Here is a 144,179-nt window from a genome sequence, read left to right on the forward strand (position 1 = left end):
TTATAGCTAAATCGGTCTGAAAATGTAGCTAAAAACGTCAAAATACCGCAAATCGGGGGGTACCGTTATATGGGGGCTATACCAAAACGTGGACCTATGTCCACAAGTTTTGTTATATATGTTTATTGACACTTAAGAACCCTAAATGTCAAATTATAGCCAAATCGGTCTGAAAATGTAGCTGAAAACGTCAAAATACCGTAAATCGGGGGGTACCGTTATATGGGGGCTATACCAAAACGTGGACCGATATATCCCATCTTCGAACTTGATCTTCCGACGGCTAAAAAAATGGTATTCCCCAATTTTCAGCGAAATCGGTCAACAAATGCGACCTGTATGTTGCGAACGGACGGACGGACGGACGGACGGACGGACATGCATAAATCGACTCAGAAAGTGATTCTATGTATATCCCTAGAAGGAACTATGGGTCTATCTCGCTTCCTTTTGTATGTTACATACAAATGCACTAACACATAATACCCCTTACCACATAGTGGTGTAGGGTATAACAAAGAGTCTCCTTGTTGGTATACATACACACAAAAACAAAGATAAAGGCATCATCATGTCATACAAACAAAACTCACCATAATTGTTTTTTTTTCAACAAGGCATCGAATAGCGAGAGAAGAGAAAAAATTGTCGAAGAAAAGAGAGAACTATTGTCCAGTTGACAAAAACAATTTTTGGATTTAACAAAACCCAATTGTTGGAATCACAATACTACATTTGGAATTTAACAATATCTTTACAATACATATTTTGCTCTTCGAATATTGTTGGATCAATCATATTTTTTTCTCTGCGTGTACAAAAATGTCTTTGTCGTGCTAGATAACTTTTTGGTTTTGGTCATAAGTATTATACATTACATCTCTGATATTTGATAATTAAATTTTCACAATCATTGATAAGAAGTTCCGTGGAGAGCGATTGTCCAGGGATAGTGGTATAGGGTATCCCATGGTCGGCTCCGTCCGACTATAGACTTTTCTTACTTGTTTTCATATGATTTACATTATTTCAATGCAAATTAAATTGATTGCTGTAAATAAAATTTTTTTTAACTTTTATGTATTGACAAAACTGAGGGATAAAATATGTTTGTGCATTTACGTATGTACATTTTTCGCTAAGAAATGCAAAAATCATAAATCAACAATAATAGACCCAAGGATGGAGACAATTAATTTTCTTTATTTTTTGCAAATTTTCGCGGGTTTTTTAGGCTTTATCCTTTTCCTGCATGAGACCTAGTTGCTGATATTATTCGAATGTTTGGCACAACTATCGAAAACGACTATCATTGTCGAATGTTTAGCAAATGTTTTTCGTGTGAACACAAGCACGTTGTTCTTTTGTTCGGCAAAAGTTTGAAAACGACATTATTTTCGAACATTTGGCAAATGTTTTTTTCTTCACAAGAAAAATAGTTTCGGAATTTTTTATTTAAAAAAAGAATTTTATGTAGTTTGTATAAAATTCCCATTTGGATTTTACAAATAATTTCGATATAAATGCTACATATAATATAAACGAGAAGTGTTGATATACGAATCGCAAACATTACAAATAAGAAAACGGTACATAACAGAAATATCAAGAAACGTCAGATAAAGTTAAACCTGTCATAAAACCCGAAACTCCACCAAAAATGCTTTTTCGCCACTATCGTAAAAACTATCGGCATTCATTCGCTAATAATATTATTAACGATATTCGAAATCGAAGCTTTTCCTGCCACAAACTGAGCGACGAATGAATCGTTTCCAATTCATTCTCGTGTGTCGTTCTCGAACAAAATATCCGCAAAACTATCGAGAAACATTCGAAACACGATATCGTTTGTTTTGCGGTTATTTTGTTCGAGAACGACACACGAGAATGTATTGGAAACGATTCATTCGTGGCTCAGTTTGTGGCAGCAAAACCTTCCATTTCGAATATCGGTAATAATATTATTATCGAATGAATTGACGATAGTTTTTACGATATTGACGAAAAACTTTTTTAGTGGAGCTTTTTATGTTTCTGGTTTGTATCTTTTTCGTCTTTATTTCTTTGTTATGTTTACGATACTGTTGATAAACATTGTTGTCTTGGTTTTGGTAATCTACCCATATGTTGTCTTTATCAACACTTATTGTTTATATTATACGTAGAAATTATTTGAAAAATATATATGGGAATTTTATTGAAACAACATAAAATTATTCTTTGAAATACAAAAAAAAAATCAACGTAAAAAATGTTTCTCGAAACAATTTTTCTTTTGACAAAACAACATTCACCAAATGTTCGAAAATGATATCCTTTTAAAATTATATCCATTTGCCAAACGTTCGAAAATAATATCGTTTTCGAAGCTGGTAGCAAACATTCGAAAAATATCAGCAACTGGTATGTTGGGTACTTTCGAAATAAAAGAAAATTTATTATTCCATTTTAGTTCAGATTATTTCATGGCTTGTTTAGTACACCAATAAAACATTTAATTCATACACTATCAGATTTTGAATTAAACTACATGGTCTGTTAATTTTATTTTTGGTTAATGTAAATATATCCTAATTCTAATGTTAACAAGCAAGTTTTTGATGTAAACGTGTTTTAGGGGTTGTTCACTAATGGATTATAATCTCTTCTCTGTTCGCTTATTTAAAGGTTATGTGCCATCAGACAGTGAACAAATTCCGAAGGAGTAGCGTATTACTGTAGTTGGGGTGTTTTATAGTTGATTGCATGATGTGTTTTCTAATGGCGGGCAAAAATATTCGCATTCAAAGGTTTCACGATGGCTAACTTTATTCAGATGGATTTCAAGACAACTGTGTAAATTCTATTTAAAAGATAAAATACTTCTAACACATGAAAATTTGCAAAAAGAATTTGCAAAATCATACGATGGGACTATACTAAAACATGGATCAAATATACCTTTTATCGTGAAGATTTTGCTAAAACTTAGACCCCACAACAGGGTTCAAAACAAATGTTGTCCACCAACTGTTTATAATGAAATGTCGAAATTTGTTAACTTTTCGTTTACTATTTCGTTACCTTTCGCACATATATACGTATGTATCTATTGAGATTCTTCACTAAAAATCGTCAACATAGGTCCATGTTTTGGTATATAGCTCTCATATATCGGTACCCCCGATATACGGTATTTTATAGAATTTTAGCTCAAATTTTTAACTGAACTAGCTGAAATTTTACATTCTAAGTGGTCACGAAAGTTTTGCACCAAAAATCGTCAACATAGGTCCATGTTTTGGTATGTGACCTCCATATAACGTACCTTCCGTTTTCCGGTATTTTGAGGATTTAAGCAAAAAATTTTTACCGAATTGGCTGTAGTTTGACATTTAAGGTTCTCAGTGGTCATGAAACTTCTTCACTAAAAATCGGCAACATAGGTCCATGTTTTGGCATAGTTTGACATTTAAGGTTCTCAGTGGTCATGAAACTTCTTCACTAAAAATCGGCAACATACCACCCTATTTTCGAAAATACCGGTAATTTGACATTGGAGGTGCCCTGTTTCCATAAAAAATTGACAATATAGGACCACACGTTGATATAGCCCCCGTATAAATATACAATCTGATTGAACACATTTTTAGATAGTTTAGATAATTTAGGCACTTGGGGTATCCGTGGTCGAAAAATTGTTGCGCCTAGAATTGGAGACAAGAAAGGACATTATTAGCCATTTTAGTTAGGAATATGTTATAAAGTAGTTAATAAAAAGTTCGGCCCTGCCGAATTTAACGATTTTTTACTTTTTTATTTTCATTCTATAAAAATATGCACAAATTAAAATTCAGGGTTCTATTGATTAATAACAAATAATGGAAACACTACAAACAAGAGCAAAACGGTCATTCATGTTCGATGGTGTGTACATTACAGTTATTTGGTTACGGATTATAAACGTTTCTCCGTTCGCGTATTTACAGAATTAAATGTCGTGTAAATGTCAAATGTTAGATGTAACAGCTGATATGTTTTATGTAAACATAGCATTAGAGACATTTTAAAATGGATTATAATCTCTTCTCAATTCACTTTTTTGCAGTTTATATAATGTCAAATATTTAATCGTATTCCAACTCAATAGCATTAAGCCCAAATGTTAGAAATGGTAGTTGAGGAGTTTTGTAGTGGATGATATAAGAGGTGTTTTGTAATGGATTATAATATATTATCAATTCTTATATACAAAGAATTTATGTGGTCAAACATTGAACGGATTTCAAAGAAATGGCGTAAACCCTAAATGGTAGATATTGTAGTTGAAAAAGTTTAAGAAAACTCTGTTTATTTGCATGAAAATTGTGTGAAAGCGACAGCAATATTTTTTGCTAAATGTTACTATGAGGTTTACATCGGGTTTAAGATAGGTTCTGTGTTTAATGAAAGCCATGTTTACACTATCACCCAGTATCATAATAGAACCGCCTATTGTGATAAAGGATGATAAGGAAACCGATATTTAAAAGTGTTTAATTTTTTTTATTAGAGGAAATTGAATTGTGACCAGTATGATGATGTCTGTGCTGTTTATAATCTCTTCTCAGGAATTTTATTTTTATGCAGGAAATTCCTGTATTCTAACATAATGAAAAATTGTTAAAAGTTCTGATAAAATAAAACAAATCAAGCGGTAATGAAGTTAGTAAAAGGCAATAGTTAAAACATTTTCTCACGATATCAAACATTTTTGAACGGATTTTCAAAAAAATTTTCAATGATGGGTATGTGGATAATATAATCAATTATATGGTGAATCGTCAGTTATGTTTGGATTCCACAAATATTGACGACTTAATGGTGTCCCTAGTATAAAGAAATGGGAATTTATAGCATAACATTTGGACAGCATTGTTCTGTAATTATGCACGATACTTTTTTGCAGAAATCGGAATCAAGGCATATTTCTTCTCCAAATTACCGGACACGCATTTTACGGGACCGTTGCAAAATTTTCTCCAAAAATGTAATTAAATGCCTGATGTGACATAAATGGGGTAGATAAAAACAAAAACACTTTTTCTTGTGCGTTGTTTATAATCTCTTCCCAATTGGATTATTAGGGTAGTGTAGGAATTTGCTGTGTGTGTAGTACACAATACAATAGTTAAATGTAAATTTTCACGGTCGCACGATGTCAAACATTGAACGGATTTTCAAAGAAAAGGTGCCAATTCAATTTTATCCAATTGGATAAAATGTGTAAATATATATGACATTAAAAAGCGTTACTTAATTAACAATTGCGCCAAAAAAGTAATTTTGCTTATTGTGTTTAATTATTTAATTAAAAATAATTAAAAACAAAATCAGTAATAGTATCGATCAATTATGGATTAATATTTATCATTGAATACTTAGATTAAAAAAAGATTTCGCTGTAGTGAAACATGTGTAGAGAATCAGATACATAAATTCCACGGAAGTGCTCAATATACAAATTAATTATCTCACGAAAAACGTTTCTCCGACATGAGAATAACCGTTTAAATTTAACCCACGATGAGATGCTGCAAATAAAAGTGCTACATGTAAAAATCACAGAGGCAGACAGAAGTGTGAAAACATACATAACATTTTAAATGTTTGGCTGTAGTACTAGATTTGTTGCGTTTGTTTTTCTAATCTCCTTATGTTATTTTGTCATACTTCGTTCTTGGACTATTGGTCATAACCAAGTGTTTTAAGCTTACCTGCTTTCCTCTTCAGGTTTTGGCAATTTTTATGTAATACTCGTAGTCACTCCGTTAGTATTTACACCTTTCTATCTGTTAAAATTAATTTAATTTTCATATCTCCTGATAATTTCTTTATGAAAACGTTTGGTATCAAAATATATCGGGTTTCTGCCTTACTATTACTTATAAGACATTTTCAGGTGATTGTTTCCAATTGAGTTTTCCAATGAAATTTTGATCTTCGCCGCCGATGTGTAGCGTGAGAGGTGTCCAACATGCTCTGTCAATTCATAAATTTCGACTTTTCTCCTTTCACTACCAGACATACACAGACTCTAATTGGATTTTCAAAAGTCTCTATTAAAGCTTATATTTTTATTTCATTCCATGATTTATTCGGTTTCCTAAATTCTTCTAAAACTTGTCGTCTCCATGTTAGCGCAGGCCTCTGCGGCTGCTTTCTTGCGGATTCCATTCAAGGGCTTGTTTGGCAATATTTCCGTCTTTTTTCCTCAGTGTATGACCAATCCATGGTTATTTCCATGCTTTAATTTCGTTTATCATTCGCTTTTGGTTGCATCTTTCATAAAGGGATTGGTTTGAGATCACATTAGGCCAATATTCTAAAAATTCTTCTTAAGCATATATAGACGAATGTCTAGAGACTATTAACCCATATCGTACCGTGACAATGTTTGTTATTTATTTTTTAAGAAATAATGCTTTTTTAGAGTATTTAGGATCCACTGATGTCAAAAATGTACTAAAAAAATTTTCATTTTCCCGGAAAATGGTGTTCGAACTTCGAACACTGGCGCTTAGCCAATATGTGTAGAAGTAAAAACAAATTGATTTATTTGCTGTTTTATTGATTTATTTTATAATTTTTGAGTGAAAAATTGATTGAAGAGTGGGTCACCCCCCAGAGAACGGTACCGCCCGATTTTCGGGGTTTTTCAGTCATCTCATAGTCATCTTTGGGGCTACTAAACTTTCCTCCAGAAATTTGTCAGGGTTTTTCAGGATTTTAGCCGTACTATCTTACAGAAATGCCCGAAATTTAGTAGTCTTCTATGGGGCTATAAAAACTTTTCTATTTTATAATTTTTAAAATTAATTTAAAAAGTATCCAAAAATACATGTTTAAAAGAAGTATCCCTACCATCGATGGGGAAGGGGAATTTTCAAGGGGAGAATTTTTTTTGCTGACAGATGAGACTTAAATTATATACTAAAACTTGTTTAAAATTTTACCATTTTTATCCATAATTTTTTTTTTTAAAAAAATGGACTTTACTGTTCGAAAAATCGAACACCAAGTACGAAATGGATTAACGGTTCTTGAAGACATGTTCTATGTTTCGCATCCGTACAATAAGACTGATTTGTGTTAAATAGTTGTATTTTTGTACTACGTCTGATTTGTAACGATCTCCATATGTTTTGAGTGATGCGAATGCTTGCTTTGCCTTTCGCATGCGACCATTTATATTATCTTCAGAACCTCAACTTCCTCCAAAGTGATGTTATTCAAGGATATTCGTGTTATGTTCCTAGCATTAATGCGCATGTATTTAGTCTTAGATAAATATATCTGGTGTCAGCTCTCAGCGCATTCTCTTGCACTTGGTTTATTTGATGTTGCATATTTGATTTCTAATGCGACAAAAGGCATATGTCATCTGCGTAGTCTACATCAGTCAGCCTCTCATTTAAAACCCAGATTATGCCACCAAGATCCTGAGTCGCTGCAGCCATCATCGTGACCGTAACAATATTAAAAAGAAGCGGAGATAATACGTATGTATCCTTGTCTTACTCTTGCACTCATTTTAATTCTCTGGCTCGTGTAAAATTCTGCTGTGGGAATCTTCATAGAGAGCTCTAATGAGTCGATTATTTTTGTTGGAACATCCTTGCATACCATTGTGCATTGTGCTTCTTGGAAATCTATGAACGTTAGATAGAATGATGTTCTTAGTTCTATAGACTGCTCTATGATAATTCTTAGAGTATTTATATGATCCGCCCAGGAATAGTTTTGTCGAAAACCTGCTTGTTGCTTGTCATTTATGATACAAGCAATTGTTTTATTTGCCATATTCAAAAGAGTTATTTCCCAGTAGTTTGAGTATTGAGTAAAATTTTGTTTTTTTGCACATTTATTACCAGACCTTCCTTCTGGTCGGATGGCAATTTCCCAGTACTCCAAAAGTTGTTGATGATCGGATGTAAGATCAATGCGCTTGTATATGGGTCTGTTTTTAGCATTTCTGATGTGAAATTGTCAATGCCTGCAGGCAGAATTCGTTATTGAGTGATCGATTTTCTATCTGCAGCATCAGACATTTTTGCTTAAGAGTGATCACCAGTTGAAAATCCCAATAAACGCCACTTTCATGTTTTTTTTTCAAGAAAACTACGAATTTTTTTTTGAAAAATTGTTCATCTGAAGTAGCACTTCTGAATCTACTAACTGAATTCGGTCTAGAAATAAATGTTCTAAATAATATCGAAATCGGTTCAGATTTGGATATAGCTCCCACATATTTTTTCGCCCGATTTTACGTACATATTTGCTACACCAAAATAATGAAATTTGGAATGTTTGATGGACCATATTATATCGAAATCATTTCAAATTTATGTGTATCTCCCGTATATATTTTAAATATTTACAATGGTGTAGGATATCATACGATATCAGACAAACAACTTTTTTTCCTTTTACTCCTCTTGGGAGCATATGGCTTCTACAAAGCAGTGTGATCCTTGGGGATTCCATTCAAGCGCCATCCTGGTTATGCTATTAACAGTTTTTCTTAAGGTGTGGCCAACCACGTCCATTTCCTACAATTTAAAACAAGTAAAACACATTAAGTTCAGCGGGGCCGAACTTTTTATGCCTTCCACCATAAAATGTTCTGAACTAAATGGAATAACATTAAGTTCAGCGGTGCCGAACTTTTTATGCCCTCCACCATAAAATATTCTGAACTTAATGGAATAATTAGTATCCTTTTAGGTGCAAAAAAATTTTCGAGCACAGATACCCCAAATGCCTAAATTAGGTCAGAAAATGTATCTAAAATTTTCTTCAATCTGTACCTTTACATGGGGACTATATGCTGACGATTTTTGGTGGAGAAATTTCGTGACCGCTGAAAACCTCAAGTGTCAAATAACGGCTAGTTCGGTTAAAACTTGTAGCTAAGAGGGCTATACCAAAATATGGACCTATGTTAATTTTTGGTGGAGAAGTTTCGGGACCACTGAGAACCCCGAATGTCAAATTACAACTAGTTCGGTCAAAAAATTTAGATAAAATCCCCAAAATACCTTAACTCAGGATGTGCCGCTATATGGGGGCTATTTCAAAACGTGGACCAAACTTGGTATTCTTTAGTGAAAAATATTTTTGGTGGTTGGGAACATCAAATGTCAAAAGCGGTCAAAAAATGTTGCTAAAACCCTAAAAATAGTTTAAATCGCTAGGTAAAGTTTTATGGGGGACTATACCAAATCGTGGACATATCTCCTTCATTGTTGCTGCAGAAATTTTTTTACCTCTTGAAACTCTAATTCCCACATTGGAGCCAATTAGGGCGGAAAATGTTGCTAAAATCCTCAAAATACCTTAAATCGGGAGATACCGTTATATGGGGGCTATACCAAAGCGTGTATGTACCTATCTTGACAATTTTTAGTGGAGAAATTGGCAATTAGGAATCTCAAATGTCAATTTTCAATTTAGTAAAAAATGTAGTTAAAATCGTCAAAATACCTTAAAGTTGGTAGTGCCGTTATATGGGGATATACCAACGTTTGTTTTGTTATAGTTGAAGATTCAATCATATGATTGCTTAAGTCTGGAGTATTCCCCCATTGGGTTAACTCCATTATTACTTTCTTTACAGAGAATAATGTTTACAAAACGCTCTGACAGCTAGCCAAATTTACTGATCGCTACCAATATCATGATTTCATACCGGCGAAGGAAATTATCAATTGGCTTTTCAGTTTTTGAAATGATGATTTTTCTAGTGAAAACCTGAACTCTTTTAGCATCGAGTATTCTCATGTTAATGAGAATGATGCTCACTTTTCGGTTTTCCAAAAAAAAAAAAAAAAAAAAAAAAACACCAGAACAAAATATTTGCAAGCTGACGGGCCGTATTTCGTATTTGCCAATTGCCTTGTATTCTTTTACTAGCAATGAAAAGCATGAATTCCATTCTGCTTATATGAAGTGAGAGTTTGAGTTTATTAGCATACCTTTCACTGCAGTACGACTTGCTATATACGAAGTGTGTCGTCAAAACCGTTTTAGACAGTTGTAGAAGTACCATATTAAGATATGTGTATTTGATGAACATTTGGAGCTTCGCTTAAAATTATTATCCTCTTCTTCACAGGTATGGGTTGAGGTCTGTTAATTCGAACATTTTGTTGGTTTAGCGATTCGTGCGAATCCAAACCATAGCTTATTTGGTATTTAAAACCTTGTTCTCCATATTGTATATTTTGTACTACATACATCTCTTAGCAAATCAGCGCTAGTAGACACAAAATGACACTTCTTTCGAAAATAAAATGAAATATAACTTACGTACACCTATTCTGATGAGCCAATAAATTCATCAATTGGTCCATTTACATAAAGGGCAAAATAACTTCCACAACACCCTTATGATTTTTCGCTTGGTAGTTGGTGACTGTCAGGTCATGCTAAACCCATATGGCAAGACTTTGCATTTCAAAGGCTGCCAGTGATATAGGTTTATATATGTAGAAAACAAGTAAGAACGGCGCACTGTGGTTCAGTAATCGATTTTCCTGGCCAAAATCCCAAATTTTTGTCATCACTGATTGTTAATTTTTATATGGGATTCGATAGTAAACATATTGAAACTAAGGAAACTAAAAAAAAATCAGGTGCTTTTAAAAACGACAATGTTTTTTTATGTGGTCTTTTAATTTTTTTACATCAAGTCGAGAATATGATGTCAGATTATTTTATTGTTATTTGAGCCCTTTTTATGGCATTTTCCATCACTTTGGCAAAACTTCCGGCGATAGGTCCTCTTGACGGATATTGTCTTTAAGAGCTGAAAGAGTCTTAGGCTTATTGACATAAACCCGCGACTTCAAAAAGCCCCATAAAAAGAAGTCTGGAGCGGTCAAATCAGGCAATCTTGGTGGCCAGTGCAAATCGCCAAAACGGGAGATTATGCGCCAGGGAAATGCATCCTTCAGCATATCGGTTGTGGCACGTGCTGTGTGTGCCGTTGCACCGTCCTGTTGGAACCACATGTTTTCCAATCCCAATTCATCAAGTTGCGGCAAAAAGAACTCGTTGATCATTGCTCTGTAGCGCTCACCACTCACAGTGACTTTGAGCGGGTGTAATGGCTCTTCATGGGTTACATGCGGATTTTCAGTGCCCCAGAAGCGTACATTTTGCTTATTTACGTACCCGCTAAGATGGAAATGCGCCTCATCACTCATGATTATTTTTGATGAAAAACCGACCGATTATTGGTCAAATAAATAGTCACCAATATTCCGCGTTCTGGAGCAGTGTAGCGTAACATTGTTTATTAACGTGTATTTCGCATGTGTTTACTACACAAATGTTAAAACAGAACTGACATTAGGGGCCAATCGCAAAATTTATAGCATTTTCTGAGAGGAGGATTACTTTTGAGCCAACTTGTAGTTGTTTTCTTTTAATTTATATTAATTTATTATTTCTTATTGAAATTATTTTTCCAAAGTGTGTTTCAGAGAACTTTTACTTAGTTGAAATTGCTTGCTACATTAAATTTGTCAATATGATGTAGTCTGACCTGGAAATCAAATCCGGATATCCAGAGTGCAAAGCGAACATTAATACCACTGCAAACCGTGTCATACAAGCCTCAGATAGACTAATGGCTTTTAATTGTTCAAATTTGAAGAGTTCGTAAATAAATGTAAACAATCGGAAGTGTCTGCTCACGCGATTGAAAGTGTCTGCACGCGCCAAGCAGATAAAACATTATTTCCATATTCCTTCCTGGTTGCAGACGATCAAAATTGGGCAAACATATATTTGTTATTGTAAATTTCCAAATTATCATCCTTTTACCGAAAAGAAGTTTACTCTTGGCAGATGAAATTAGAAACTCACTAGTGGTCCCCTAAAACTTTTCTAGTAACATACGAAAATTATGCCTTTTTAAAAAAACTAGTGATTTGTTCGTGGACTAAACAGTATGATGCATCGTTCTTTGTAAACACGTGGTTAGATGTTGAGGGTCATTGACCAATGTGCAGTCGCAACGTATGCTTTAAAAAAATTGACTGCTGGTTTGAACAAACATCTAAACTCTATCTGTTTAGCACTCCACTTCTGATTTGGCTGTCTAGCCTTCAACTACTGGCCATGGTGCAAGAAAGAAGGCGATACAGTAATCCCAACTGATGTCTTCATTTGCTGTCAAAACATATTTTTTAATCAAAAATAAATAACAAGTATTTAATTCTATCAAGAATATATGTGTCTTTATGTCTTTATTTAAGCATCGCGAAAAATATTTTATCATTTTCTTCTCACTTTTGTGGTTTCTTCGCGCAAAAACTTTTGACAGCAAATGAAGACTACGACCTGAATTCGCCTAAATTCGCTTTTTAGATCACCTTCTTAAATTCGTCTTGATCCTAAGGGGGTTGAAACGTAGCATATTGGGTGCATGCATTTCGCTGGCTTTCCTTTTCAATGCAAACAAAGCCTACAACTCCAATAAGAAATCATGAAAAAATATTTTAAGATGTACCTGTTCAAAACAAATTGCTTAAAATTAATTATAATTAAAATGTTGACCTTTTGACACGCAAGTCGTAACCATACGAAAATAAAATTTGCGTAGTCATTCTATAATGGTTTTATAAAGTGAATGCGTATGTTCCTGTTTTGAGTTTCATTTTTTTTAATCTCCACGTAAAAACACTACAAAAAATTAGTTGTGTCCCTTATGCGCAAAAACGTTGCCATTTTTTTACACTTTCCCATAGTGTGCATACATAAATCCTGTGTTGTGCCAATTATAGGTGAGGTTCATGGTGGTGGATGTTTTTTCTTTTTTTTTTTGTAATGGATTATAATCTCTTCTCAATTCTTTTATTTTAAGGTTATATGATGTTAAATATTGAACGAATTTCAAAGCAATAACACAAACGCAAATGATGAGATGTGGTAGTTGAGGTTTTTTGTGGTTGGTTGTATACGAGGTGTTTTGTAATGGGTTAAATTTTATTCTTAATTCGCATATTTTACAAATTAATGTGGTCAAACATTGAACGGATTTCAAAATAATGGCGTAAACCATAAATGGTAGATATGATAGTTGAAAAAAGTTTAATAAAAATCTGTTTATTTGCATGAAAATTGTTTGATATCCTACAGTTACATTTATAAAATAAAATAGGCTATTGTAATAAAGCGTAATTGTGTAAGCGACATTGAAACTGGTAATAGTTATACCTGATTATATAGTGAAACACAAAAACTATAAATAAACAAAACAAAAACAATGTTCCCTCAAATCATTCCCATGTACCAGAAGGCAGCGCAACACCTAGGAGAGTACTTCATGCGTCCGTTATAATTGTATTGACTCTAATTAAACAAAAATAAGGAAAATGTGTTAAAAAATTAATAAATAAATATTATTCATTAAAACATATAGACAGTGGCGGTCAACTAATTAGGGACACTAAATATGTTATGATAAACTATACATAGTCGGACTATCGTGTTGATCATCTTCCACGCAACACATCCGTTCTACAGTTATCGTGAGCACCAGTCAGCTAGAGAGACGGATATTGCTAAATCGACTCCAAGTAGTTTGAAACAGATTTCGCCTAAGCAAGCCTGGGTCTAAACACATTATTTCGCATTTCCATCGTATAAAAGTGTATATACCATTTTTAGTCTAAAGGCTGAGGGTGTAACAATTTCACATCTCACCATACAAAATCAAACTATACAAAACTTTGGTACTAACCGTGCTTTCGAATCATGGCTACCTGCGCAAGCAGATAAGACAGTACTTGGTGTCCCCCACAAAAGTTCAAAATTTTTATCTACAATGGTGCGCGCGATAACTCTCGAAGGAAGTAACCAAATGGTCGAATATTTTCCCCAGACATAGATCAGATATGGATATGAACTGTATCGGTCCACTCCTTCGGGAACCTCTATAGATACAAATTTCCACTGTTGGTCTGAGTTCGGTACACGTATTGAGTGCTGTTTTTTTTTGTTATAAAAGTATAAGTATATAATATGTCTGAAAGTTACTTTTTCAGCCTAATCTGGCTCTGGGTCTATCTCCTGTTCTAGGAATATGGCTGCTTCGATATGTTGTAGCCACAAAGCTACTGGAGTTAGCTGAGTAGGTTTGGCAGGGCAGTTGAAAAGGTGCAGTTTGTCGTGCGGGCCTGTGCCGCATGCTGGACATATCTTTTGCACGTAGTCATCGAATTAAGACGGCTGCACCATCCAGAGCGTAGTTGAGCCAAATCTATTCTGCTTTGTTGTTGTTGCAGCAGCATAGCCGCTGGCAGAAACGCTTTTGGTTTCGGATCCATTCTGTGCAAAGAACCCTCTGCCGTGGATTGATTCTGGTTTGTCGTTGCAGCTGACGTTCCTCAGCTGTGATAGACGGGGGATGTTCCCCGAGGACCACATTCACACGATAGTTGTTTATGGTATATTCGACTGCATCTGTGTGAATGCTATTTAACATATTTGATAGGTTTGTTGATTTCTTGTAACGTTGGACCTCTCTTTAGATCATGAAGATTTCTCCTGACATGACTGGGTGGGGGTACTATCCACCATATGGTGATTAGGATGGCTCTCACAATAGCACTCGGCAAGTACTGCAACGGAAGCGTACCTCTTTGTTGCTGTACCGGAAGAATATTAGCCTCCTCATGTAGATGGTTTACTGAAGACATAAGGAGACACTTTGTAGCAGTTCTCTGAGCGACATTCTGACAGGTTGTATATTTTTCCAGCGCGTTGCACTTATATTCGCGGACCACACTGGCGCCGCATAACTTACCTCAGACCGGCTTGTAGCGTTGTAAGTGGTCAACAAAGTTTCTTTATCTGCATCCCGAGTACTGTCGGTTATGGACTTGAGGTCCTTGTTCCTACATCTCTGCTTGTCGCATAATTTTTGGTGTAGTTTGTGGTCGGAATTCTGCTACCATCGACCATGACATTCAACTCAGTGCAAACCCCTGCATTCCATGTGGTGAACAGAGTGGCCGTAGATTAAACGGCGGACATTTGCATATTCCTTTCACAAATAACATCAGGGAAAGTACGCGACTCCAAGCTCGATGGAATACAGAAGAGGTAGGTGTTAAACAGTTCCGGAGATATCACCCCACCTTGGGGAACGGCCTGTTTCACTCTATGGAGCTTGGACTTCTTGTTCCTTAATTCCACATGGCGTCCACACATTAAATTGATTATCCAACTTTTCAAACTTGGCCGGAGCGCAGTTTGCGCAATGTCCTCAAACAACGCGGAGTACTTGAAAGCATCATTAATGAGTCAAGCGGCACCATCACTCTTCTATCACACGGCTTGCTGTGGTTGATTCCTAGACTAATATGTGTGGAGATGGCGTGCGGCGCTGCTGTCGTGCTGTGCAGCTTACGGAACCCATGCTGCTGATCAGCAACTGGATAGCTATTTCCAATAAATAAATACTCGAATCTGGGCTCATTCAGCTGTTATATCATTACTATACAGATTCGACCAGGGTCAAACGCTTTGTTTATTTTAGCATTCCTGATGACATTTGCAACATCATCCATTGTAAACTGTGGTGGTTCGTCCTCTGCGGGAAGAGATCTGATGCGACGTAGTATTCTTTTCTTCGCCCTGTCACTCCGGGGGTGCTCAACAAATTTGGTCTCACGAGCGGCTAGAACATCAGAAAGTTCGGTGATTAGTTAACTCTATGAAGCTAGGCCAATTAGCTTTCGCATGTTTGATGTATGTGCGGCGTTCAAAGATGCTTAAATCGGGCGGCCTGCAGATGGAGACAATTATAGGGAGATGGTCTGACCCAATAGAAACGACGGGATGCCAATAGTGCGATTCTCGAACTCATTTTTGTGTGTTCTCGGCAAAAATCAGTGGCATTAAAACGCAACAAAATTATGAATGACAAGTTCAAATAAAAGTATCGGTAGAACTTTACGACTACTTTTTATTGAACGCTAAATTATCGAACCGAGATATCGCAAAAGTCAGTAATATATCCAATTTTTCCATTTTTTGTAATCACGCTACAAGTTGAAATTTTGATCGGATTGATAATTTTGATGGTGATAGTCGGATAATATTGAGGGGTCGGAATGGGGAAAAACTCATGTGGAGACAAACTCAAAGTTTTATTCTTTGTGAATATATCGGCTTCTAGTATGGGTATTCCAACGGCAAAGCCTGTCAATGGAAGAAGAAAATATTACCCTTACATTGGTGTAAAGTAGGTTGGCGAAGGTGGTCAAACAAGGAAGATAACACAATGCATTCAATTCTCCCATTTTTTGCAATCACGCTACTGGTCGTAATTTTGATCGGATTGTCACGAAATTTTGGTTGCTTATAGGGGTCCCATAGAAAAGCTTATGCACAGAGGTAATGTGGGTATCGAATGTCGGGCCCGTCACGACTGTAGCTTTTGCTGACTTGTTTTTTTTTTTTTTTTGTAAAAATTAGTTGTTCGACTTGTTGAAGACAATATTAGATGTATAATATCGTATAACAATAATATTAACCAAAAAAATAATTAAATAAATGTAGTTAAAAATGTCAAATAAATGTTTTCAAAATGCAATGAAATTTCCACAGTAGCCGATTTTTGATTTTATGAGAAAATCATGTAATTTTATGAATTTTATTCTTAATGAGGGTTAACTACCAAAAAGTATCAACAATATTAGGCACAGAATATCCCTAATAACAGGGTTTCTATATTAACCAAACATGTCCAAGATCACATAAGAGGTAAACAACGCCCCATAGTTTTCAAACCGAGATTACCTGACAAGTGTTTTTAGTTTCACGAGTATGGACTGCCATAAGTTACAGTAAATATTATTTATAGAATAATACATCAGGAGGTTTGCCAGATCAACTAAAAAAGTACCAGGTCATATCGTCAGTAAACAAGGCCACCTAGGTCTCAAACCAGACCATCAAAATTAACTGATGGGTGAGGATATGACAATGGAAAAAGATATGATCTAAGCACTATCGTCCTGGTCTAAGCCTTACTTGTTCTTTACGCAACGTCTCGTGATTAAGAGGCTGGTTTCTTACATAATTATAATTTTACCGATCCAGTTCAGTAATGTTATGGCCCTCTAGTTCTTGCAGAGTGTTAAATAACCTCTTTACGGGAATAGTTGCTGATCATGCATCGTGAATAAGTGGGTTTAGGAATTCCGCTATTGTGTTGGATCTATACATTGAAAGCTCTGCCGTTATGTTATCTGGATGAGCGGACTTACTATTTTGTATATTGTCGAAGATGGTTGTAGGAAATGGAATAGATCAAAACTTCAAAAGAGTTTTGGGTTCTAATGTCAAATGTTTATTATCTATCTATATGTTACACCTTAACCAAAGGTAATGAGATCCCAATATTTAGCGCCATACTTTGCAAGAATAAAGGTAAAGCTTTGATAGAGATCTTTGGATTACATACATATAAAGGCATTACTACAAAATTGAGTCATGTCGGTCCATTTTTTGGTATAGCCCCCATATAGGGGTATAACCCGAATGCGAGTATTTTTTCACATTTTACCCATATTTTCTATTAAGATCGCCAAAAGTTTGCATTTGAGTTCATACTAAATAGAAACTCATTCAAATATGTGACGGGTATAAGATGTTGTAAAAAAGTCATCACCCTAATCTATCATTTAGATTACGTTGATGACAACAACCAATTTAAAATGATGTGCACATGACTATGTTTACTTTTTAAGTATTGGTAGGAGCTCACTGCAGTATCGTACTTTTTTTATTGTCTTCTATCATAATTATATTAATTCAATAAGTTTTGGGAAAATATATTATCCATGTGTGTAATGTAAAGGACCTAAATACGAGAAACAAAAAAAGGCAAAGTTTGGCGTTGTTTATAATCTCTTCTCATTTCATTTATTCTTGTTTAGGATATTTACTCACACTTACAGTATACGATAGTTTAATTATGTTCACGGTCATACGATAACCAACATTGAACGGATTCTCAAAGAAAGAACAAAAATCAATCAGATAAGCTTTAAGAAATATACAGTATTACACCATGGTCAATTGCGTATATTCTGATAAATCAAAACATAGCATTACTTCAATACATGAAATAAATTGAAACATATAATTATTTGATAAGGACATTGTGTCCTTTTGAAAAATATAATTAAAAGAAATGTTTTTGTGAAAAATGTGGTGATGATCAGCAATTATGCTCAGTGTAGACACATACATAACACATACATACATACATACATACATACATACATACATACATACATACATACATAAAACAGTGGTCTATAAAAATAATGTAATCCATTTGAAGATAGGCAGCGCAAAAATATTGATGTTAGGAGTTAAAGACAGTAATGGTTGTTAATCTGTTATGCTAAAAATATTCGAAAAAATCAACGAATTGTATATTTGAGAAAATGTGGTTAAGTCAAATGCCGATCAACGGAAGTAGCCATGCACGAAATTGTAAGTAATATATAGAGGTCCATATGTCACAAAAGGTTTATCATAGTATCCTTCCAGGAAATAGTCCACCTAGCATGAGGATTATGGTAGTTGCATATGCGGTTCATGTGGGGGTAATTTTCTCTTGTTTATTTAATACCTCCCCCACAAGATGGGTTTTATTATAAAATCACTGACGAAATGGACCATAATTTGTGGTATAATGGTGAATATAGGGAAAACGTTTGGTGTTGGCAACCACAGTATCCAAATATGTACGCTTTGTTGATCGGTCACTGCAAAAGCCTTCACGGAAACGTAATGTGGAATATCGGAATATGTGGAATATGTTTTTATACCCTACACCACTATGCGGGGAGGGTATTATAAGTTGGTTTTGGCCAAAAAGTTTATAACTCATCGAAATCATGATCGTAGATCCATACATACACATAGCCCAGAAAGTCTGCGTTCACCTTACTAATTTTCAAAAACGATGCTAAAACTTTAATAAATAGGTAAATAAGATCAGTTTTTCTTTGATAAATATGTTATTGGCACTCTTTAGTACCAGAATAAAAAGAAAAATTCCAGAAAATGTATTATTATTTCGAACATAACGGTAAAAAAGTGTTACAACTGCTAAATTAGAGCCCCAAAAAGTCTGCGTTCACTTTGTATGTTGCAATAATACCGTTAATTTTTTTGAATTTATTGGCAGTTTTCTCTCATTTTTAATCAATATTGTCACAACTGGTCATTATGTGAGGTCGTTTACACACTTAACTTAAAAAAGTAAAATATTTCAAGAATGGAAAACAAGGACAAAGAAATTGGCATCGATAAAAGGAAAATTCTAGGTAAATAATGGAAAAAGCTATCGAAATATTGGCGAAACTGTAGGTAGAACATATTAGTCTATACATAGAGTGATAATTAACTATAAATAAATCGGAATTTTGAAGTCAATGCCCAGATCTGGACAGTCAAAGCTCAGTTTTGGACGGTCAAAAATATTATCAGAACGGGAGGAGCGTAACATAACTAATATAGTTAAAACAAACAGTCCAATAATTACTTCAAAAATTGTTGAAAATGTGAAAATGGCATCCAAAAAAAGTATTTGTGCACAAACCGCCAGAAAAATACTGCATAAAGCTGGATATCATGGTATAGTCGCACGGCGAAAGCCGTACATATCACTAGTGAACAGGCAGAAGCATATTGAATTTGCTAATGAATACATAAACAAGCCTCCAAGTATTCCGGAATCAAGTCATATTTTCGGCCGAAAGCATGCTCTATATGTTTGCAATGAAAGGACTTCAAACTGTTTGGAGAAAGCTCGAACAGCGCTTGAAAAACAAAATCTTGTTTTACACTGTAAAAAATGGCGAGGGTGCTGTTTTGGTTTGGGGTGTGTAGCAGCTTCTGGAGTGGGCCAACTTGTATTTATTGAATCGACAATGGACAAGTATGGTTACCTAAATATCATGAAGCGCAATTTGAACCAAAATGCAGAAGAACTACGAAATTTTGGTTGCAACAACATAACGTTTCAAAGCATACTGCTGAGACTGTAAGGTTTGGGCTCCTATATAATGCCCAGATCTGGGTTTTGACGTAAAAATTCTGGTTTGTTTATAGTTAATTATCACTCTATGTATGGACTAATATGCTCTACATACAGTTTCGCCAATATTTCGATAGCTTTTTCCATAATTTATGTAGAATTTTCCTTTTATCGATGCCAATTTCTTTGCCCTTGTTTTCCATTCTTGAAATAACTTACTTTTTTAAGTTAAGTATGCAAGCGACCTCACAGAATGACCAGTTGTGACAAAATTGATTAAAAATGGGAGAAAACTTCAAAAAAATTCAAAAAAACTAACGGTATTATTGCAACATACAAAGTGAACGCAGACTTTTTGGGGCTTTAATTTAGCAGTTGTAACACATTTCTACCGTTATCTTCGCAATTATAATATTTTTTTTGGAATTTTTATTTTATTCTGGTACTAAAGAGTGCCAATAACATATTTATGAAAGAAAAACTGATCTCATTTACCTATTTATTAAAGTTTTAGCATCATTTTTGAAAAGTAGTAAAGTGAACGCAGACTTTCTGGGCTATGTGTATGTATATGTATACTAAAATGTATGTCTCCACAAGCTTAGTCGATCTGGCTATGTGTGTCCGTCCCTCCGTCCGTCTGTCCATCAAAATCTTGTAATCACGCTGCAGGTAGCAATTTTGATCGGATCATCAATGGGGGTCCCTGAGGAGAAGAAGCCTATTGATTTTGGTTATGGTCGGATAATATTTAGGGGTCGAAATGGACGGACAATGAAAGTAGAAAAATATCTTCTTTCTAACGATGTAAAGTAGGTTGTCGTAGGTGGTTAAACCACGAGGATATCACAATAAGTAAATAAACCCAACTTTACATTTGCGATTTTACTTATAATGACACATAGCGCGAATTTTCGTAATAAAGTTGAACGATTTGAAACGTTGTATAGGCATAAGCTTTTCTATGAAAAAATGTCAAACAGTATTATACAAAAATGACATGAACACGTGACACGACTCACGAGTGATCTGTCAAAAAAGTATGTTTAAAAAAGTATCTCTTGTTGGATCACCCGTTATAATACGAAAAATTTATGTGATAGTATACTAGTATCCAACATACATATAGGCATAATGTCTTATATTGGAATAGGGCTATTGGTTAATAAAATAACACCCGATACTTTAAATGTAGTAAAAGGGAATGGGCAAGATCTATATAAGGTCAGACAATAAGCCCAGCTGACTTTTCAGTTTGCCGTCAAAATACATTTTTATTATTTAAAATACATGAAACTCAAATCACAATAATAGGTCTGTACAATAACTCATAAGTTTGTACAAATTTGTACAAACTTTTACAAAATGCTGTTCGATAACAAAATTGTTTAGTAAGAGAGAAATTAGAAGTAGTTGCAAGAACTTGCAAATATTTTTTACTTGCGAAGTTATCGAACATGCCTAATGTAAAATCTATTAAGTTTATTTTTTATTTTTTGCCTTATTAAGGCGAAGGTCATTTATAGTGATATTTAATTAATTCTCTTTCGAGTTGAGCTTATTAGACCTATTATATACATTGAAAAATTAGGAGTCTACCGAAGTCCCACACATTCAACCATTACGCTACGTTTCACGGGTGGTTAAGCCGATCTTCAGGCTTATTGAATGTTGTTTTTGTGGCAGACGAAGGCAAAGCTTGGGAACTAGTATATATATCGTACTTCATTAGACAAATGCATATGCGAAATTATGTCAGTTAATTGAAACTCCAAGCTTTTCCTATAGTCCTGCTTGGTAATTCCATTTTTCAATGTTCACAAATACTATGGTAAGTTTTATTCCTACGTCATTAGTATTGCTCTCCTATATCAGAAAATTTTTGATCATCAATTATTGTCTACTAAAGTTTTGACAAGTTGATGGTGGCTCAGAACGCTAAGACGCCGGCAACCTTGACACTCAGTTGTCGGAGACCCAGGTTCGAATCCCAACCTGGCTCATGCTGAAATTATTTTTTATTTTTTGCCTTATTAAGGCGAAGGTCATTTATAGTGATATTTAATTAATTCTCTTTCAAGTTGAGCTTTTTAGACCTATTATATACATTGAAAAATTACTGACATAATTTATGCATTTATCTAATGAAGTGCGATATATATACTAGTTTCCAAGCTTTGCCTTCGTCTGCCACAAAAACAACATTCAATACGCCTGAAGGTCGGCTTAACCACCCGTGAAACGTAGCGTAATGGTTGAATGTGTGGGACTTCGGTAGACTCCTAATTTTTCAATGTATATAATAGGTCTAATAAGCTCAACTCGAAAGAGAATTAATTAAATATTAAGTTTGTTGTCTAACTGGCCGACCTGGTGTAGACCTTGCATATGCGAAAGTATGTTTACCACACAATGAAGAACTTAAAACAACAATAAAATTGAGGACTATGACGAAACGTGAACCCGCATAACTTTATAATATTTTCAACGGCAAAAATTTAAAACATTGGTGCAAATATAGTGGAACCTCAACAAGACTCGATTCAAGGACGAGAGAATTCTTGGATTGTAATCTTTTTAATTGCATGGGAGAGTATATTTATTATTTTTCTTTTTTACTTTCACAGTTCCAGGGGTTCCAATAACAAACCTCTTATAATGCAATTATTCACAGCAAAATATGGATATAAAGGTGTATAAATGAAGATTTCACAATAAAAAATACAAAAATTACCCAATACATATGTATAATATATAAGATGTCATCCATTTTGGATTGTCAGTTTGTTTTTGACAGATAAAAATGATAGCTGTGTTTTGCTCCAGTTTTGAGAAAAAACATGTAGCATGGACATCGCTCAGGAGCTGTTGAACATCGTCAACGGATCGACGTTGACCGCAAAAAGGACATAACAACAAATCATGGATGTGTGGCTATAATATTGAAACCAAAGCCCAATCATCCCAGTAAAAAACTTCCAGAAGATCAAAGACCGAAAAAAGCACGCCAAGTTTCGTCAAATATGAAGGTTTTGCTCAGTGTTTTCTTCGACTGCAATGGCGTGGTACATCATGATTCCTCGCCACAAGGTCGTACGGTCAATAAGGAATTGTGGAAACCCCATTTATGGATTTTGTACCATGATAACGCACCAGGTCACACATCGATGCTTGTGCATTAGTTTTTGACTAAGAATAAAACCGTTATCATGCCTCCATCACCGTATTCCTAGGACTTGGCCCCCGCTGAGTTTTTCCTGTTCTCAAAACTGAGAAACTGATGATAGCGTTTTGCTACGATTGAGGAGTTAAAGGAAAATCGAAACAGGAACAGTTGGCTACTCCAAGAGCGTGTTTCGGAAGTGTATGGAAGATTGAAAAATATGCGGGCATAATTGCGTTATATATGAAGTAGATTACTAGTTATTGATAAATAAATAAATAAATACTTTTTGAAAAAACGGTTATTTTTGATCAGACCTCGTACATTTGCAACTGAAGTGATTATTTCACAAAATTTATGGATTGGAAATTCATCTATTTTGGTAGTTTGATTACTTCAAGATTTAAAGAATGCTTTGTAAATATTGCATATATTTTACAAAAATATACAAAACTAAATTCGAAATTACTTTTAACCCAGCTCAAAACATTTGCAACTGAGAAAATTTGTGTCAAATTCTGAGAAAAAAATTTTTGCTAATAGATTGTTAGTTTAACATTTTCTTATTATTTTTCTAGGCATACACGCAGAAAAATATATGTTAGAAATATGTTTCGATTCAAACAAATATATGTTTGGGACTGGCTGCAAACAAATTTATGTTTGGATCCAAACATAATTTTTTTGTGTCTAAACAAATATATGTTTTCAACATTTTGTAACATATCTCAATTTTATTTGTTGGGTACCAACATATTTTTATTTTAGAACATATTTTTATGGGTGGAAAGAGGATTTTTGTCAATAAAAAGCGGTGTATATGGTGCAATAGAAGACGAAGAAGCGACGACGGGAGGGTGAAAAGTTTGTTTTTGTTTTGTGTGTGTGTGCATATCGCACATCGCGGCAAACACGTGTGTTCCGTTCTTTGGTGAAAAGAGTTCACCACCAGTTAGAGACTACACTGGTTGTGAGCGAGAGTAAATTTACGCTCATGGGAGACACATTGCCTTACTCTGGTGTATGTGTTTTTGTGGATTTTTGGTTTGTATTTATATTTCATCTAAACAAATATTTGTTTGCACGCAAACATATATTTGTTTGCAGGGCCCAAACATATGCAAACAAATATATGTTTGCTGCAAAATATGTTTGGGATATATGTTAGAGAGGCGTTTTTTTCCTCCGTGTATAAATAAAGAATCCAGTGAACTAAATAAATAAATGAAAATATTCCTTGGAATTCTGTGTTCTAAGGATGATTATTAATTGCCAAGATTTTATTCAAATGTTAATAGTATAGCGTTCACGGAACCTACTAATTGATTTTATACAACTTAAGCTGATTTGGTTAGAAACATAAAAAAACATGAAAAACGTTACTAGTTATGCATGCTTAGCAAAGCATTCCATTACTAAACAAGTAAGAAAGGTCTATAGTCGGACGGAGCCGACCATGGGATACCCTATACCACTATCCCTGGAAAATCGCTCTCCACGGAACTTCTTTTCAATGATTGTGAAAATGTAATTATCAAATATCAGAGATTAGTTCACACAAAATAAAATGTAATGAAACCCACTTATGTAGTACTACTACTTCCGTTGTTTAACCGCTACGTTATTGAAATTTTTACCAATTTCACACAAAAATTTTAGTCCATTTAACCCGCTAAGTATTATCTGATCTTCACGTTGGTTTGTACGCTTCTTCTTCATCATAAACTCAAACTTTGTTTAAAATTTTGCGGGTTATTATTTTGACCTGCAGAGCCGCTACAAAATTGGTTAAAATTTTGTTTTTGGTCCATTTCATCCCCTGAACATTTCACGATCATCACCAAAAACTAATCATTTCTATTCTGGCCCGAACCCAACCTCCTTAAAAAATTCGTTACAATTGGTCCATAATTGCGGCCTTAAGCTTGTTTACTATTTTTAATGGACGGAAACACATCGCTAAATCGCTTTATCTCGTCGAGATATGAATTTTGGCATACCAAATAAGGGGTCTAGGACGAATATTTCGTGGTGTTACATAAACTTTTGGAGTGACAATATGTAGCATGGGATAAAAATGTGGTTCTCTACACAGAACCCATTATAGATTAGGCAGTAGGCCCGTTATCTAGCAAACACTTTATTGCAATTTAAATCAGAGGAAAGGTCAGTAGTTTTTTTCCATATGTAGCTACTTTGCGAAATATATATGTCCTCAAGGTATTAAAATATCGACCAAAAATAAAATTTTAATATTTTTCATACAAAAGTAATGGTCCATTTCACCCGCTAAAGAATATCAGATCATCATTCAAAATTGTAGGCATCTTTTTCGACCTATACTTTTACCCGACCTATACTTTCGTGACTATTGATGTATAATTGCGACTTCTAGCGAGTTTATTATTACACTACAAACAAATAACGGGATATATTAGGCTGTAACTCTGTTATCTGATCATGCACACCAACATAATTGGCATCAATTGAAAGGTCAAACGTTCCACTTTCAAGTATATCTCACTTGTCCGGAATGTCACTTCCAGGAATTAAGTTATAAGCTGTATATTAAAAATTTTCACAATTTTCACACAAAAGTTTTGGTCCATTTAACCCTCTAAATATTATCCGATCGCCATTTAAAATTGCAAGCTACTCCTTTGTGGTATACTCTTACCTTATTTAAAATTACGCGTTGATCGGACTATTATTGAGACCTACAGAGCCGCTAGAAAATTGGATAAATACTATGTTTTTGGTCCATTTCACCCGCTAAATATTTCACGATCATCACCAATAAGAATAGGGATCTATTCTGATCTGAACCCGACCTCCAAACTAAATTTCGTGACGATCGGTCCATAATTTCGGCCTGGAGCGTGTTTACAATATATAATGGACAGACGGACGGACGGACGGACGGAAGGACGGACGGACGGACACACATCTCAAAATCGCTTTATCTGGTCGAGATATGAAGATTGGTATACCACATTGGGGGTCTCCGACGAATATTTCGCGGTGTTACATGAATTTTTACCAAAACAAACTTATAATACCCTTTTCCACATTGTGGTATAGGGTATAAAAAAAGGGTTGTTTCTAACTTCTTACAAATCAACTAACACAGTAGAAGTTGAAAAATAAGCTAAACAAGTAAGAACGGCTTTAAGTTCGGCCAGGCCGAACTTGTTATACCCTCCACCAGGAGTGGTATTAAAGTAAAATGGAACAATTAGTTTCCTTTCGTTTATGAAAAAGACTTACCCCCAGTTTATGTATTTCGAAACGAAAATGTGTGCGCATGAAAGACACCCAAACTTTAGTTTTTGAAATATTATTTCATTTGCTTTTGCTTCAAAACAAAAAACAAATTTGAAATACACACTCAAATTTGGTAGTTTTTCTTCCGCATTCGTTTTCTTATCGACATACATAAACAGGCCCTTAATATCAAATTTCAGCAATATCGGCAAAACAATATCGCTAACCTTCAAAATACGGAAATTTACGATATTTCAGTTGGATAATGTGGTTAAATACTAGAAAATACCACAAATCGCGAGGTACGCTTCTATGGGGGTATATAAGACGTGGACCTATACTGATAATTCTTTTCTGGAACATTTTATAACACCATGAAAGACTAAAGAACAAATTTCAGTCATTTCGGTGGGATATTAACGTCACATCCTTCACAATTACGAAAATCGTGAGGTCGGAAAGGGGTTTACTTCCAACGTAGAGTAAATACCAAACCTCAGCCATTTCTGTTTGTTGTTGTGGCCACAACCCTCAAAAAAAGGAAAATCGGGAGGTACCGTTCTATGGGGGCTATATGAAGGCGTGGACATACCAACAAAATTTTGGGGGAAAATTGTATATTCCCAACGAAGGCTAAGTACCAAATTTTAGCTATTTCGGTGTGATAACGAAGCTAAAACCTTTAAAATACCGAAAATCGGGTGGTACCGTTCTATGGGGGCTATATGAAGGCGTGGACCTGCACCGACAAATTTAGAGCGGAAATTTGAATACCCCTAACGAAGACTATATACCAATTTTCAGCCATTTCAATGGATTATTGTGGCCATAACCTTCAAAATACAGAAAATCGGGAGGTACCGTTCTATGAGGGCTATATGAAGGCGTGGACCCATACCAACAAAATTCTGGGGGAAAATTTTATATTCCCAACGAAGGCTAAGTACCAAGTTTCAGCCATTTCGGTGTGATAACGAAGCTAAAACCTTCAAAATACCGAAAATCGGGTGGTACCGTTCTATGGGGGCTATATGAAGGCGTGGACTTGTATGGACAAATTTCTGGGGAAAAGTTTCGTACCCCCAACCAAATTTCAGCTATTTCGGAGTAATATTGAGAGCACAACCTTCAAAATACCGAAAATCGGGAGGTACCGTTCTATGGGGGCTATATGAAGGCGTGGACCCATAGCAACAAAATTCTGGGGGAAAGTTTTATACCACCAACGAACACTTAATACCAAATTTCAGCCATTTCGGTGTGATAATGAAGCTAAAACCTTCAAAATACCGAAAATCGGGTGTACCGTTCTATGGGGGCTATATCAAAACGTGAACCGATGTAGCTTTATAGGGTCTCCGATGAATATATCTATGTGTTTTAGAATATGTTCAACACACTTGGGGGCTGTTTAAACATGTGTCCACATTAGGGCGGCCCAAAAAACGACAAAGTTTTTTTTTTTTTTTTGAAACGCCTACCCCCTAAATTTTTTCCATTTTAAATTTTATGGCGGTCGGTTAACGTTAACCCCTGTCAACAGGGGGATATTTGTTTCCACGTTGATTTGTATGGGGCCATGCGCATTTGTTGTGTCTAAAAACGAATCCTACAAAAATTGTGAAAATCGGATCGGATTTTGGTATAGCTCTGATAGGTCAATTTTAGGTATTTTGGGCCCTATGTAGCCATACCGAAATCTGATCCGATGGAATGCTATGGAAACAAATATCAATTTTGTGATACGGGTTAACGTTAATATTTAGAATGTAGGCGTTTCAAAAAAACTGTGTCGTTTTTTGGGCCGCCCTAATGTACATCAACAAGTTTTCGTATTTTTGTTTAAGAAAGCACATTTGTCGATGGTGATTGTTGAACACATAACGCACGGTTTTGTAGTCTGACACACATGATCTGTGCCACCATACTAACTTAGTAACGTATAAAGTAACTAGTTTTGCCTTTTAATGAAGTAACCCATTATTTTTCAAACTAATGTAATAGGTATCTTGTAATGACCATGTTGCTGCAAATTTTTGCTGGGCAGTGACAAATCATGAAATTTGTTTCATAGTTGATATACACCAATACCTAAAACACGATGCGTCCAACAAAAGTGCGGACCTTCCAACCACAACAGCCATATTACCCATGTGTGTTACAGCCAAAATCGCATACAAAACATATTCGTAAAAAACACGATAAACATATTTACATTGTTTCATTCATTACATTGAATGTTTTGTTTGGCTTTTGTACAAAACACATACATGTATTAATACAAAATATATTATACGTTCTGTCAAAATTTAAAATGTTCTACTTTCGTTTTATACGCTCGACGACATGTGTTCCATTTTTGAGGCGAAATCGTTTAGGCCGTATGGTCGTTCTTAGGTATGAGTGTAATACCAAAAATGTAAATATTGTTTAATGTGTTTATTCCTTCACCGCAGTATGGGGGTATATTCTTCATCAGGGTAAAATACTGAATCGATCTATGTATTTGCGTCCGTCTGTGGTAATCACTGTATCATCCAGAACAATTGAGATACGACGCTAAAATTTTGCACAAATGCGTCTTTTCGCCCGATTTCAGATACCATATTAGTTCAGAATATTTCATGGTGGAGGGTTTAAAGAGTTGTCATTATTATTTGTCGTTTATAACGTCGAAGAGTTGTACAAGGTTTTGTGTACGGGAATATTCTAACGAGAATTTATGGATTTTGGTATTTTTGAAGTTATCTACTATTTTTATGCAGCCATAACTTTGGAAAAAACAGCTGTCTAATGGAGATGCAGTAACTGGATTCAGTGGATGACATATGTACGTATATATTTATGCACATGCGTTTGTGCCTATGACCTGGCAGTTCAAGGAAGGGACAGTATCCTGCATATATTAAGCGTTGGACCTCGTAAAGTTAAACAGAAACAATACATAATATACTGAACATTGTAACACGATCTTGGCGTTATGTCAACCAATCAACATCCTTAAATTTACATAATTTAAAGTTATATATTTGAATATATTTGAAATACATTAGAATAAATACTAAAGATGTGTTAACAAATGGAATTATGAAAATTAATAAAATAAACGATACAATTTAAAAATTGAGTTGTTCATTTATAAAAAGTGGAAAGAATATAACTTATTCTACTATAGGCTACTATTGGTACATAAATATCAATGTCTATGTTAGAGAGTAAGTTGTTTCTTTTGATATTCAGCAAAGGTGAGTTAGGTAATACATAAGTATATTGGCGTTTTTTTCCTTGTTGTCAAAGAGTCTACAATAATACATATTCCTATCCTATCTAACTTAAAATATGACAAAAAAGGAATGACTATTATGGACATTTCTAAAGCACACACAATACTAAAATATTAAAATTTTTAAACTTGCCGAAATTTGTTTTAAGTCTAGATACTTTACGAAAATACAGAAAATATTTAAATTAGTTTTAAATGTGTCTTTCTAAACTACAGAGAACTACCTTCAGTTGAAGATTTTATTCTAAAATAATCGCAATTAATATTACCTTTTAAAATTAGTAAAGTTAAAAGTTTTGCTGCCTTTGAAAATTTTAAAATATTTGTTAAACTTTAACACGATGTAACGGGCAAAATTTAAACAGTAAATGACATGGACAGACATTTTCATTTATTGAATTAATCTTCTTTTTGTTTGGATTTCACCTCACTCGACAATCGTTATATGAAAATACTATCTAATTTTCTTACATTTCACCATCGCAATTAGTTTTTTTTCTTCGTAATTATTTCTTCAGTTTAAAATGTCATATTTTACACAATTATTCACATTCCATTGTCTTAACACCTTTTTTCAGACCGCATCAATATTCTCAAATGACAATTCCTATTAATTTAGTTTCTAACATAAATGATAATTTTAAACAACTACAATAACAAAAACTTATAGTGCCAAATAGTAATACCAGGAACTCGTTTGGTACGGAGCAACTTAACGAAACAAATTAAGAATACCATTGAAGACTCTTTCCTTTAAATGTTCACAGTAGACACGGAAAACGTGCCGCTGTTTACGTCAAGACAGGAGACGTTTAAAATATCGCCACACACGTCACCGGCACCGCAGGAAACCAATTCACCAAGAATTCATACATTTAAAATTATCAAAGCCAGCGATGTCACGCTTCGCTACCATCAAATAAGAAACACGATCCTCAAATCTCTGAAACCGATATTAATGTGTTTTATTTGTAAATTATCCTTTGGTGTAACGAAACTATTTGTGGTTCATGCAAACAAGGAGCACGGAATAGATTTAAAAGACTTCGAAAAAAATTTACTCTTGAATCGTAACAACGTCAGCGCCATCATTCAACGAAATATGGATGAAAATTTACAAATCTCTTTTTTGGAGCCAGATAGTCCTGAAACTAAGAATATGTTCAAAGCTTCAGAAGATCACATGCAATTGAAATCAACAGAAGAAGCTAATAACGATAATGATACGTCTTCTAATACGTCTTTCGATAACAAGAACAACAACAAGAATAATAATGCGCCACTATTTTCATCTACCTCTTGTCTTGCAAATTCATTACCAGATACCTCTTCAACTAGTGCAGAAAAGTCTCTGAAAGAAAACACTGAAATATCGCCCGAACAGTTTGTTAAATCAGAGACTTGTGAAGATGTTCCCTTAAGGATGACGCCTACGACGACGACAACGTCGACGAAACCATCGAAGAGTCCAGATTTAACCACTACAGTAAAACCTCCAACAATGTTAGATTCGGCTGGCCATAACGAAATGTTGACTGCATTTCCACCAGAGTTTAATTACCATGAAGCCATTGCGGGTCTTTCACTATCGAAAAGTGAAAACATGAATTGGGAATCAAAGAAACATCTGCCCGAACCAAACAGTCCGAGTCAAGCGTCGCTTCAAATGAGCGCTTTGCATGCTTCATGGTTTGTTCTAAGTGCCGAACAGAATTACGGTAATGTCCAAATTGTAAATGATTTTCTCCAACAACGTATCGCAGCCCTACAACAACAGAATAGCATTAATATGGCATCAGCGAAGGATAGCATTTCTTCTGTGGGTCCTACTTCGTGTCCTTTGCATGGTGATAAAAAGGGTATAGATTGCAAAGTGTGTGAAATGATCCCCATACGCCTGAAAATAAGAGAACAAGCTAATAAGTCGTCAACACCCCTACCCCTAAGTAATACCAATCTGTCTTCAAAAAATACGTCTCATCGCCAGGGTATGTCGACGCCAAGTTTTGTAATAGGTGTTTGTTCGGATCATATAAATGGACGACCACTTAATGTTGAATGCATGAGGTAAGTTTTATATTTTTAATATTTCTAATATTGCAACTTTCATGTAGTAAAAAGAAATAAAAAGGGACAACATTTATTTGTAGAATTTTAGTTTGTATTTTTTCTTCTATTATTATATATTGCTTTCGCGCCGGTCAAGAGACGCATAGAGCCGTCCAAATTGCCTTAAAAGTATTACGATCTTAAGCTACTGCTTTGACTTGATAGCAGCTAAGGTTCTCGTTAGCAGAATTTATATCATTATTAACAATTCTACGTCAAGAGCCTCTGGGCCGTGCTCTACATTGAGCAACTTATGGGTTCCAATCCAAGGGATGTCGAGATATCCATCTTAATTTACCAATGTTATTTTGAGTTCGATCTTAGATCAGCTGAACTGCTTTCGAAGTTTGCCGCTTTCTTCTCTTTTTTGTTTTGTTCTGCCGCTTCGGTGAGCGCATAAAATAGAACAATAGACACGTTTCGCACCTTTGCTGCTAACACATCAGGGTCGTTATCGGTTTAGTACCTGCTCGTCGAAATTAGTCCATCGTGCCTTAGATATACTCTTTCTCTTTTAGTAATAATTTAATCTCGGTCTAGTAGGTTGTTAACCTAATGCCCATAGCCATACCAGAGTGTGACTTTGCCGCGCCTAAAATGGGAAAACCGTCGTCATGCGTGTCTGTCCGGAAGGTGGTTGGATCATATTTAGGGGTCAGAATGGGCAAAAACTTCTCTGGAGAAAAAGCAAAGGTTTTATTCTTGTGCGAATTTAACAACTTATATTAAGATTATTCCAAAATCAAGAAGAAAGAAGAAAACTTCACCTTTACGATGATGCAAATTAGGTTGTCGTAGGTGCTCAGACAACGGAGATGTCGAAATAGTCGCTAATCCAACCCATTTGACCTTTCGGTAATGTTCGCCGGAAAGTCGAAAATTAATGGATGTTCATTAGGGTGGATTTAAAAAATCGATGTCGGATATCTTTTATGCGGCACCCTACTAAAGCGTTTAGTTTTGTTAGATTTTAAGATTGCCAATGTTTGAGTACAATTGGACTATGTTAACACGTGCCAGTGGAGCCTCAAAATTTCCATAGCAATTTGTATGGGGCTAAATGTGAATTCTCACGGAATTGCCACATTTATTGTCCAATCGATGAGACATTTTTACGAATTTATCACAAAAAATTGTGAAGATTCGATGGATTTTAATATAAGGCTATATTATAGGTCCAATTTTGGCCAAATATACTATTGGCAATATCAAAATCTTACCCGATTTTCTAGCCATAACAATGAACTTCGATTTCTTATCGATTGCAAAGTAAATGTGACCTTAAGGCAATTTGGTCAAAATTCACCTTTGGTCCCATACAAATAACTATGGAAACTTTGCGGCCCCAGTGGCGCATGTTAACATATTCCGATTGTGCTCAAACTTTGGCAATCTTAAAATCTAACAAAACTAAACACATTATGGGTGTGCCGCCTAAAAAATCCGACATCGATTTTTTCCCTTTGAGTTAAAACCAGTTCCTTTTAAGTTCTACCTACTTCTGTCGGTAATGAATGAATAGTTGCGCAATGTGCTCCCATAATATCGGGACAGGGAGTGTCAACCATTGCTATCAACCATTTTTCCAGTTTTCTGGCCGGCAGTTGCGCACGATAACTTTCAAACGGATCAACCGATTCGATCCACAATTTGGCTTTCGTAATATTTTGTCCGAACTTTGTTTAAATTCGATGATGGGTTATATCGGTCCACTCCTTCCTGTAGCTCCCCCACAAAACTTAGAAAATGTTTCGAAAATTTGTGAACACGATAACTCTTGAATTTGTGAACACGATAACACTCGAACGGATCTGCCGATTCGGTCCAAAATTTAGTGACAGGTTTGGTCCATACTTTACACATCCTAATATATATACCAGATATAGATCAGATTCGAATATGGACTATATTTGTCCACTCCTTCGGGTACCACTCATACAAAATTTAGAATAAGTTCACTTTAAGACCTGCTTTCGAATCACTTTGATTTTTGCTGAAGCAACATGCATTCGCTGCCTCAATTAAGACGGTAAACGTTTTTTCAGGGCTAAGTCAATACTTCTTGAGAAAACAGTCCGAAAGATGTAAAAAAACCCCTATGGCACCATGTGTAGTGGCAGGAGAGCATAGCTCAACCACATTTCTGTCGGCAAGTTAAATGTCCAAAAAGGACCACAAAACTCTGAAAGGACCCTAAATACAGTCGGTCTGTCTGTTGATAAAAATTTCATTAGGCTAAGCCGTCTGATATTTTTTACTTGTTTTAATTAAAATGTCGTAAGACTTCTTGACAAATTTTCCTTTGTTTTGAGAGATTGTTGCACAATAAATCTGAATTAAATTAATAACACTATGCAACACTGAAAATGCAAATAACTTCTAGTATGCATTTCTTGAAAGTACATATTTGGACTACAAAAACCCTAGTAGGGTCAGATCCAGCTCGGATGTTATGGCCTCATCTAAACCGGGCTAAATATACACTTTTTTGCATTTATCAGGCCTTTATCTCAGAAACGAATAGGAATTTTGTCTTGCTGTCTTTAGCAGTATTGTAGCCCTAAACTAGTAGAGCTTATCTTTTGAAAAAAACACATAAGAAAAACTCCATCTAGGGCATCAAAATCTATACAATATAGAAAATTTTACATAATTGCTGAAATTCTGGTCAGTATCGGCTAAACTATTGGAGTTGAAGCAAGTAACCCTTCGCAAAAATCTTCCAAATGAAGTTCTCAACAATTCTTTAGAACATTCTGAAACTCTAAAATGCTTACTTCATGTTGTTTCAGTGGTATTTTGCATCATATCTTTTACAACACGTATTTCAAACACAGTTCACACCAACAGTTTATTCTCGCATTTCGGATTTCACTACATTATTGACATTTTTATTAAATCGTCGTTGAAAAATGTTCTGAAAACAACGGGATTTCCAAAAGAAAATATTCAGAAAAAATTAACGGTTTTGGAGATACGGTGCGAAATGTATAAAAATTGTGGCATTTTTGCATATATTTTGAAACTTGAGGCAATAAATGTAGTTTTTCGAGTTCATTATTTCTCCTAATATTTTACTCTTGTCCTATCCTACAAATTTGCTTCAGAGGTCAGAAGAAGATTCGCATTCGTTTCAGAGATATAGCCAATATTTAACCATGTTTAGATGGGGCCATAAAATCCGAGCTGGATCTGACACAACAAAACCCAACTAGGGCTTTTGTCGTTTGGGTTTGTACTTTCCAAAAATCCTCAGTTCGAATTGTTTGCACAAGATCACCTTAAAAGTGTTGCACAGTGTAATTATTGCAACTATACAATTTCATAGGAAATCCATAATTCCCGAAATAATGTCCTTAAACCCTAAGGCCAAAATTGCGTGGAATGTTTAGGACCTTTTCTTTGTTACCTAATTCACAAAAGTTTAATTCCAGTGGAAATTTTATTGATTAATTTATGGAAAAAAGAGGGGATTAGTTGAGCATTGAACGTTGGGATATCATAGCGTCCTTCAGTTGTATGTTTTGTATTGACTGGTAGAATTCAGGAGTTATACTTGTAAATTTGATCGGAAACAGAACTCTGGCGCCGAAATGGGTTAATTTCATAAAAAAATCGTGGATATTTTTAATGACAACTGTTGGCAACCTGAGCTTGGACTTTGTAGTTCTTTCCCTAAAGATATTGTGGTGCCCAATCCTGGATATTATCATCGTAGATCTTATCATAAAGAATTTCTGAAGGCCAATATTGGTTGTGTTGATAGAGAACTAATACTGAGGGTCTGTCCATCATGGAATTCTGGTGCACAATCGTGGGTTTGTTTATGACAAATTCTGTCGCCTAATCGTGTATTGTAAATAGACTTTTACGTCCAAGACCGACGAGGTCTGTTTTTTTCTATAGTGGACCTTCTCATAAATTGTTCAAAACTCTGCCAACCAGTATTCAATTCTTTTAAATGGAAATACTAGCGCCCAGTCCATAGTCTATACTTCTATACAAAAACTCTTAAGCCGTGTAAAGAATTTTTATTTTAGCAAAAATCCATTAACATAATTTTGCCCAATCTCCATTTTTATACCCTAAGCGTTTAGGCTAATAAGTGTATTTATACACTTTCATACGAAGTTATATGCCGCATCGAAATAATCGTTTTAGGCCTCAAGTATTTTTGGACGAAACCCTTTTTAGACAATTTGGAGCCGATTTAGTGATGGTTATCCGTCTGTCTGGCGGGCTGGAGGCCACGATAACTCTCAAAGGGATCGACCGATTCAATCCAAAATTTGGCCATCGTAATAGTTTATCCAAACTAAGATTAAGTTCTGAGATGGGCCATATCGGTCCACTCCTATACTTCCTAAGAAATTGCAGTATTTTAGCAAGTCTTATATAAAGTTCGATCCACCCCATGCGGTACCTTTCCCACAAAAGTTTAAAAATGTTCGCTAAAATGATATGCGTGATATTTCTTGAACGGAGCAACCTTATTGGTCCAAACTTTGGATTTAGTAATATTTTGTCCAAATTTAGTTTAAGCTTGAAAATGGACCATATCGGTCCGCTCCTCAATGCACTTTAGTTCAACATTTTTCTTTAAGTAAAGTTTAACATCTGTTCGAGGATAACACTATTGTTTCACAAACATCCCAGAAGGGACAAGGAACACTTCTTTCATATAAATCAGTGCACCCCGATTCATATTACTTTAATGATATGAGAACTACTGTTTATCGTGGAGTGTGAATGGCGTCTCTTAAGACACCACTTGTAGAGAAGTTTTACATGGCTAAAATACTCAGGAAATGTCGCCAAGGAACTCCTTGGGGCCCTGTTACAGCGATATAATATTTTTCGTGGCAAGTCCATATTTCCTGACATGATGGTCCAAAAGCTTTAAATTATACGGTGACCAACTGATATCTATCGAAAGGAATGACTCCCAAAATATGTTCAACTTCCTTCAGGTACCTCCTTGGCAACACTTGTGATCATAAATCAAAATCCATTTCTTCGGCAAGTTCATACGTCCAAAAAGGGCTACAAATTTCTAAAAAATCCCCTAAATACATAATTATAGGGGAAAGGATATTTGAGGGTAACCGGTATTCGATCTGTCCACAGATGAATGTTTGAGTTCACACATTCTAGGAATATATCCCTGTCAGCAAAGCCGACTGATACTTTTTAACTTGTTAAGATTTTGAGAAACATGAGTCGGTTTTCGATCACTGTTTTCGTTCGTCTTCCAAAAGTCCTTCACCGAAGAAGGAAAGAGGAACATTTCTAGAAATATGAATTCATTGGAAGTATTCCTTAGTTCCTTAGCGCCCTATTTTACCCAAAATACAATTGTCTAACGGCTGTATCTCGAAAACTTATTCGGAGTAAAGCAAATTTGTAGCAAGAGACCAGTCCAAAATAATCTCAACGGGCATCATCACTGCGGTAGAACAGAAAGATATTCAGAATAGTCCATTACAAAACGTGAAGAAAAAATTTCCAAAAATTGAAAACTACAAAGATGAAGCAGCTATTTTATCTTTTATTGATAAATTGCTCTTATCAATTTTTTAAAACAACAAGTAAGAAAGTATCAGTCAGCTGAACTGACGGAGATATACCACAGCCGACCAAGAAGAGGGCACACAAAATTCTCAATATTTGCAACTTTTGACAATGTGTTAGTAACGTTGTATGCACGCATGCTGCAAAGCAAAAACAAATCAAAACATTTGTGTGCTCTTTCGTTGCGTTCGGATCGTGTGTGTGAATTGCCGAAAAACTTCGTAACTTTAACAATATCGAAGCACGACATTGAGGTAACTGAGTAACTGAAAAAAATCACAACAATCACGAATTTGCTTTAAAATACGTGGAATCTGTAGGTACTGTAATGTGGGGCAATAGCAAATCATCGACGGATACAAACAATTTTTAGTAAGCAAAATTCTGATTCATAGGGAACTCGATTATTTATTTATTTATTTATTTATTTATTTATTTATTTATTTATTTATTTATTTATTTATTTATTTATTTATTTATTTATTTATTTATTTATTTATTTATTTATTTATTTATTTATTTATTTATTTATTTATTTATTTATTTATTTATTTATTTATTTATTTATTTATTTATTTATTTATTTATTTATTTATTTATTTATTTATTTATTTATTTATTTATTTATTTATTTATTTATTTATTTATTTATTTATTTATTTATTTATTTATTTATTTATTTATTTATTTATTTATTTATTTATTTATTTATTTATTTATTTATTTATTTATTTATTTATTTATTTATTTATTTATTTATTTATTTATTTATTTATTTATTTATTTATTTATTTATTTATTTATTTATTTATTTATTTATTTATTTATTTATTTATTTATTTATTTATTTATTTATTTATTTATTTATTTATTTATTTATTTATATATATAGTCCATATTCCAACCTGATACATGACAGTATGAAATAATACGATGTGCAAAGTCTGCACCAATCAGAAACTCCCTGCCAGAATTACCTTGCGGATTTGCCATTTTGGTTGGTGCCGTCAGGGTTTCTTGGAGCTTTTACGCCATTATCTCAAGAAGTAGGGACTTGCGCCCGAAAAAACTGTACCGTCGTAAAATGAGACGCAAGGACAATCTGCTGAAAAAAACTTTACCCGAAGGAGTGGACCGATATAGCCCATCTTCTAACTTAAACTAAGTTTGGACAAAATATTACGATACCCAAAATTTGGTTCGAATCGGTTGATCCCTTCGAGAGTTGTCGTGCGCACCACCCAGACAGACGGACGGACATAGCTAAGTCGACTCCAAATTGTCTGAAACGAATATCGTCCAAACATACTTGGGGTCTAAAACAGTTATTTCGATGAAGCACACTTTTGGTCGTATCAAAGTATACATACCCTTTATCCTAAAGGCTGAGGGTATAAAAAATCGCAAAAAATTTTCTTCTAGATGTTGTTCATAAGCTAAGGTATTGGACTTTATATGCCACAAACGTACCATTAATACAAATAAACGCATTGTTCTGCTGCTACGTCGGTGTGGGTATATCTATCTCCATTTTGAAATAACCCCCATAGAACTGCACTTCACGATTTTTGGTATTTTGAAGGCTTTAGCCACATTTTCTTATTGAAATGGCTGAAATTTGGTATTTCGTCTCTTTGGGGCTACAAAACTTTTCCCCAGAAATTTGTCAGTATAGTTCCATCTGTTGACATAACCTCAATAGAAAAGTTCCTTCCAATTTTTGGTATTTTGAGGTTTTAGCCACATTTTCTCGCCGCAATGGCAAAAAAATGGCATTTAGTCTTCTTTGGGCTGCAAAACTTTCCCCCAGAATGCTTTTGGTATACGGTCCACGTTTTGATATAGCCCCCATAGAACGGCACCGTTAGATTTTCAGTATTTTATAGGTATTAGGCGCATTATTTTACAGGGAATATACAACATTCTTGCCGAGACTTGTCTGTATAGGTCCACGTTTTGATATAGCTGCTATATAAACGTACGTCCCGATTTTTGGCATTTGGAAGGTTTTAGCCACATTATCGTACCGAAATGACTGAAATTTGGTATTAAGTATTCGATATGTTTATAAAACATGCCTTCATATAAGAAGAACGATTCCGCTCGATTTAAAGTCTTTTGAAGGATTAGTCTACTGTAGTGACTGAAACATAGTATTTGGCACTCCCAATTGGTAGAAAAGTTCGACGAATAAAATGATCAATATTGGTTCATATTTTGGTATATTTTAATATAAAGATACCTCCAAATTTTACTTATTTTGAAGGTTGAACACACTACCCAAAAAACATTTTTTTTATCAAAGACATAGAAGATATAAAACTAGACAAAATGCATGCAACAAAAAAATGTTTATGAAACTATGTATAGAAACATTACCCTTAACAGAAACAATGCAGGTTGCAGGTAATTTCAAATCGCAATCTAGGAGGAACATTTCATGTTATAGTATCAGAACTAAATTTATGAATTCAAAGATCTATTCCAGAAGAATTGCATGTCAATTGGATCGTTAAATTCGGTTAAAAACGTATATAATATTATTTTACCATATTGTAAAATTACATTTGACCTGTTCCCGTACTTTATAAAGTGGTAAAAGTCGTAAAAGTTGTAAAAATCGTAAACGATTTTCATATAAATTTTGTGTACGGGAACGCAAAATGTGTAAAAGTGGTAAAAATTGTAAAAACTTTTTAGTTCTGGAACAGAGCTATTATGTTAATTTCAATAGCCATTCACTGAAGAATGATAGCAAAAAAGTGTCTTATCTTGTTGTATTTATGTCTTTGTTTTTAAGCCTACACCACACTGTGGTAAAGGGTATTATGTCTTTGTGCATTTGTATGTAACATGCAGAAGGAGACGAAATAGACCCATAGTTCCTTTTGGTGATATACATATAATCACTTTTTCAGTCGATTTATGCATGCCCGTCCGTCCGTCTGTCCATGTATTTTTGTTCACAACGTATAGGTCCCGTTTATGGTCCGATTCAGCTGAATATTAAGGAATATACATTTTTTAGCCATAAGAAGAACGCTGTTGCTTTTGGTGAAAATCTGTTCAGATTTAGATATAGCTCCTATATATATTTTCGGCCGATTTTACGTATTTGCTGCACCAAACACGCTATATACGTCCGATTTTGATGAAATTTTGAATGTGTTACTAAATTCGGTCTAGTAATAAATGTGCCAAATATATTTTCGGCCGATTTCACGTATTGTCTGCCCAAAACAAGCTGCATCAATCAGTCCGATTTTGATGAAATTTAAAATGTGTGACTGAATTCAGTCTAAACATCTTCTTCTTCTTCTTTATTTACGGATCCGTTATTCGGATATAAGCGATCATACAATATTATATGTATTACAAATTAAAATATTTTAATGTTTTATGTTATGAAATTATTGACAGCTCTCGATTCTTAGCAGCATCCCAGTATCCTGTCCATTCTTGGATGTTCCTTAACCAGTATGTCTCTCTTCTGCCTCTTGTTCTGTGTCCTTCTATATTACATTTAATAACACTGTGCAACAAAATGGAGCTCAAAGTCTGGGGGGTGGAAAATTCCTTTTGGGGATGAAAGCTCTTGGTGAGTATATACAGAACCCAGAAGGACAGATCCGCCGTGAGTCCAACTTTTGAGATATGGCGTGATGAATATTTTGCTGGAGACCCTATAAGCCCTCAGATATTAGCGTTATATCTTTGTCCGTTGTTGCTTTAGCTTATTTTTGAGACATTTCTTCAGCCAAATAAGATGAGGATTATTTTCGTAGAGCATTTTGACCTTCTATCTCGCTTCCTTCAATGTCCTTTTCTTTTTTTGTTTTAAGAGCCGTTATAAAAGTACCACAAGATGACGTTTTTCATTTTCGAAATGTTCTGCAAAAATGTCGGCCAGAAAATTTTAGGTACGGCTCTCATTGACAACTTATCGATTTTGTCGCGTTTTCGTGGTCGTTTTGTGCATTTACCATGTTTTTGTTCAGAAAAAAACCCCAAAATTTCGGTTCACAGTGTAATGGCTTGTATAAATTTGTATTTATGGTTCCTCATCAGGTGCCCCAGGTATGCGATTTTCCTTGATTTTGCGGTGCGTAAAAGTTGTCTATCGAGGTTCATGCGTCTTAGAATTTCTTGATTCGTAATATACGATGTATAGGGTATCTTCAGTATTCTTCGGTATACCCACATTTCAAATGCTTCAATTTTTTTCTCATCTGCACTTTTTAGGGTCCAGGTTTCTACTACATATAGTAGTATAGACCAAATGCAGCATTTGACAAATCTTGCCTTCGTTTTGAGACCAATTTCATGGTTTGTAAGTGTTTTTTTTGTATTTAAAAAGGCATTTCTGGACATCTCCACTCGACGCTTAATTTCGTTTGATGTGTTCCATTGGTCGTTAATTAAAACGCCGAGGTATGTAAAAGATTTTACGCGTTCGATGTTTTCGTTTTTGATATTTAGTGACGTTTCACAACTGACATATTTTCGACTTGCAATCATATATTTTGTCTTCTTTATATTTATTTTGAGGCCATATGTTTCGCTTACGTACGTGAGTTTGTCTAGGAGTTGTTGCAGCCCAGATATACTGCTAGCAATAATTGTGGTATCATCAGCATAGCGTATATTTATAATTTTACCCTGAACTCTTATTCCAATTCGTTCTCCTTCAATTGACTCATTAAATATCTTTTGGGAGTATATATTAAAAAGAAGCGGCGATAGTATGCATCCTTGCCTGACTCCTTTTGATATGGGAATTTCGTCAGTCAGATCACCATTTATTTCAATTCTTGCAGTTTGGTTCCAATATAAATTGTGTATGCATCTAATATCTTTTTCTTGTATTCCAATTTCCCTTAGTATATTTATCAATTTGTCGTGTTGGACGGTATCGAATGCCTTTTCATAATCAATGAAACATATATTAACATCTTTTTGAACTTCGCGGCATTTCTGTACCAGTACTTGGATGGATAATATGGCTTCTCTGCTGTCCATACCCTCCTTGAAACCGAACTGGGACTCTCCCATAGCACTTTCGCATTTCGTGTAAATTCGTTTGTGTACTATTTTTAAAAAAAAATTTAATATGTGGCACATAAGGCTAATAAGCCTGTAGTCACAACACTTTTTTGCATTAGATTTCTTTGGTATCGCAATACAAGTTGATTTCAGCCATTCGTTTGGATATTGGCCATTATCATACACATGATTGAAAAGTCTTACAATGAGTGAGATGTTATCACCATCTATTAGTTTTAAGACTTCAGAAGGAATTTCGTCGGGTCCGGTTGATTTCCTATCTTTTAGTGATTGAATTGCATATTCTACTTCGGATTTGGTAATTGGGTTTCCCGTTAAAGATGTATTTATGTGGTTATCTTATCTTGACCGTTGGTCGTCAGTGAATAATTGTTCAATATATTTTTTCCATCGATTCTTTATGTGTAATGGATCAAAGATTGGTTGATTGTTGTCATCCATTAGTACTGATGGTGATGCTCTCTTATACACTCCTGCGGATTCTTTTAGGTTTTTATGAAAATTGTAGTCATCGTGAATATTTTGCAGATGTTCAATTTCTCTACACTTTTTATTCAATAGAGCATTTTTTGCAGCACGCGTAGCGGTGCGGATTTCCTTGTTGATTTCCCAGTAACGTTCATAGTCAACATTCCTATATTTGCTTCGTCCCACACGAAGTTCCATAATTTCATTATTCATCCATTCATTTTGGGGTCTTCTTGTACAGTTTCCAAGATATTTTTTTGTTATTCTGCACATCGTATCCTTGACATTGTTCCATATATTTTCTACATCGTTTGAATCTATGTTTTCAAGTTTATTATTGATTTGCACCTTCACTTCATTTCTGGTTGATGGGTTATTGAGTATCTCAGTATTTATCTTGTGAGATTTTTTCTTCCTTTTCTTAAATCTTGCAATTTTTATTCGAACGTTGAGCATCAACAGTTTGTGGTCGGACGGCACATCAGCTCCCGGGTAGGTTGAGTATTTGGTCACACAAGATCTGAATCTGCTGTTGATCATTATGTAGTCAATTTGATTTCGAACGATATTCCTTCTGTTATCTAATGGTGATCTCCATGTATAGAGTCTTCTAGGATGTAGTCGGAATATTGTATTGGTTATGGTCATCTTAAACTCTTGACAAAATTGAACTAATCTTTCTCCTCTCTCATTCCTTTCGCCAAGCCCATATCTTCCAGTTATACCATTTACTTCTTCATTCCCCACTTTGGCATTGAAGTCGCCTTGAACTATTGTTATTTCATGTGACTTCGTCATCTATATATATAAAAAAGGATGATGTTAGTTACTACGCTTATAACTCAAGAACGGCTGAACAGATTTTGACAATTCGCACCAATTCGGAATGGTCTCATGGCAGAAAAGGATAAAACCTAAAAAAATCGCGAAAATTTGCGAAAAATTTGCAAAAATATTTTTTCAATGAAGTCAATTTTTCCACAAATTTCTATCGAGCTTCGCGTTTGGAGTAAATCTTGGCGCTTATTTGTACAGGTTTTGACGAAAATTGTATTTGCACTTACTGTGAGGGTCCATTGTATGCCTCTGTTTTGTCAATTTTTGAAAGTTGTATAGAACTCATATTCACAATCAAATCTATTTTCATTTATTTCCAAGCGTCTTTTTAGCAAATTAACAGAGCAAATGGTTAAAAGGGCTTAGTTTAGAGTTTGTAAAGAATAGTGGTGGTTTCGGTCAGATACCGATTGAAAAGACTAAGATGATAATGCCAAAAGTGGTTTCCACAGTTTTGAGGAAAAAGGTACAAATCCACAAAATTGGTGGGTTAATTCATTGGAAGTGAAGTTGTATCATATATGTATACTTTTATACCGTAGGTAAAAACATCTTCGAAAGATATACTTCCGATGTATGCGGTATAATATTTAAGCTGTACCAGATATATTGTTTAGATTCTGTTATGATTCAAAAAAAGATGCCCCCACTGTAAAAGGAGTATGATTTCAATCAATTTAGTTCCCGCAGAGCTGGAAGGCAATTACAAACGGCCAAATACATACATACATATGTACATTGGTACTGTTGGTACACTGTATGTATGTCACTCGAAAAAAGGATGATATTCTAAATTGGAAAAAAACAAGAAATCGAAGGTATTGGAGTTTTTTTGGTCGAATTATCTGACAAATATTCTTTATCGGCGACATAATTAGGTAAATACTTATTAACCGTTAATTACTTTGTGATATTAATTTGACTATGTTATTTACGTCGAAATTAAATATAGGGTGCGACAAGACTTCAAGCATCCGAAACACACAAAGAACGGCAACTAATAGAATAGCTCTGTCCATGTTACCAGAGTCATTTCATCTAATACCGAATTTGTAGTGCAAGTAGAATTCGGGAGATCACATTAAATAGAGAAGTCAGAAAAAATAAGTAAAAAAGCGTTAAGTTCGGCCGGGCCGAACTTTTCATACCCTCCACCATAAAATATTCTGCACTAAAACGGAAGAATTATATTATTTCCTGTCCACAATTTTAGAGGAAGATATTTTGTGACCTCTGATACCTAAATAAGGTAAAAAACATAAAAAATTTATTCAATCGGTAAGGAACCTTTTATGGGGCTGTATCAAAGTGAAAATCGGGAGGTACAGTTATATAGGGGGCTATGCCTAAACATGGACCTATGTTGACAGTTTTTGGTGGAGATATTTTGTGATTACTAGAAACCTCAACGGTCAAATTACAGGTAGTTCGATCAAAAATTTTAGCTAAAATACTCAAAATACCACAAATCGGTAGGTACCGCTATATGGAGGCAATACCAAAACATGGACCTTCACTGTTTTTAGTGGATATACTTTGGGAACCACTGGGAACCCCAAACCTGAAATTACAGATAGTTCGGTCAAGAAATGTAATTAAAATCCACAAAATACAGAAAACTGGGAGGTACCGTTATATAGGGGCTCTACAAAAACATGGACCTATGTTGACAGTTTTTGGTGGAGATGTTTTGTGACCACTGGGAACCCCAAACGTGAAATTACAGGTAGTTCGGTCAAAAAATGTTGTTAAAATCCACAAAATACTGAAAATCGGGAGGTAGCGTTATATGGGGGCTATACCAAAAAGTGTTCCGATATAACCCATCTTCGAACTTGACCTGCCTATGGAAAAAAAAGACGCTCGGGTGCAAAAATATAGCAGTCTAGCTCAATTATGGCGAACGCTAGAGTGATTACAACAGACGGACAGACAAACAGACGGTCATGGCTAGATCGTCTTCGAATTTTATCCTGATCAAGAATATATGTGCAAATGATTATTCGATGTGTTACAAACAGAAAAACAAACTAAATATACCCTCCATACTATGGTGGAGGGTATAAAAACACACGAAGGTGGTTACCTGATAACGATCGGATCAAAATGGGTAAATAGGTTAAAATGGGTTAATTGATTAAAACGCAAATTTAAATAAGCACTATATTCAGCATTAAATTCAAATTCATATTCAATTGCTTTAGTGAAATATCGTGTTCAGTGGTGGAAAAAAGAATTGCAGAAAACCATCGATTATGAAACGAGTAGGGCGTTATGATATTATTTTGCTTCAACTGCGCTACCAAATATTTTTATTTACATCGCAAAACGTGCTATTTGTTTAAAAAATATATCTTATTCCCGATTTAGAGTTACCTAATTTGTTTCGTGGCTATTGTCAGTTCATAGAAGAAAGAGTCGAGGAAGATAGAAACACTTTGGCTCTCAGTGCCTTCTCTCTTCGTCAAACTGGCAATTGCCGAAAGTACAATTGTCTAATCTGCATCTGCTTCAAAGATCGTCCTAAACAGTTCAAAACAAAAAAAAAAAAATATTTGCCATTGAACAAGGTGATAGCAATAATAGTATTATAGGTTTGAACCAAAGCCATAAAGTTCTGTACCTAACAAACTGCGAGACGAAGTTCGCCGGGTCCCCTAGTGTTTAATAATTGACTTATTTCTTCATAGAAATGTTCAACCTCGTCATTATTTCCATCACATAAAGGGGCATATACTTGGATGATAGTTAAATTCAAGGGTTTTTCTGAGATGTTTATCATCATAGTCCTTTCAGGCATGGGGATAAATCCAATTACACAGTCTGCAATGCATACACCTCTCCTGTGTATCCCTTCCATATTTCCTAAATGATATACTACTACATTTTGGGATTGAAAATCGCCGCATTCTGTCCACCAGGTTTCACTTACACCTAGTATATCAATATCAAGTCGGTTCATTTCATTGATTGTATTGTTTAATTTACCGATTTCGTATAAACTTCGGACGTTCCAGGTTCCAATGTTTAGCTTTTGGTTGGTTTTACCTCCGGGGGTTCTTAGCACCCTCGTTTGGCCGGAGACTGAGGGCCGTTTATTTTGGTTTGTGTTGTTCATACTGTATGATTTTCAAGGGAAATTACTTCAATGGTTTCTCGTCGCCTTCTGAAGGGTTTAGAGTTTTCCTTCACGTTTTCAGCCGCTCCTCCTGGAGTTCAGACGCTGCACGATGGGGCCAATAGCAGGTTTTCGAGGCAAAAAGTCAATTTTTGAAGTGAACAATTTGAAAGAAATAATAACGGATTTCGATTGCCAACACTCTGAATCACTAAAAATAAAAAAATAAATCAATCTGGTAACATCACATAGCGACATACTGATCTGGCAATGGTGACATATTTTCTTATGCATCATTTTCCGACATTCATTATAAATAAGTAGTGAAAGCATTTTAGGCGCCAAAAAGAACATTTCAACATTTTTATATTTTTTAAACATGGAAAGCTCTTCAATGGGTATGTAAAATAAGATAGTGTTAACAAATAATAAAAACGTTATGTGTGGTAAATGTATTTTTGAGTTAAGATGTTATGTCTTTTTTGGAGTATTTTGCTTTGTTATCCATGTGTTCTCTGGAGTATAACTTTTGAGATCTAGGTATTAATGTGTACTATCATTTTGTGAAAAAAGTAGCTGCGCCTATCTGCGCCTTTTCATAAAAATCTGATTTCAGATGTCGTAATACTTAAAAATATGGACATTTTTATGTTTTGGTTGGCGAATAATCGGAAACCCATTAATGTTACCAATTGGATTTCAGAAAAATTTAATAGACGTATATAATAATAATAATAATAATAATAATAATAATAATAATAATAATAATAATAATAATAATAATAATAATAATAATAATAATAATAATAATAATAATAATAATAATAATAATAATAATAATAATAATAATAATAATAATAATAATAATAATAATAATAATAATAATAATAATAATAATAATAATAATAATAATAATAATAATAATAATAATAATAATAATAATAATAATAATAATAATAATAATAATAATAATAATAATAATAATAATAATAATAATAATAATAATAATAATAATAATAATAATAATAATAATAATAATAATAATAATAATAATAATAATAATAATAATAATAATAATAATAATAATAATAATAATAATAATAATAATAATAATAATAATAATAATAATAATAATAATAATAATAATAATAATAATAATAATAATAATAATAATAATAATAATAATAATAATAATAATAATAATAATAATAATAATAATAATAATAATAATAATAATAATAATAATAATAATAATAATAATAATAATAATAATAATAATAATAATAATAATAATAATAATAATAATAATAATAATAATAATAATAATAATAATAATAATAATAATAATAATAATAATAATAATAATAATAATAATAATAATAATAATAATAATAATAATAATAATAATTTCAAAGATATCGCAAACTTTGGCTTTTGTGGCGGAATCTTAGCCGATTTTTACTAAATTTGGAACCTTTTTTTATTAACTTATAACAAACCACAGACAAAACCATGAAATTTGAACATATGTATATAGAGGAGCTATTTCTATATCTGAACCGATTCCAATATAACTTGACAAACATATTTGTAGTCCGAATTCCGTAACATTTTCCAAATTTTATTGTAATTTGATGGAATTTGCATGCTTGGTCAATCATTTTCCTGAAATCGGGCGAACATATATATGGGAGCTATATCCAATTCTGAACCGATTTCAATATGATTTGCCAAAAATGTTTCTAGACCAAAATCCGTCACACATTTCAAATTTCATCAAGATTGGACATACATAGCGGGATTGGTGCACCATATACCTAAAATCGGGCGAAAATATATATGGGAGCAATATCAAAATCTGAACCGATTTCAATATAACTTGGCAAACTTATTTGTAGTCCTAATTCCGTGGTATTTTCCAAATCGCATAAAAATTGGGCAGAATTTGCGTGTTTGGTCCATCAATTGCTTGAAATCGGGCGAACATATATACGGCAGCTATATGTATATATGAACCGATATGAACCAAATTTGGCATATTAGTTTCTAAGCCCATTAAAAACATCTGTACAACATTTGGAAGGTCTAGCTTGCCTCAGTGATTTGTTGCCTGGAAAACCTGTCATTGGCCCCATCGTGCGCTGTTTGCTTCAGTTTTACTTAAGAACAGACGCAGCTACCTGTTGGTCCACGAGACGTATTTGATTTCCGTCTTACCACCCATATCTGGGAAGAATTCCCCTATCCGCCACCTGGGGACGCGCCCTATAGCGGTTACAGGTTCCCCCAAGGGGGTCTAAACATAAATGTGCCAAATTATATCGAAATAGGTTCAGATTTGGATATAACTCCCACATATATTTTCACCTGATTTCACGTATTTGCTGCACAAAACAACCTATATCTGTCCAATTTTGTTGAAATTTGGGATGTGTGCCGGAATTTAGTCTAGTAATAACTGTACCATATTACATATATCGAAATCAGTTCAGATTTATATATATCTGCCATATATATTTTACGTATTCACAGTGGTGTAGGGTATTGTATAGTCGGGCCCGCCCGACTTTGATCCTTTCCTTACTGGTTTTCCATTTGATATAAAAACATTATATATGAAATTTTATGGCGATAGGTTATGGTTAACCCGTGCCAACCTAGCGATCTTTGTTTCCATAGTAATTTGTATGGGGCCAAAGGTGCATTTGCGCGAATATTCTTTAAAATCCGCATTTATAGTTCGATCAGTGAAAAACTTTACCAGTTCATTATTGTGGCTAAAAAACGATTGCTACAAAAAATTTTGAAAATCGAATCGGATTTTGATATAGCTCCAATAAGCATATTTGGGTGATTTTGGTGTTTTTGGGCCCTATATAGCTATATTAAAATCCGATCCCATTTTCAAACTTTTTTGTAGAAATCGTTTTTTAGCCACAATAATGAACTGGTGAAGCTTTTTTATCGATCGGACCATTATTTTTGGCATTTACAGAATTTTCGTGAAAATGCACCTTTGGCCCCATACAAAATTACTATGGAAACAACGATCGCTAGGTTAGCAAGGGGTAACCTTAACAGATAGCCATAAAATTTCATATATGAGGTTTATGGTTCAAATGAAAAAAATGGTATTTTTTGGGTCACTCTATTGTACACATCGTTCAAATGGAATGACTTAAAATGTTATTTCGAATTCTGAATGGGTAGAAAAAATCGATATTTCATTGGTATTGTTGCGGAATAGCTTGGTACTTTCGTAAACGAAGGGAAACAACTTTTTCCATTTTATTTAAATACTTCTCTTGGATCAGTATACCTTGTTATTGTCCATACTTTAACTCACTCATGAAAACGACTAGCGTATAAAAAAAAAAAATTCTAAATGATTATCTGTTTCAACAGTTTTTTCTCTTATGTTTCTGATTTCAGTGTCATACAATCTTTCTAATGGTTTAATCTAAAATGTTTCTAGGAATATAGCTTTAAAGGAGTTTAGGAGGTTAGTAACTGCCTTAAATGGTCGGGTTAGATTCCCAGCCTATACAACATAACATTTTCAACCGTGACAAAAAGTACTCCTCAGCGTATTGTTGGTAATTCCTATATTCCTATATCGGTAATTCCTATATTCGAAATCGGTACATTTTCAAATCAAGCGCCATACGCAGAGAAAAAATTTGATTGATCCAACAATATTCGAAGAGCAAAATATATATTGTAAAGATATTGTTAGATTCCACATGTAGTATTGTGAGTCCAACAATTGTTTTTGTCATATATTGTTGGATGTTGTCATATCCAACAATAGTTTTTGTCTGCTGGACAATATTATTCTCTATTCTTCGACAATTTTATTCTCTTCTCTCGGTATTCGAGCCGTGAAGAAAAAAAATTTTGGTGAGTTTTGTTTTTATGTTCTAGACATGGTATCAGGGCCTGGCATGACGGCAGGCCCGCGATTTAAAGGGTGAAAAGGGAGGCTGGTTTTTATCATTGTACAATGGTAAGAATGTCGGCCTTGGTCGGTTTTGTTTCTCAGCAAAGATTACTTCACATTTTTCAGGGATCGCAAAACACATGATCATGATCATTTCACCACGGTGCAACCTTATATTGTGAATTTATTATAATTATTATTTTTGACTCTCAAAGAAGCCATTCTTTGTATATTATGAAACTTCAATTTAAAAAAGGTTAAATAAAAGTTAATGTAATTTTTGAATTTTGATTTATTGTGGGAATATTTTCATTTGTTTATGTTTCGATATTAATTATAAGTATTATTAACTATAAATTGTTTTACTTTCGTTTTTTCAGGTGCGAATTAATTTTAAATTCCGCAAGATTAAATGCTAATACACAACAGTCAACACGAAATTCCTGCAAAACCCTAAAATGCCCGCAGTGCAATTGGCATTATAAATATCAAGAGACTTTAGAAATACATATGCGAGAAAAACATCCAGATGGAGAATCTGCTTGCGGATACTGTTTGGCAGGTAATGTTTTTTGCAAATTGTTATCGATGACTAAGTAATAAAGCGTGTAAAAGGGTTATTATGTAATGACACTTCCGATTGAGCATTTCTTCGTGTATAACTTCTTTTGTGTATATCTATAGCAAATGTGTACCCATCACATGCTCCGCTATAAACTTTTGTACATGTTTTAAAAACTATTGCAACAAACTTTCTTTAAATATATATTCATTCCATGTTTTGTATTTTTCAGGTCAACAACATCCACGATTGGCTCGTGGCGAATCATATTCGTGTGGGTACAAGCCATATCGCTGTGACATTTGTAATTACTCTACAACAACAAAAGGCAATCTGTCAATACATATGCAATCTGACAAACATCTAAACAACGTTCAAGAGCTTAACAGTACCCGCAACATGGTCGCTACATCCGATACAAATAATGGTGTAATCAAATTCGATGCCCTGGCTGCCAATTATATATCGCAATATAATGCAATGTCGCAACATCGTTCACAGATGCCAGTGGTACCTTGTTGTGACACCAAGCCAAATCCTCCTGTATCCAACGTCAATGAAAGAGAGGAAAATGTCGATAGAAATCGACCGGTGTTTAGATGCGACATGTGTAATTACGAAACGTCTGTGGCGCGAAATTTAAGAATTCACATGACCAGTGAGAAGCATATACAGAACTTGACAATGCTGCAAAGTAATATTAAAAAGATACAGGCACTTTCGATAATACAGCAGCACCAAAATCAAATACTACCAAATAGTCCGGTATTTGTTCCGAATGTTCCTACCAGCAGCGATGAAGGAATTGCACAGTTCGCCCAATCGCCCTCGGCGGCAGCTGTTGCAAACAGAGATGCCAATATTGGTAACACGGAGGAGGATAAATTGAAATTGGAATTTAATTCAGTCTCGGACATGATTAGTTCACAACATGCAACAAGTCCAACAGTCAATATTGAATTCCCGTTCAAGAAACAGTTCTGGCCAACTGAACTCTACAGCTGTCTGATTTGTGAGAATTTCAACACTAGCGATGTCGATGCCCTATATCAGCATTTAATCTTAGACCGATCATTGCAAGTTGATAATAAAAACGATTCAAAAATGGCATCGAGTAATTGTGCTATGAGTGAAGATAAGTCTCCAACATCCTGCGAATTATCAGAAATAAGCACCATACAAAACAACAATTACATATGTTTCCTATGCAAGTATAAGACGAATCTCAAAGCCAACTTCCAGTTGCACAGCAAAACCGACAAACACCTGCAAAAATTGAATTTCTTCAACCACCTGCGAGAAGGCGGTCCTAATAATAAGGAAAAAATAAAGTATTATCAACAACAACATATGGGTATAAATGTCATTCAAATCAAATGCAATTGTTGTGATCTGCTGCTAAATTCAATTTATCAACTAAAGCTGCACGTGAAACACATTCGCCACGAAGGCATGAAAGTTATATTTTTACATTTAAATCGAATTATTCGAAGAAACAGCAGCGCCAACATACGCCAATGCATTAAAGTGGAATCAGAAACGGAGGAAAGCAAGCCGTTGAAAAATAAAGTTTTGTTTTGCAAAATTTGTAATATCGCCGTCAGTTCATTGATAAAAATGCTGCATCATGTGAAGACATTTCATTCCATTCAAGTGGAAACTTTCATCGAAATGGGTGGGGACGGTGAAAGGCTGGAACACACTTTGGATGGAATATTCTGTTTGTATGATGGCATCGACAATGACAAAATAATGGAAGAAAGGGAAGGTGACAATTCTTCACCGGAAAGCAACATAATTGAAAATAATACAGGTATAATTCATATCATTTTGCCAAGAAGAGTTGCAGTCGATGCCTTAAGCTAAACAAATTATTAAGATGTATTCGGTTTCGATTTCTTGAAAACATAATTTTTTCGCTTTACATTTTGTCAAGATTGGTCTAATATCAATCGAGTTCCTATACTAAAGAAAGCATTTAACTACTTGCAGTATTTCTTAAAATTTCATAAACAAGTGAACCAAGGCTATAGTCGGGTCGGGGCCGACTATGTGATACCCTACACCACTACCCCTGTGCATAAGCTTTTGACTGGTAAAATTCAAAATATTAAAATTGGGATAGCTTGGCGCTTTTGCTCTGAATGTCTTTATTAATACAGCTCAATTTTGTTGAAACGCATTTAAGTGCATCGTTGGTACAACTCAGCCGCCAAAATTTCGTGAGGATCCGATCAAAATTCGGACCTGTAGTGTGATTGCACACAAAATGGAAAAAGGGATGCCTTACCGACTATTGCGATATCTCTGTTGGTTGATCAGCTATGACAACCTACTTCACATCGTTGTAAAGGTGATATTTTCTACTTTCTTTGTCAGGTTTTGCTTTCGATATACCTCTTTTCTATAAATATTTTTTTTACATTTCGACCCCTGTATAATATCCGACCATTACCAAAATCAATAGGTTTTTTCCTCTGTGGGACCCCCATTAACACCCAAAACTTCGTGACGATCCAATCAAAATTTCGACGTGTAGCGTGATTACAAAAATATTAAAAATGGCATATCTCCGTTATTTGGCCACCTACGCCAATCTGCTTTACATCATTGTAAAGATGGGATTTTCTACTTTCATAGACTTGCTTTTTAAAGGTCCATATCCTAAGCTGTGATATTCGGAAAAATGAAAAGTTGTATTCTATTAGCGGATATTGCGATATCTTCGTTGTTTGACCATTACCGTTGTTTGAATATTATCCGACCATCACAAAAATGAATAGGCTTCTCCCCTCCGAGACCTTCATCAACACCCAAAATTTGGTGACGATCGGATTAAAATTGCGACCTGTAGCGTGATTAAAAGTTTAGATGGACAGACGGATGGTCGGACACACATAGTCAGATTGACTCATCTCGTCGAGACATTCATTTCATTTTCATATGTATATGGCAAATAACAAAATTCCTTTGCAATTCCATTTGAAAAAATTAAAAAATTTTTCGCGAGCACATCTACGATTTTTAGTATAGAGTTAAAGGAAAAAAATCTGGTTTCAAAGTTATAGCGGTTTTTATCCTCTTATAAAGAAAAAATATTTTAAAATTTCTTATTTTTTGTATTGAGAAAATGTAAGCATATATCAGTAACAGCATTTGATATCCATCCGTAGATGCACCAAAATTTCCAAAACGTGTTTTTATTTTCGCGGAAAATGAAAAAAATTAAAAAAAAAATCTGGCAATAAATTTAAATTATACTATCTCAGAGTCCGTATAAACCTCTAAAAACTAAATTAAAAATACGTGCAGAAACTAGACAACGCGTAAAAAATTATAAACATTGACTTTATAAATTGCATATTATTACCCCTTGGTAAACATCGCCAATTTTTTCCCACTAATAAATTAAAGTTGTTTTAATAAAATATTAAAACAACGACTATGGGATTAAGCCTGACTATTTTGAAAAACAAAATAGAAGTCGTCATCCCAAACAAAAAACGCCAACCCTCCTAATTGTGAGACTGGGCACCGTCAAAATGTTGTTTATTGCTGTAGTATGCAATACCAACAAACTAGTTATGTGTTTTTTTCGTCGAGAATCGACGAACGCATAGCAGTGAGAAAAATTTGGTTTTGTTTGCAAGTGAAGTTGCTAGAGTTTAGGTAGTGCCAAAGAAATTCTCGATCAGAGTGTTTCTTTGCGCACGTATCTATTTGAGCTAGCAATTGACACTTGGGTATAAAAAGTTTCTTGTTGAAAAACAAGAAATAAGGGAACTGATGAAGATCTGTGGCGAGATCTGAAACTATAGTATTCCCTGCCTTACCCCTTGGTAAACATCGCCAATTTTTTTCCCACTAATAAATTAAAGTTGTTTTAATAAAATATTAAAACAACGACTATGGGATTAAGCCTGACTATTTTGAAAAACAAAATAGAAGTCGTCATCCCAAACAAAAAACGCCAACCCTCCTAATTGTGAGACTGGGCACCGTCAAAATGTTGTTTATTGCTGTAGTATGCAATACCAACAAACTAGTTATGTGTTTTTTTCGTCGAGAATCGACGAACGCATAGCAGTGAGAAAAATTTGGTTTTGTTTGCAAGTGAAGTTGCTAGAGTTTAGGTAGTGCCAAAGAAATTCTCGATCAGAGTGTTTCTTTGCGCACGTATCTATTTGAGCTAGCAATTGACACTTGGGTATAAAAAGTTTCTTGTTGAAAAACAAGAAATAAGGGAACTGATGAAGATCTGTGGCGAGATCTGAAACTATAGTATTCCCTGCCTTACCCCTTGGTAAACATCGCCAATTTTTTCCCACTAATAAATTAAAGTTGTTTTAATAAAATATTAAAACAACGACTATGGGATTAAGCCTGACTATTTTGAAAAACAAAATAGAAGTCGTCATCCCAAACAAAAAACGCCAACCCTCCTATTATGACAACAACAAAAGAGAAACAACTCATTGTTGGAAAATATTGTTACAAATATATTTTTTGGTTTGTTTCGAAAAATTAGAAAAAAATATTTGAGAGTTATCCAACTATTTCGCTAAAATCTAATACATAAATTAAAGTATTCTAAACTAAAACTTTATTAAAATATATGGTTTACCATCGTGAAAGTTTAACTGCTTACTGTGATAACTTATAAGGGTAGGAAATTAAGAGTAATATTGAAATTACTATCATTTAAAAGATATGAAAATTAAAAAGCCTGTAATTCGCGAATTAATTAAAGTCGGTTGATGCGCATCCGATTTTGGATAAAGCGAATCAATCTCTTTCAATATTTATGCATATTTCGATGTTTCACTCAGCGGCCATTGTGTGCCGCCAGTTGCATCATGCACTGCAAAAAACCTTAAAGTTGGTAAAAGTCGCGCAATGTGCATACGATTTTGATGCGCATCCGGTTTCATCAGCGCCCATCAAAAATACGTAAATATACACCTATTTCAAATAGATTCTTCAAAAACCGCGGATGTGCCTCCACATTAAATTTTTGGCGAAATACCCATATTACTCGCGTATCTCTGTTTTTTTATGACACGTGTTTTCGCAAATATTATAATCGCGAGTAAAGGATTCCATTTATGTAAAAAATTTTAAAGAAAATAGCGGTTTAGTACGCGGATTTGTCAAAATATATTTTTGCTGAATTTCCGATTTTCAAGGTATCTTTATCCGCGGTTTTAGTAGATGAATTCGAACACGGAAGGCTTCATTAGAACCGTCGCTTAAAAAAAACTAAATTCACGCGGGTTTCAAAGGAAATTGAATGACAGTTGTAAATTTTACACGCAAAAAATATGTTTTGTAGAAAATTCACGCATGCAATTTTGGCCTTTCGACTCCAATTACTAAGATGCTGTAAGGAGCACACTCATGAGATATGCACCAAACGACGTAAAATCATGAGTTCTATAATCGTGTTATGAGTTTGGAATATTATCTTCTTGCGCGTACGGATTATTAAAAAAATTCAAAAAACCCCGAAATTCCGGCTTCAAAATGTCAGCATCAATTTTAGGTGGATGCAGTGGATATATCGAAAAATCATACACTGCTATCTTATTGCCCATGGAGTATTCTGTGATTCATTCTTTGGGAATAGGTCTATAAAATGTAAGGTTAAGCCAGAAATCGCATGGGAATATAAAAAAACTTGTTGGCTTCAACCCATTTTTAGCCATTTTTCTACATTGATACCAAAACTGCTTCCACGAAAATTAATTTTAATGGTCGATGGGATCCCTCCTAAAACACTTCATTTTAAAGAATTGTAGTCATACTTTATAGAATATGTAAACAGTTCGCGAATTCTGAAAGGGTGAAACTCGGATTCATGGATTGCAAAACATTTTTGTTATTTACCATATGTTTTTAGATTTCCATCGTTTTTCTTAATAGGAGAGTTAGCGTACCACCTCCGAAATTCATGTCTACGCGAACCACGGCACATTCCAACAAATTTCATGTATATCGGTTCGTTAGTTTTTAAGATATAACATATTTAAAAAGTGGCCGTGGTCAGGACTTTGGACCCCACCTTTGCAAATTAATGTACAAGCCGATGCGTTCATAAGTTTAGCAAATATAAAGATTTTGAAATAATAGGCCCTCCAAAATTCATTAACAAATATATAGCCATGGAACATTTTCTGAAAATTTCATGAAATTAGATTCACTAGTTTTGGAAGATAATGTATTGAAAATAGTGGGCGTGGTCATAAGTTTTCAAAATATAACATATTTAAAAAGTGGACGTGGTTGGGCATTTTGGATGTGGGAAGGTACCTACGTTCTCCGAAATTCATAGAAATATACATTACCACGGGCAAAGCATGAACATTTTTGGCAGATTTCATGAAAAAAACGGTTCAGTAGTTTTGGAGATATAGCAGACAACTTTGTCTCGCACTTTAATTTTCAAACTGATACATCCGTGGTTTTTGCAAATATTTCATTTTAAGTTGCGTTTCTTTACTTGCCTGAGGATACCATTTTTACCAGTTTTAACCTGCAAAGCGTTTCTTGACCCCAAAAAGTGGTAAAACTGGAAACAATTTTTAAGAGAAATAGAGAGAGATTTTCGAAATTAGTTTGACTATTATTTAGCAATGAAGAAAGAAAAAATAAACAAAAACTAAACAAAAAAAGCGAGCGCTGACGAAACCAAATTAAAAGCAGTGAAAGAAGAGAAGAAAATTCAATTTGTATGTATGTTTTTGACATTGTTACCAGATTTATCATTTTTCCGTTCCTTTACTTTTCTGGTAAAACTGGCCATGGGAGAGAAATTTTGAGAGTTTTTTTTTTAACAAAGTACCATTAGCAAAGTAAAGGAACAAAGCTTTAATAATAAAATTAATAAAATGGCATAAGAAAGTTAGCCCGCTCCTCCGAAATTTAAAGAAATATGTAGCCTATTTTCACCATTCTCTGAAAATGTCGGGAAAATCGGTTTAGCCGTTTTTTAATTCTATATGGAACATATAATCGATTTGGTCCATGCTCGTAATAATTCTACCAGGCATAGAATAGTTTTAATATGGACTATATCGGTCCATTCTTTTCGATGATACTTTGAACATTTGTTCTAAAGTACTTCCTGTGGTCCTGTTTACAGCGATATTATGACTTTCTTGGAGAAGTCAATGCTTTCTGACATAATAGTTCAATAGATCTAAATTCGAAGATGACTAAAATGGTTGGAGGGCGCCATGATTATTGAAAGGAATGACTCCAAAAATAAATCGACTTTTAAAATAAGTATGTCGGCCAATTCCTTCTGGTACCTTATCTGCAAAAGTTAAAACATTTTACGATTTAATCTAAATCAAATTTACGCCGACAATCGTTAAGAGAACTTCAGACATTTTGGAGTAGATTTAGCCATCTCGGTCTGGTTGGTTGGAGCGTACCAAAAATTCTCAAACGGATCAAGGGATTCGGTCCAATCTTAGATCATGTTCGAAGATGTGCCAATCGAGTACCTCCCCTACAAATGTTCAAAACTCTTCGCTTAAATACTGCGTCCGATAACTCTCGAAGACAGTAATCGATTTGGTCCAACATCGTAATATTTCCATTAGCCATCGGTCTACTACTGCAAGTAGCACTTAAATACTAGCTCTCGAATCGCTTTGAACACTTTACGACGGTGCGCGTTATACTCAGTTTCCGACAATTTGGAGTCAATTTAGCCCTGTCGATCCGTCAGTCTGGCTGGCTGCTTGAACCGCACGATAACTCTCGAACGGAGTAACCGATTCGGTCCAAATTTTGTACATTCTTATATTTTCACTAAACTTAGTTTATGTTCGAAAATGGACCATATTGGTCCATTCCTTCTGGTATTTGCGCTCTAAAGTTAAAAAATATACCGATTTGATCCAAACTTCACCGCAATAAATCTAAAAAAATAGATAAGGATGGAATATACACTATATGTGTTCCTTTGGGTAGCTCCCACACAAAATTTCCTATTATGATGGTAAATTTTTGGAGTGGCAATTCAATACTTCCTGAAATAATGAACCAAGGGCCGTAAAAAAACAGTCAGCACCAATTAAAGTAACTGATGGGCACGATAACTTAGGTAATGAGTATCCAATTTGACCGAAACTTTGTACATCGGAAAATTTCTTCCCCTCCTAGAGGGTTTATATCATTTCACCAAATTATCTTGAAATCATGGTGGTGTAGTATATCATTAGGTGGCCCCGCACGCCTTTGATCCTTTCTTAGGTTAATACTTATGTATTTGTGATAAATTATTTTCAATTGAATGCATAGTAAAAGTGTATCTCCGATATGTTTTTTTTATTTTATTTTACAGAAAACATTGGAGCATGTCAGCTGAACAACTTTGAAAAAGTAGACGTTTCTAATTCGGCTTGCCGGTCTAGCCCCTTTCAAAGTAATAAAATCAAGGATGCCGGAGAAGCGACGTATTCTTGTGACTATTGTGGGTTTTGTGCAAATTCAAGTAAGGATATTCAAATTCACATGACATTGGAACACCAGAACAAAGAATCTTTAGAATTTAAAGTATTATCGCCAAATAACACCAACGATCTATTAGATTCAAATGAGTTACAAAATAGAGCTTTAGAAGAAAAAATGAATAAAGAACAAAGTGTCAGTTTTCAAGCCGACAAACTTGAATATCCCGGAACGTTGATGCAATGTCCACTGTGTCAAGAGAATTTCTTCAATTTATTTAGTTTTGATAGTCACTTGAAAAATGTCCACAACATCGACAGAGATGGTTTAATACGTCTCATAATCCAATTGCGGACACTGATGTCAAAAGAAAATGGGGAGAATTTTCTGAGTGAAAACAGAAAGACCCCAATACCACCAGTGATCGAAAAACACATTGTAGATACCAATGTAAATGATACAAACATAACGTCGTCATCGCCATCACCATCGGAAGTTCATCGTTGTCAGAAATGTGACTGTAGCTTTCGCCAAGAGCAGCAATTGCTTTTACATGCTCAACAACTGAAACATTATACGCTGGAAGATGGAGAGTATCTGTGTTTAGCATCCAACAACATTTTGAATGCCTGCCATTTACGTTTTCCCACACCGATTTCTATGTTTAGCCATTATCACGATAAACATATAAATCTCATAATATCAGATCGTCATGTTTACAAGTATCGTTGCAAACAGTGTTCGCTGGCATTCAAGACACGAGAGAAATTGTCAACTCACCTTATGTACCACACCTTCCGTGATACAACCAAATGTCGAAAATGTATGCGAAATTTTCGTTCAATACACGCTCTCCATTCCCATATGCAACTCTGTCATGGTGAGAATAAAGAATCACTTCTCTACGCTGAGAATGTTATCCACAACACAATACACAAGCCTGATTTGGAAGCAGATATAAGTAGTAGTTCTAGTAGTATTCACACAATCGAAGAAGCGATACCATGTAGTTCGACTTCAAGTCGATTGGAAAAGCCAAGAGAAAAGGGATTGGTTGTTAGTTTGCCTGCAGAACCCGAGGAAAACACAAGAAAGCCCATGGAGGTGGAGACAATTCAAAATGCAGAAAGATGTGAACCGGTAGACAATGCAAATACAAATCTACACAGTTTACAACAAATTGCAACGGCGGCAGCTGCCTCTGGTTTGGTCCTGAATCCTGTTGAAATGTTAAACATAATACAATTTCATCATCTGATGTCCTTGAATATAATGAATTTATCGCCACCACTTGTGCTAGACAGCGGTAAGGCAGCAAGTGGAATTGAAAGGGCAGGTACTATGAAAACTGAAGTTCGACTGGATGCTCCCAAGGAGAATACCATAGCGCCTGCTGCGCCGAAGACGCCAACAACAGCACCCCTTCTGGGGGAAGATCAAACCCAACGACATAAACGTGGTGGTCAGTCTGCCTCCATGTCGCAGGTAAGAATTGAAATGGCATTTTTAAGTGCGATTGTATATCCACAAAAATATTTATTTAAGATAGAAATGATGAATTGTTCGAAAGCATACGCTCGTGTTTATCCAAAACTATAGCTTACTGCAATGAAGTCATAACCAACTTTAAATAACATTCTTTATATTTACTTCAATAAACTAAATCACAAGCTGAGTTAAAAAATTTGAAATTGCAAATTTATAATAACACACTGGAACCAAAAAAAAAAAAAGAAAAAAATGCACACACAAATACTTTGTTAACCAATCTTGTTAATAAAAGTTTATATTTTTCTTTATTTATTTTAACAGATGTACTGCAGCCATAAGCGTGCGCGTACGAGAATAACAAATGACCAACTTAAGATCTTGAGGTCCCATTTCGATATAAATAATTCGCCTAGTGAAGAAAACATTGCTGAAATGTCTAGGGAATCCAATTTACCAATAAAGGTATTTTAATAATTGAGTGTTTTTCATTTTATTAATGTATCAAAATATTAATACATATATAGATAAGTTATATAGTTACAGTGTATATATGTATACAGTCGAAATCGCTTATAACGTCGGTCAAGGGACCGACCAAAATCGGACGCTATAAGCGATAGTCGTTATAAACGATACTTATGAAAGAGGTGGAATTATATTATGTATAGTGACTTTTGGGTATAAATACGTTGTTTTATTACTCTTTCATCTATATACATACGTATGAAAAATAACGAAATTAAATACATTCTTCAGCAGATATATTACGTAAATATAACATATGGTTCCCTTTAAAATAGTCTGTCATTTTAGTTTGGGCTTGTGAATTCCAGATCTGAGTTTTGAAAGGTTTTTTTTGAAACACATTCTTTGCTTGTAAAATCTTCTGTGTAAATAAAATTTTGAAGAGTTTCTACAGCTAGACACGCCTTTGACCCTGACTATAATTGAAATTCTGGTTTTGTAGTATTCTCAATTTTTTCGTTAGAATTGCCTTCATCTTCCAATATTATGTCGTCATTATACGTGGCAGATGTGAAAACATTGTCATCGGTGGCAACTTATTCATCAACATCTTCTACGTGCTGGGAGAAATGAGAATGAAGAATTAGCAATGAAAGAAGACGTTAAATTTTCCCACGCTTCATCTAACAATAACACGGCATCCAACATATTTTATTTCGTACTTTGAGGTCAGGATAGTGGATATTTTCCGATTCTAGAATGCGATTTGACTGATTTTATTACATCTTGGTCCATGGATTGTAAAAAGGTGTGACATTGGGTGGCAAAAACTCAAGCTTAATTGACTTGAAAGCGCCTCCATGTCAGTCGTAATTCAGTTGTCCAACCCCATCTTCGAACTTGTTGCGCATATGTTTGGTATTTTGTAGTTGTCTGAGTCTCAAAAAAAAAAAAAAAAATATACATACAAAAAAACTATTGATACACATTTTTCTTTTCGTATGGTTCGACGTTATAACCGATAGCAAAATTCAAATATTTCACAAAAATCCGACGTAACAACCGACATGACGCTATAAGCGATGACGTTATAGTCGATATTTATTTGTGTGGAATATAAAGGGCAGAAATTCGGGACTTTTGGATTTCGACGTTATAAGCGATATGACGTTATAAACGACGACGTTATAAGCGATTTCGACTGTATATATGAAAGTAAGGCTTACACACCTTAAAAAGTAATATTTGTAAACAGTGATCGTCGAAATGAACATTACGCTTAATATTAATGTGTATATTTCAATGTTAAACAAATATAAAATTGCCCGCTACTTCGCATGCAGAAAGGGAATAAAAAAAACAAATAAACAATATTTGAGATGACCATTCAGTACTTTTCGTACACATAAGTACGAATTTCCAAAAAAAAACTCAATACTATACTCCAACAGTAATCATTATTACAAATGGCAGGATTCCAGCTCCACCCGTTCTCCAAAATTCATATTGTACTAAATTTAGTACCATTTAGTAATTTTCATATAAACAAGTACGAATTTGTTTAATACAAATTGTACCCTATTAAGTACCTTTTAGTACTTTTCGTACCCTTTTAGTTCGCAGACACAGCCAAACACAACTTACTCAAAATTTCAAGTTTTCAGCTTCAGCGGTTTCATCTGGACGATGATCTGTCAGTCACTCATCACTAAGCTCTTTCATTTATTAAGAGGATAAATGTAAAACATGGACCTAGGTTGACGATTTTTAGTGAAGGAGTTTCGTGGCCACTGAAGATTCAAATGTCAAATTACAGCTAGTTCGATTTTTGGTGGAGAAGTTTCGTGAGCAAAGAGAACCTCAAATCCTCAAAATACCGAAAATCGGGAGGAACCGTTGTATGGGGGCTATACCATGGACCTATATTGACGATTTTTGGTGGATAAGTTTTGTGGCCACTGAGAACTTCAAATGCCAAATTACTGCTAGTATGGTTAAAAATAGTAGCTAAAATTCTCAAAATACCGAAAATCGGGAGGTATCGTTATATGGGGACTATACCAAAACATAGACCTATGTTGACGATTTTTGTATGGAGAAGTTTCGTGAACACTGAGAACTTCAATTGTCAAATTACAGCTAGTTCGGTAAAAAATTGTAGCCAAAATTCCCAAAATACCGAAAATCGGGAGGTAATGTTATATGGGGGCTATACCAAAACATGGACCTATGCCCATCATTTTTGGAATATAAGTTTGTTGATCACTAGGAATCCTAAATGTCAAATTAAAGCTAATTCGGTTTGAAAATGTGACTAAAAACGTCAAAATACCTGAAATCGGGCAGTACCGTTATATGGAGGCTATACCAAAACGTGGACCGATATAGCCCATCATCGAACTTGACATGCCTGCAAACAAAAAACATATCTTCTCAAAATTTCAGCGTCCTATCTCCATTTTTGTGGGTGCTAGAGTGATTACCACAGACGGACGGACGGACATGTACAAACGGAAAAACAATCTTAAATATTTGAATTTGAAATCCGTTTTTTTTTTGTTCTTTCAACGCAACACGCACACGCAGTTAATTAGGTAATGCCATTAAACCAAAACGAAGGCATATTTATGTATATGTTGTTATATATCGACGCCTCCAAACAATAGTATGCTAAGTCGACTTAGCATGTTTTCAAGTTCTTTACATTTTTATATTTAACGTCCTTTAACTTAAATTCTGTAAAATTTTGGTAATAATCGGACAATCCGAACAAAAGTTATAAACAAATATTTACTTAGCATAGTACTGAAGGTCAAAGAAATTTGAAAACTTTTAGAGCTTGTCCTGCAAAACTCACTGTTCAGAATTAGCAAACTATTATTTGAAGGTGTCGAGCGTCCTTTAACTTAAATTCTGTCAAATTTTGGTAATGATCGGTCAATCCGAACAGAAGTTATAAACAAATATTGACTTAGCATAGTACTGAAGTTCAAAAAAATTTCCACACTTTGAAAACTTCTCCTGCAAAACTCACTTTTTAGACTTAGCATACTATTATTTGGAGGTGTCGATATGTTGGCAATATCAGCCATTTTGGATTGGCAGTTTGTTTTTGACAGATAAAAATGTTAAGGTAAGATCACATTGGGCAAATATTTATTCCAGCTACAGGAAGTGTGCGCTTACTGAGAGCAAGTCAGCGTAAATAATGCATTGAAATGTATGCTAACTTGCCCTCAGAAGAGCTAAGAACGAAACAAGTGCGTCAACTGAAGGTTTTTGGTGCATTATGAAGGTGACGTGGTGCATTATGAATTCTTGAAACAAGCACGTACGGGCAATTAATAATACTACTTATACGCCGTTTGCACGAAGCAATTCGTCAGAAATGCACAGAATTATGCAAAACCCAATCATGCATTTTACACCATAATAAAGCACCAGTTGACAAATCGATGCTTGTGGGTCAGTTTTTGGTCAAAATCAAACCCGTTATCATGCCTCTACGACCGTATTCACTGGACTTGGCATCGCTGACTTTTTCCTCTTCCCAAATCTAAAGACATCGATGAAAAGAAAACGCTTTAATACGATTGAGGAGAAAAAAAAACAACAACAACATATGAAAGTACTATGCTCTTCCACCACGCGAAATGAAGAATATCGTTTTCTTTATATTGGAAGTATAGCAAAATATGAACATTTACTGCGTGATGGTTTTCAACCCATTGAGTTACAGTACAGTGCATCTATACCAATGTTCAGCAATAGAAGACCCTTTTGTAATTGTGTGTGTAAACTTTTTCACACTGACAATAAAAAAAGAGAATGTTTCTCAAATAAGAATATTCAAAATATGCATTAAAAAACAAACCAAACTTTCCAGTATTGTAGATTTTTACTACACGCATTTATTTATAATTGAATTAACTACGAAAAAATTGTATTATTATATTATATTTTTCGAATATTCGCCACAAGTTTCGAAAACGATATCATTGTCGAAGGTTTGACATTTTTTTTTTCTTCACAAGAAAAATGGCTTCGGATTTTTTTTTTTTGTTTCAAAAAATAATTTTATGTTATAAAATTCCCATTTGCATTTTTTTAAATAATTTCGATATAAATGCTACCTATAATATGAACAATAAGTGTTGATAAAGACAAATTCAATTAAATAAAACTCTCACAAGACAACAATGTTTATCAAGTTACATATCGAATCGCAAACATAACAAAGAAATAAAGGCGAAAAAGCTACATAACAGAAATATCAAGAAACTCCACCAAATATGTTTTTGCCACTATCGTAAAAACTATCGTCAAATCAATGCATTCTCCTGTGTCGTTCTCGAACAAAATATACGCAAAGCTATCGAGTAATATTCGAAAACGATATCGTTTTCGATAGCAACGGTATGGTGGGTTCGAAGCAAACATATCGTTAATGATATAAATTTATATCAATGGTAGGCAACATATTTTTCAAGTGCATACTTTAGGGGGTGTCATTGTGTGAGTGCATGTTTTTTTAATTAGTTGAATTATGTGTGTGAGAAATTTTTTCACACACAATTACAAAAGTGACTCACATTGCGAGCATTGATTTATATCGAATTTATTTGAAAAATGCAAATGGGAATTTTATACAAACAACATAAAATTATTTTTTGAAGCAAAAAAATATTTCCAGTGTAAAAGAAGAAAAAACATTCAGCAAATGTTCGAAAATGATATCGGTTTTGAACTTTTGGCGAACAAACGAAAAAAAACCTTTGCCAATCGTTCGAAAATGATATCGTTTTCGAAGCTTGTGGCGAACATTCGAAAATTACATTCGGTAATTACAAAATACGTCTGTATTGTGTGCCGAGGGCTGATCTACCCACAATTCTCCGTATCCATGTTTTATAACTATATCGGATACTAATACTTTCTATGAGAGCTATATAAAAACGTGGTCATATATCGACAATTCTTTGCAAAGAAAACTATATACCGAATTTTACCCATTCCTGTAGGATAATGGGACTAAATCTTTATAAATGCAGAAAATAGAGCGGTACCGTTTTTTGAGGCTATATCAAGACGTGGACCTATCCCCAGAAATTTTTCGGGGAAAGGTTTTGTATCCCCAAAGATACCTTCTAAATACCGAAAATCGAGGGATACCGTTCTATGGGAGCTACTAAAAACGAAGACTAAATTCCGATTTTCACCATTTCGGTGTGATAATGAGGATTTTATCTTAAAATACGTTAAATAAATAAATGTGGGGGTTATTCCAAAACATGGATCTATGTCCAAAATTTTTGGTAGATAAGTTTCGTTGCCACCAGTAACCCTGACTACCAAACTATAGCTAATGTCATCTGAAAATGTGGTTAAAAACGTCAAAACATCAAAAATTGGGTGGTACCGTTATATGGGGGCTATACCAAACGTGGACCGATATAGCCCATCATAGAACTGACTTACCTACAAATGAAAGACGTATATTTCCAAAATTTCAGCGTCCTATCTCTATTTTTTTGGATGCTAGAGTGATTACAACAGACGGACGGACATGCGTTGATCGACTCAGGATTTTATCCCGATCAAGGATTTATATACTTTATAGGGTCTCAAATGATTATTTCAATGCGTTACAAACGGAAATGTTTCGAGGATTGTACTGATGTAAGCGCGCTAATATTAACTGCTCTTTGTAGTAACCCTTCCATTTTCATTCAAGGAAAGGGAGAACGACTAATTGGCATATAGTCTTTAGGAAACGCAGACAGGCCTTAAAAATCTCCGTCATGATTGTTAACACCAACCGGTCTCGGCGATTTGTAAGGTTCAAAGCTGTTAATCGCCCATTGAATTCTTTTGGAGGCTTATTATACTATCAGCTATTCATCCTCTACAGTGCGATAATCAGACTCTGGAACCGGAGAAGTAGATCCCTGATAGTAGATTCAGAGTCCGCAGTCCAGAGTTAGTCCGCTTAATACTACCTATGCATCTGGGACCCTTGCGAAACCTAGTCACTTTGTTTATCTCTCTATAAACTCACTAAAGCTGACCCAAGACTCAGAACTGAGTTCCAAAGCGGTTGGGATTTCCTCCCAGGAGTTGGGAGAGTATTGGAAAGAACATCAGAGCTCTCTCTATTTCTTCACTGGACCTGGACCATTTTTTGAAGCAGTCAGCCCTCGGAATTAGTCCCATTCCGTTTTCCTGGAATTTCTATGGGCACTGTATTTGACCCCCAGTATAGAAATTTATAGAAGTATCATCCTATGATCGGAGGAAGAACACTTTTCAGATAATCTCCAATTCTTTATATAATATAAAAGTTAAAATAGATAAAGAAATCCTACGAACACGAAAAAATTAAGAACTTAAAAGTTCGGAGGGAACCAGTGACAATAAATCGCATTTGAATATACTTATACCCATGAGAGATGCTTTGATCGATGCCACCGATTGCACTGAGATAGAGAAAGCCACTGTGTTGGTGTCTACTGTGATAGTTTAGATGTCATCTGAATGAAGATTATAGTGCCTTCCAAGCTGAGATATTTGCATTAAAACAAGCCTCAGATTTGTTAAAAGGTATCGAAAGTGCCCTAAACAATACCGGAACTACGCATGATGATAGAAGCTCTCAAATCATCTATCATGCAATCTGTGACGGTTCAAAAAGCACTAGGTTCTTTGAAATTGGACCTGACAATATGTTAATTACCAGGCCATTATAACATCAATAAGACCACAAGTATACCACTTTGTCCGCATTATAGAAAAGCGATATCACGAGAAGCCAAGCAATATTTTGCTTATTGAACCAAGATTCCTGGTTTCAAAAGCGACATGTCCAAGCCTCTCTAGTCGCAGAACTAAGTCCCAAAAGAACCTGAAACCTAGTTTGTCTTCAAAATAGGAGAAAAACACCATTGATTACTGGCGGCTTTGCGAAATCGAAAAAGAAATTGAAACAATGTCGCTGCTTTCGCGTAAGAGACTGTAACCTTATTACATTTTCCAAGAGTTGAAGAGGGTTACAGCGAATTTCATAAGTACCAATCCTTTTTTAAACCTCAATTTTAATATTGAGTTTCATTAACGTAAAATTTATGAATTTCTTCATTAAAACAATGAAAGTTCTTCATTTATGCAATGAAACTAAGAAAGTATTTGTTTGCATTTACGAAACCCGTTCATTGATGCCACGAAGCATTTTTCTTTTAGTGTAGCGGAGGAACTGTTCTAAATAACAGCTACGCGCTGAGGCGCTGATGGTTCGTATGTTGTAGTTTGTAAATTTGAAATTGATGAGTAAAATTTATGAATTTGTTCATTAAAACAATGAAAGTTCTTCATTTATGCAATGAAACTAAGAAAGTATTTGTTTGCATTTACGAAACCCGTTCATTGATGCCACGAAGCATTTTTCTTTTAGTGTAGCGGAGGAACTGTTCTAAATAACAGCTACGCGCTGAGGCGCTGATGGTTCGTATGTTGTAGTTTGTAAATTTGAAATTGATGAGGAAAATTGAAACAATTTTCAAGGCGGATATAACACATATTATCTTCCACGAAACATTCACTAAATGATCCTTTAATACAAAATTGTTGTTAGGCTAATTATTTATTCTGTTACTTTCTATTATTATAGAATTCCAATGTTACGTATGCATCATAATTCAATAACTTCTTGTTGTTTCAGGTCATAAAACACTGGTTCCGCAATACACTTTTCAAGGAACGTCAACGAAACAAAGACTCGCCATACAATTTTAACAATCCACCTTCGACCACGTTGAATATTGAAGAATACGAGAAGAATGTCCAGGCAAAATTAGATGCTGCGGAAGATTTTTCATGTCACAACAACAATGTTCCGCAATCCCCAATCGAAGATAGAATTAACATTGCCGGTTATCTGCCAAGTCATCACAGCCATACACAGGAAGATATGATGGCAAAAGAGAGACAACAAGCGGCTAATCCAAATTCACCGAATAACAAACAAGGCGAATGCCATGAGACAAACATTTCAAACGACAGTTCCTATGGAAATGAAAGTGTAATTAATAAAACAATATCACCAGCTCAGTATGAATCGATGTGTTTGAGTAACAATTCGGAAAATTTAAATTGCGACAAATCGGAAAGTAACAGTTCTGAGACATCGAGATCGCAAACGCCAAACAGCATTCAGGGATCGGCAATGTCGGCAAGTATGGTTGAAAACAACAATCAGCAAATGGAATGTGGGATGCAGGCTAAAATGGGGCCGCCAAAAGTACAACAAATAACGGCTAATGCATGTAACAATCCTGGTGATCGGGCAGCCGCTGCTACCACCACTGTCTCTCTGCTGCAATCGAATAATCGATTTGATAAGGTGGCACGATCACCACATTATGAAAGTGCATCGAATACCATAATTTCATGCAACTCTGGAGGCAAGCGGGCAAATCGAACACGATTTACCGACTATCAAATTAAGGTGCTGCAGGAGTTTTTCGAAAACAATTCATATCCCAAGGACAGTGATTTGGAGTATTTGAGCAAGTTGCTGTTGCTATCGCCACGTGTAATTGTTGTGTGGTTTCAGGTAAGTTGACACACATTAGGATGGGGTGATTTGAACACCTTATTGGGCCCTTCGCATTTCTGATTCCTGGATGAAAATCGATCATCCCGATTTTAAAGTTTTTATCGACTTTTGAGATTTTCGATCCAACAATAAGAGCAAATATGTGGCCAAGACAATAATTAGGAACTCTCTAGGACATCGCAAAATCATTGGAATGCTCCTTCAGGCAGTTTTGGCCTTGTGGATACAAAACTTCAAGGCATAATCGGGAGGCTCGATTATCACCGTATACATATGGTTTAGTGGACCTTTTCGCTCAGTACAGTCCCAGGAATCAGAAGCGTTAAGGGCCAATAAAATCGCCCCGGCCTAATACATATACATAATAATGATTTAAAAATACCATTCTAACATATTTCTATTTATTCCAGAATGCCCGTCAAAAGCAACGCAAAATATATGAGAATCAGCCAAATAATGCTCCCTGTGACACTGAGGAGAAAAAACAAAACATAAACTACACCTGTAAAAGGTGTCATTTAGTCTTTCAGCGTTATTACGAATTGATTCGCCATCAGAAAAACCACTGCTTCAAGGAGGAGAACAATAAGCGCTCAGCAAAAGCCCAAAAAGCGGCGGCCCAAATTGCTCAGCATTTAAGTTCCGAAGATTCGAATTCTTCCATGGATGTTGGCAGTACCACATCATCATCTCTGCTGGCGCGACTGAGTCCCTTGGGGTCAACATCAAATTCCGCATCAGAATTCAGTCTTCGCAACAGCAAAGATCTTGTTGCAATATCTTCAAAAGCTAATGACATGGATTGTGATGAACTGATGACAATCAAATGCCAGAAATGCAATATGTCCTTCTCGGATCGGAATAAATTGCGACAGCATGAAATAATTCACTTGGCCGATTTTGGCTCTTCGAATTTGAAATCGCCTGACGTCAGTTCACACTTGAATGTTAATCCGTTTTGCAATCTATTACAACAACTTCACCAAAAGTCTTCTTTACCACAAGAAAACGATGGCGGCGAGTCTTCCAACAAAGCGTATGTCTGCAAGCGGAAATACTCCGACATGATATCGAATGAGGACAACTATTTTCCGACAAGCGACAACCTCCCCTCTACTCCATTCGACACAGCTAGTGCCAATCTTCCACTTCTTTGTCAAGAAATAAATCAACAACAACAAGTGGATCTGTCAAAATTGAGAGACAATGACTTTTTAATTCAATACTACGAGAGAAACAAACAAGTGAAGTATGCCAATTTTGAGCTTGCCGCCAATGCTAAGCCAAGCATTGAATTTTTATGGCAATATTACCAAATGATGGAGTCTTATAAACATTTCCAACTGGAACAGCATCAACAACAGCTGTTTGGTCGCAAGTTTCCTGAGAGTATGGGATTTTTGACATCCAACAATGGAACTCCCTCACCAACAATTGAGTCATGCCTCGTTGGAACACCACCGACAAAATCAAAATCTGCCGACAACTCTCAAAACGAGTATGATGAGAAAAATGTACGCTTGTTCGAGGAAAAAGATCGATCATCATCAGTGCGCCGCAGTCCAATGAGTGAAACAAATATAGAACAAAATTCGGAGACATCGGTACAACTTGATCAGTTGGATGGACCTCACGAAGTTGGTGATGGTGAATTTGATGAAAGTGATGGAGATTTGTCAAATTCAGAATTTGAAGATTACTGTTGTAGGCGGCCATCGTTAGATTATAGTTCATATGCAGATTCAAATAAGACTAAAGATCTTGCGAATGCGTCGAATGTTAAGAGCTCAAGGTCAGAACCGGAATCAGCACGATACCATCAAGATGAGTTATTTCTAAAAGATCGTGAATCTATGTCAACCAAAGTTCTCGAGATTAGTAATAGAGTTAAACACACACAGTTTTCAAATTACATGATTGAAGTGAATTAATTTCAAAAATATTGTGAAACATTTTCGAGGTCATTGTCCAGGTGGGGAGGAGGATGAAGAATTCTAAGTTATTATGATGGTGTTAAGGTAGATTAAATTTCTATGACGATCCAACATAAGATAAAGAGTTTCTCTTTTACTTTTTTAAAAGGCAATTCAGCTTAATCTCAGATTTGCTATTTAAATTTTTTAAACAAAAGGGGTTTTCTTTTAAATTGGTTGTGGTTAAATTGATTTACTTACGGGAAGAGCAGAGAATACAAAAGGCAGAGAATTCTCAAAACAAAAAAAAAATTAAAAACTTTCGTGGACGTATATGCAAAATCTAATACCATCTTCACATTGGTATTTGATTTTGCATATATGACCAGAAATTTCATATTGGGGTATTTTCATTTAGGGTATTTTAAGTCTATAGTTTCGGATTTCACTACATATCCTTAACTTCGTTCTGTTTTGTATAAAAACAAAAAAATAACCTCAATATTATATAGAATAAAATGTCCTTTTTCTCTAAGACGATTCGAAATTAAATTTGTTCGAATTACTACCAAATGCCTGTTCTAGAAAATTTTGCTTTGATTGAAAATTATTCACATTAATCAATAATTATCACTAAACAGAACTGTGGTACTAATTCCAACGAATTTGATTTCGATTTGCCACAGAGAAACAAAAAACTAATTATAGAAAATTTGGGTGTGATTGAAAATTATTCCCATTAATCAATAATTATCACTAAAAACTAATTATTTCAGGACTATGTCAATATAAAATTTGTTTCTATACAAAAAAGAACTAAACTAAAGATGTTGTTTCAAAATCCGAAACTATAGCTTTCTCTGCTCTTGACGCAAGCAAATTAACTTAACCACAACTAATTTAAAAACGTTTTGTTTTTAAATTTAAAACAAAACTGATTTTAAGCTGAAGTACTTTACAAATAAAAAATAAATAAAATTTTAAATTTGAATGTTTGGGGATTGATAATAAGAATGGCCGAATTCCCACGGTTTGGCGTAAAAGCAATGACTGAAAAAAATATTTTTGAAGAACTGTAGTTTGGTAGTAATTGGAACGAATTTGAATTCGAAACGTCGTTGTGAGCCAGGCCATAAACTTCTTTCTTAAATATTTCAAACTATTCATCATCATCAAGTGAGATTTATCTATACTCAAGTACCATGATCCTAACTTAGAATTTCTCACCCGCCCCATCCAGATTGGCTGTTGTTCTGTATATGTAATGTAAGTCATTTAAAAGCATCAACTGGAATGTCGTTGAAACACTTATAGTGTTTGTATATCTTGACAATATTGTAAGAGTTTGCTAGGAGTATTTTAAAACAAAATCAAAATTATTTTAAGGCTTCCTTTAATAATTTTAACAAATATATCGTCTCTGGAACCATAATTATAGAATGTGTGTTTTCATTTAAAAGCCAAGATTGAAATAAGGTAAGAACACGAATGTAAGTACATTAATATTAAAAGACAATATGTGGACGAAATGATCGCACCTCTACCATTAATTTTCGGTGAATACAAATTAATTTGGAAAAAATTACTTATTCAAAAGACTTTGAAATATGTTGAAAAATTCTTCGACTCTCATCAGATTAAGGTGGGTGTACTTTAAATTAACGTTTTGTTGGTATTCTTTAGTAACAACGTTAATCTGTTGGCGCAAACCGCCTTCATGCGTCAAAAAATTAAATCTTTCCGGTTTTCCCATCCAATTTGTTATTAAGTGCTCCTATTGTACGACATTCACAAAAATATATTTTCATTTCTTAGTTACTCCGAAAAAAATGGATTCTGTTAGTCATTCATTTCGATTTCACTTTTTAATCAATGTTCCAATTTACATTAGGCGAGTTTACTTGCGGCAATTGTCAGTTTGATGGAGAGAGAGGTGAGGCATATGGTAACCCTTTGCCTCTCAACACCCTCTCTCACCAACAAACTGACAATTGCCGCAAGTAAACTCGCCTAATGTAAATTGGGACAATGATATGAGATTTTCATCTTATCGGACATAATTCTTCTCTGTGGACATATTCTCGGACATAATTCTTCTGAATATCCTGGAAGAATATAGGGAGTTCCTTTCATGAGAAACCGGATTTCATCCTAACTATTTTAACCTGTTTAATATTCAACTACTTTAAAGTATACACTAATACCTCTAGGGACGTACGCAGGATTTCATTTCGGGGGCCCAACTTCACCAAAATCATGAAAATTTAAAATGTTGTTTAACGTTACGTTAAGCTATTTTAAGGGTCGTTGTTAGTTGCTTTATGAATTCTTGACACAAAGTATATAAGTTCAATAGAGAGAGTTCGAAATATTTAAGATAAAAATTTTAAAATTGGAATATAGAACCTAATGAAAATGAACCATATCGTAGCACGTATAGTCCCTTTACAAAGAGTTCTGAGAGCCTGGTTATGGTTCTGGTTCTGGGTTTTTTAACCACATTCGCTCTTAATTGACATTTTATGTTTTAATTTCCGAAGAGAATTGTCATTGTTTTCGCTTTCGCAAGATTTAGAATATTTCGAAGATCTTAGCATAATTTTTATGAATATCGGCTATAATAAGCAGGGATTTAATGCCGTGAAGGTTATAAAAAGTTAGTTTTTTTTCTTTACAATAAATATCGAGTTATCACACTCTAACTTCAGTCCCAAGTTTCAAAAATTTTTAATTGAAGAAATCTTTCACATTACCATCGTTGAAACCTTTTAATGGCATTTGGTACAACATAATCTGACATGGTATTTTATTTACTCAGCATTTTTTCTCTCTATAAAATAATTTTATTTATTAAAAATTAAAAATTTTCATAAATAATGGCCTTCGTCCTAAAAGGACAATAATAAATAATTTTATTATATTTATCTGAATAGACACTGCATCGGTGTCTTTAATTATTAAGTTCAACAACTGAGTTTAATAGAATTCAAACATTTTTTTATACCCTCCACCATAGTATGGAGGGTATATTAAGTTTGTTTTTCCGTTTGTAACGCATTGAAATACTCATTTGCGACCCTATAAAGTATATATATTCTTGATCAGGGTAAAATTCTAAGTCGATCTGAGCACGTCCGTCCGTCCGTCTGTGGTAATCACTCTAGCATCCACAAAAATGGAGATAGGACGCTGAAATTTTGGGAAAATGCGTCTTTTGTTTGCAGGCAGGCCAAGTTCGATGATGGGCTATATCGGTCCACGTTTTGGTATAGCCCCCATATAACGGTACCCCCCGATTTGCGGTATTTTGACGTTTTTAGCTAAATTTTTAGACCGATTTAGCTATAACTTGACATTTATGGTTCTAAAGTATCAATAAACTTATATAACAAAAGTTGTGGACATAGGTCCACGTTTTGGTATAGCCCCCATATAACGGTACCCCCCGATTTACGGTATTTTGACGTTTTTAGCTACATTTTCAGAGCGATTTGGCTATAATCTGACATTTAGGGTTCTTAAGTGTCAATAAACATATATAACAAAACTTGTGGGCATAGGTCCACGTTTTGGTATAGCCCCCATATAACGGTAACCCCCGATTTGCGGTATTTTGACGTTTTTAGCTACATTTTTAGACCGATTTAGCTATAATTTGACATTTAGGGTTCCTAAATATCAATAAACTTATATAACAAAAGTTGTGGACATAGGTCCACGTTTTGGTATAGCCCCCATATAACGGTACCCCCCGATATACGGTATTTTGACGTTTTTAGCTACAATATCAGACCGATGTAGCTAAATTTTGACATTTAGGGTTCTTAAGTGTTAATAAAATTATATATTAGGAGTTGTGGACATAGGTCCACGTTTTGGTATAGCCCCCATATAACGGTACCCCCCGATTTGCGGTATTTTGACGTTTTTAGCTACATTTTCAGACCGATGCAGCTATAATTTGATATTTAGGGTTCTTAAATGCCAGTTAACTTATATAACAAAAGTTGTGGACATAGGTCCACGTTTTGGTATAGCCCCCATATAACGGTAGCCCCCGATTTAAGGTATTTTGACGGTTTTAGCTTCATTTTCAGACCGATTTGGCTATATTTTGACATTTAGTGGTCTTAAGTGTCAATAAACATATATAACAAAACTTGTGGACATAGGTCCACGTTTTGGTATAGCCCCCATATAACGGTACCCCCCGATTTGCGGTATTTTGACGGTTTTAGCTACATTTTCAGACCGATTTGGCTATAATTTGACATTTAGGGTTCTTAAGTATCAATAAACTTATATAACAAAAGTTGTGGACATAGGTCCACGTTTTGGTATAGCCCCCATATAACGGTACCCCCGATTTTCGGTATTTTGACGTTTTTAGCCACATTTTCAGATCGATATAGCTATAATTTGACATTTAGGGTTCTTAAATGTAACTAAACTTATATAACAAAGGTTGTGGACCTAGGTCCACGTTTTGGTATAGCCCCCATATAACGGTACCCCCGATTTACGGCATTTTGACGTTTTTATTTACATTTTCAGACCGATTTAGCTATCAATTAACATTTAGGGTTCTTAAATGTCAATAAACTTATATAACTAGTGGACATAGGTCCATGTTTTGAAATAGCCCCCATACAACGTTACCGCCCGATTTCACGTATTCTGAGAATTTTACCAACAAATTTTAACCGAATTATCTGAAATTTGAACATTTGACATTTGAAATTCTTAGTGGTCACCACACCTCTCCACCAAAAATTGTCAAGAAAGCCCCATATAACCGTACCCCCGATTTTCAGTAATTTGATGATTTTAGCTACAATATTAAACCGTACTAGCAGTAATTTGACATTTGAAGTTCTTAGTGGTCACAACACCTCTCCATCAAAAATTGTCAACATAGGTCCATGTTCGGATATAGCTCCCATGTAACGGTACCTCCCAATTTTCAGTAATTTGGCAATTATAGCTACAATTTTTAACAGAACTAACTGTAATTTGACATTTGAAGGTTGTAGTGGTCACCACACATCTGCATCAACAATTTTCAACATAGCCCCAATATAACGATACTTCCCGATTTTCGGTACTTTGAGGATTTTACTTAAAATGTTTAACCGAACGTAGGTCCATGTTTTTGTATAGCCCCAAAACAAACCTACCGATTTTTCGTACCTTAGCTTTATTTTTTGGACGAACTTTCTGTAATTTGAAATTTAAAAGTCAACAAAAATTGTTCATTTAAGTTCGTATTTTCGTATAGCCCAGATACCTCCGAACTAGCTGTTAATGACATTTGAAGTTCCCACGTTATGTACCGATTTTCGATATTTTGAGGATTCTAGCTAAAATTTTTAACCGATTTAGGAGTTATTTGAAATTAAAGGCTCCCATCAAAAACTGTCAACATAGGCCCATGTTTTATTATAACCCCTATATAACCTCTATATACCTCCCAATTTCTAGCCCACCAAAAATTGTCAACAGTTAGATATAGGCACCATAAAAAAGGGCCTCCCGAATGAAGCATTTTATGTACATTATCTGACATTTTAACCTACTCACTTAAAGTTGGGGACAGGAATGAATATTTTATGGTGGAGGGTATGAAAAGTTCGGCCCGGCCGAACTTAATGCTTTTTTACTTGTTAAATTTGACATATAATAAGCAAATATATCAACAGGGAATCTCTCAACACGGATTAATAACTTGTGTCTAAAATCGTTTAAAATTTGTCATAAGTTGTAAATGGTCAGGAGCAAGCTCTTGAAATTTCGCGACTTATTTTCAGGAAAACAACTAAAGAAGTATCAATCGGCCGACAGAAATATGTCCTCAGCCTGTGTGAATTTAGAATTTTATCTATGACAGATCGAATGCCAAGTACACAACTAAAATCTTTTTCCCAAAAATTGAGCATTCAGGGTTTTCAGAATTTTGTGAACTTCTTTGGACATGGGGTATTTATCTTTACGATTGTGGACGTTTCGAAGTTTCGAGTGTAGCACTTTTGCGGAAAGATACCTGAAGGTACGGACCAAAATATCCATTTTGGAACTGAAACGTATTTCCATTCCTTTCGATAGTTATAATGCCCAGCTTTGGGACCGTTATGACAGAAAGCATGAAATTGTCCACTAACATGCTTAATTATCGCTGTAAACAAGACCACAAGAAGTATCTTTGGTCATAATGCCCAAAGAATCCTAGAACAGCCCATAAACTGCAGTAGGTACCCAAACATGTTCTTAAATTTTTCTGTGAGAGCTACTTGAATTAATAGACCGATATAATCCAAGTTGGAACGTAAATTTTGAACTTTTGTGGTTTGATACATGAAGGAGTGAACCGATATGACCCTTTACGGTTGTTTTCGGTCATATACATATGGAAACTTCTGAGTGAAGTCGGACACTTCTTCAAAAAGTGCTTTCTGATTTTCTTTATTTTCTGATGTGCTGATGCTGCTCATCAGCAAAACATTTCAGTATATATTTTTCAGATTTTTTAAGACGGACAATTCCAGAGATCTCGCGCTTTGAAAAAAACGAATTCTGTAAAAACTATATGCAAAGAAACACTCATAATTTCTTTAATATTGGTACAAATAGAAAAAGTCTATTTTTTGTTTATTAGCTATCTAATAAAAACAAAAACATAAAAAATTTCTTAAATTTCTTTAATATCAAAAATCGATTTTTATTGATTATACTCTTCGATTTTCTTGAAATTTTTCTGTATTAAAGTACGATTAATTACAAAAGTTTTAAGTCCTACTTCGAATAATTACTATTTTTTCTTAATTTTTTTAAATTTGTCAATGCAATTTTTTTATACCAGTGTCAAATATTTTTTATTTTATCAAAAAAAAAAATTAAAAATTAAATTTTTTAGCATTTGTTTTGTTGTCTTATTTAGGAATTTACCTTATGGGTCTTAAAAACTGCGAAGGTGATTTAAAGTGATTTTATTTAATTAATTATCTTTCGAGGTGAGCTGTAATGACCTAAGAGGTGATTTTGAAAATGGTTCAGTAATTATTGTACCAGCCGGACAATAAACTAAATTGATGAAAAATAACTGGAATAGGGTGTCCAAAACCGAAACCGGTTAACCGGTATTGAGTTACAAAACCGAAACCGGTTTTCGCCAAAAACGTCATTTTCGGTTAACCGAAAAAACCGGTTATTTGTGTCGGTTAACCGGTTTTAAAAAAGTAGTAATATTTTTAAAATTTCATTACAATTGTATTCTTGAAAGTAAACTAAACATAACTAACAAAAGGTACGGCTAAATTATGTCAGATACCTTTAAACTTGAAAATATTTAGTGTAAAATGGCACAATTCCAATATAGTTCAATTGAACGATCTATGAAAAAACTGCGTATACGTAATATCACACGGTTGTGTAAATGACGTTATTCATACGTTTTTGAATTATTACAGTAAACTAAGAACTAGTCGAAGGTTGTAAAGGGTAACGATAACAAAGTACATTTTGATTCCGGCACGATAATTTGAGGTTCTCAACGAAAGAATGAGAATCCAGACTTAATAAAATGTAAATTTAATTCCTTTGGTACACACTTGTATATTTGTAAGGGCTTTTACTATTCTTAGAGCACAATTTCTGACATATGTTTGCTGTCTCCACTTTAAGGTTGAATGTTAAATAACAAGGATATTATCAGATAATTATATAATAAAGAATTAGTTATACTTAATTTACCCCTTGCCGCACATTTTTAATCAAATATTTATCAATTATGAGCAATTTTGTATCTATTTTACAAAACCGGTTTAAACCGGTTAACCGGTTTTGAAAATTTATGAAAACCGAAAACGGTTTTTGAAAAAGCTGAAAATTTCGGTTAACCGAAAACCGTTTTGTTTGGAAAAACCGGTTTTTTGGACACCCTAAACTGGAAGTTATTGAAACAACAAATGGAACATTGGTGGCGTCGTTTTTATTGTAATATCTGATACAATTTTGTTTTTCAAAATAGTCTGGCTAAATCCCATTAGTGTTGTTTTATTATTTTAAAACAACTAATTTATTAGTGGAAAAGGTTTTGCATTGTTCGCCAAGGGGTAAGTCAGGGAAGACTAGTTTCGATCCACGCCACTGGATCGACGCCACCAATGTTCTATTTGAGAAACACTGGCATTAGTCTATTCTTTAGATGACAACGACGACTTAGTTCGCGAATAGATTTATAACTTTTTTTGGACGTAATTATAGGGCGCTATCAATAGTGGCCCTATACTGGAACAAACACTCCGGGACCGCTTTCGCATTACTTCGGAGTGGAATAGATTTACAACTACTCAACTGCCCAATGCATAGACTGTTCTAGCACCTTTCATCTGGGAGGTTCTCCAATGTTCAAACGAGATCCAGATGAACATACACTTATACTCGTATACAAACAGACGAATGAATGTAAACAACGCATCAATGCGCCAGCGGTTATAAATACGAGAGTACGAGAGATACTTGAATAGTCAAAATGAATGAGAGAGTACAAAAAATGTAGCTAAGTAAAGAGTGTAAATTAGGTCTAAGCAATAATTTCATGATTGCAGTAAAAGTGTTGTTGCAAAACTGAAATCGTGCAACAAGAACAATAGCAAAACAAACATAGAAAAGTAGTGATTGGAACTCTATATAGTAATTGTTGTTGTAAATTTGATTTAAATAAACTAAATGCTTAATGAAAATTTATGACACAATTCAAATTTTAAATTATCAGAAATTCATCTAAATTAACTTAAATATATCGGTTACATTCGTAACAATATTAATGTTAGCATATACACAAATTTGATCTGATCGTCACGAATTTTTGGGTGTCGATGGGGGTCCCAGAGAAGGAAGAAGGCTATTGGCTGGTGATGGCCGGATTATATTCAGGAGTCAGAATTGACAAAAATCATATGTGAAAAATTCAACGTTTTATTCTTATGCTAATATCTCCGCTTCTTTTAGGGGTATTCCAAAGGCAAAGCCTATCAATGAACGATGGGCCGATGACAGGATGTTGAGGCAAAAAATCACAGGGGCAAGCTTGACCTTCAAAATTTCGTGTAGATGTTTATAATCGGCCTAGAAACTAATCTGCCAAATTTGGTTGATATCGGTTCATATATAGATATAGCTCTCATATATATGTTCACCCGATTTCGAGTAATTGATGGACCAAACACGAAAATTCTGTCCAAAGATGATGATATTTGGAATATCTGGCGGAATTCGGACTGGAAATAAGTTTTCTAAGTTATTTTGAAATCGGTTCAGTTTTGGATATAGCTCCCATATATATTTTCGCCCGATTTGAGGTATTTGGTTTTGGAGGTTTGAAAGTGCTATAAATATAATTCCGTTATTATTTGATTTCAATCACTGAGTTAAAAAAGAGACTTTTTGCCTCAAAAACCTGCCATTGGCCCCATCGTGCAATGGAGGAAGAAAAGATCATCTTTACAATGATGCCAAAAAGTTGGTGTACTATTTTTTACTTGAATTGTAATGGCGAATAACCGAGCTTTGTTGGGTACATTTCAACAAAAGTCACTTATAATAGTTAAGACATTCTAAGCTTTAAACTGATCTCAGTGGTCAAATACTAGAGCTATAGAAAAATATGCTCAGATATACCAATTTGTGATATTTTATTTCCAATGCGGATATCTCTGTTGGACATATTACAAGTGGAGAGCCCGATAGTGAAACTATACCATCTGAGTTTTAAATTGACACCAAATGTGTTCTCATTGATGGTAAAATATTAGAGTTATTGCAAAGTGTGCTGTGCTATTCCAATTTTAATATTTTAAAGAATTTATTTTAGGGGGTTATGACCATGGATGGGACGAAAATTAGCTGTGATATGCGCGTTAGAAAGAGAAAGATCATTATGAGTCGTATGTAACATCGAAGTTTTAAACGCGGGTTTCTCGAAATGGCATTTTTGAATGCGGTACCCACTGTAGCTCGTAAACGGATGATCCGATCTTTAAATGTTTTTGTGTGATTATTATACATATAAAAAGTTTGAACTTAAGCGAGAGAAGAATTTATGGTACTTAAGCGAATTTGACGAATTTATGGCTAAAAAACTATCAATTGTTTAGTTAAAATCGAAATTTTGATTTTGACAGTTAAAAATGGTCATTATACCCTCAGAATTTATGCTAACGAGGGTATATGGTAATATTCAAAAAAGTTTTTCAATCGTTGCAGTTGAGGTTCACCATTTAATAAGTCGCGAACTGTTAATATATTTTATAAAATATGGTAATATAAAAAAATGGAAAAATGTGTTGAAGTAAACATGTTTTTTTGTGTTCTTTTTTGATTTCTGGCCAAACCACGCAAAATTCGAACCTGTGCACAAAGAAAGAACTAAGCAATACCCCTTGGGCAACATGGTTCTAGTGTATGACTTTTGGATATATACACTGCATCCCCCTAAAATCGATGCTGACATTTTGAAGTTTTGATTTCAGAGTTTTTCGAATTTTTCCTTTAATTAGATGGTGCAACTAGATAATAATCCAAACTAGTTTATAGGATTGTAGAACTCGCGATTCCACGTCGTTCGATGTATATCTCATGAGTGTGCTATGTACAGCTTCCTAGTAATAGGAGTCCAAAGGCGAAAAGTTGGTGCGTAAATTTTCTGAAAAAACCTATTTTTTGGCTTTAAAATTTACAACTGTCGTACAGGTACCCCTGAACCCCGCGTGATTTTAGTTTTTTTACGTGCCGGATCTAATGAGCTCTTCCGCGGTCGAATCCATCCACTAAAACGCCGGATATAGATACCTTGAAAGTAGGAAAATCTGCAAAAATATATTTTGACAATTCCGCGAATTGAACCGCGATTTTCTTTGATTATTTTTGCATAAATATAATCCTTTATACGCGATTATAATATTTGCCGAAAAGGTGTGTCACAAATTACAAAGATTCAGGAGTAATATCCCTATTTATCCCAAAATAGAATGCGGTGGCACATCCGCAGTTCTTGACGAATCTGTCTAAAATAATTTATATTGACGTATTTTTAATAGGGGGCCATTGAAATCGGATGCACCTTATAATCATATGCACATCGCGTATTTTTTGCCCACTTGAAGGTTTTTTGAATAGTAAGATGCAACTGATGGCACACTTTGGCCGCTGAATGAAACATGGGAAAATCCATGCATATTGATAGACATTGACTCCCTGTATCCGAAAAGCACCGATTTAAATCAATTCGCGAATTATACGGTTTTTAACTTCTATGTTTTTCTTTGATTGTAATTTCATTATTACTCTCTACTTCTTATTTCTATTGCTTATCAAAGAAAACAAATCTACTTTCACGATGACTAATTACTTTTCTCGTAGAAGTTTAAGCAAAATACTTCAGGATTTGCATCCAAATTTAGCGAAATAATAGAATAACTCCCAACATTTATTTTTAAAATTTTGCGTATTTAACCAAAAATATATTTTTGAAATAATTTCCAACAATAAGTTTCCGTTCTTTGTTGTTGCTGTAATATGCAAGCTATAAACGCGATCTTTATAATTTTGGTCTCACATTTTTCTACGCGTTGTATAGATTTTTTGCGTATTTTTAAATTATTTTTTTAGAGATTTTTTGGACTCTGATTTAGAATAAATAAAATGTATTCCAAGATTTCTTCAATATTTTTTTGATTTTCCGCGAAAACAAAACTAAATTTAGCAGCTATTTTAGCATCTACGGATATATATTAAATGCTTCTAACGATTTATATATACATGTTCTTATTACAACTCAATATGAATTTTTAAATATTTTTTCTTTACAAGAGAGTAAAACCGCATATAACTTTTGAGTGCAGCATCCAATTTTGTGAACGCGAACAGATTTGAAACCACGATTTTTTTCGTAACCCACGTACCAAAAATGGCGGATGTGCTCGCCAAAAAAGTTTTTAATTTTTTTTTAATGGAATTGTAAAGGAAATTTGAAATTTACCATATACACTTTCATACGGGCAAAATGTGCATCATCGAAATAATGGTTTTAGACCCCAAGTATGTTTGGACGAAATGTGTTTCAGACAATTTGGAGTCGATTGAGCAATGTCCGTCCGTCTGTCTGCCTGTCCGTTGTTGTTGTTGTAACAGTGTTTTTGTTATGTTTATTTGTTCGTTCCTCTGTTCAATCTGGTTCTGGGTCTATCTCCAGTTCCAGAAAAGTGGCTGCTTCGATGGGATGTAGCCACAGATCCACTGGAGTTAGATGGGTAGGTTTGGCGGGGCAGTTAAAATGGTGTTGTGTGTCGTGCGGGCCCATGCCGCATACTGGACAGACGTCTTGCACGGCGCGATCGATTTCCGCCCAATAAGAATTTAGGCGACTGCAATATCCCGAGCGTAGTTGAGCCAAAACTACTCTAGTTTGTCGTGGCAGCTGACGCTCCTCAGCTGCGATAGATGGAGGATGTACTCCGAGTACTTTATTTACACTATAATTGCTTAAGGCCTTGGCAACTGCGTCCGTGTGTGTCTGTCCGTCTGTCTGTCTGGCTGGTGCGCACGATAACTCTCGAACGGATCAACCGATTCGGTCCAAAATTAGGCTTTCGCAATATTTTGTCCAGACTTAGTTTAAGTTCGAAGATGGGTTATATCGGTTCACTCCTTCCGGTACCTCCCCCACAAAAGTTCGGAAATGTTCGGAAAATTTGTGCGCACGATAACTCTTAAAGGAAGTAACCGATTTGGTTCATACTTTGCACATCGTGAAACTTCTATTAAACTTAGATGAGGTTCCAAAATGGACTCAATCGGTCCACTCCTTCGGGTACCTCCTACACAAAATTTCGGATAAGTTCAGATTAGGACCTGCTCGAGAATCGCTTTGATTTTTGTTGCAACAACTTGCATTTATTGCCCACCATACGACGGTACAAGTTTCATCAGGGGCAAGTCCATACTTCCTGAGAAAATAGCTTGAAAGATGCAAAAAGCCCCTATAACGCCGTATGTAGTGGATGGAGCGCAAGATAACTCTCGAACGGATCTGCCGATTCGGTCCAAAATTTGGCCTTCGTAATATTTTGTCCCAACATAGTTTAAATTCGAAGATAAACCATATCGGTCCACTCCTTCAGGTACCTCCCCCACAAAAGTTCAAAAATGTTCGGAAAAATTGTGCGCACGATAACTTTTGATGGGAGTGACTGATTTTGTCCATACTTTACACATTCTAATATATCTACCAGATATTGATCAGGTTCGAATATGGACTATATTTGCCCACTCCCTCATTCAGTTTAAGACCTGCTCTCGAATCACTTTGATTTTTTGTTGAAACAACTTGCATTTTCGGCCTCAATTACGACAGTAAAAGCAAAGCAAGTCCATACTTCTTGAGAAAACAGCCCGAAAGTTGAAAAAACCCCTATGGCACCATATTTAGTGGCTGAAGAGCTCGAACCGAATACTGCCTTCATTCATACTTTAGATATTATAATATTTCTTCGAATATTAGATGAAATTGGAAGGTGGTGCTAATACGTCCACTCCTTCCGGTACCTCCCCCACAATAGTTCGAAAATATTCGCTAAAAGGGTACGCTCGATTTCTCATAGACGTAGTAACCGATATGGTCCAAACTTTGGATCTCTAAATATTGTCGAAACTTAGTTTATGTTCAAATTTGGTCCCTATCTGTCCAATCCTTGTGGTACCACCCATACAAATATTCAACATTTTTGTGTGGTTAAGGGTCTGTTCGAGGATGCTTTGGACATTTTTAGCGAAGGGTTTCCTAGTGACCCTGTTTACAGCGATATTATGTTTTTCGTAGGCTAGTGTGATAAAAAAGCCCTATCTATCGTTATCCCCGCAAATTTTTGAGCTTTAATCATATCCATACTTTTGTCGGTTCATACGCCCAAAATTTTGAAAAGCCCCTTAAAATATATTTTTTTTTTGGGAAAAAAGTATTTCAATCCTCACAGGCTGAGGGTATATCTCTGTCGGCAAAGCCGACTGATACTTTTTTACTTGTTTTTTAATTCCTTTTCGCTTAAGTAAAAAATTATTAGGTTTTTAATGAGCTATAGTGGGCACCGCAAACTGCTTTAGGAAAAAAATTGTTTCGTAGGCGACCATTTTTCAGAACTCTGCGCAATAGATTTCAAAAAAAAAAAAACCGAAAGCTTAAGGTATGATCAATCAGATGAAAACAAAATCTTCTACAAAAATTGGTAGACTACTTGTAAACAAGTAAAAAAGTATCAGTCGGCTTTGTCGACAGAGATATACCCTCAGGTTATGTGAATTTAAACTTTCATCTACGGACACATCGAATGTATTTAGGGTCTTTTCGAGATTTTGTGGCCCTTTTAGGATATTTGAGCTTGACTAAACAAATGTCGATTAGAATTACAGTGCAACAGTATTGCGGGAGAGGTACTTAAAGGAATGTACCGACACGGTCCATTATGGAAGTGGATCTTATTTTGAGAGTCGTAATTGAGGCAGCGAATGCAATTTACTTCAACAAAAATCAAAGCGATTCGAGAGCAGGTCTTAAAGTGAACTTATCCAAAATTTTGCGTGGAAGGTACTCTACGGAGTGGACAAATATAGTCCATATTCGAGGCTGATTTATATCTAGTAGATATATTAGGATGTGTAAAGTATGAACCAGAGCGGTCACTCCCTTCAAGAGTTATAATACGGATAATTTTTAGGAACATTTCTGAACTTTTGTGGACCGATATGGCTTATCTTCGAAATTAAACTTAGTTTGGACAAAATATTTCCTTGCGCTCCAACCACTAGACACGGTGTCGTCGGTGTTTTTTTTTGCAACTTTCAGACTATTTTCTCAGGAGGTCTGGATTTGACCTTGATGAAAATTATGCAATCGTATGGGGGGCAGTGAATACAAGTGGTAACAACAAAAATCAAAGCGATTCGAGAGCAGGTCCTTAACTCAACATTTCCGATATTTTATGTGGGAGGTATTCCAAGGTGTGAACCGATTGAGTCCATATAGGAACCTCATAAGTCTGGTAGAAATTTCACGATGTGCCAAGGATGGCCCAAATCGTTTACCCGCTTCAAGAGTTATCGTGCGCACAAATTTTCCGAACATTTTCGAACTTTTGTGAGGGTGGTACCGGAAGGAGTGGATCGATATAACCCATTCTCGAATTTAAACTAAGTTTGGACAAAATATTACGAAATCGGTTCATCCGTTCGAGAGTAATCTTGCGCTCCAGCCAGTCAGGTGGACAGACAAACGTACGGGCATGGCTCTATCAACTCCAAATTGTCTGAAACGGATTTCATCCAAACATACTTGTCTAAAACCATTATTTTGATGAGGTACATTTTGCCCGTATGTAAGTGTGTATACCCTCGTTAGCATAAATGCTTAGGGTATAAAAATCATGAACAATTTCATTTTACGTGCTCAATAAGTGCTGATAACCCCTTAATGACAAATAACCCAGATTCTCTGCTTTTTCTCTTCTGCAAACCTTTCAATCAGCAGATTGTCGACCATGGTCAAATATAAAATTATTAATGTTGTTGGCGTTTTTTATTGTTGGACTGCAGAATTTTACATCTTTGTGTTTATTTCAGCTTTAGTCCATATTTTGTTGTATTCAAGTATTTGAATAACAACAAAATGTTTTACAGTGGATATGAAATTGATTAGTTGCGGGCGGAGGGTAGGGAATACTATAGTTTCAGTTGTCACCAAACAACTTCATCAGTTCCCTTTTCCGCCGACTCTGTATCGATACAACAGGTCAATAAGCCCATCCAGCAAATTAAACAAAATGAGAAATTTGCTATATGGCCCTAAAACTGATTACCCTACAATTTGAGTCGAACTAAAGAATTTTATATCCACCACTGTTTTTATGTCGTCTTTGCTTTGCAAAGAATACGAACATAGGAGTGTTGCTTCAATAAGCGGGGGTAAAACAACGAGAAAGTTGTTGTTTTTGCATTACGCATTGATCAACAAGGCCGTGCTGATGCCTATTATTGTTGTTGGCGTTTTTTATTGTTGGACTGCAGAATTTTACATCTTTGTGTTTATTTCAGCTTTAGTCCATATTTTGTTGTATTCAAGTATTTGAATAACAACAAAATGTTTTACAGTGGATATGAAATTGATTAGTTGCGGGCGGAGGGTAGGGAATACTATAGTTAAAATATAGTTAAAATATAGTTTAATTTGCTGGATGGGCTTATTGACCTGTTTTATCGATACAGAGTCGGCGGAAAAGGGAACTGATGAAGTTGTTGGGTGACAACTGAAACTATAGTATTCCCTACCCTCCGCCCGCAACTAATCAATTTCATATCCACTGTAAAACATTTTGTTGTTATTCAAATACTTGAATACAACAAAATATGGACTAAAGCTGAAATAAACACAAAGATGTAAAATTATTAATAATTTTGTTTCAGTTAGCTCTAAGTCATTTGGTATAAAAGACAGAGGAGTGACAACTTTTCACAGGTGTAGTGGTGTAGGGTATCACATAGCCGGCCCCGTCCCGACTATATCCTTTGCTCACTTGTTTGTTCTATTATATGTAACATTTTAATGAAGAAATATTAAAAATGTATGCATATGAGAATTCTATACAACCAAACACAATTATTTAACAAAAACAGTTTCTGAAGTTAAAACATATTCATTCTCAATAAAAAATAATTAAATGAAATTTAGTTTCAGTGTTTTATTTATAAATGCATTTAAAACTAGAAAATAATTGGTCGCTTAACCTCAATATGTATATACTTCCTCATGATGGAATCTCCAAATAAAACGCTTGCCGTTTCATTTTGCCATAATTTTTATATTAATGCAAGCGTTTTATTTGAGAGATTCCATCATGAGGAAGAATATACTTATTGAGGCTAAGCGACAAATTATTATCTAGTTTTAAGTGAATTTACAAATAAAACACTGAAACTTAATTTTTTTAATTATTTTTTATTTTAACTTTTAATAAATAATTTTGTTTGTCCACTGAGAAGTCCATAGCCAAATTACATTTAAGTTAGGCCGAAAATGTAGATAAAAACTTTAAATTGCCTGAAATTGGGTGGTACCGGTATATGAGGGCTACACCAAAACATGACCCATGTACACAATTTTTGGTGGGGAAGTTTTTGTACAATTGGGAACTCCAAATGCCAAGTTACAGCCAATTCGGAATAAAAATGAAGACAACATTCTCAAAACACCTGAAATGGGTTGGTTACGCTATATGGGGGATATAGGAAAAAATGGACCCATATTGGTATTGGTTTCGTATTCTTGTATTGTCATCCAAATCTGAAAATTGCGCAAATTTTCAGTCCGACTGCAACTGTGTTAAAAATGAGTTACTAAATTTGAACTAATCAGACAGGAAGCAAAGCAAGTTAAATAAAACACTGTAATAAAAACATATTCGTTAGTGAAACATTCAAAAAGATCAGAAAGTGCTTTGTTGGGGAGAGCATGTCCGCACATGTGGGTATGGGTGCGTATAAGCAACGATGTTGGCATCTTGTAAAAATCATACGTCTCAATGGAGCAACATTTTCAAATAGCAACAATTCCCATTAAGCTGGGTACACATTGTCAGTTTTGAATGTCGATATTTCGCAGTTATCGATAACTGTCAAACCGTCCAGCAACCACAAAACATTTTATGGTTGCATGATGAATGACAAAAATGAACGGCCACACTAGCAAGCACCAACAAAGCTGTCATTCAAAACTGGCAATGTGTACCCAGCTTTAGAGATGGGCGCGATCCTAAAAAATTAGGCACGAACACGGAACAAAATTTGTATGCATATTCACGCACAAACACGGCGTTTTTCAGGAAGGCACGAACACGCAAACTTACGCACGAAATTACAAAAAAAAAAAATATTCATATAGTTGTACAACTATTTGTTCAAAAAATATTCATATACATATACTTCTAAAATATACATATTGCAAAATTACTTATAAACTAACATTTACATATTCTTATTTAAAAACATTATTTCCAGATGTGGAAAAATCTCTCGCTCGTTGCTGAGCTGACAGGAATAGCCAAAATTTTGCTGGCTAATTGTTTTAAGAATTTTAGATTTGACTCTTTCCAAAACTTTAAAACATCAGTCTGGCAAGATACGACACTCGCTTAATATGTATCAAATTCTTTATCAATTAGAGACTTGTCCATTTTTCGTCGTTGTGCCAAATTTGGATCCAAAAACTCTGAAAATTCGTGTAAATGTGGCATTGTACTTTCCTGCTCATACTTAGAACACTCTATGTTCTCACTTTGTATATCAAGTAACATTGCTTTTACATTAGCTATTACGTCATTTCTTTTTTCTTTTAATAAAAAAAATCATCTCCTTAAATAGCGGAAATAAAAACATCCCTATAAGATGTGCCATTTTGGTATCCATCATTACTTTCAAATCGTTCATTTCAGCTTTCAAATCTTTCATGAATTGCGATGTATCAACAAAAATGTGCATAGTAGGGTATTTTTCCGAGCTTAATTTTTTGAAACGGTCTTTGCATATTTTGAGAAATCCCAACAGAGGTTCTAGCTTTAAGTCAGATGTACGATCCAACTCATTCTTTTCTAGCAAAATACTCTTAATATCATTCTGGACTTTGTATATGCTCTCAAGAATAATATGTGTTGAATTCAAACGTGTACTTATATCTTGTTTTAACGTTTTCGACAATTTGTTGTTTAGCTCAGAGTGTTTAAAATACACTGTGTAACAGTGTAACAACTTTCTGGAACATGCGAAATGTCTATGAACGGTTCCTTACGGAAAAAAATAGCAAAACACTTTTGAAAATATTCAATTTTTACATATTATTTGCTTCGATTGTGGTCCACAGATACCGAATCGTCCAAAAATTAAGGATACCGTCAACCACAAAAATGTACCTATTTTGACCTTTAAAACCGTCTATACAGAGTTCGTATATTCTAGAAAGATGTTTTTTGGGGTACATTTTTGTAGTTGGTTGTTTGCTTCAAATTTGATCGGTTTGATAGCAGTATAACAAAACCAGGGTTTCGGAGTCGAGCAATTTTGCTGGAGTCGGAGTCTGAGTCGAAAAAAATAACTCGACTCCGACTCCGGGCAAATTTTGTCCACGTTATAGAAATATATCATTAAATTTGGAACAAGACCATTTTTTTAAAAATCATTATTTATTCTAAAAGAAAGGTATAAGAAAATATATATGCAAATTATATATTATACTAAGTTAAACGACAATTCACAGGATATTTACTATCCTATGAAGTGTAGTCTATTCATCCCATTTTGTTGATCCAATTGATTCTTTACATTTTTGCAAACAAAATTTAAGTTCTATGACAATCGAAATAAGATTGGTTTTTGGTATTCTCTTCTTGTTTTTTATGAGAAGTCATCCTTGTCTTCTATTAAAGACATTGTGGTCTCTATGGGAAATCTTACTTGTTTTTTATGAGAAGTCATTCTTGTCTTCTATTAAAGACATTGTGGTCTCTATGAGAAATCTTACTGAATACCCTGTGACACAAAATGGAAGTTAAGATCTGGCGGAGGACAATTCCTTTTGGGAATGAAAGCCCCAATTGAGAACCCCAAAGGAAAGGAAAGGAAAGAACCCCATAGCTGAAATTTCTGAGTCATGACATAATGATTTTTTTGATTGACCCTCATCAATCATTGAGAAACTAGCTTTATATCAAAAATGTTCCACCGAAAATAATATGTAGGTTTCCCATTTCCAAGAAATCGATATTTGTCACGTTTTCATTGTCCTTTTTCAGTTTTACCCGTTACTTTCTCAAAAAACCGTATGTTATGTATTTCGGTAAATTTCGCATAATCTATTAACTATATATCAAATACAGATGATTACGCCTCTGAATTAGGCACCATAAATTCGTTGTTGGTCAACGGCAGATTCATTCCGCCATAACTCAGAAGTCTGACGGCGAATCTTTCTTCTAGGATTCATTATATACTCAATGAGGGCTTTAGATGTAGACATTCAAATTATCGGATGTGTCCGCCAGAAACAGATATAGTTCATATGTATCCGAATTTTCTACACAATTAATTGCATATACGAAATTCAATGAAATACATAATCATAGAGTTTTCATGAGAAAGGATCGGGTAAAAGTGATAAAGGACAATGAAAACATGACAATGTCGATTTCTTGTCCTAGTGGACCGACCCTACATAAAATTTTCCTAGCAACATTTTTGTAGAATATTTTCATGCCTGAAATCTCATCGTTTGCTAATTTTTCAGCCTACGTGCTGAGTGGTTTACACAATATATCTCAAATATTTTAATAAAATTATCCACTCCACACCAAAGTTCAAAATGTGAGCGCTGAATTTTAGTTTAAGGGGTGATCCATATTTATGAATTTCAGAAAAAAGTAGAAAGTATAAATATCATAGAATATGTGGTCAAATTTTTAAGTCGATCGGAACAATAATGCCTCCGAATGAGCGTTGGATGGGAAGAATTTATTTTATTTTGTGTTTTTTTTTTAAAAATCGGCCACAAAAATGTATGACAATTGGTTTATTAGTTTTCGATATAGAGTTGGCACCGCAAAATGCTTTAATAAAAACAGGGTTTCGTAGACGGCCTCAAAACTTCGTTATAGTTTTCTCTTTTAGATGAAGAAAAAAATCTGCCATAAAGTTATGTAGTTTTCTCGAAAAAAAATCATGAAAAATGAATTTTATTGAGCTTTACAACTGGGGGTCTCCTTTTCAGGCTAAGCACACTAAAATGTTGGCTTACATCCAGTTTGAAATTTGGTCGTGAATTGCTTATAGTTTTTATTGCCACATCATTTTCACATATTTTGAAAGCTTAAATATTTTCTCACACGGAAGAATTCCGCCAAGAATATACTAGTGCGAAAAAAGGAAAAACGTCAAAAACTTTCTAACTTTGTTTTTTTTTTCAGTGTAAGATTAGGTAGAAACAGTATTGATATGTTCGAATGTATTTGAACGAATGGCCTTTCGAATGAATACTCGTATGTAAGGAAAAACTAAGACATTAGCCTATATAGGCCAAAATGTAGGAAAAAGTTAAAAATTTGTGCACATTTTATTCATTTTTAGTGGTATAGGAATTCACTCTCGGAGTCGACCCGGAGTCGGAGCCGGAGTGGTGAAAAAAAAACTCGCCTGGAGTCGGAGTCGAGCCAAAAATATCTCGACAACGAAACCCTGAACAAAAAATATGCAAAAATTAAAAAAAAAATTATCATGGCGATTTTGACCTTGCAGATGAAGTTTGATGGATTATATGTGTTCACAATTTTTCTTCTTTAAGACAAGAGCTAAAACTTTGCCTCTGAGATGAATTCAAATTTCCTAACAGTTTGGAAGATATAGTCCTGACTAAATGACCCTTTTTACATCAAAGCCTCAAACTTTTGGAGGCCTATAACCGCGAAAGTTGATGTCATAGGGAAAAACGGCGAGACACGTGTCTTCTCATTATTGGTGATCTATCACACTGTGGAGTCAGAATATGGTTAATAAAACATGACTAAACAATTTACACACAGTGATATCTTACAAGCTTTTTTGAGCAGTCAATCAGTTTTCCCAATTCGGGAAGAGGATGTTTTTCAACAACATCATTCACAACTAAGTTCAAATTGTGGCAAGCGCAAGATATACGTTTAAATCTTTAAAAGCCAAAACAATGTTGGAACCATTACAAATACAGAATTTCCCAACTTGTCTTCAATATCAAATTTAGCAAGATAAACAACTGATTTCAAAGACAGTATATTGCGTTAACCCGCTGAGTTGTTTTTGTATTTGCTTCTCTCTCATGAACAAAACAAATGGCAAACAAACATCATATTTTTGTTCTGGCCTCTCCATAACAAAACGGCAAAAAGTACCAGACTACAAAAACGAAGCAAATAGTTTTAGGAAAACTACAGTTGGTGAATTTTTGGTCGGTTTTATATTCTTGTTCGATTTTTGTGTTTAGTATGGTCTCTTGCACGACTTCTAAAGGGAGCCAAACATTTTGCACGATCGTGGCACATAGTGCAGATCGTGTTTGGTCGTGTCGTGCAAAATCGTGCCTTGAAAAAAACGGCCAAAAATTTATTCCGGCACGACACGCACAAACACGGCGATATTCGAGAAGGCACGAACACGCACTACTCACGGCACGACACTCGCCCACCTCTATTGTAGATACATAAAATCGAACATACCAACGACGGAAACGTCGAACAGAACTCTTACTTGTAACGTGTGTATTTCATGATGGGTTTCCACGAAGCTTTGATCGCAGGTTCATGCTTTAACAAACCCCAAAATAACGAGTATTTAGATATGCCATTGTGATTTTTCAACATACAGACGTTGTTATGTCAATCACGTGATGAGTATTTGATAGACATTGACACACGACAACACCACCCATTTCAATTCATGTATGCCACTGCTTAACGTGTGGCCATGACACGGTAAGACATGAAGAATTACATGGCGTTCTCCACAAAGACACGGTGTCTACGATGCACAGTGTCCGATTTTCCGAAAAACCTGGCCAAAACTCTAAAAATTAATGGATTTTGACCTAACCTTTGGTTCTTTTGTTTTTTGGGCCGCTTATTACATTTTTGATATTGTTTAACCCCCAGGCGCTCATTTAAGAGGTCCCTACTCCTATAAAATGTGATCTTATCGGATCAAAATATTTTACAGATTTGTTCGCCATCAATTTTTAATATGGGTTCTAGAACACACCAAAACTCTATACCTTACCTAAACTCCAGAAATATGCAATATTATAAACAAATTTTAGGGTTAAGGGCGTACTTCATGTGAGTTTTGGCAAAATTGTCATACAAAGCATCATTTTAGAAGAATGCCGTCAAAGAGAAAAATGTTCTTTGCTAAATTTCACTATAAGTTACCAAAGAAAAGAAATCTCTATTTGCATTACATACCAAGAAAATATCGGTATCAATTTTGCCAAAAAAAACAAGAAACTAAAATAGGCTTGCAAGCTTCCACCATTTCTACAGTTTTGGAAATATTTGAGTTAAGATCACTTGGAATCCTTGCACTTTAGGTGTATAATGTCTTTGGTAACTATACTGACAAGAATGCGAGGAATATTTTTCTTAAAAAAATTAACCCTCGTGCGAGTCATAAACGGGGTTCTTTTGGTCCTTTTTTCCACAAATCTTTAAAATCTCCTATAAAATGTGATCGGATCAGACCAAAATATTCTAGAAATTTGTTCGCCATAAAATTTTACTGTAGGTCTTAGAATATACCAAAACTCCAAATTATACCCAAACGCCAGAAAGTGACCCTATACTATATTCTGAATGAAAGAAAATCTGTACATACCTGCAAGACAAGACAAAATATCACATAAAAACAAAAAGTGCAAATATGTGCAGGATGTTTCGATGGAAATTGGTAAAAAAAAACCCTTCCTTTTTTATGAAATGATAAATTACACGGCCCAACTCGATCTTACTCACAACTATTTTGGTAATTTATTGTGAAAATTTATCTTGAAAAAAATTAACTAGTACGGACATCAATTACACTGTGCAGCAGTATTTTTGGGGGGTGGACAATTTCTTTTGAATGTGAAAGCCCTTGATGAGTATACTAAGAACCCAAAAGGAAATTTTCGCCATAGGTCAAGTTTCTGAGATATCGCGCGATGAAGTTTTTGATTTTTTTCCTATAATACTTGGGAAAAGAGCTCCATATCTCTGTTTGGCGTTGTTGAAGCTTCATTTTGAGGTGACATGTCTTCAGCCAAATCGATTGGCGAATCTTTTTGTAGAACATTTCATTCTTCTAACTCAATTCCTTTCATGTCCTTTTCGTCCTTTATTTCTTGAACCGTAGTGAAAGTACCACAAGATGAGATTTTTCAGCATCCAAATATTCTACGAAAATGTTGCTCAGAAGATTTTAGGTACGGTTCTCTTTGACAACTAATCGATTTTGTCCCGTTTTCATTGTCCTTTTTGACATTTAATCGGTTTTGGTTCAGAAATAAACTATGTTTTGTTTTTCTGTATATTCGTTATTGGTTATGTATAGGTATGTACACATAAGAATTGGTTATTTCTTATGTAGACATCTGGGGTGCTTCTGAGATATTTGCCACAAATAGCTCTTGTAATGATGAACACGTTAATAACAAATTTTCCAGTTTTTGAACCGGTTATTCCGACATTAAAACCGATATTTGAACCGGTTTTAAGTAACCGATTAAACTTATATGTATACCATTAAAAAGCTTATATAGTGGTCAATCAAACTAAATTAATTCGCTTATGAAAACTTTGCTAGTTGCAGTTCTAGAACAAAAAAACTGTTTTCTTAAACCGTTTTTAAGCAAAAATACCAATACGCGCAAATATGGAGATCAAAGGCTGGGGGGTGAAAAATTCTTTTTGGCAATGAATGTCGATGAAGGTAATATTACGAACCCGGAAGGATAGTTATGCCGTAGGTCAAACTTCTGAGTTATGGCATTATGTTTTTTGTCACGTTGGTATGTATAGTTTGTCAAGAAAGAATTAATTTCGCTATAACTCAGAAGTTTGACCTACGGCATAACTGTTCTTCCGGGTTCGTAATATTACCTTCATCGACATTCATTGCCAAAAAGAATTTTTCACCCCCCAGCCTTTGATCTCCATATTTGCGCGTATTGGTATTTTTGCTTAAAAACGGTTTAAGAAAACAGTTTTTTTGTTCTAGAACTGCAACTAGCAAAGTTTTCATAAGCGAATTAATTTAGTTTGATTGACCACTATATAAGCTTTTTAATGGTATACATATAAGTTTAATCGGTTACTTAAAACCGGTTCAAATATCGGTTTTAATGTCGGAATAACCGGTTCAAAAACTGAGATAACCGGATCTATCCTCAAACAAAATTTGTTATTAACGTGTTCATCATTACAAGAGCTATTTGTGGCAAATATCTCAGAAGCATCCCAGATGTCTACATAAGAAATAACCAATTCTTATGTGTACATACCTATACATAACCAATAACGAATATACAGAAAAACAAAACATAGTTTATTTCTGAACCAAAACCGATTAAATGTCAAAAAGGACAATGAAAACGGGACAAAATCGATTAGTTGTCAAAGAGAACCGTACCTAAAATCTTCTGAGCAACATTTTCGTAGAATATTTGGATGCTGAAAAATCTCATCTTGTGATACTTTCACTACGGTTCAAGAAATAAAGGACGAAAAGGACATGAAAGGAATTGAGTTAGAAGAATGAAATGTTCTACAAAAAGATTCGCCAATCGATTTGGCTGAAGACACGTCACCTCAAAATGAAGCTACAACAACGCCAAACAGAGATATGGAGCTCTTTTCCCAAGTATTATAGGAAAAAAATCAAAAACTTCATCGCGCGATATCTCAGAAACTTGACCTATGGCGAAAATTTCCTTTTGGGTTCTTAGTATACCCATCAAGGGCTTTCACATTCAAAAGAAATTTTCCACCCCCCAGACTTTGAGTTCCATTTTGTGTCACAGTGTTATTAAAGAACGCACAATTCATTGGCGACACTGAACATCTTAAATACGTTTCACATACCTTTTTTTTTTGATGAGATAAGGGAAAACGGCGAGACACGTGTCTTCTGTTTTTTTGGTGTTTTATCACATTGTGCAGTCAGAATATGGTTAATGAAACATGACTCAAAAAATTACACACAGTGTTATTTATGGAAAATATAAAGTAACAGTTAATTCAAATATGCCGATGAGAGAAATTGTACAAACTATTAATATCATAATAATGAATTAATATTATAATTATAATAACAGTATGTACAGATATCCATCTTTACAATTAATTATTGAATTAATGGATAGAAAAGGAAGAAGTAATAATATTTAGCTATTTAGAATTCTAAAACAATAAATATATAATTTTTATAATCGTAATGATACTACTATCACTACTCGCACGATAATTCTAGAAGGCAGTAACCAATTTAGTCCATACTTTGCACATCGTAATATTTGTACGAGACATAGATCAGGTTCGAATATGCTCTAAAGCGGACCACTACTTCGTGTATCTTCCACACATAATGTTCTATTACGACGCTTTACTTTTTCGGGGGCAAATCCGTACTTCCTGAAAGCTGCAAAAAACACGTTCACCACAAATGATAACTTACGAAGTGAGTATCGGATTTAACCAAAAAATTGCACATCGTAAAATTTTCTCCAAATGTACGTCAACCTTCCCGAGGGTCGATATCTTCGGATACTTCCCTCACCATGTTTAACATTCCGCATATGTGAAGTTTAAGAACAGTTTAAAATTTCAACACTTGCGCTTTACTCCAAATCAAATTTATTAGCAAAAACTAACAATTAATTCGGTAAATACCCAAAAGTATCGATATTTTGTCGGCAAAACTGACTGATATCTGTTTATTTGTTTATTCATAAATAACAAAAAAAAAAAAAATCAGTAAAATCTATTGGAAGATACGGAAAAAAAACTTCAAAATGTCTCAAATCTGTAAGAATCGTTATGTGGTGGCGATAATATAATTTGGGCATATACTATTTCACAGCATCATCGATTACCCAATAATAAAAAATATAATGAGAAATGTAACTAAAATGGAAATGGAAATATATTAGCTTCTCAATCTTGTTTAGCATTTCTGGTTTTTAGCAAAAACCTCCATACGGAACTTTTTTAGTTTGCAAAAGCCTTCCCGAAAAATGGTTCCCTTTTACCAAAAGGACCAAACATCGATACCTCCAGATTCTATTCACGTTTTTGGCATAACCCTCATGCAGTGATATTTCCAGATTTAAGACAGAAATTTTAAATAATTAATAAAAGACCTCGATGTTTTTTATCCAATGAGAATACGGAATACCAAATTCAAATTCAAGCCGTTTCGGTTCGTTATGTGATAAAATCTTTCAAAATACATAAAATCGGTTAGTGCAGCTCTGAAGAAATATTTTTCGGCCTTAGCGGAGAACAATAACAAAATTTCAGTCATTGCTTGTGAATGACGTATCCAAAACCTGGAAAACCCAAAAGGCTGGGGGTACATTTTTATGAGGGCTATATTAAAGCATGGACCTATAACAACAATTTTCGGCAAGAATGTTGTATACCTCCAACGGAGACTAAATACAAAATTTCAATCATTTGGGTTAGATAATTTTGCTAAAACCTTTAAAATACGAGGTACCAGTTATATCGAAACATGGACCTCCACTGACCACTTTCAACGAAGACTTATTACCAAATTTCATTTAATTATTATTTCAATTAAAATTAAAAAAAATTAAAATTATTAATTAAAACCTTAAAAATAACGAAAATCGAGAGGTACCGTTCTATGATGGCTATATCAAATCGTGGGCCTATATAGTTTTTAATATGAAACATCTTAGGAGTGATATGACCTTCTGAACCACTGGAAGTTGAGTTCGCAATAGTTTTTGCCTATTAAAGGTTCTACGTGTGGAATTATTTTAAAAGTCCATCTACCTTGGACACTCTTATTTCATGAGTTTTGCCATTTTTGAACAGTTTTATTCGGGCTACGTTTTGTTAACATGTATGTTAACTCCCTTTTTGTGTTACCGTTTGGAAGTTACTTTTATTTATCGTATATCGGCCTTTTTGTAGAAAATTTACTTATGTTGAAACTGAGGTATGGGGTATTGTAACTCGCGAATTGTTGTAATATACCATAACTTTTGAACGCATTTAGGTAAAATAAACTGTTTTAGCACGATTCACCGATGGATTTCTTAAAATTATAATTTGAGCGGAAGCTGTGGTCATATTAATGTAAAAAAGAGGAAAAAATCGTTGAAGGAAACCAGTTTTTTTAAGTCAATTATCAACTAGTGGCTTTGCAATACAATGTAGAGTATAATGTTCAAAGAAGAAGTTAAAGAATACACTTCAGAGATGAAGTTTCTAATGTGTGATTTTTTAATATAACCAATGCATCAATATCAAACGGATGCTGACATTTTGAAGACTGAAAAATTGGGTTTTTTGAATTTTTGCTATAATCGGGACGCGCAACTGTACTCGTTTGAAAACTGATTATGAGATTGTAGTACTCGCGATTACGCATTTTTTGATGTATAACTCGGGCGTGTAGCCTTCAAAGGTTCACAACAATCTCAGCTTAAAGTCGAAATTTTTGTGAGTAAATTTTTCTAAAAAACCAGTTTTTGGAGTCAAAATTTACAAATGCCATTCGATTTCAGTGGAAACCCGCGTGAATTTAGTTTTTTTACGTTCTGAATCTAACAAGCCTTTGCGCGTCTAAATCCATCTACTAGATCGGCGGATATGACACCCCTCAAATTTCGAAAATCTGCAAAAAATGTTTTTGAAAATATCGCGTATTTAGACGGGTTTTAGATGTTATATTACTACTTAGATAAATAGAGCGAAACGCATATTTAAAATATGCGAAAACAGATATTGAAAAACGTTCGCGAATCCGGAGATATAATAGATTTGCGATGCTACATCTACGGTTCTTGATGGATCGCATTGAAATGACATAGGATGATGTATTTTTTAATGGTGATCATTGAAATCGGATGCGCATAAAATGCAAATGTACTTCGTGGAAATTATGGGCATTTTACTGTTTTTTGCACCCTAACATGCAACTGATGCTACATCGTGGTCGCCAAATGGAATTTCACAAGGTGTATATCAAATAAGAGGGATTGATTCGGTGTTTTGGAAAATCGGATGCGCATCTTGTGATTTCCACTATTACGCGGTTTATATGCGTTTCAAATGTTGTAATATTCAATATAACATTATTTTATTGTTATGCCACAATTGGAATTCCTTCTGATTTCATATAATGTTCTAAAAATATTCGCCAATAGGAAAACTATAAGCGAAAAATTTGTTGCAACGGAATATTTTCATTATTGCGTGGAATTTGGACGAAAATGACGAAGAACTCAAATATTTTTTCTTCAACCTTTCCTATAAAACCATAAAAAATAAAATTAGAATAACATGATTTTTATTTTTTCGTCATATTTTCTTTGTATTTTTGCAGATAAAATGAATTCTACAGCTCCAAACTTCACGACTTAGGTTTCATTTTATTCCTCACAATGTCTGGATGCTGCTATAATTTTTTATATATATATTTTTGTAAGTATAAGCGCTATTATTTCAAAAATATGTTTGTAAATACGTGAAAATATTTAACAAATTTAATTTTTCGCGAATCCATTGAAACTTTTCGATTTTTTTTTGCATCATCGCAAAGGGTGCTAATTCAGTTAACGATAATAGGATATAACAGTTACTATATTAAGCCGCGATTTTTTTTAGATTTTTTCTAATTAGCATAACTAAAACGGTCATATCTTTTGCGCGCAACGATCAAAGTTGGTAACAAAAACAGATTTGGAATGACGATTTTTTTCTTAATCTATTTACCAAAAATCATAGATGTAGTATCAAACAATTTTTTTGATTTTTTGGACCCCATTTCTCGTAGAGTTGGGAGAATCTGTGGAATTCCGGCCAGTACAGACAGCCGATGTTGAAATTATTCTATACTAGCAGAACCCGGTGCGCTTCGCTACCCCTTTAGATTGATATGCATTTGAAATTTTACGGATTTTTTGAAATCAGAAAGAAATCAAATTCAAAAATTTAAAGTAAAGTATTTATTGTAATGCTTTAGGATATACAATGTTTTTTGTTTTTCCTTCAGGAGCGTAAACAAACAAATCGGCCGGTCTACCAACACGTGAACATGCAACGTAGAGCTGACCATGAGAAAAGCAAGAACATGCTAAATTTAGGCCGCATACACGAAGAGTCTGTCCTTGGGATTTATTTATAGTCATTGCAGATGCCAAACGTACAATCTTTTAAAATTAGCAACAGCAGTACATCTGTAGTGCAATTCTCTAACTCATTTTTTGAGTTACCGACAAAAATCGTTAACATTAAAACGCAAAATTATGAATGAAAAGTTCAAATAAAAGTTGACAACATCCTTGCTATCGGTAGAACTTTACGACTACTTTTTATTCGTCGCTAACTTACCGACACATATCTTAATTGCCGAAATTATAAGCATTTTAATTTTTCAGATTTTTGTCGGTAACTCTAAAAATATGTTAGAGAATCGCACTACGGAACCTATATACTTCCCAGTAATAATCGTTGCCTCAATTAAATAGTTATGTAGTTTTTTTACTGTTAACCCTGTACCATTGCAAAGGCGAGGTGGGTCTATGTTTCTTAATAAAATAATAGGAACACCAACTTTTAGCACTAAATGATGTGGTGGAAAGCCTGGAAGATCCGACGAATTTAGGAATTCAACTGGATAGGTAACCGCGTCGTCTTCAGTTGCCACAGTATCAATGGATTTGTACGTTCGTGCATTTCCTGAAATTCTATTGACTGAAATTCTTTTATGTAATTTACCAATTTGTTTTGTAGACCAATTTCCGCCACATATTCCAAATTTTATTGAAAGTGGGCTTACATAGCGTGTTTGGTGCATCAAATACATGAAATCGGCTGAAAATATATATGGGAGCTATATGTAAATCTGAACCGATTTCAATATAATTTGACAATTTTTTTTGTAGATCAATTTCCGCCACATATTTCAATTTACATTGAAATTGGACATACATAAGGTGTTTATTGCATAAAATACATGAAATCGGCCAAAAATATATATTGGAGGTATATCGAAATCTGGTCCGATTTAATTATAATTTGGCAAACTAATTTCTAGGATCAATTCGTCAAAGATTCCAAATTTCGTCAAAATTGAACATACATGGTGTGTTCGGTGTAGACAATACATGAAATCGGCCGAAAATATATGTATATGGGAGCTATATCCCAATCTGAACCGATTTCAAAATAGTTTGGAACATTTATTTCTGCAATAAATTCCGTCACACATTCCAAATTTCATTGGAATTCGGCATACAAAACGTGTTTTATGCATCAAATGCATTAAATCGGCCGAAAATATATATATCTAAATCTGAGCCGATTTCAAATTACTTTGGCAAATTTATTTTTAGACCAACTTCCGTCACACATTCCAAATTTGAAGACTGTATCGATAATCGTTCGTTAGATATCAGCATACAAAGTCTACACTTTTTGGAGGTACCTTTCGATCCTGAGGCTATATCTCCAGATCGGGGCAGAATTTTTAAGAATTATATAGCCTGTGACACTTTCAGGCCATGTGGTAATATACTCTGAAAGTTTCAGGAAGATCGGTTCAGCGGTTTTTGAGTCCATAAACTTCAAACAAACAAACGTACAAACATTTTCCTCTTTTATAGATATAGATACCGCACAAATTTCATAGAAATAAATATGGGAGCTATAGCCAAATCAACACCGATTTCAATAATTATATCTACACCAAATTTAGTTACACATTGGACATACATAGCGTCGTTGGGGCATCAAATACATGAAATCGGCCGAAAATATATGTAGGAGCTATATCCAAATCTGAACCCATTTCAACATAATTTGGCACACTCATTTCTACAACAAATTTAGTCACACATTCCAAATTTCATTGAAATTGGACATACATAGTGGGTTGGGTGCATCAAATACATGAAATCGGAAGAAAATATATATAGAAGATATATCCAAATCTGAACCGATTTCAATATAATTTGGCATACTCATTTCTACAACAAATTTAGTCACACATTCCAAATTTCATTGAAATTGGACATACATAGTGGGTTGGGTGCATCAAATACATGAAATCGTCCGAAAATATATATAGGAGCTGTATCCAAATCTGAACCCACTTCAACATAATTGGGCATACTCATTTCTACAACAAATTTAGTCACACATTCCAAGTTTCATTGAAATTGGACATACATAGTGGGTTGGGTGCATCAAATACATGAAATCGGCCGAAAATATATATAGGAGCTATATCCAAATCTGAACTGATTTTAATGTAATTTGGCATACTCATTTCTACAACAAATTTAGTCACACATTCCAAATTTCATTGAAATTGGACATAAATAGTGGGTTGGGTGCATCAAATACATGAAATTAGCCGAAAATATATATAGGAGCTATATCCAAATCTTAACCGATTTCAATATATTTTGGCATACTCATTTCTACAACAAATTTAGTCACACATTCCAAATTTCATTGAAATTGGACATACATAGTGGGTTGGGTGCATCAAATACATGAAATCGGCCGAAAATATATATAGGAGCTATATCCAAATCTGAACCGATTTCAATATAATTTGGCATACTCATTTTTACAACAAATTTAGTCACACATTCCAAATTTCATGGAAATCGGACATATATAGCGTGTTTGGTACATCAAATACTTGAAATTGGACGAAAATATATATGGGAGCTATATCCAAATCTGGATCGATTTCAACATAATTCGGCATACTCATTTCTACTACAAATTTAGTCACACATTCCAAATTTCATTGAAATTGGACATACATAGTGGGTTGGGTGCATCAAATACATGAAATCGGCCGAAAATATATATAGGAGCTATATCCAAATCTAAACCGATTTTAACATAATTTGGCATACTCATTTCTGCAACAAATTAAGTCACAAATTCCAAATTTCATGGAAATCGGACATATATAGCGTGTTTGGTACATCAAATACTTGAAATCAGACGAAAATATATATGGGAGCTATATCCAAATCTGGACCGATTTCGATACATTTTGGCACATTTATTTTTAGGCTAAAATCCATTACACATTTCAAATTTGGAGTCTGTATCTGTAACCGATCTATAGATATTTGCATACAAAGTTTAAATTTTTTGGAGGTACCTCCGATTCTGATGCTATATCTCCGGATCAGAGCGGAATTTCGAAACTTTTTATAGCCTATGTTACTTTCAGGCGATGTAGTAATGTACCCTGAAAATTTCAGCAAGATCGGTTCAGCGGTTTTTGAGTCTATAAATTTCAAACAAACAAACAAACAAACAAACAAACATACAAACATTTTTCTACTTTATATATATAGATATGTTAGTCATTAAAGGAAATAATTTTTTGAGATTTTTTTTTTAATTTCATAGTATTTAAAAAAATCAAAGTGGTTTGCGCGGAACTTTTTTATAATAAAATGGAATGAATGTTATTTTAGGCATAAGTAGACAAAGGTTCAATTATTCTCGCTACAGGAAATCATTTTTGAGAAAAAATTTCAAAAATTCATAACCCTAATATGCAGATATGACTCTTAGCATACATTCACTTTGCACTCTCTCTATATGATTACGCAGTTGCTTGCTTCGTGCAATGCGTACGTTACTGGCACATAAACTACTGTAGCTATTAATTTCATTAACTCAATTGGGCCCTTCATAACAATCTATCTATATAATTTAGTATTTCTGGCCTTCTCCTAGAGGGAATCCTCCCTGCGGAATTTCCTTGGTTTGCAAAAGCTTCCCTGAAAATTTTCAACTATTTTAAAAAGGGGCCAAGTAGTAATGCTTTCACAATTTGTTTATATCTCGTTTTGAGCGAAATTTTCGCACCGAATTTACCATAACTAATCACTTTGGCATATGTTTAAAAAAAAATTCCAAAATTGCATAACATTGTTTTCATTGACCACCTTATCATTTTAAATTCGTTAACATAAAAACCTCAGTAATTTACAAAGAATAACTTTGAAATTTGCAATTATCGGGACTTTAATGTATTAAAAATGTGGGCTTCATCGAGTTATTCCAAGCATTTAAATGAATGTACATGGCGTTTCGCAGTCCCACTTACTAAATTTAGAAATCGTATCTCTAATTATGAAACTTAAAAAAATGGGACGCGATCGTGATATTCTGCATCCAAAATACCACTAATAATCTCTGATATTTCGCGTTTTGTTAAATCCTGTTGTGAGGCAGGTCCCTCGCCCCCTCCACTTTTCGGTATAAAAAATAGCTAAAAACCTATTCTCACACCTAACGATCCTACACATAAAATTTCATAAAATTCGGTCCAGCCGTTCAAAGGAGGAGTTCAAAGTCTAACACTGTGACAGGGGAATTTTATATATACACTAGCTGACCCGGTCCGCGCTGCTGGCCCGTTTTTAGTTTTCCGTGTAAACATTCCCAGTAAGTCGTGAAGGATCCGATCTTTTCATCAACATTTGAACCCATTCCATCAATCCAATAGAGATGAATTTTGTGTTTTTATTTATACACATTTTTAAAATATATAAGATTAATTATTTACAATAGGTTTGATGTTGTCGGAGACTCGAAATCACAACCAACGTTGTTAAAACTCTCGTCTTAATCATTGCCATTGCAAAGGGTTGGTGAAAATGACATGCCAAAGCATTGGTGGAAATGACATGCCAAAGCATTGGTGAAAATGACATGTCAAAGCATGGGTGCAAATGACATGCTTTGAATCCAAAATTGAATAGCATCTTTTGGGGTCCACGCTCATATAAAATTCATCGATGAAGATGCTAAAAAGATGACATGCCAGATCACTTTCACCCATAATTGAATAGCATCTTTGGCATCGAACATTTTGCTGGGTTTATAACCCATCTACTACATATTTATATATCTACACCTTTTCAGATTCAATTCGAATTATTTTAGTTGTAATCCGAGAATTGCATTTGTAATTCGAAACATTTCAATTGTAATTCGAATTATTCCATTTGTAATTCGAATTTATCTGTTTGTAATTTGAATTATTATATTTGTAATTCGAATTATTCCATTCGAATTTACTTGTAATTCGAACTATTTTATTTGTAATCCGAATTATTCCATTTGTTCCTTTCCTTTTTATAAATGGAATAATTCAAATTACAAATGGAATAATTTAAATTACAAATAGAATAGTCGAATTACAAATGGAATAAAGTGAATTACAAATAAAATAATCGAATTACGAATGAAATGTTGCGATTTTCGAACCGAATTGACGTAACTATGCATTTTTCTTGAAACTTCATAAAATAAAATTGTTAGCAGATTTAAAATAGAAAATTCTTTTAATTATACCCTCCACCATAAGATGAAGGGTATAGCTAACTTTTTGTTTCCGTTTGTAACGCTTCGATTTTTTTTTTTGATCAGAATAAGAATGAGTTAATGTAGCGATGTTCTTCAGCTGAAATCAAGATGCAGCCCACAAACATTGAACTTTCTCCTAGGATGTTTGGTATTGAAAATGGACTATACCGGTCCACGTTTTGATATAATCCCCATGGAATTGTACCACCCGATTCTTGGTATTCGCCATTAAATGGGATTTAGTCTTAGTCCGATGTTTGGTATTTTCAATTTTTGAGCCAAATTATTAAACTGAAATGGCTATAATTTGGTTTGTTGGTGTCCGTTGGGGGTCGTAAACACTCCTGCAGAGAATTGTCGCTACAGGTCCACTTTTTGATAAAATTCCCATAGAACGGTACCTCATGATTTTCTATAGTAAAGAGGTTTTGCCTAATTTTCCCACCGAAATGGTTGTTGTTGGTCTCCGTCGGGCGTCGTAAACATACCTGCAGATTCTTGTCGGTATAAGTTCACGTTCTGATATAGCTACCATGGAACAGTTTGGAGATTTCCCACCGTCATGGCTACAGTTTGGTATTTAGTCTTCGTTGTGGATAGAAGACATTCCCACATAGACTATTCGGTACATGTTTAGGTTTTTATATAGACTACATAGAACGGTACCTCCCGATTTTCAGTATATGCCAGGTTTTAGCCGCATTATTCAACCGATATGGCTATATTTGGTAATTAGTCGCCCTTGGAGGTTTCAACCACATTATCCAACCGAGATGGCTAAAATCTGGTTTCAATATAAATTGTGGTGAATGGTAAAAAATTGGCGCGGTCGAACTTAACGCCGTTTTTACTTCTTGTTAACAAAGTGCTGATTCACTGAATACGTTATTATTTTAAGCTCCTAAACATGAAAACATCAGTGACTCATGAAAAATGAATTCAAAATGCTAGTTGAATTTATTTAGACTTTGCAGTATAAAAAACGCGATCTTGATCGATTTATTCCAAGCACTGATGTCAACGTTCATGGCGTGTTTGGAGTAAGAATAAAGTTTTCAAAAATTGCACGTAATCACGGCATTCAGCTTTCAAAACACCCATTAATGGCAGAGGCCACCATTACTGATGTATTGAATACTTATATGTCTAATAATCTCTGAGATTTCGCGATTTCGGTATTCTCCCACCTTATGAACCTGCACACAAAATTTCATCAAATTCGGTCCAGCCGATTCGGAAGTTTTAAGAACTTGACATACATTTAGATAGGTTATAGATACACCGCAGTGTTAGCCCGTCGTTTCAGTGACCAATGCTAATTTTTTAGACGTTCTAGTTATTTAACCATCTTTAAAATTAGATTTTGTTTGATTTCTCAATCGATTTTTTTGGAACTTCGGTGAAGCGACATTTAACATTATCGGGGTTGTACTGTATACCAAAATGTGGGGTTGATCGCGCATTCCCACTTATTGAAGCCAGTGTTTATTGCGTTTTTGTTGTCACGCTTACTAAAATTAGGTATATTATCTACAATTATACAATTTTGAAAAATTGGGCTGACCGCGATATTCCACTTCCGAGATGACCATTCAGGATCAAGACAATTATTACCGTAGTATTGCAAGCAATTTTTATACCCTCCACCATAGGATGGGGGTATATTAAGTTTGTCACTACGTTTGTAACTACTCGAAATAATCATTGTAGACCCCACAAAGTATATATATTCTTGATCAGCGTGCAATTCTACAGCGATATAGCCATGTCCGTCCGTCTGTCCGTCTGTCCGTCTGTCCGTCTGTGGAAATCACTCTAGCGTCCGAACGGATTGACGTAGGTTGATGAAATTTTGAGAAAATATGTTATATTTACGTAGGACTTTTGGTATTGAAAGCGGGCTATGTAGGTCCACGCTTTCGTATAGCCCCCATACAAAATGACGCGTGACGCGTCGTCGTTTTAAGGAATTTTTAAGATATTTGGCCCATTTTACCACCGAATTGGTTATAATTTGGTACTTTGTATCTCCAGAGGCCAAAAAATATTCCCACCAAAGTTGGGTTATATAGGTCCACGTTTTGGTATAGCCCCCATATAAGGCCCCATATAAAGTACGCGTCATTTTAATATATTTTGAATGTATTAGACCCATTTGACCACAGAATTGGTTGTAATTTGGTATTTTGTGTCTTCAGAGGGCAGAAAACATTCCTACCAAAGTTGGGTTATATAGGTCCACGTTTTGGTATAGCCCCCACATAAGGCCCCTTATAAAGTACGCGTCATTTTAGTATATTTTGAATTTGACCAAAGAATCGGTTGTAACTTTGTATTTTGTGTTTCCAGAGGCTAAGAAACATTTCTACCATAAAATGTTTATATAGATCCACGTGTTGATATAACCCCCATAATACAATATCTCCCGATTTTCGATATTTTGAACGTTTTAGCCTCATTATCACACAGAGATGGCTGAAATTTGGTATTTAGTCTTCTTTAGGCGTATAAAACTTTCCCCCAGAAATTTTTAGGTATAGGTCCACGCCATCATATAGCTCCCACAGAACGGTACCTTCCGAATTTTGGTATTTTGAAGGTTGTGGCCACATTAATCCAGCGAAATGACTGAAATTTGTGGTGGAGGGTATAAAAAGTTCGGTCCGACCGAACTTAACGCTTTTCTTACTTGTTAAACAATACGTTCAAAAATATCTTTGATTTCACGTTTTCTTAAAAAAATTTGTGGGGAAGGTACCCTGGCCACTCAACTGACCAGTATAAAAAATAGCTAAAAACCTATTCTCAGACCTAAAAACTCCACATACAAAATTTTGTGGAATTCGGTCCAGCCGTTTCGGAGGAGTTTAATTTCGAACATCATGGCAAACTCGAAGAATTTTATATATATATAGATACATATGTGTTCCGTGTGGAGTTATTTTTTTTTCTCTTTTTTTCTCCCATCGGACGCCTCCCCAGGAGGTGGATAGGGGAATACTCATCAGATATGGCGGGCACCGCAAAAATAAAATATGCGGGGCGAACCAAAAAAAAAAGGAAAAGGCAGCGTCTGACCAAAGGATTGGCGGCAGCACACAGCGTCTGTACTCCATTGGAGCGGCTGAAGATGTAGAAGGAAAACTATAAACCCTTCAGATGGCAAGGGGAAACCGCTGAAGTATCTCTCCCTCGAAAACCATACAATTATGTATAATGAAGAAAATACACGGCCCTTAGTCTCCGGCAACACAAGTGTGCTAAGAATCCCCGGAGGTAAAACAAAAAGAAATCTTAATATCGGTACCTGGAATGTAAGAAGTCTCTACGAACCGGGAAAACTGACTAATACAATAAACGAAATGAACCATTATAACATAGACATATTGGGTGTAAGCGAAACATAGTGGCCCGATAATGGTGATTTCACATCCAATATGAAGATATACCACTCTGGCAATCAGAATAACAACACAGGAATGGAGTTGTAATTATAGTAAAAAACAATATTGCAAGTTCCGTAAAAGGACTTATACCAAAATCAGATAGAACAATGCTCCTTAAAATAGAAGCAAAACCAATGAATATAAATATAATACAAGTATACGTGCCAACTGCAGATAAAAGCGATGAGGAAATTGAAGCATTCTATGATGAGATCATATATTTATTGAAAACGACGAAATCCCACGAAATAAACATTATACAAGGCGACTTCGACGCAAAAGTTGGGGAAGAACCTGTATCAGGTGTAACAGGAAATTATGGACTTGGAAATCGAAATGAAAGAGGAGATAGACTCATTCAACTATGCCAAGGATATAAAATGAAAATAACGAACACATTTTTCTGTCTTCCAAAAAGAAGACTATATACTTGGAAATCTCCACATGATCGGAAAGATAACATTGTGAGGAATCAAATAGATTATGTAATCATAAATAAACGGTTTTTCTCTTGCATAAAGAAAACATCGACATATCCAGGAGCTGATGTACCATCCGATCATAATCTCTTAATGTCGAAAATGTGCTGCAAAATATCCCTATCAAAGAAAAAACTTGGGCGAAAAAAAATTTGCTGTTGAAAAACTGGATAACCACGATACACACACAATTGTGAAGCAACATATATATCGTGAACTACACAATATTAACAGAGATGATGTAGAGAGCATTTGGTATTCTATCAAGCACTCATTAAAATTTATTGCCAGCAACAATCTAGGAAACTACAAAAAACCTAAAAATAAAGAATGGATGACGAACGACATACTCAAATTAATGGAAGAACGTCGAAAGTACAAACATACAAATTACACTGTGCAACAAGGTTTCTGTGCGGTGGAAAATTCCTTTTGGAGATGAAAGCCCTTAGTAAGTATATTACGAACCCAAAAGGAAATTTTCCCCATAGGTCAAGATCCTGAGATATCGCGCGAGGAATTTTTTGAATTTTCGCCTATGATGCTTGAGAAAATAGCTTTATATCTCTGTTTGCCGTTATTGTAGCTTCGTTTTGAGATTACATGTCTGCAGTCAAATCGAATGGCGAATCTTTTTGTAGAACATTTCATTCTTCTAACGCAATTCCTTTCATGTCCTTTTCGTCCTTTCTTTCTTGAACCGTAGTAAAAGTACCACAAGATGAGATTTTACAGCATCCAAATATTCCACAAAAATGTTGCTCAGAGAAGTTTAGGTACGGTTCTCATTGACAACTAATCGATATTGTCACGTTTTCATTGTCTTTTTTGACATTTACTCGGTTTTTGTTCAGAAAAAAACTATGTTTTGTTTTTCTGTATATTCGTTATTTGTTAAGCATTGGTAGGTTGACATACCCATTGGTTATCGCTTATATTGGCATCTGGGATGTATCTGATATATTTACCATATATAGCTCCCGATATGCTGAACACGTTAATGAAAAATTTTCTTGGAAAATAGATCCGGTTATCTAATATTTTGAACCGGATATAGCGATATAAAACGCGGATTTTGTACCGATTTTATGTAACCGATTAAGCTTATATGTATACCATTAGAAAGCTAATAAAATTGCCAATCAGGGAAAATAAATTTTTTGACGGCATCTTACCTGAGTTCGGTGCTAAAACAAAAAACCCGTATTCTTGAACCGTTTTTAAGGAAAAATATCACTGCGCGTAAATATGAAGATAAAAGCTTGGTGGGTGAAATATTCTTTTTGCCGATGAAAGTTGATGAAGTTAATATTATGAACCCGGAAGGACAGTTATGCGATAGGTCAAAGGACAGTTATGGATTACGAAAAAGCCTTCGACACCGTACAACATGACAAAATGGTGGAAATCCTCACATCTATTGGCATCCAAGGAAAAGAATTACAATGCATCAAGCAGCTATATTGGAGAGTATTATATTTCCACTTCACGGACAATGCATTATTTACGCTGACTTGCGCTCAATAAGCGCACACTTCCGGTCGCTGGATCAAATATTTGCCTAATGTGACATTACCTTTACAAATGTATTTTTCGCTATGAAAACTACAACAATAATCACGGCACATATTGTCCTTGAAGTGGAAATATAATACTCTTTATAAAAAAAATTTGTAAATATTCACTGACCATTGTTGTTTATAGTGATGATGTGTCATACCAGAAAAACATTCCATTAATAGGAGTAACAATATATAAAAATTATGTCAAAACTTTTGGTTGCTTTAAAATGTGATTAATGGAAGGTCTTCGAGACAATGAAGAATGTATTTTGTCGACGAAAGTATACTGTCGAATTATGAACTGCTAACTAAAAATGTTCGCACTGTAACACAGCAAATAACTAAAATTATGCTCACACAAAAACTTCACTTAAACTTGGTTACTTTTTCATCTTTTTTTATTTTCTTTTTGTCTGCGACTACAAAGAAAAATGTTAAAGGAGGTCAACAACTAACTCATATGGACTAAAATTAGTTGGTGTTAAAAACTTGAAGAAAGGCTTGAAATACATGAATACAAACTCAAAAAAAGTTTTAAGTGCAGTTTGCAAACATCTTTTCGGTAACAATATTCAGAAAGGAAGTTAAAGGTTGGACATGGTAATTGTTCCTTGCTACTTGTTTGATATAATTTGACATAATGTTCAATAAGGAGCAAAAAGTGGAAGAGGAAATATGAGGTCGATAAAAATGTTGTAAACCTTAATTAGTGCTCGTACAAGATAAATTTTTAGGTTACGATTTTTTTTCGGGGGAGAAAGTAGCAAATCGTTACATATTTATTTATATTTTGCATTTTTGTAATAGACGGAGGGGGACGTCCTGGTTCTTGATTTAAGTTCCACAACTTCTTTACCTCCCCATACTTTGCACAAAAGGGTATGTAAGAACAGTATGAAAACTGAAGTTTAATTTGAAACAACTGTAAGAACTGTATATTATACATGCGGTAACTTAAACAGGATGATCCGCTTCCTTGGATGCATAAATAATAAATAATTTCGCAGCTAACCACGCTTCCTATCTCAAAGCTGATGCTACGAGTATGTTTTAGTTATGTACTTAAAAACTAGGTACTTATATGGCTATTAGCAAAGTGTCCGCAGCTTCGTATGTGGAAAGGGGTTAAATAAAAATAAACAATATTTAAAATGGAAATTGCGAACACTAAAATTTGTTTTCTACTGATACTTATTTTAACCCTTTGTGGCCTGATGTTGCCTATGGGCAATTTTGCATGTTTGTGTATGTGTATTTCCCACACTGTTTGAGATATTTATATATACTAAGTGGGTGTCGATAACTTGATTTCAGAAGAATAAAAAAATGGATAGTACTTTTAAATAAATAGCTATATTGGCGAAGTTATGCTTGTTTAAGTATAAGTAGACGAGTAAAAATTTGGACATAAAATATTTTAGAGATTTTATAAAATGCCCTTAATGTCAAGTGAATTGACAAATTGCAGCCAACATTTTTTGAAAAATCTTACGAGATGTTTATTTAATAAAAAAAGCGCAAACATACAATTTACAGTTCCAATCAGTAGTTATAATTTTTTGAAATTTGAAAGTTGCCTGTGGGCAACATTGGGCCATTGTGGCAATAAAGTGGTTACATTAGTGGAAGATGAAAATGCATAGGGTCATAGGGACATTCGGATTTGTGAAAAATTTTGTATTTATATCATTATTCGAAGATTGGACTTGAATTAAGAGGAGATTGACGCGTTTTTGGTAGAATATACATTTTACATATTGGGGATTTGTAAGATATCAAGCGGATATCTGTTCAAATATCGATTATGATAATTTTATGTATTGGATGAAGGGCAATATTATCAGGTTTAGAGTCTGCATACAAAATCGTAAATATTTTTCAAACGCTTCTGAAAAATGTCAATATGAACATTTCAAATTATATTAACACCATCATATCAGTCAAATTTGCCTAATTTGTGAACTATATATGATAGATAAAGGCCAATTTTCCTCTAGAATTAAACAAACACATCAGTTTATGCTTTTCCACATCATGAATAATAACAAGTAAAAAAGCGCTAAGTTCGGCCGGGCCGAACTTTTTATCCACAATTTTAGGCGGAGATATTTTGTGACCACTGATACCTAAATAAGGTAAAACAAGTAAAAAGTCGTTAAGTTCGACCGGGCCGAACTTTTTATACCCTCCACCATAAAATAGTCTTAATTAAAAAAAAATGGAATAATCAGGGTCCTTTCACAATTTTAATTGGAACAACTTTTCGACAATGGATAGAATCCTACTGCTTCCCACTATTGCTTAAATTACACTGTGAAAACAAATGTTGGGGCAGAGATAATTCCCTTTGGAGATGAAAGCCCTTGGTGTGTGTATATTAAAAACCCCGAAGGACAGATGCGCCGTGAGTCGAACTTCCGCGTTATGGCGTGATGAAGGTTTTGCAAGAGACCCTGTAAGCCATCATGAATTAGCATTATATGTTTTTTTGTTGTTTTTGTTGAGCACTTAAGCAACAGTGAACAAAGATATAACGCTAATTCCTGATGGCCCACTGGGTCTCTAACAAAAATTTCATCACGCCATAACGCGGAAGTTCGGCTCACGGCGGATCTGTCCTTCGGGGTTCATAATATACTCACCAAGGCCGAGTTCCCCAAGAGGAATTTTCCGTGCCCCAGACTTTCACCTCCATTTTGTTGCACAGTGTTATCTAATCTAATCTAAAAAAATGTGTTCAGCTAGGTGAAAGGTACCATCTACGGGGCTATATAAATGAGTCAACCTATCTTTAAATTTTTTGGCGGAAAAGTTTTATAGCTACAGGGAACTTCAAGAATCAAATTGACGGTAGTTTCATCAAAACAATGTAGACCCTCAAAAATGGACCCATATTGACGAATTTTAGTGAAGAAATTTCGTGACCACTGAAAATTCCCGAAAATCGGGAGGTAAAGTTATATGGGGGCTATACCAAAACATGAACATATGTTGACGATGTTTCGTGGAGATGTTTCATGACCACTGAGAACCTTAGAAGTCAAATTGCAGATAGTTCGGTTACAAATTGTGGCTAAAATTCTCAAAATACCGAATATCCGGAGGTACCGATATATGGGGGCTATACCAAAACATGGACCTATGTTGACGATGTTTCGTGGAGATGTTTCATGACCACTGAGAACCTTAGAAGTCAAATTGCAGATAGTTCGGTTAAAAATTGTGGCTAAAATTCTGAAAATACCGAAAATCGGGAAGTACCGTTATATGGGGGCTATACCAAAACATGGACCTATGTTGACGATTTGTGGTGGAGATGTTTCATGACCACTGAGAACCTCAAATGGCAAATTACAGCTAGGTCGGTTAAAAATTGTAGCTAAAATTCTCAAAATACCGAAAATCCGGAGGTACCGATATATGGGGGCTATACCAAAACATGGACCTATGTTGACGATGTTTCGTGGAGATGTTTCATGGCCACTGAGAACCTTAGATGTCAAATTGCAGATAGTTCGGTTAAAAATTGTGGCTAAAATTCTGAAAATACCGAAAATCGGGAAGTACCGTTATATGGGGGCTATACCAAAACATGGACCTATGTTGACGATTTGTGGTGGAGATGTTTCATGACCACTGAGAACCTCAAATGGCAAATTACAGCTAGGTCGGTTAAAAATTGTAGCTAAAATTCTAAAAATACCAAAAATCGGGAGGTACCGATATATGGGGGCTATACCAAAACATGGACCTATGTTGACGATGTTTGGTGGAGATATTTCATGACCACTGGGAACCTCAAACGTCAAATTACAGCTGGTTCGGTTGAAAATTGTAACTAAAATGCTCAAAATACCGAAAATCGGTAGGTACGGTTATAAGGGGGGCATACCAAAACATGGACCTATGTTGACGATGTTTGGTGGAGATGTTTCTTGATCACTGAGAACCTCAAATGTCAAATTGCAGATAGTTCGGTTACAAATTGTGGCTAAGATTCTCAAAATACCGAAAATCGGGAGATACCGTTATATGGGGGCTATACCAAAACATGGACCTATGTTGACGATGCTTTGTTGGAGATGTTTTATGACCACTCAGAACTTCAAGTGTCAAATTACAGATAGTTCGGTTAAAAACTGTAGCTAAAATTCTCAAAATACCGAAAATTGGGAGGTACCGTTATATGGGGGCTATACCAAAACATGGACCTATGTTGACGATGTTCGGTGGGGATGTTTCATGACCACTGAGAACCTCAAATGGCAAATTACACCTAGTTCGGTTAAAAATTTTAACTAAAATGCTCAAAATACCGAAAATCGGGAGGTACCGTTATATGGGGACTATACCAAAACATGGACCTATGTTGACGATGATTGGTGGGGATGTTTCATGACCACTGAAAACCTCAAATGTCAAATTGCAGATAGTTCGGTTAGAAATTGTGGCTAAAATTCTCAAAATACCGAAAATCGGGGGGTACCGTTATATGGGGGCTATACCAAAACATAGACCTATGTTGACGATGCTTAGTGGAGATATTTCATGAACCTCAAATGGCAAATTACAGCTAGTTCGGTTAAAAATTGTAGCTAAAATTATCAAAATACCGAAAATCAGGTGGTACCGATATATGAAGGCTATACCAAAAAATGGACCTATATTGACGATGTTTCGTGGAGATATTTTATGACCACTGAGAACCTCAAATGGCAAATTACAGCTAGTTAGGTTAAAAATTGTAGCTAAAATTATCAAAATACCGAAAATCGGGAGGTACCGTTATATGGGGACTATGCTAAAACATGGACCTATGCCCATATCCTTTGGGATATAAGTTTGTTGATCACTAGGAACCCTAAGTGCCAAATTATAGCTAATTCGGTCTGCAAATGTGACGAAGAACGTCAAAATACCTCAAATTCGGAGGTACGTTATATGGGGGCTATACCAAGGAGTGGACCGATATAGCCCATCTTCGAACTTGACCTGCCTATGGAAAAAAGATCCTCGCGTGCCAAATTTCAGCACTCTATCTCTATTATTGCGGACGCTAGAGTGATTACAACAGACGGACAGACAGACGGACAGACGGACATGGCTAGATCGTCTTAGAATTTTATCCTGATCAAGAATATATATACTTTATAGGGTCGCAAATGATTAGTTCGATGTGTTACAAACGGAATGACAAACTTAATATACCCTCCATACTATGGTGGAGGGTATAAAAAACATAAAAATGTATTCAATCGGTAGGGAACCTTCTATGGGGCTATATCAAAGTGAAAATCGGGAGGTACAATTATATAGGGGACTATACCTAAACATGGACCTATGTTGACGGTTTTAAGTGGAGATATTCCGTGATCACTAGAAACCCCAAACGTGAAATTACAGGTAGTTCGGCCAAAAAATGTAACCGCTATATGGGGGCTATACCAAAACATGGATCTATATTGACGGTTTTTAGTGGATATACTTTGTGACCACTTGGAACCCCAAACCTGAAATTACAGACAGTTCGTTCAAAAAATGTAGTTAAAGTCCACAAAATACTGAAAATCGGGAGGTACCGTTAAATAGGGGCTCTACCAAAACATGGACCTATATTGACAGTTTTTGGTGGAGACATTTTGTGATTACTAGGAACCTCAACTGTCAAATTACAGGTAGTTCGGTTAAAAATTTTAGCTAATATCCTCAAAATACCGATAATCGGGAGGTACCGTTATATAGGCGTACAGAAATAAGACCCCATGAAATAACACCGCAAATTGAAAACGGAAATAGGCCCCAAACAGGTATATGCAAAACAACAACAAAGCTTTTGGGGCCTATTTTCGTCTTTCTGGGACCTTTTTTCATTCAGTTGTTGGGGCCAATTTGTCTTCGCAACAAGTAAATGGAAAATTGGAAAACCAAATTGGGGTCGAAATAATATTGGGGTCTAATTGCATTTTTCAGTGGGGACTTTTTGCACATGTTTAGGGCCCAAATGGGTTGAATTTTCGAATGTTATTATTAAGAAAACGAAGAAAAAATTAGGGTGTGATTTCATAAATTTTATTAAGAACAAACAATAAAAAACGGTGCCCAGACGTAACACCCACGAACATAACTTAAGTGCCAAACAATACCGAAGTCTCCACAAAATCTTCTAGATTTCATAATATTATTTAAAAATGAAATTATGTCTAAATTTGTTAGTATCAGTTCGGAGAAAGTTTACCAGACTACGGTATTCGACGAAGATACAGTCGTATATACGAGTATATTAATCATTTAATTTGAAAAAAAATTTAAATCGGGGAATTATCAATTGGCTTCTTAGTTTTTGAAATGATGCCTTTTTAATGAAAAACCGAACTCTTTAAGTGTCTAGTATTCCCATATGAATGAGAATCTAGAATGAGACTAGACACTTAAAGAGTTCGGTTTTTCACTAAAACGGCATCATTTCAAAAACTGAGAAGCCAATTGATAATTCCCTTCGCCGGGATAAAATCATGATATTGGTAGCGATCAGTAAAATTTTGCAACACTGTCAGTTCGTTTTGAAAAACATTACTCTCTGTAATAGAGGGTTATAAATGAAGTTGAGCCAATGGGGGAATACTCCACTCAAGCAATCGAAATAAAAATATTTTTGTAAAAAATCGCGCGATTTTTTTTTTGTGAAATTATTTTTTGAAAAAGTCAATTCAAACAGAATGATCTGAAAAAAATGGAGAGTACAAGTTTCAATATGTTGAAATTATAAAAAAGTATAACCATCAATTAGTTACATATTACAAACTATTGAATGAATATCTTTAAAAATCTTTTTTCATTTACACCCCAAATTTAAGAGAATAAATTGTTTGGGGCGTAAATGGATAGTTTGGGCCTAATTGTATTTTCGGTGTTTGGGGTGATATTGCATTTGCCAAATGCACCTCAATTTCAAAAATGCATTTTGGCCCCAATGACTTTTTGGGGTATAAATGTAATATTTTTTGGGGGCCAAATTTCCTAGTTTGGGGCCTTTTTGTATTGGGGACATTTTTCAAAATGAAGAAGCACCCCAAAAATTGGGGTCCATTTTCATTTCCGTTTGGGGTGTTATTTCATGGGCCTTATTTCTGTACGCCATTATATAGGGCTATACCTAAACATGGACCTATGATGACAGTTTCTGGTGGTGATGTTTTGTGATTACTAGGAACCTCAACTGTCAAATTACAGGTAGTTCGATCAAAAAATTTAGCTAAAATCCTCAAACTACCGATAATCGGGAGGTAACGTTATATGGAGGCTATACCAAAACATGGACATATTTTGACTGTTTTTGGTGGAGATGTTTTGTGACCACTGGGAGCCCCAAACGTGCAATTACAGATAGTTCGGTCAAAAAATGTAGTTAAAGTCCACAAAATACCGAAAATCGGGAGGTACCGTTAAATGGGGGCTCTACCAAAACATGGACCTATATTGACAGTTTTGGTGGAGACATTTTGTTATTACTAGAAACTGTCTAGTTACAGGTAGTTCGGTTAAAAATTTTAGCTAATATCCTCATAATACCGATAATCGGGAGATACCGTTATATAGGCGTACAGAAATAAGACCCCATGAAATAACACCGCAAATTGAAAATGAAAATAGGCCCCAAACAGGTATATGCAAAACAACAACAAAGCTTTTGGGGCATATTTTCGTCTTTCTGGGACCTTTTTTCATTCAGTTGTTGGGGCCAATTTGTCTTCACAACAAGTAAATCGAAAATTTGAAAACCAAATTGGGGTCGAAATAATATTGGGGTCTAATTGCATTTTTCAGTGGGGCCTTTTTGCACATGTTTAGGGCACAAATGCAATCCAGTGTTTAACAGATACAACAAATTGTTGGATTTTCGAAAGTTATTATTAAGAAAGCGAAGAAAAATTAGGGTGTAATTTCATAAATTTTATTAAGAACAAACAATAAAAAACGGTGCCCGGACGTAACACCCACGAACATAACTTAAGTGCCAAACAATACCGAAGTCTCCACAAAATCTTCTAGATTTCATAATATTATTTAAAAATGAAATTATGTCTAAATTTGTTAGTATCAGTTCGGAGAAAGTTTACCAGACTACGGTATTCGTCGAAGACACAGTCGTATATACGAATATATTAATTATTTAATTTGAAAAAAATTTAAATCGGGGAATTTTTTAAGTATTTGGATTTTTCTACAAAAACTCTGTATTTTTTCAATAGTAAAAATATTTTTGTAAAAAATCACTCGATTTTTTCAAAAATATTTCGCTTGCGGCGCTTTTCGGTTTTATACAAGTATATGCAATTTGTTAGAAAAATTCTGTATATTCAAAAATTATAAAAATATTTTTGAAAAAAATGTGTACAAAAATATTTTTGCCTGTGGCGCTTTACGGTTTTATAAGAGTATTTGCAATTTTTTTAGAAAAACTTTTTAAATCCAAAATTGTGAAAATATGTTTGTAAAAAATCGCGCGATTTAAAAAATATTTCCGACTGCAGCGCTTTTCGGTTTTATAACAGTATTTGCAATTGTTTAGAAAAACTTTGTATTTTCTAAAACTGTAAAAATATTTTCGTAAAATAAAATAAAAATATTTTCGCCTGCGGTGCTTTTCGTTTTTAACAAATATTTGCATATGTACAAAAACTTTGTACTTCCTTTAATTGTGAAATTATTTTTTGAAAAAGTCAATTCAAACAGAATGATCAGAAAAAATGGAGAGTACAAGTTTCAATATGTTAAAATTATAAAAAAGTATAACCATCAATTAGTTACATATTACAAACTATTGAATGAATATCTTTAAAAATCTTTTTTCATTTACACCCCAAATTTAAGTGAATAAATTGTTTGGGACGTAAATGGATAGTTTGGGCCTAATTGTATTTTCGATGTTTGGGGTGATATTGCATTTGCCAAATGCACCTCAATTTCAAAAATGCATTTTGGCCCCAATGACATTTTGGGGTATAAATGTAATATTTTTTGGGGACAAAATTTCCTAGTTTGGGGCCTTTTTGTATTGGGGCCATTTTTCAAAATGAAGAAGCACCCCAAAAATTGGGGTCGATTTTCATTTCCGTTTGGGGTGTTATTTCATGGGGCCTTATTTCTGTACGCAGTTATGTAGGGCTATACCTAAACATGGACCTATGATGACAGTTTTTGGTGGAGATGTTTTGTGATTACTAGGAACCTCAACTGTCAAATTACAGGTAGTTCGATCAAAAATTTTAGCTAAAATCCTCAAACTACCGATAATCGGGAGGTAACGTTATATGGGGGCTATACCAAAACATGGACATATTTTGACTGTTTTTGGTGGAGATGTTTTGTGACCACTGGGAACCCCAAATGTGCAATTACAGGTAGTTCAGTCAAAAAATGTAGTTAAAATTCACAAAATACCGAAAGTCGGTAGGTACCGTTATATGGGGGCTATACCAAAACGTGTTGCGATGCCCATCTTCGAACTTGACCTGCCTATGGAAAAAAGACGCTCGGGTGCAAAAATATAGCGCTCTAGCTCAATTATGGCGAACGTTAGAGTGATTACAACAGACGGACAGACAGGCGGACATGGCTAGATTGTCTTAGAATTTTATCCTGATCAAGAATATATATACTTTATATGGTGGCAAATGATTAGTTCGATGTGTTACAAACAGAAAAACAAACTTAATATACCCTTCATACTATGGTGGAGGGTATAAAAATATAACGGTAATGGACCCAATGTTGCCCACAGGCAACATTTGGTAACTCCCTAACCACGAGGAATTTAAAAGAATTTTTTTTCGCAGAGGACTTACTTCTGCGACTACTGCTCATATTAAATATGAAAAATATTTTTATCTCTACGGAAAAAAAGTCGGGGTTAACCTTTTGATTTTTAATTTAATTTAAGTGCAGTTCGTACTCACTCCTGCACATCACCCACATATTAAATTTCAGATTTATTGTTTTATCGTTCACTATATACCCCAACTGAATTTCAGCTCAACCACTCAACCACTTTACTAAATAAAAAGTAAGGAGAGACTATATTCGGGCGGGGCCGACCAGTAGGGTATCACCTACTCCACTACTTTTGCACTCTCTTTTAGCAGATAAGAATTAATTTTGTAAACAAAAATACTCGTTCAAGTGACGTGAAAGTATACTGGAAAAACTCTAGATCCTCATGCAGTTTAAGAGATCAGGCAACATATAAATAATTTTAGTTCCATGTTGCGTGTACGTTAGTTTAAAATTCAAGAGGTGTTTGATCAATATATAAATTTCAATTCATAGTACGTATTTCCAAAATAACATCAATTTCTCAACCCTATACACCAACACTGATCCTATACCAATTTTTACAGCTCTATTCCTACATGAAATTTAGTACCATATCTTAACCCTACACACCAACATTGACCATAATCCCAAAATTCAGAATTTTAGTCTATATTTTCGAAAATACCGAAATGTTCCAAATTTATTTACGTTTATTTCGAACAATTTAGTACACATAAGTACGAATTTGTGAAACTACCTCTCTATCATAATCTTTTTAGATAATCTTAATTCCAAACTTCAGGTATCTAGTTATATAGGTTCAACCAAATACAAATTGTAACGATTTTAGTAACATTTAGCGCTTTTCATACACAAAAGTAAGAATTTCCGAAACTACCTCCATATATCAATCCAACAGTAATCCTTATTCCAAATTTCAGGATTCCAGCTCTATGCGTTAACCCACATACAAATATAGTACCATTTAGTATTTTTCGTACACATAATTACGAATTACCAAAACTACCTCAATCCTACACTCCAACAGTAATCTCAATTCCAAATATCAGGATTCGAGCTCTATCCGACCACCCATATCCAAATTGTATAAAATTTAGTACCATTTAGTACTTTTCGTACACATAAGTGCGAATTTCCAAAACTTCCTCAATCCTATATCCCAAAAATAATCTAATTCCAAATTTCAGGATTCCAGCTCTATCCGACCACCCAAATCCAAGCTGTACTACATTTGATACTAATTAGTACTTTTCATACCCAATAAGAAAGAATTTTCAAAATTACCTCAATCTTACACTCCATTAGTTATCTCAATTCCAAATATAAGGATTCCAGCTCTATCCATTCACCCAAATCCATTCATATACAAAAAAAAAAAAAAAAAAAAAAAAAAAAACAAAACAACTCTTTATCAACCCTACTTCTCAACCTTGGTTCTCACTCCAAATTTCAAGTTATTAGCTCTATCCGTTCACATAATACCAATTGGTACCAAATTAGTACATGTTAGTACTTTTCGTACACTTACGGTTCGAATTCCTATAAACCTTTGGTACCTTTTGTGTACTTTTCGTACCGTTCTAGTTCGAATTTCCAAAAACCCTGCCGTATGTGAAATTTTCGGACCAAGAGAGAACCCTTCCGAAAATTTTAAGTTACTAGCTTTAGCCGTTTAGTCTGGGCGTTGATTATTAGTCTGTCAGCCATACAAATGGTACCATTTTTAGTACATTTTAGTACTTTTTGCACCCTTCTGGTAGCAATTTCTAAACTCCCAGCCTTATCGATCACCTTCATCAAAATTTCGAGATTCTAACTCCAGCTGTTTGGTCTGGGCGTTGATTATTAGTCGGTCAGCCATACGAAGGGTACCATTTTTATTACATTTTAGTACTTTTCGCACACTTCTAGTATGAGTTTCCAAAATCCCAACCCCCAAGACTGACCCAACGCCCCAACACTGACCCTAACCCAAGATGTCAAGATTCTAGCTTAAGTCGTTTCGTCTGGGCCCAGTAGATCTGTCAGTCATCATCACTTAACTCTTTTATATATATACTAGCAAAATGCCCGCTACTTTGTATGCGGAATGGGAATAATGTAGAAATAAACAATATTTAATATGAAAATGGTGGACACTTAAAATTTTGATGTACTAATTCCTATTTTTATTGATGTTTAATTTCATTTAAGTACTGTTCGTATATCTTTAGTTCGAATTTCTAAAAAATACGTTTTCACACATTTTAAATTTCAGTCCACGTTTTATAGGACGGTACGGGTATTTTGAAGATTTTATCCACATTTTCCAACCGAAGTATCTGTAGTTTCGGCATTTATGACATCAAAGTATAGAAAGCCCTTATTCAAAAAAATGTTACTTAAGGTGTTATGGCCACTTACAAATGTTACAAAATCGAATATTTTTTAAATTTTTTTTTTGTATTTATTATTTATTCTTGGTCAAATTTAGTAATTCAAATTTCACCCTCTTCCTGTCAACCGATTAATCTGAAATTTTGTATACACTTTGGATTTTGGTGACAATTCAATTATGTTTATTCATTATCATTATAAATTCAAGATGTCCGCCGCTACAAAATGGCGGATAACGTAGGTTTTATCAATCCCATCAATATAGGTATCAAATGAAAGGGCTCAACAAGCAGAATACAATATACTATAAAAAATTGAAATCTAAGATGGCGGCCGCTACAAAATGGCGGATACCGTAGGTTTTATCAATCCCATCAATATAGGTATCAAATGAAAGTGCTCAACCAGTAAAATACAATGTACTATATAAAATTAAAATCCAAGATGGCGGCCTCAACAAAATGGCGGATAACTTAGGTTTTATCAATCCCATCAACATGGGTATCAAATGAAAGGTCTCAACAAGTAGAATACAATATGGCCAGGTTAAAAAAGCAGCGTCAGCGATATACACAAATGACGGCGCCAGAAACGCCTGAAGAATATGAAGACAGGTTAACAAAGCAACGTGAGCGATACACACAGATGATAGCGTCAGAAACGCCTGAAGAATATAAAGCCAGGTTAACAAAAGAACGGGAGCGATACACACAGATGTGTGTTGCCTTTAATACTATCATGGGCTTCTACAATACATAAAATGCAGGGCAGCACTGTGGATCACGCAGTCGTATACTTAGGTGCGAATCTGTTTGAAGAAGGTCAAGCCTACGTGGCTCTTAGTAGAGTAAGCTCTTTGCAGGGACTACGTATAGAGGAGTTGGACTGCAATAAACTAACGGGCAAGAAACCTTGCAATAATGAAGCACAAAATGAATTAAGCAGAATGCGAAATAAAAACTAAAAACTAGAAAATAAAAATAGGTAAAAAAACTTTTTAAGTTAAACGGTTTTATGTTAAACATACATTGCAATGTTTAAGATAAATGTACTAAAAACCAAAAAATAATAAAATAGATACAGTCGTGGGAATTATAAACATATGCATAGACTAGACTAAAATAAAACCGTGGGGCACGTCAATTGTCTACAAATTATCGACTTAATGTGCGATAGAAGAATGGTTTAAATCGTCGTTAGGCAGTTGGCCCGCAGACGGTGAGGAAATTACTTACTATTTTCTTGCTCATGGAAATTCCAATAGTTATACACTCCATGTAAATAAAAGAGATGTTTCAACTAGTTTATCGTTGGACATTCACACTGCTGGCTGGCGAGGAATCGTTTCACTGCTCGTAGTTTGTCTTTAATCGACAAAGTACTACTCGCTCACCACTATGAAACCCTAAAACTCGCTTATAATCGAGCTTGCTAGCTTGTTTCCACATTCTAGCCCTACTTATCACACGTCCATCGTTGTCGGTTGAACAACTGCCTAATTATAGTGTAACATTACAAAACAAACATTTTAATCAACGATTGTAGACAATTGACGTGCCCCACGGTTTTATTTTAGTCTAGTCTATGCATATGTTTATAATTCCCACGACTGTATCTACAGTGTTGGTCACACAATTAGCACACCCCACTACCAACATTTATTTTGCCTAAAAAGACCTTCAAAAGTAGTTGTATTTAATAAAGTATTTGTACTAATATATTCTCAGTAGTATGCTTAAAGAATACAATGCAATACAGAAACTGAAACATAACTGTCAATTTGAATAACCTCCAAAAATTTAAAAAATGTCCTAAATTCACTGGACACGTAATTACCACACCTTAAAAGATCGCTAATATTGCGAATAGTTTCAATATTTTCGTCCATATTTAGTTTTAAATTCCTTTCGTTTGGGAATAAGTTCCAGTCTGCTAGATATACTCTCCACCAGTCTCCGAAATTTCAGTGTCAGAAGGGAATTATATGGGGTACACCTTGGGTCCGAAGGACTGATGGAAATTTCAGTTGTTTTAGTGTTTTTATTGATTTTTTCACATGTAACCAAATTCATTGAGGCAAGTAGTTCATAGAAACATCAAATAAAACATCATATTCTTGTTCATCTGTGTAAATTTGCGAATAGTGGGATGTACCCACCAGCAGTGTGCATCTGTAAAGTCCGTTTGACACAAAAATTTTCATTAAAAAACTGTAATATGATGCTTTGAGCTACTGATTTTATAAATACTTATCCATCTGGACTGAATTTTACCGATATGTCGTGATGTATGCCACGATAAACCTATGTTCATCTCTATGGGACCTACGCAAATTTCAATAATTTTCTAAATGTAAGGCAAATGAGAGATAATCTAGTGAGACCGCAAGATAATATGTTTCCCAGAGCTTAAACCGATTAAATTTAAAATCAGTAATCCAGAAAATATTTATCCTGAATAGTATATGCCTACTTTCATAGATTTTAACCAATTTCAGCAAACCTCAAAATCCTTTATTGTTAGAAAGGGGTTATACCTTTAAACATACTCATGTGCTACGTTTTCACCTAGTGCTTTGTTGACAGTTTTGTAGTGATATGTCTTTGGTGTTCCTCAGACGTGTAATTTTGAATAACAAATGGTGTTATAAGTTGATCCTTCTTCACATAAGGTTGCATTTTATTGATCTTCTTTCTATAAACCCCTTCAAAATCGAAAATTTTCTTGAATGAATCATCGACCTTAGACTCTTTTTGAAAAGTTGTTGCATCTTATATTTAAATTTCGGTAATCGGTTAACAATTCCAATAATTTCAGATCCAATTGCACATTTATTTTTTAAGTTTTGGCGACTTTCTGACGTTTAAGTGTACATTACAAAAAATGGTCCGCTATTGGGATATATTTTGGGATTCCGGGGTGATAACTGATTTTTTCTTTCAAAAAATGATTTGTTCGATACGTTTTGAATATGAATTAACTTCAATATAAATTAATTTTGGTAAATTAATTGAATTAAATTAAAAAATCTTAGGGTGTGCTAATTATATGTCTTCTTGATAATTTTCAAAAAACCACAGATAATACTATTCACTTATATCATTAAATCTGTTAAATACATTATAGAAAACTATTTTGTTTACGAAAATATTTCAATTTGCCCTATCAAAACTCTTAGCTGACTGAAATCATTTTGCCCCAAAGGGGTGTGCTAATTCTGTGACCAACACTGTATTTTATTATTTTTTGGTTTTTAGTACATTTATCTTAAACATTGCAATGTATGTTTAACATAAAACCGTTTAACTTAAAAAGTTTTTTACCTATTTTTATACTGGCTCACTTTAATGTACATTTTAAAGTAGAATAGAATATGTTGCAAAAATTTCGAGTCGATCGGACAAAAATTAGCTGAGATATGAGCGTAAGAAAGAGAAAATTTATTGTGATTTGTATATAATCGAAATTTGAAACGCGGTTTTCTCAAAATGGCATTTTGGAATGCGGTGCCCACTGTAGGTCTAAAACGGATGATCCGATCTTCAAATGGTTTTGTGGGATTATTATACATATAAAAAGCTTGTGCTTAAGCGAAAGAATTTTTAACATTTTTTGACGAAATTATGGCGAAAAACTATTAATTTTTTTAGTTTAAATTGAAATATTAAGTTTGACCGTTCACATTTTTTTTTAAATTGATATTTTTAATTCCGCTTCGCACCCAAAAACACATGCTGATCGGTTTATTAGTTTTGGAGCTACAGTGGGCACCGCAAATTGTTTTAGTAAAAACAGTGTTTCGTAGGCGGCCATTTGTCAGAAAACTGTGCAATATTTTTCAGCAAAAAAAAAAAAAAAAAAAAAATCCGAAAGTAGGTCAAGGTGTGATCTATCAGATGAAAATAAAATCTTCTAAAAAAATTTAATAGATTTCTTGTAAAAAAATTATGAAAATGCCATTTTTCGTGCTCAATAAGTGGCCATAACCCCTTAATGTGCTCGCTTTGACATGGCCCCTATATAACAGTTATTTGTTCACACATTTTAATTTAAGCTTTTTTTCTCAAGGGGATAAAAAACATCTTATAAAACAATAGTCGCATGGATCTACGTTTTTAAATGTACTTTCTTAAACGTTCAGAATAGAAAAAAAATGTTCAAAAGACACGTTTGACTTTTTTGATTTCAGTACATTATTTAGAAACATGAAAGCAGTAATACACTATTCAGTACATTTTTAAAAATCCATGGTATTACATGTAGAAACATTCCATACATATTAAAGGCGGATTTTCATTAATATTCTCAATACCAGTGCTTCAATATTTATCACTATTTAATACTTCTAGTATACATATTGTACTACCACCTCTAACAGTGAACCTGACAAATAAATAATAAATCACTTCTATTCCTTACCCCACATTCATTTTTGTACTTTCCGCACACTAATTATACAATTCCAGCTTTAACCAACACCAAATTTAGTACTATTTTGTACTTTTCGTATTTCCAATACCAACTATATAAATCAGTCCTTAGCTACCACTATACCTAATTTCAGAATTTGTAAGCATTTCAAAAACTCCTTATCTGAACACCAACATAGACCCTAATAAAAATTCGGAATTCCAGCTATATCAATTTATGTACTTTTGTTTTTTCAAAATAGTCTGGCTTAATCCCATTGTTGTTGTTTTAATATTTTAAAACAACTATTTTATTAGTGGAAAAGATTTGGCATTGTTCGCCAAGGGGTAAGGCAGGGAATACTATAGTTTCGATCCACGCCACTGGATCTCATCAGTTCCCTTGTTTCTTGTTTGTGGATATTCTCCACCGAAGTTATTTTTCAATAACTTCTTCAACAAGAAACTTTTTATACCCAAACATCAATCGTCAGCTCGAAGTATAAAGGTAAGCGAAGAAAAAAGTTCAATGAGAAGTTTTTCCTTGGCAACCTCATACAACTCCGACGAAAGTGTCTGCGAAAACAATTCAAACCTCTTCCACTTGTATGTGTCGTCTAATTTAGACGAATGCACACACCAAAATTTGGTTGGTCTGCTTTACAGCAAAAACAACACACGTCGTGCCAGTGTCCTTCTTCGCTTACCTTTATACTTCGAGCTGACGATTGATGTTTGGGTATAAAAAGTTTCTTGTTGAAGAAGTTATTGAAAAATAACTTCGGTGGAGAATATCCACAAACAAGAAACAATGCCAAATCTTTTCCACTAATAAAATAGTGGTTTTAAAATATTAAAACAACAACAATGGGATTAAGCCAGACTATTTTGAAAAAAACAAAATTGCAAACGCTATCCCAATAAAAAGACGCCACAATGCCTCAATTTATGTACTTATAATATGTATACGTTTCAGAAATAACATCACTATAACAAAAACTATATCCCAAGCGCGATACTCATTTACAGTTTTTTCTAAGCAATTTGAAACAAATTTTGTGACTTTTATTAATTTTCGTTCACTTATGGTACATATATCCACAACCACATCCATATCTCAACCCTACACACCAACAGCGACTGTAGTACCAAATTTCAGAATTTCACCTTTATTCATATACCAAATTTGGTACCATTTAATACTGTTCGTACGAAAGTACGAATTTCAACAACTATCTCAATCCTCCACTCCAGCAGTAATCTTAATTCTATATTATGGGATTTTAGCTCGATGCGTTCACCCATATCAAATTGTACCAAATTTAGTACCATATAGTACTTTTTGTACCCAAAAGTACGAATTTCCGAAATCTGTCTCAATCCTTCATGCAACGGTAATTATTTACGATTCAGGCCCTATCCGTTCACCTAAATCCAAATTGTACCAAATTTAGTACCATTTAGCACTTTTCGTACGAATTTCCAAAACTACCTCAATCCTATACTCCAACAGTAATCTTATTTCCAAATTTCAGAATTCAATTTATATCTAAGTACCTTTTAAGTAAGAACTTCCAAACATACCTCCATATCTCAATACTTCACTCCAACAGTAATCTTAATTCCGAATTTCGAGCTTTATCTGTTCCCCAAAATCCAAATTGTAACTTCCGTACAGATAAGTACGAAATTCAATAAAACTATCTCAATTCTACACTCCATCAGTAATCATTGTTCTAAATTTCAGGATCCCAGCTCTATTCCTTAACCCAAAACCAAATTATTACCATTTAGTACTTTTTGTACGCAATAAGTACGAATTTCCAAAAATATCTCAATCCTAGTAACTTTTAGTACACTTATAGGTCGAATTTCCATAAACCCTTTGGTACATCTTTCTAACTCTCCATCAGTTACCCTCATTCCAAATTTCAGAATTCCAACTTTTCCCGTTTGACGAATACAAAGGGTACCATATTTAGTACCTTTTAGTACTTTTCGTACCCTTCTAGTTCGAATATCCAAAAACCCAGCCTTATCTCACCCCTACACACCAACAGCAACCCACAGTCAAAATTTCAACTTTCTAACTTCTGCGGTTTCGTCTGGGCGATGATATACATGTCACTCACTCACTCACTCTGTCGTCACTAAGCTCTTTTATATATATATGTATATAGATAAATAAAAAAAATGTAAAAAACTTTTTAAGTTAAACGGTTTTATGTTAAACATACATTGCAATGTTTAAGATAAATGTACTAAAAACCAAAAAATAATAAAATAGATACAGTTGTGGGAATTATAAACATATGCATAGACTAGACTAAAATAAAACCGTGGTGCACTTCAGTTGTCTACAATCGTTGATTAAAATGTTTGTTTTGTAATGTTACACTATAATTAGGCAGTTGTTCAACCGACAACGATGGACGTGTGATAAGTAGGGCTAGAATGTGGAAACAAGCTAGCAAGCTCGATTATAAGCGAGTTTTAGGGTTTCATAATGGTGAGCGAGTAGTACTTTGTCGATTAAAGACAAACTACGAGCAGTGAAACGATTCCTCGCCAGCCAGCAGTGTGAATGTCCAACGATAAACTAGTTGAAACATCTCTTTTATTTACATGGAGTGTATAACTATTGGAATTTCCATGAGCAAGAAAATAGTAAGTAATTTCCTCACCGTCTGCGGGCCAACTGCCTAACGACGAATTAAACGATTCTTCTATCGCACATTAAGTCGATAATTTGTAGACAATTGACGTGCCCCACGGTTTTATTTTATTTTAGTCTAGTCTATGCATATGTTTATAATTCCCACAACTGTATCTATTTTATTATTTTTTGGTTTTTAGTACATTTATCTTAAACATTGCAATGTATGTTTAACATAAAACCGTTTAACTTAAAAAGTTTTTTTACCTATTTTTATTTTCTAGTTTTTAGTTTTTATTTCGCATTCTGTTTAATTCGTTTAGTGCTTCATTATTGCAAGGTTTCTTGCCCGTTAGTTTATTGCAGTCCAACTCCTCTATACGTAGTCCCTGCAAATATCTTACTCTACTAAGAGCCACGTAGGCTTGACCTTCTTCAAACAGTTTCGCACCTAAGTATACGACTGCGTGATCCACAGTGCTGCCCTGCATTTTATGTATAGTAGAAGCCCATGATAGTATTAAAGGCAACATTCTTCTTTCAGCCGTCCCGTAATTGTACTTAGCTGGAAACTGTATGGCTTTCGGGTGTATAAGATGTACTTTATAGTGCACTGTATTCTTCTTGTCAGGCCCTTTTATTTGATACCCATATTGGTGGGATTGATAAAAAATGGTTATCAGCCATTTGGTTGCGGCGGCCATCTTGGATTTCAATTTTGCATAGTAAATTGTATTCTACTTGTTGGGACCTTTCATTTGATACCCATTTTGAGGGGATTGATAAAACCTAAGTTATCCGCCATCTTGTAGAGGCCGCCCTCTTAGATTTTAATTTTATATAGTACATTGTATTCTACTGGTTGAGCACTTTCATTTGACACCCATATTGATGGGATTGATAAAACCTACGTTATCCGCCATTTTGTAGTGGCCGCCATCTTGGATTTCAATTTTTTATAGTATAGTGTATTCTGCTTGTTGAGCCCTTTCATTTGATACCCATATTGATGGGATTGATAAAACCTACGTTATCCGCCATTTTGTAGCGGCCGCCATCTTGGATTTCAATTTTTTACAGTATATTGTATTCTGCTTGTTGAGCCCTTTCATTTGATACCCATATTGATGGGATTGATAAAACCTACGTTATCCGCCATTTTGTAGCGGCCGCCATCTTGGATTTCAATTTTTTACAGTATATTGTATTCTGCTTGTTGAGTCCTTTCATTTGATACCCATATTGATTGGATTGATAAAACCTACGTTATCCGCCATTTTGTAGCGGCCGCCATCTTGGATTTCAATTTTTTATAGTATATTGTTGTTGAGCTTGTTGAGCCCTTTCATTTGATACCCATATTGATGGGATTGATAAAACCTACGTTATCCGCCATTTTGTAGCGGCCGCCATCTTGAATTTATAATGATAATGAATAAATATAATTGTATTGTCACCAAAATCCAAAGTGTATACAAAATTTCAGATTAATCGGTTGACAGGAAGAGGGTGAAATTTTAATTACTAAATTTGACCCAAGAATAAATAATAAAACAAACGGGGTGAGCTAAATAAAACCATTTAAAAATAGATTTATGATCAATCCATTATTTTTATGTCGTCCCCTTACCAAGTAACCTGTGATTTTTAGAGTATAGCGTGTCATTATACCCTCAACCTTTAAGGTCTTAATACATAAACGGCAAACTTTCTTGCTTAACCTATTTCGTACTTGGTGTTCGATTTTTCGAACAGTAAAATCACTTTTTTTTTGAATATTTATGGATAAAAAAGTTAAAATTTTAAACAAGTTTTACTCGTAGTATAAATATTAAGTCTCATCTGTCTTCCTTCTTTCTTCTTCCCTTGAAAACTCCCCCTCGATGGTAGGGGTATATTTTTGATAGCTATATTTTTGGATACTTTTTAAATTAATTTGAAAAAACTATAAAAAATGAAATTTAAAAAGTTATCATGTGAAATAATTGGCAATATATGTATGTAACCTTTTCACAAAATATAAAGAATATGATTTACAAGCGCAAGCGCGACCGTACATATGTGCAACGTTGACTTTTCGAAATTTCGAACAATGGTGGATATATCAAAACGTGGAAATGTACTGACAAATTAGAATTTCTGGAGGAAAGTTTTGTAGCCCCAAAGAAGACTAAATATATATGAAATTACAACCACTTCTGTAGGATAATGCAGCTAAATCCCTAAAGACTAAATAGCACACTTCAACCATTTTTTCATACAAAAATTATAAAATAAATCAATAAAACAGGAAATAAATCATTTTTTTACTTCAACACATATGGGATAAACCCAACTTGACCAATAATCATGAAAATATAAAATGTTGTGTAGCGTTATTTAATGCTGCTTTAAGGTGAATGAAAGCCCCAATTGATCAAATAACTGACATTTCTGAGTTATGACATAATGAATTTTTTGATTGACCCCCATTAATCATTGAGAAACTAGCTTTAAATCTCTGTTTGGAGATATTGTTTCATAATTTTTAGATGATATGCTTTCAGTTAAATAGAATTAGGAACATTTCTGTCGAATATGCTTTCCTTCTAGCTCAGTTCCTTCCATGTCCTTTTTGTTCTTGAAAATCAAAAAGTAAAACAAAGTGAAATTTTCTACAAAAATGTTCCACCGAAAATTATATGTAGGTTTCCGATATCCAAGTAATCGATATTGTCAAGTTTTCATTGTCCTTTATCAGGTTTACTCGTTACTTTCTCAAAAAAGCCGTATGTTTATGTATTTCGGTAAATTTCGCAAAAATTCGGATGGTTACGCTTCTGAATTAAGGCATCATAAATTCGTTGTTGGTCAACGACAGATTCATCCTGCCATAGCTCTGAAGTCTGACAAACGGCGAAACTTTCCTCTAGGATTCATTATATACTCAATGAGGGCTTTGGATCTAGACATCCAAATAACCGGATCTGTCCGCCAGGAACAGATATAGTTCATGTGTATCCGAATTTTCTACACAATCAATAGCATATACGAAATTCAATGAAATACATAACCATAGAATTTTTATGAGGAAGGATCGGGTAAAAGTAATAAAGGACAATGAAAACATGACAATATCGATTTCTTGTCCTAGTGGACCGACCCTACATAAAATTTTCCTAGCAACATGTTTGTAGAATATTGTCATCCACACCAAATTTCAAAATGTGAGCGCTGAATATTAGTTTAAATTTCAGAAAAAAGTAGAAAGTATAAAAAGCTTAGAATATGTGGAACAATATTGCCTTAGTATGAGCGTTGGATGGGAACAATTTATTTTATTTTGTATGCAGCATATAAACTGGGTTTTTGTCGAAATCGGCCACAAAAATATATGACAATTGGTTTATTAGTTTTCGAGCTAGAGTTGGCACCGCAAAATGCTTTAATAAAAACAGGGTTTCGTAGACGGCCTCAAAACTTCGTAACATCTTTCTCTTTCAGATGAAGAAAAAAAATCTGCGAAAAAATTGAGTAACAATTAAGTAAAAATTAAGGCTAAGCACATTAAAATGTTGGCTTCCATCCAGTTTGAAACTTGGTCATGAATTGCTTATAATGTTTATTCCATGTAGTCCTTATGATTTGTATTGTCCCTTCATTTTAAGATATTTTGAAAGCTTAAAGATTTTCTCACGCGGAAGTATTCCGTCCTGAATATACTCGTGCAAAAAAGGAAAACTTTCTAACTTTTCAATGTAAGGAACAATATTGTTACGTTCGAATGTATTAGAACGAATGCCCTTTCTAATGAATATGTAAGGAAAAACTAACACATTAGCCTATATAGGCCAAAATATAGGAAAAAGTTAAAAATTTGTGTATATTTTATTCATTTTTAGTGGCATAGGAATTCACTCTCGGAGTCGACCCGGAGTCGGAGCAGCGGTCGTGAAAAAAACTCGTCTGGAGCAGGGGTCGTGAAAAAAACTAACCAAAAAGTGGTAAAACTTGAAGCAATTTTTAAGAGAGAGGGAACAAAAATGCGTTATCTTCTACCACAGGCTACCAGACAAATTTCTTCGGGTAAACAATGGTAGAAATGATTTTTTGATTTTTTGACGAATATTTGGCAATGATGAAATAAAAATTAACAAAAACAAAAGAAAAAGCGAACGCTGACAAAATAAAATTAAAAACAGTGAATTGAAAAAGAAAATAGTTTTTTATTTATTTTTGACATTGTTTCCAGATCTTCCAGAGAAATTTTGACAGTTTTCTCTTTTACCACCTTAACCATTAAAAAAGTAAAGGGACAAAGTTATGTATATTACACTGTGCAACACTGGAAATGCGAACAACTTCTAATGGGCATTTTCTGAAAGTACATATTGAGACTACAAAAACCTAGATCGGGTTTAGATTTTATGGCCTCATCTAAACCGACCGAAAAGGAGCCTTTTTTCCAATAATCGGACCTTTATCTCCGTAACTAATAAGAATTTTGCTTTGCAGTCTTCAGCAATATTGTAGCCCTAAAGTAGTAGAACGTATGTGTCAAACAGATGAACTAGGAAAACCTGCATCTAGCGTATCAAACTCGATAAAATATAGAAAAGTTTACATAATTTCTGAAATTCTGGTCAGTAACAACTAAACTGTTGGCAGTTGAAACAAGCAACCATTCTAAAAATGTTCCAAATAATGTGACCATCAATTCTTCAGAACATTCTGAATCTCTAAAATTGTTATTTCACGTTGTTTAATGGGTATTTCATAACATACCTTTAACAAAACTTATTTCAAACAATGTTCACACAGGCTGTTTATTCTCATGTTGGGGATTTTAATGAATTATTGAAATATTTACCAAATTGTTGTTGAAAATTTTGCTATAAACAAGGCGATAGAGGCATTTTACACCAATATAATATTCTGAAGAGTTGTGTATTACATTCCAGAGAATTTTTTCCCAAAGGTACCATTAAGAAGAATTTAACATTTTGGGAGATACGCTGCGAAATATACACAAATTATAGAATTTTTAGATATATTATAAAATTTGAGGCAATAAATGCAGTTTTTTGAGTTCACTATTCCTCCAAATATTTTCTTCTTGCTCTTATCAACAAGTTTACTGCAGATGTCAAAACAAGATTGGTATTGGTTTCAGAGATACAGCCCCGATTTGTTTTAAAAATTTGATCTTTAACCATGTTTAGATGAGGCCATAAAAACCGAACCCGATCTAAGAAAACAAAACCCAAACATGGTTTTTGCCTATTGGTCCTCTACTTTCATAAAATTCTAGACAGATGTTGTTTGCACGCGATTGGCCCAAAAATGTTGCAGAGTGTTATTTTATTTTTGCCTTATTAAGGCGAAGGTCATTTATAGTGAATTTTTATACCCTACACCACTATGTGGGGAGGGTATTATAAGTTGGTTTTGGCCCAAAAGTTTTTAACGCATCGAAATAATGGTCGTAGACCCATACTTATACATACCAAAATGAATGTCTCGACGAGCTGAGTCGATCTGGCTATGTGTGTCCATCCGTCTGTCCATCTAAACTTTGTAATCACGCTACAGGTCGCAATTTTGATCGGATCGTTGATTTGGATGTTGATGGGGGTCCCGGAGGGGAAGAAGCCTATTGATTTTGGTGATGGTCGGATAATATTTAGGGGTCGGAAAGGGCAAAAAACTTAGGTGGATAAAAAGACAGCGTTTTTTTCCAAAGCGAATATCTCAGCTTCTATATGGGGTATACCAAAAGCCTGACAATGAAAGTAGAAAATATCACCTTTATAATGATGTAAAGTAGGTGCTCGTAGGCAGGGCTTCGGAGTCGAGCCATTTTTGGTCAGACTCCGACTCCGACTCCAGTCCAATTTTTTTCTCGACTCCGACTCCGACTCCAACTCCGGAGTCGACTCCGAGAATATATATGAAATAAAATTCACAACTTAAATTACATTCATCTCAGTTTCAGGGAGGATACCAAAACATAGACCTATATTGTTCGTTTTTTTCTCGTTGACAAAGTAACAAGCACTTCAGCATACTTCACACTTCAGAACATGTAGCAAAAACCCTTCAAAGCAACTGCAATCGGACGGTATCGTTACAAGGTTTCTCTAAATTTACATATTTATACTTTATAAAGTTCCCGACGAATATTTCGATGTGTTTCAAACGGAATGACAAGTTAGTATCTTATGGTGGAAAGTGTCTTTGTCTACCACCTCAAAAATAATACAAGTAAAACCAACGTCTAGTACGGCTAAGCCGAACTGACAATCGGAAATGATTAAATAGTTCTAGAAATTTATATATCCACCATCCTATAGATGTAACGCTCATAATTTGTTAAATAGTTTGCATTCCTCAGTATAAATATATTGACAAATTTATCCCAGATGCATGACTTAATCGAAAAATCATTTGATCTCTTCTCATCGAAGATCAACAGGATAGCATAGGAATATCCCCTTAAATAGAGAGAAAAATGGTTAAGTAGTTTTACTTATAGATAACCACACACTATTCTATTATAAAAAAGCAGACTTATTTATGAAAGACGCATGGTTCTCCAAAAGATCGAATATGTCGTTTAAAAAAATAGCAGGAACATCGTCTTTAAGAAGATTCTAACTTTTCTCATACAAATCCAGCATTCAGTCTAGTAGGTCTTTCGTATGATTTCCCTTAAAGTACTACAAGGTCTTTCATAGAAGTACAACAGGTTCTTTCACAGCAGACATAAATGGCTTCTAATAAAAAACAACAAGAGAAGACCAATGAGTCTTCTATAAAATGGCCTGTAAATCTTCTAAAAGATCTTCCCTAAGTATATTTGGAACATGCAAACATTATTCCAATCAATTGACCCAAAAATGTTTCCGATATGCATTTTGTAGTCAAAATAGAGATTAAAGGCCATTATTAGATGTGTTCTTTTACTATCTGATGGATTTGAAAATGCAAAATAAACTAATTTGGAGGCATTTAAAATATAATTTTCACATTGAAAGTTAATGACAAAAAGCTCCTCCTTGAAATTTAATCATCAATTTTAACTTTAAGTTAACCGGAACGCTATAAATCTGTTCGGCAAATCCAAACTTTAACAAAGGAAGACTCATAATAATGGGGGTATTAGTTTTTTATACCCTCAGCATTTATGCTATCGAGGGTATATACACTTTCATATGGGCAAAATGTGCCTCATGGAAATAATGGTTTTAGACCCCAAGTATGTTTGGACGAAAAGTGTTTCAGACAATTTGGAGTTGATTTAGCCATGTCCGTTCGTCTCTCTGTCTGTCTGTCTGTCCGTCTGTCTGGCTGGCTGGTGCGCACGATAACTCTCGAACGGAGCAACCGATTAGTTTAAGTTTGAAGATGGGTTATATCGGTCCACTCCTTCCGGTACCTCCCCCACAAAAGTTCGAAAATGTTCGAAAAATTTGTGCGCACGATAACTCTTGAAGGGAGTAACCGATTTGGCCCACACTTTGTACATCGTGAAAGTTCTACCAGACTTAGATGAAGTTTAAATATGGACTCAATCGGTCCACTCCTTCGGGTGCCTCCTACACAAAATTTCGGAAAAGTTCAGTTTAGGACCTGCTCTCGAATCGCTTTGATTTTTGTTGTAACAACTTGTATTCGCTGTCCCCATACGACGGTACAAGTTTCATAAGGGGTAAGTCCATACTTCCTGAGAAAATAGCCTGAAAGGTGCAAAAAAAAACCCTATAACACCGTGTGTAGTGGTTGGAGCGCAAGATAAATCTCGAACGGATCTGCCAATTCGGTCCAAAATTTGGCCTTCGTAATATTTTGTCCAAACATAGTTTAAGTTCGAAGATAAAACAAACAAAAATTCAAAAATCTTCGGAAAAAGTATCCGCACGAAAACTCTTGAAGGGAGTTACTGATGTAATCCATCCTCTGCACATCCTAATATATCTACCAGATATAGATCGGGTTCGAATATGGACTATATTTGTCCACTCCTTTGAATACCTCCCACACAAAATTTCGGATAAGTTCACTTTAAGACCTGCTCTCGAATCACTTTGATTTTTGTTGAAGCAACTTGTATTCGCTGCTCCCCATACGACGGTATAAGTTTCATAAGGGGCCATACTTCCTGTCCATACTTCCTGAGAAAATTGCCTGAAAGGTGCAAAAAAACCCCTATGACACCGTGTGTAGTGGTTGGAGCGCCAGATAAATCTCGAACGGATCTGCCAATTCGGTCCAAAATTTGGCCTTCGTAATATTTTGTCCAAACATAGTTTAAGTTCGAAGATAAACCATGTCGGTCCACTCCTTCAGGTACCTCCCTCACAAAAAAATTAAAAATCTTCTGAAAAAATATGCGCACGATAACTCTTGAAGGCAGTGACTGATGCAATCCATATTCTGCACATCCTACCTTATCTACCAGATATAGATCACGTTCGTAATGGTCTATATTTGTCCACTCCTTTCGGTACCTCCCATTTCGGATAAGTTCACTTTAAGACCTGATCTCGAATCACTTTGATTTTTGTTGAAGCGATTTGCATTCGCTACCTCCATTACGACGATAACAGTTTTTTCAGGGGCAAGTCCATATTTCTTCGGAAAACATCCCGAAAGGTGTAAAAAGCCCTATGTCACCATATGTGGCTCTCAAACTGTTCTACCGATTTGGTGCAACATTTGGTCTTCGTCATATTTTATCCAAACTTAGTTTCATGGGGCAATGCCGGTCCCCAACTTCCGGTACTTCTCCCCAATATTTAAAAAATGTCACTAAAACGTTAGGACGATATCACTTGAATGGTGCAACCAATTTGGTCCAAACTTTGGATCTCCTAATACTTTGTCAAAATTTAGTTTAACTTCTAAAATGGCCCATATCGGTCCTCCCTAAGGGTACCTCCCCCACAAAAGTTCAAAATTTGTGTTAATTCCTAATCCACGGCAAGTTCAAATGTTGAAATTCTGAAGAGACGCTAAATACATTCTATCTGTCCGTAGATGAAAGTTTAAATTCACATTGGCTGAGGGTATACCTCTGTCGGCAAAGCCGACTGACACTTTTTTACTTGTTTTAATTATGATCATTTAAATAATTTAAATTGATTTGACAAATTTTGATAAATGTAGAACAGATTGTTGCCCGGAGTCGGAGTCGAGCTTTTTTTCACGACTCCGGCTCCGACTCCGACTCCAGAAAAATTTGCTAGACTCCGACTCCAGACTCCGACTCCAACTCCGACTCCGAAGCCCTGCTCGTAGGTGATCCAACAACGAAGATATCACAATAGTAGCAAATAAAACCCCAATTTTCATTTTTGCGATTTTAATTATTTTGACGAATATCACAGCTTCGGTTGAAAACATTCCAAAAGCAAAGCCTGTATATGAAAGTAGAAGATCCCGTCTTTACAATGATGCAAACTAGGTCGGCTTAGGTAACCAAATAACGGAGATATCGCAATGGTCGGTAATACATCCAATTTTTCTATTTTTTGGATATCACGCTACAGGTCGCAATTTTGAACGGATCGTCACGAAAATTTGAGGGTTAATGGGGGTCTCACAGATGAAGAAGCCTATTGATTTTGGTGATAGTCGGATAATATTTAGGGGTCGGACTGGCAAACACTTATTTGGAGAAAGGTCAACGTTTTATTTCAAAGCCAATATCTCTGTTTCTTTAAAAGGTATATCTAAAGCAACACCTGGCAAGGAATGTAGAAAATATCGCCTTTATAACGATGTAAAGTAGGTTGTCGTAGCTGCTCAAACACCAGAGATATCGCAATAGTCGGTAATGCATCACATTTTCCGATTTTTTTTTTTGTAATCAAGCCACAGGTCGCAATTTTGATCGGATCGTCACGAAATTTTAGGGGTTAATGGGGGTCCCAAAAAAGAAGAAGCCTACTGATTTTAATGATGGTCGGATAATATTCAGGGGTCGGAATGGGCAAAAACTTATTTGGAGAAAAGTCAACGTTTTATTTCAAAGCCAATATCTCTGTTTCTTTAAAAGGTATATCTAAAGCAACACCTGGCAAGGAAAGTAGAAAATATCGTAGGTTGTCGTAGCTGCTCAAACACCAGAGATATCGCAATAGTCGGTAATGCATCCGATTATCCGATTTGTTTGTAATCACGCTACAGGTCGCAATTTTGGAATAAGCGAAAAGCTTATGTGGAGAAAAGTCAACGTTTTTTTCTTATGCGAATATCTCCGCTTCTGGTTGGAGTATTCTAAAAGGAATACCCGTCAATGGAAGAAGAAAATATCTCGTTTATATTGATGCAAGGCATGTTGGCGTAAGTGAGCAAACCGAGATATTGCAAAATTCAGTAATATACCACTTTTTCCATTTTTTGTAATCGCGCTACAAGTTGGAATTTTGATCGGATAGTGACGAAATTTTTGGGGGTAGATGGGGGAAGAAGCCTATTGATTTTGGTGATAGTCGGATACAATTTAGGGGTCGGAATGGGGAAAAACTCATTTGGAGACAAATTCAAAGTTTTATTCTTTGTGAATATATCGGCTTCTAGTAGGGGTATTCCAACGGCAAAGACTGTCAATGGAAGAAGAAAATATTTCCTTTACATTGGTGTAAAGCAGGTTGGCGAAGGTGGTCAAACAAGGGAGATACCACAATAGCCGGTAATGCATCCAATTCTTCCATTTTTTGCAATCAAGCTACAGGACGGTCACGAAATTTTGGTTGCTTATGGGGGTCCCAGAGAGAAAGAGGCATATTATTTTTGGTGGTAGTCGGATTATATTCCCTAAAAGAAACGTTTACCAGTGAAAGGCATATGCACAGGGGTAGTGGTGTAGGGTATCACATGGTCGGCCCCGTCCCGACTATAGCCTTTGCTCACTTGTTTTTTAATTAATTCATTCTCTTTCGAGTTGAGCTTTCATGACCTAATTGAAAAATTAGGAGTCTACCGAAGTCCCACTCATCCAATCATTACGCTACGTTTCACGGGTGGTTAAGCCGATCTTCAGGCGTATTAGTATGTTGTTATTGTGGCAGACGAAGGCAAAGTTGGTAACTAATATATATACCTCACTTCATTAGATAAATGCATATGCGAAATTATGTCAGTTAATTGAAACTCCAAACTTTCCCTATAGTCCTGCTTGGTAATCCCATTTTTCAATGTTCACAAATACTATGGTAAGTTGTATTCCTACGTCATTAGTAGACATCGGATTTTAGCATGTTTTTTATTTCTTATCCGATTGGACTCAAATTTTGGATCTAGGCGTTTTGAGGGTCAATTTTTCGATATTTGGGGTCATATCAAAAATATGCAAAAAATATGCAAAAAATATGCAAAATATATGCAAAAAATATGCAAAATATATGCAAAAAATATGCAAAATATGCAAAAAATATGCTAAATATGCAAGTGTTTTTTTGACAAAAATCGTCAATTAAATTTGGAAAATCATCAAAAAAGCATTCTAAATTAAGTTTTTTGCCGTTTAACATAGTTTTTTGCAGATTATTATGTTATTGAGACTCTCCAGATATTCCGCTACAGCAATAAATATAGACTAACAAGACTTAAATCAGTTTTCACAAGGTGAGAAAATGTCAAATAACCCAGCATTCCCATTACAACATAATTTGCTTCCTATACAAATGTAGATAGATAATGGAAAAATTTCAAAAAATCAATTAGAAATGTCAAAATCAACGTGTCCAAATATGGTGATGGTTTCTA

The 144,179-nt window shown here is 34.6% G+C and overlaps 1 protein-coding gene across 8 annotated transcripts; it reads left to right on the forward strand.

Moving 5' to 3' along the window:
* The first annotated feature begins 4,042 nt into the window (after positions 1-4,042).
* zfh2 (Zn finger homeodomain 2) lies at positions 4,043-73,849 on the forward strand. Of its 8 annotated transcripts, none has more exons than XM_073972077.1 (9): positions 4,133-4,294; positions 12,896-13,098; positions 30,387-31,875; positions 51,296-51,477; positions 51,710-53,290; positions 59,831-61,422; positions 61,750-61,890; positions 69,608-70,501; positions 70,915-73,849. In XM_073972077.1, the coding sequence occupies exons 3-9, from the start codon at positions 30,566-30,568 to the stop codon at positions 72,433-72,435; spliced, it is 7,221 nt and encodes a 2,406-aa protein (XP_073828178.1). In that variant the 5' UTR covers positions 4,133-4,294; positions 12,896-13,098; positions 30,387-30,565; the 3' UTR covers positions 72,436-73,849. The 8 variants fall into 8 exon arrangements, with proteins under 8 accessions (XP_073828176.1, XP_073828178.1, XP_073828181.1 ...); XM_073972076.1 differs by lacking the exon at positions 4,133-4,294 and adding an exon at positions 12,688-12,815; XM_073972075.1 differs by lacking the exon at positions 12,896-13,098 and having other exon boundaries at positions 4,043-4,294.
* The last annotated feature ends 70,330 nt before the right edge of the window (positions 73,850-144,179 follow it).

The sequence above is a fragment of the Musca autumnalis genome, unplaced genomic scaffold (genome assembly GCF_047663935.1).
Source record: "Musca autumnalis isolate F117 unplaced genomic scaffold, ASM4766393v1 scaffold_3, whole genome shotgun sequence".
Taxonomy (NCBI): Eukaryota; Metazoa; Arthropoda; class Insecta; order Diptera; family Muscidae; genus Musca; species Musca autumnalis.

Coding starts and splice junctions, on each gene's coding strand:
- zfh2 (XM_073972075.1), top strand. CDS start 30,566: ATGTTCACAGTAGACACGGAAAACGTGCCGCTGTTTACGTCAAGACAG. Junction 51,478..51,709: donor TTGCGGATACTGTTTGGCAG/GTAATGTTTTTT, acceptor TGTATTTTTCAG/GTCAACAACATCCACGATTG. Junction 53,291..59,830: donor CATAATTGAAAATAATACAG/GTATAATTCATA, acceptor TTTATTTTACAG/AAAACATTGGAGCATGTCAG.